Here is a 122,846-nt window from a genome sequence, read left to right on the forward strand (position 1 = left end):
ATGTCGAGTCTGCGGCGCGCTGACCTCCATAGCTCCGTCGACCTGCCGGGGCACCAACATCCGCATCCACCCGGCACCTGGGACGTTCAACACCCGTACTCCACCGGCCTGCTGAGCCATCTACATCCGATGTCCGCCCAGCAGCCGCACGTCCCACTGCTCCTCTCCGTCGACAGCACCCGCTACAGCCAACGCCGCCCCGCCAGAACACTCCACTCGACGCCAACTCTCCACACCAGACTGCCCCAACTAGCACCTCAACTCCAGACCCGCAGCGGCGTCCGCAGAACAGCACCCTTCCTCCTCCTGGTTGGCAGCGACACCAAATGTAGTGAACAAAACAACGGTTGGGGACAATCGAATGTATTTAAGCAAAGATTACAGACTATCTCAATAAATTCTGATTACCAAACAATGAACAGTCAATTTGCAAATTAACAACCAATTGTTTCAATCTTCACTGTTTCTTCTCTTATTCCATTGCTCATGCATTTTCCAGACGTTTGCGTTTCATTTCAGTTCTTTCCTCATCGGTCTTCTGCCAAAATACATTCTATGTCTGACCCACACCATATACTACTTATATGGATATAAGTAGACCACACCACACTTGTTACTTTTATTAAAAATAATTTTTTTGATTACTTTGAAAGGGAACAACTACAGAAACACCAGTATATTCACTGTGGATTCTAGGTTTTCTATGGTGGTCTAGCTTCAATTGACTCATGATTTCAACTATGAAAATACTGAAATCTCTACAAAACCCCTTCTGAACAGTATTCATGTGTTCAAATAAATAAATAAAATAACAGCTATTTAATGATAAACTTTTCATCTTACATTAAGACAAGAACACTTAAATCTCGCTGGTTATTGTTCATTCCTTTTTTTGAAAAAACGGATAGACGCTGTTAAAGTCTTAAAAATTATGACTACAAAGTTAAGAAGTGTTTTTTCAAAGGGCCTGTTTACTAAATGCCAGGAATGCAAAGGATGATAACAAGATGGGAGTATAGAGAACTGTAATCTATATTATTCTTATGACAATTGAGGCTACGTTAATGAAAAACTGTAGTTATTTTATTCAATTAGTATTTCTTATACTTACACAGAAATTAAATAAGCATTTTCTTTAAGAAACATTTGCACATACTTTCATCAACAAATGTATACCAGGCAAACTTTAGAATCGAAAGGATTAAACCACTTTCTCACGAAATAACTCACTCCTAAAGGCGAGAAAAGGAGAATATTAGGTAGAATTCTACTCCGCCTTTCTGTAGTATTGTAGAATACTAATATTCAATTACGTGTCCTCGTGGAACGACCGTGTGAGAAATGCTGAGGTTGGAGTAGGGTATAAAGACGGTAGATCGGTTGTGAATCTTCATCAGGTGAAGTGGTTTGGAGATGTAATGCTTACAACTAACCACAATCTATTCCGATAAGCCATGTTAGCTGGTGCAGAAGCAGATCGGGATGAATCTAGACATCCTATATATATATATATATGGTGATTTTACGTTGCCTTTAACTGAGCAACCTGCGAACGCTTCTGTTAGAGGATACCACTTTGTTCGTTATAGTTGACTAAGGTATAAAAATTTGAAGTAAATACTACATGCTGCTTTGATACAATTCCTAAAAGGTTTTCAACTTCATATTCTTTTAACTAAATAGCTGTAGCTAAGTGATGGGGCATATACAAGCAGAAAGTTGAACAATAAATGCTAGATTTTTAAAATAACATTTTTCAAGTTATATGAAGTCAAAAATAATAGAACTATATAAACGCTGGCCACATTGACTAGTCAATATGACTTCTAAATAAGAAGTCCAATTCAGCATTTTTTTTCTACATACCTCTTCACCACAAAATAAAATTTATCTGACCAAAAATCGATACGGTAATTAGAATTCTATCATTAAAGCAAATATAATAAAAATAACTATTGACGTATAACGACTAAATTGAGGAACCTTGAACTATAGTATCAGCAATAATGAACCTTATTGTTCAATCTTCACTGTAAACCGTAAAAATAATTCCTTTTTCATATTAGAAACATAATAAAATGGTGGTGATAATGAATAATCATACCTAAGTTGAGAAGCAGACACATCCAGTTCAATATGGCGACAAGAACGTGAACTTTTATGATACAATTCTTGATTAACAGCGACAGAAGCATAGAAATAATTGTCGTTTTCATATGGTCTAAAATTAAAATCACGTCGTATGAATAACATAATAAGTCTAAAAAATTATGGCACTAACTTCTTTTTTATCTTTGCGATTTATTAATCGGTCTGCATAGATTACAAACGGAAAGTTTGAATAAACAACGTAATGTTTTAAACAACATCAGTTACTTTTAAAATGTCAAAAACAACGCTAATAAAATGTTATACTAATTCTGAATAAGTTTTAAGATCACATAAACTGTGGAATTACAGATGAAAAACGTGATATATTTTAGCTTTACAAGTCAATGACAATTGTTGAAGTATTATCTAAAGCCTAAGAGAAAACATTGGTCTATTAATAAGGTGAACCTAGAAAAGCTGTTCAACACGTGGATTTCTACGTTATTCAACAAAGTTGTGTGAGTTATTCTGAGTTCAGCTAACCCTTAGTCACACTTCAGTTACTCACTTTCCTCAAACAAAATGTAGTCCTTTAACCCTTAGTAAAGTTAAAAAGGCTGTAAGTAACCGAAAGCAAAGAGGAGCATCAGGGCCTGATGGACTAACACCTGAGACTTTTAAGGATGGTGGTTCAGCTTCGGCAGTTATACTAACCGAAATCTTAGCTAAAATCTAGGAACTAGACGTCATCCCACCTAGCTGGTCTCTATCGCTGATCGTCTCAGTTCATAAAAATGGACGAAAGCCCTCTTGTGACAATCACAGAGGAATCACTTTAATTCATATAGTGTCTAAAATGTTAGCCTCAATAATACTTCGACGTCTGACTAGAGCCCGTGAAGAACAAACCCAAGAAAAACAGGCTAGTTTTAGATCTGGACGTGGATGTATAGACCGAATATCTACGCTTCGGCAGATTCTGGAACATAGACAAACTTTCCGACGTCCAACTGTAGTTGTATTTATTGACATTAGGGTAGCGTTCGACTAAATTGACCGTGAGGTTCTATGGCAGTGCCTGTCATTCAAAGGCGTACCAAAGAATTACATTAACCTTATACAGGCTCTTTACTCGAAGTGGATACTTCAAGGGATGTTCGTCAGGATTGTCCGCTTCCTCCATTTATATTTAACTTTGTCATAGACATCTTTTCAGAGATAACACTTTCATCGTCTGACTTTTTAGGGATTGATCTTCTACCAGGAGATTCACTTTTTGACTTCAAATACGCAGATATGATTCTCTTTGGCGAAGACGCTGATGAAATTCAGCTTTCTGACCATCTTAAGCAACAATATGGTCATGCTTCGGATGCGGTTTTGTCCGTCCAAATGTAAAATATTACTCCAGGATTACTAACTTGTTGGAGTGATTCATCTTTATTTAACAGATGTTTGAGATCATTGAATTCCAAGTTTCGAAGAATGTAAATCATAAGCAACGTATAAAACAAAGCCACATATAGTATTTAAAATCCCTACTATTAATCGAACACAAATCTGATAGATTTTATAATTTTCAGCTATCAAAACTCTGAAGAACGTTCAGATATAAAATGGAAATGATAGTTATTTGATGTATCTAACCAACAGCATTACAAATAAACTACTAAACCATGCCCCCCCCGCGTAATAACGTAAAATATTTGCACCAATTTATTAGGCTCAGTATGTTAAACATACCGTCTACTTTTTAGATTAGCGTAAAAGTCACTTTACATTAGAGGATTTGATATCGCTTTCATTTTGTCCAAACTTTCCTTGCATTATTACTTTTATTTAACGACACAGCAAGGTGAAAGTTGAAATGATGTCTATCGGCATAGTATACAACAATGTCAGAATGGGATTAATAACATTTTTCTAGGCATTTAGAAATAAAAATACAAGTCATTGTTTGTAAAACCTGTGTAATTTGACAATATTACTTACAAGTAATCATTATTTTGTCAGATAATTTATCTGCTCGTATTTTACTGTCTACGAAGGACTTAACTTCCTTTAATCGGTTATTGTTTGTCAGAGTACATAAAAGCAGTCATTTTACTTCTACTTTGCAATAAAAAACCACTGATTGTTGATAGTTTCACTTTGAAAGCAACAATTTGAAGAACGAGACACAGTAACCAGAAAAACAAAATATCTGAGTGCACAATCATTTTCAATAACTTCATCATTATGCTTCACAAATAAAACATTTCGGGTGTAGTTAAACCTTAACCGAACAAACGTTCATTATTTTCAGCATATAGTAGTTTAATTAACTTCCTCATGTATGTGTTATTTTGCAACTGTAATACAAGAATTATAAAAACACGGGGCAAACTCGCCAAGGGATGTCATTCCCCCCAAGATTGCAGGTACACCTTGCAGACAAGTCCCAAGTAGCACGAAACCCAAGTTCATATTTTTCTGTTGAATACCTTAAACCGCCACCTTACATACACATAACCCTAATAACTGATGAAGAAGTTAATGAATACAACTATCCACTTAATCGATATTTTTTTCATTTTACATATTTGTTCAATGTCATTTATTGTAAAACTGTGTGAATATACATTTTTTCAAGTTAGGACCATCTTCTATTATGTTTTTATTTCGCTAATGATGCCAAAACTAATCTGTCATTATGGACATCAAAAAACTGCGAATATACATGGTATTTACCATGAATTTTTGTCCGAAAAAGTTAGTCTACAATGATTTTCAATTAACGAACTGAGAAAGCTAAGAATATACATGTTGCGCAAGAAGTGCATGTGCAAGCAAGACTACGAATTAATTTAATTTGGAAATTGAGATCACTAAACTTCAACTCAGAGTTGTGAAAACAATGCGCTGGCAGAGACCGGATGGTCCTAGGTTCTGTCTTTGACTTTGTCGCGTACGTGTCAACACTGCCGAGTTTTTATAAACCAGAACGAACGCGATAGCTGTCCAGCACTTCCTAGTGACTCTCCAGCTGATGTCAACACGTGATGAAAACTACCACAAATCGATCTTACCTTTGGAAACAACTCAATTTATAATTAGTTTTATTTCGTAGTTATTCTGAAAATCATTTGTGTTATCATTCGATAGTGAAAGATACAAAATTATTCTTTAGTGACGACAGCAACGGCTTAAGTCTGCTTTAGAAGGATACCCTGATGCAAATTAGTAATAAACAGCTTAAATTTAATATTTTGCAATCCTGAGTCTGAATGGTTATGAACAACTTTAGTGCTTAAAAATGAAAACTTACAACGTTTCCTTAACGTGAGCCTTATTTATAAACATATTCACAAAGTGCGAAACAAGTGGGACATTCCAGTTAAAACGTTTTAAAGAGTACATTCGTTTATATTGCTTATTTAAGTAATTTCTATCATGGTCATTTAGATCAAAAAAGTCGATCAATAACGAAGTTAAGTGACTCCTCCAATTCAAAAACGTAGATTCTAATTCATTCACTTCATCTCCCAAAGTCAATGTTTGTAAACGTTTACCCCCATGTTGAATAAGCAAACGGTCGATTGACTTTCCAACAGCATTGAAATACGTATACATACTGTTGCCCAACCCGAAAACCTATAATGAGATAGGATTTTAAAGTTTTCAAAAATTAGACAAATAAGGATTTTGTCCATGAAAATTTATATCTACAACCAATTACTTTTACATATGTTCATTATTTAATGCACAGTAGAGATTTCTACAGAGATCTATAAGCCTCAATGACATTTACGCCAGAGGTCATACTGAAACACTAAAAGTTAGTAAACTTATGAAGAACATAGAACTTTAAAACAGCTTTTCACAACTTTGAGGTTAAATCACAATTTCTGTGAAATGCCAACACTTTTAAACTTAGTGAAAATGAAAGCAAACCTCTAGTTATCAATATTGACGGCAACTTCATATCAATAACCACAATTCATAATCATACCGTTAGTCAATAAATGGAAAAGCTGTATTTCAGAGTGGTTTTTATCCGTTCAGATCACACAGCTGAGTTTTCTGGAATAATCAAAGATCAGGGTTTTTCAATTCTGCGACTAATAACTGAGGCTAAAATAAGAAACTTAGTAAGTGTTATATTGTATGATACCTTTATAATTGCACTTGATGGTAATCATCAATCCACAGCTTAATATTGAAATTTACGTCATTTGAACATTATTCTTTTCCAAGTAGCAAACTAGTTAATTAATATTTCGCACCATAGTCTCATAATGAGTAGAGTGAAAAAAATCTTCAATTATATAGCGGCTAACAGCTGGTCAACTAATCACACAATACTGCATGAACTTGTATACCACCAAACTCAACTTGACTGAGACTTGTCAATACGCGGTCAGACAAGCTTCGTTACAAGCAATATTTGGATTAACATCCTTTTAAGGTTCTAAGGAGTTATAACTAATCGACAAACACAAGTCTTAACAATTTCTTTGTAGTGCTTAAGTATTAAAATAATTCTGACCAACAACTACATATTCTGCGTTATTTAATATCTTTATAGTAAAACCCAATACTTTACACCGGCATCCTGAAAGATAAAAATAACAACTTATGCATAACAATGATTAGTAAATACTAAGAGTATTACCGCAAAACGTAGGTTATCCAACTTCTGGTAAGAATTCTTTAGATTATCCATAAATTGTCGGGCACTATCTGTTGGTTCACCTTCACCATAAGTTGCAACAACGAATAATGCTACGCAGTTGTCCAGCATAGACAAATTTACTAATATTTCCTAATAGAATAAATAAAGTTCTAACGTTATATATGAAAGACTGTAAAATGAACTTCAGCAGAACTATAAAACAGAATAAATCTCAAATACTCAAGCTGGTAAACGTATTAACATATTAACTAAATCAGTCAGTTAGTCACAACGTAGAACTTCGTACGTACGTACATCAGTTCGAGTTGCCATACCACATTAGCACAGAGATGCAATTGTCGATTCAAATCCCATAGTGGTAGAAGTAGTAATCCAAAAGATCAGGGTTTGAAGATGTTATTCAAGGAATATAATCCAATGAAATAAATTTGAAAAGATAAAAAAAGATAGGGACATGAAGAATTCAGAGGATTAGAATTTGGCAGAGCACAAAGAGTGGATGCACCTTCGTCATTGCAAACGATCTTGAGCCATGTCATTCAAGGTCTCTAACCATCAGTTGTTATCATCTCGCGGATCCTAACCAGGTAGTCTACACCTACCAACATGGCTCAGTCCACTTGTCAGTGACTTCATGGATTTGTGCACGTTCTGGTCTGACCGCCCCTAGCTTTTTTCCACCCTACTCCTACACCATAAAACACCGCACGTCGGTGGTTGGGCATACGTAACACGTGTCCCAGCCATCTCCACTGATAAAGTTTCAATACCTCATCAATCGATTTGCCATTCTGACCTAGTACCCGTTTCCTAACAACTGCATTACTTACCCGGTGGTCCCAGGATATACGAGCAATGCTTCAGAGACACCTATGATCGAATACTAGCAGCCTACGAATACCCTCTACTCTTACCGACCATGTTTCACTACCATAAAGTAGGACGGAACGAACTGCTGCACAGCTAACCCGTCCTTTGGTTGCTAGACGGATATCTCGCCTACACCATAAATGACGCAAGTTGGCAAAAGCTAGACGAGCCTTCAGTATCCGTGCTGAGATTTCGTCACACACCAGACCACAAGGGCTGATGGGACTCCCAAGATAAGTGAAGCGGTTGATACAATCAACTACTTCACTCCCTATCATCAGTTCGGGTGTCGATGCAACCCAATCCTGAAGTAACACTTTGTATTTCGAGGGGGACAATCGCATCCTGAAGACGCCTGTATTGTTGCTTATAGTGGTCAGAAGACTGCATTTTGTCAGCGTCTTCACCAAATAGAACTATGTCATCGGCGTATTCCGAGTCAACAAGTGAATCTCCCGGTAGTTCAGCTCCTGGAGATTTAGATGATGAAAGTGTTATCTCTAAAAGAATGTCAACGACAAAGTTAAACAAGAATGGAGAGAGTGGACAGCCCTGACGAACACCACTTGAGGAAATATTAACTAATGTAACTCACTGACCAAGTTATATCTACTCCAACTTAAATCACATTTTCCAGCAAAAGAGCTAATGATATTGTCTGCCACACTGAAAAAGGAAAAAGTGGTTGAAACCCACGACTCTATGGTTTAAAGTTGAGTGGTTTAACCACCAAGTTACGTTAAATGAAACAAAAGCTTATTCAGTTCAAAACAACACACATAAATTACATTTTAAGTAAAGTAGGTTTAATCAAAGTAATTATAAAATTAGCGGTCGTATTTTCTGTAAATTGTAGTAGCAATTACATAAAGTATGGGAATTACGAACGACAACATGTACACTATCTTCGGAATTACTGGTAGTAGTCAGTATGCTAAAAAGATATTCTCAAACTGAGATGTATAACGAAGACGTAAATCATGGAAATTTTACGGTAACTATCAAAAAGAAATGATATTACACAATTTTTCACAATAGAAATGTAAAATCTGGTACTAGATTATACTGGCTATCCGCAAAGTTGTTTTCTATATACCAAGACCACACATACATACATAAATCCGTAAATAACCTGTTGATTGTCATATACGCTCAATAAGGACTGCATTACATTTGGTTTCGAATGAAATTACCAAGTAACTTAAAAGAGAATAAACAGTCAGTCAGCTACAACGTAGGACCAGGCACATATATGCATCGGTCCAAGTTGCCATACCTCGTTAGGAAAACAAGATGAACACCAAATTCATAGAAGTAATTAATTTAGTGGTGGTAATATATAAAAGATTGTATATAAGGATATAGTACAGGGAGAAAGACAGGTATGAAGCAATTTTAATCTCTTAGTTTAAGGAAAGATAAAGAGTGTATACACCTACGCCATTGTGAACGGTTCTGAGCCATGTCACCCAAAGTCTCCAACCACTGGTTACGATAGTCACGCGGACCCCAACCAAGTAGTCTGCATCTACCAACATGGCTCAGATTGGAAGTTAGTTACTTCAAGCACTTATGCCACGTTTTGGTTTGGCCGCCCGCAACTCTCTTCCAACCATCCCCAATACTAGTCAGCATTGCACTTTGTGGTAATCGGTGTTCAGGCACATGTAACACGTAGCCCAACTATCTCAGTTGATGATGATTCGCAACCTCACCAACTAGAATAAACAGATAAAACCCCTTTCTATTGACACGGTTATTTCGTTCACTTTGTTGTAGGAAATGAAATATTATGTTTATGGTACAAGAGGGACAGTTCTAAAATAATCATGTGATACAAAAAACATTACAGTAGTTCCTACTGTTAATTAAATGAAGCATAATCCAACCTGTAATATAACCGGTATTCTGTTATAGTTATGTAACAAGAACCAATTAAATGATGAGACATCTAACTATGTAATAAATATATACTAAATGCTTTAATCGGGTAAAGAAACATTTAAAACTGAAAAGTGGATTGAATAAACGAGAATAAATGACCACATACGCCTTTCGCAAGCAAAACAACTTTGAGGCTCTTGTATTTTTTCAAGGAGAAAAAAAGAAATCAAAAGTGACAGTCAATAGATTTTGACGAATATTACGAAGAAAGATAAACGTCTGACTCTTAGAATGTGTGAAATTGAGAAGCTAAGTTATTAAAGGAACAACACAATACCGAATTTTTGGTTCCTCTTATTTTCTTTCATCATAAAAATGCCTTAAGTAAACGCATAACGAGTGGAAGGAACCATAAACAAAAATTTGGTCGACTTTACTTTTTAATTTTAACTTATCCGTCAGGTTACGAGCCACATTTGGAGTGTGAGGGCTGATCACATTACGCTGTTCTTCAAGCCGAAATAGATTAGAAGCTCAGACTGAAAGTTGATAGTCTTAGCCAATAACCCACTAAGTAAAGCTAAGAACAAAACTGATTAGATCAAGTCCAAACAGTGAACTAAGAAACGAGTGCTTAGAAGGAAACTCCGTATTTTTTTCTAGTTAGTACTATAATATACTTGTCAAGTATGATAGTATATACCCCATACAAATGAACATAACGATAGATTAATGAACATTTGTTCGATAATACTGAATACATTTGCTGATAATTCATATATTGAGAAACTCATTTCTTCCAAAGTCTTTAAGACACCACTTTTTATACATATCAGATGATCTAGACACTATGAGATGAAGTAACAGAAGTGATTGTATACTTGGGTCTTACCATGTTTGTTTGTCTCAAATCCATCACCAAGTTACGTACGCCACAGTTGTGAAGATGATGACCAAGATTAATCGCGAATTTTTTAGCAGTCCCTGTCTGCGATCCGTAAAAGATAGACACTTTGATACTCTAAATACAGTAAGCAATCCTTTGAACGAATGTCTCACGCTTCGATTCATCACTGCTAGAAGGTCTTCATGATTAGAACGTTGTGGTTTGCACTCAGCACCAATACTATGACTCCTTTGTAAATGTTTATGTAAAATCCGCTTCAATTTATGAAAAGATGTATACAACACAACGATCACAAAAACGACAGCATAAAATTCAAAGGTATCCATTATTACGCCTTGAAGGATTATCTAACAGTGGGCCCAAGCATTTATGATAAACCGTTATATCGAGGCGGTTTTACATTAAACATCAGCAGCTGAAAAATAGAGTTAAGGGAATATAAGTATTTCTGGTTTAATAACAAAATTCCAGATACTGACTGTTTCTCAAGGTCACTTAAGCTTCGTTCAAAGGTCGCCCATAAATAATAGTCTCGCCAGGAATAGCGAACAAACAAAAGTGATAATATTGACATTTATGGAAATATTGTTTAGGGAAAACTGATCTACTTCGTAGTTCTAAGTTGTGAAATATACACAGCACGGGGTTATAGTCTTGTCTAGTGAGAATTACTGTTTTACTCGAAGGGCCTCGATGAATTACGAGTTGACTCTGACCAAGATGGGTTCCAGTATTCCAAGATTTGCGTGAGATCTCGAATATATATTGAAGCGTTTTTACTTTCCGAAAACTAACATCTTAAAAAGACATTTGGCGGGAGGAACACTGAGAACACGACAACTATCGATAGTGTAATCTACCTATTTGACCTCAGAGCTTAATAGCAGCAGTTAACCCAAACGTTTGAGTACATATTCGGTTTGCCCAAACAACCAATATTTTCCCCATTTAAGTAGGAAATAAGGCGGATAAAAGCGTAAATGAAGTGGAAATGTCGATTTTTCCCTTTGGGGGAAATTTGTAGATAATTGTACGTAACGTACTGTGTTTGAATATGCCGCACCCCTTACATGTTAAAAAGCGTCCACAAAATAACTCACGGGTAAATAACATTGAAGAATATTGAAGATACGACCAGTATTCTAGTTTGATAACTATTAACCAGTAACACCTATATTTGAAGCGTCCCCCGCTTGATTAAAATCAGAAATGAGATGCGAAAAGGTGGGAAAATTATATTTGATGGGTTATCAATATATCGAGGAGCGGTTGCTCTAATCTGGCTAGTGAACGTAGAAGATGTTTCCCACGCTGAATCGTAACGTGATCTAGTACGGATGTATGACCGAACGCCTTCAGTTAAACAAGTCCACTTAAAACAATGTGGTCAGCATCCAATGTCGAACACTTAAAGAGCTATTGATTTTAGGGAATTATTTACAGCTACAATATTATCATTGACAGAAGCAATCAAATACGGACACAGAGGTTTTTCTTAGATGCATATATACTTACTTTTTCGTTTGTTTAGCTAAAGTGTCCCAATATGCTTGGTGGCCATCAATAACAGCTTACGTGATGCAAGTGAATGGTGTGCACCCTTTTTCATGTTCGTTATAACTGATTACCTTGTTAGTCCTCTAAGATGAGTTCAATTAAAGTCAGTGAGAGAGCTCGTGGACGTAGGGCAACTGTTAAATTGTCAAGCGTCCTCGGCTATCATAGATCGACTTAAAACAGAAGGTGGAATAAATCACGAACAGATTTCATGATAAATCGCAAATTGCTTTCGTCTAGTAAGTTGGCTAATGAAAGTACGATCAAAGGTAACTGACTTTATCAGTAATTTATGTCGAATTAATAGCAGCCAACACAGAAATTAGTTGTAATGAGACTACCTCAACTTTAAGACCACCAGCTAGCTTCAACAATGAAAGGCTTCTGGATAATAATGGTACGTGTATGAAGTGAATACGTTGATATATTTTTTATAGCATGTCATGAATTTAATTTGTGCTCTCAGAAGTCCATAACTCTTAAAGAGCAGATCAATAAGATATTGATGAATTTAATGACAAAAACCTGTCTCAGCATTAGAGATGCTGATCGTATTCTGAATGATTTCCGAGATCTTGTTCCGGACTTACCGACCAGCATCAGAAGTGTTTTGAGGACGTGCACAAGTGTCCAACCAAAGTTCAACATCAGTGGGGTTAACTACTATCTGGGATTGAAAACCAGCCTACTAAGATATGTTGAACTTTGGTTGTTCTTATGAATTTGATACTTTAGATTGGTATATTAATATAGACGGACTTTCTATTTCAAGGAGCTCTAGTCAACATTTATGGCCTGTATAAGGACGGATCGTTGTCTCATGATTTAGTGATGTGTTCATGAATAGAGATCTATGGAGGGAATACTAAGCCAGCAGAATTCAACGAAATTTCTGCGGACACCATTTCTGAGATGGAAGAAATGACTGACGTGGATCTGCTTAGTGTTAAGTTCACAAAATACATAGCTATTAGTTTGTATGCTGTAATATGTGATGCACCTGCTCGTTCTGATGTTCGATACACGGTTAATCACAATGGAAAGGTACGTTGCGACAGATGTACTGTATTCGGTGGGTGGCTCGACGAGAAGACTATTTTTCCAAATGTTGAATATACGTTGCTAAACGACGACAGCATTCGTCATCAGACTCAATCTATTCACCGCCAAGGCCATTCCATTTTCGAAACGCTTCCAGTCTCTTCTTTCCCATTAGATCCCATACACATGGTGTACTTAGGTGTCACAAAGAAACTTGTCTATCCCTGGATAGAATTAGCACACAAAAGACCAATGAATTTGAACTCATGTGTAATTAGGGATATGAATAAGTTGATATCTGGTAGCGTGAAAAGTACTCCGTCCGACTTTCAACGTAAATGACGTACACCAGACCTCGTATCTGCATGGAAAGCGTCGGAGTGTAGGTTGTTTCTTTTGTATTTAGGCCTCGTAACTCTGCAAAATACTTTCCCGTAACCTTTGTATCCCGGTTTCAAGCGTTTAAATTTATCAGTTTATTTGCTTGCACATCCAAAATTACAAAATAGCGTTACAGAATCCATCAGAATGGATTTAGGGAACTTTATTAGAGAATATGAATAGTGTTATGGGTCTGAAAACTTTGTTTACAACGTTCATTCTTTGCAGCACCTTCCTGACGATGTACGTGTATATGGACCTTCAGATAGTTACTTAACGTTCCCATTCCACTCTTATATGAGACGAATTAGGAAACCCGTGCATAGTGGGTATTCTGTTTCGAAGCAAGCAGCTCAGAGTTATACGGAAAAAAAGTCTTTCCGCGGTAGGTTTCAAGTAATCATTTCGACTGACAGTACCCCGATAGCCGGTAAGGCGGAATCGCATAAGCAAGTAATTGTGCATATGAATGGTAAAATAACTTCATGACCACACGTCAATCATAGAACTTTTTCACTATGAAATGTTCTCACCATGTCGATTGAGACTTAATCCAATTCTTTGGTGAAGAGGGGTTATCACTTGTTGAAGTGTCTTTACTTAGATTCTCCTACCTAAGGAAATGTATCGTTCGAAATGACAGTTATCATTAAGAAATACTAGCACAACCAAAACATACCGACGGCTTTGAGTGACCAATCAAAATTAAGCCGGCTGATTGGCAAAACTGAAGTGTTTTTGTGGATAGCTTGTTGCTGAAACTCGTGATTTCCATAATATTTCGTATTTGAAAGAACTGGATGATACCCTTCTTGTGGAATGAAGTGTTTTGGTCGATATCATGAGGTCAGGAGTAATAACGTGGAAAGTTAGGTTTTACGATATTTAAGGTTACAGCACTAAAAGCCTCTATACAGGCCAGGTTTAAGAAGCTTTGAAGTTAAGAGTTAGATTTAAGGGGTGTTAAACTCAAAAATCTCAATGATAAGAGCGAGCGTTTACTAGTGTTACAGTGTATTATCTAGTACTTATTCATACGTGATACCTGTAGGTGTAAATAAGTCCCAAAATAAATACTTCTTTACGTCTTCGACATTAGATGCTTATGTGATTAGTTTTCCTCGGCACAACTAGATGAAGGCGCTTGGTCACGCATCCGCCCAGATCACGAATGGGCACACCGTGCTACGCATTCCTTTCAACCACTAGCCAGATCAGTTCAAACGCTTCCCGATATATCAATAGTTTTTCAAATGTATCTTCGAACGTCTTCAATTCTGGTTCGACTGCTTTGGTGTACTTCGATTATAACGGTGTTACGTGTAAAAGCGTTGTCAAACTCCGAATACTTGTGGCGTTTATTGTAGTGAGCACGACGTGAGCTGGTACACCAAACAGTAAACTGTGAATTTTCCCTGTTGGAACATTATGTCATTTTTAAATCCTTGTTTCTACATATCGTGATATTACTTTTGTGTTTTTATATTTTTGGGCCTAATTGTATATCTCATCTTTATCATGCCGGAATGCACCCAAACTTTCAATGACTAAGACTCTGATGCCTCTTCACCGTAATGAAGGCATTACCGCTAGATTTCAACAGGTATGTAACACCCAACAGATTACGGTTAGCGGCTCTTGTCCTTGTCACATTATTGTAAAGGAAAGGCTCAAGCAGACCTTCAGGAATGCAGCATGATTCCACCATCGTCTCATTATCGTGGAGTACGCGATATACTGGAATGGTTTTTGGCAAAACACATGACGTTTGCCATGACTTGCTAAATGATTTCATTGGAGGTTTCAGTGTAGAACACAATGACGGGGCAACTCTGTCTGGGCTGGCAATAAAAATGAATAGTTGTACAGCCTCAGATCAAAAGGATTACTCAGCAGATCTCAACTCTCTAGGAACTCTAGAAAGCATTGTAAAGGAGTTACCTCTGACGTTACATATGAAATGGGCTAAAACGTTCAGAAGGGTGACAGCAGACGGTAGAGAAACCACATTTACTGAATCAACAGAGTTCATATCATCTAGCGCAGGAATTTTATTCAGCAGATTCGAGCAGATTGCAACACGTTGTCAGTGAATTTTCAGCAAGATAGCCTACTTCACACAGGAGCTGTCATTCGATAAGAAGGGCATCGAGTCATCATGTATAATGTACCGATAAAGTCACATAATTCATAAATGTTCTCGATTCTTCAAGTTATCAGTCAATGTTGGGTGAGATAAAGAGGCCTTTGTTCTTCTTGCCTTAGAAGGGACTACAGATCAGTGGACTGTGAAGCTCGTGTCATGAGTAATATCGAAGGTTGTCAGGACCAGCACCACCCAGTGTCACGTACACCCATAAGAGTTCGGGGCGCTTCGATTAGGTGAGTATAAAAAAGTCATTGTGGGTACACATAGCCACCAATGAAGAATGTCTTTCTGGGTGTAATCACTGTACGCCATACGGTTAGAGACAAGGAAATGTGTGGATATAGCTTTCTAGACAATGGTTCAGATACTATCCTAGTCCATTCAAATACAATACAGCTCTTAGAATTATGACGACCAAAACAGCAAGCGGAAATAAGCTAGCCAGATTGATAGCCAAAGCTTTTGAGGCCTACTCATTGGACGGAAACGAATGTATATGTGCTGAACAGGCTGTTATAGTATATTACTTGCCGTTTCACAGATAAAGAAAACCTGTGAAGGACAGTGCTAAGAAATGGCCTCATTTTATGGATTTACCTTGGCCATAGCCAGTGGGTGACGAAGCGATGTCGCTCATAGGTTGTGATGTGCCTGTAACGCATCGGGTCCTGGACCAAAGATAAGTGGAAGAAACAGCTCTTATGCTAATGGGACACTGCTACAATGGGTTCTGTTGGACTAGCAGGATATAACAAACATGATAAAAGGACTGTAAACTATATTTCTGAAACTGATGACAATGCAGAGTACTTAAAGAATATATACAACAACGAGTTTAATGGCGTCAATCCTTCCAATAAATTATAATATTTCAATGACTTAAATTCAATTAGCAGAGCAAAGCACGACACTTATTTTTATGACAGTCACTAGTTTGTTTTTTTATCTTGAAAGGTGGAAAGAAATGTGGTTCCCGCGAGATAAGCTCTAGACAAACGAAGAATAAAGAGTTTGAGACACTGACTCATATGCAATAAAGACCTTTGAGATAATTGAACGAAATGATAGCTCGATGAGATTTAAAGTTAAAAAAGTGAGTAACTAACTCAGCACTGGTAAGGAAAGATTTTCCGCAGTCCGATAGTATGGAAAAGATGATTGATGTGCTGTTGAAACAAGGGTCAACTCATCGAGCTTTCGGGATTTCATGGGACATCATACACTATGTTTTCAAATGTCTATTTGACCCGAAGGAAACGCTTTGAGCAGAAGAGAAATAACTTTCACTGTTTCATCTCTTTTCGACCCACTACGCCTAATTGTTTTATTATTCTTTCCTGCTATGCAATTTCGACAGAACCTTTGTAAGTCACACATTGGTTGAAACCAGCACTTAAGTGCCAGTGTTTTGTTCTCGTGAAACCATTTGGTTAAGCTTGTTCAGGCGCTCGGGACAATCAACATTCTTCAAACTATTAGGACTTTAGGACGACTGAGTTACCTTTGTTTTGTGATGCATAAGAAACAGGTTACAGTGTGGTAACCTACTCGTGGAACGTACCTGAGCACAAGCTCTCTGGACAGAGTTTTGCTCAATAGTAGGGCTGAGGTCGCACCTATACAACCCGCAAACGTGTCTATATTAGGTTTAAGGGTAACAGTATTGGGTGCTTCAATAAGTAAAGTTTTGAATAGAAATCTTCCGCGCATGTTCTATATGACTCACATCTGAACGGATTTTATGATAATCCTTTACTATACGAGGAATACGGAGACCAGGTATTCCACCGTTGTCGCTAATCGTCTGTCCCTTATTCACCGGCTAGCGCATATGAGCCAGTGTAGACACGTGGAATCCAATGAAAATTCTGCTGACTGGACGTCACTAGGTATACGGAGGTAATAAGGTCTAAAAACTTTGATCGATAGTCTTTCGTTTTTAAGGAACGGAGAGTTTGTAAAAATTCTACAGCATATTTGAGAAATGACCCCAAAAGGTGTTGGAGTCAAAAGAGTTCACATGATAAACTTATGCATAGGAAAACATAACTTCTGTCCATTTCTATTATACCACTTGAACTGGATAACGTTGATTAAATCAGCAGCGTGGTTCAGGATATATGTAACCTATGTAATCGTCATATGTCCCCGTCACCAGGACAGGTCCTTAGTAATCTGTCTGAGAGCTGAATAATTCGATGTGACCAAAGTAATGTATTCGTCTTCGCACACAAGGAGGTGCATAGGGAACCTGCAAATGTTTGGTCTTCTGGTGGTAGCCGAATAACTGCAGTTAATATGTTGGGTTTAAGGGTATATTGGAGTACTGTTGTAAGTCCTGTGCTTTCCAGTGACATAGAGTAGTTAGCTAGTGGAGCTGTGACTGGTTGTATCCGAATGTGCCTTTACGTAGGTAGGAGGAATTCGGTAGTCTATTTGGTGATTCATCTTTTGTCACTTAATTTTACTGTTGCATGTTGCCGGACTATTGACAATAAGGTCGTGTTTGGATGAACTTGTAGTGACCGGCCAGTCTCGATAAGAACACGATTGGAATAATAGAAACAATTATTATTATTGTAACCAATTGTACCAGAGATTGTTTTACTGTATTTGTTTAACTGTATCCGTTTCACTTCTTGTTCCATATACCGCCTGGTTTGGTTCGAGCTTGCTCACGCACTGGCATGGTCGAAAAGTCATGTCATTGATTCTCGCTCATACGTTACATGTTGTCGCGGATTTTTAATGTCGTTTTTTATCGGCTAATCACAGCATTTTTCCGTCACATGTTAATTTTTGTAATATTTATGCGTGTTACATGGCATTTATTTCAGTCTATTGGTTGCCTGACGTATTTTGAGCTGACAACCTGAATGAATGTTTAGTCAGCCTTATTTGGTAATTTGTAACAATACAAACTCAGGTGAGTGAAATTCGTCATTTATCGAGTCAAAAATTGGACCGAAACTATAGTTTCAGGCAAAAACAAGCTGTAAAATAATTTACATATGACTCGCCTCCCCTATTATGGTAGTGATGAACATAGGTGTTGGTAGTTGTTTATAAATTGTAATTGAAGCAATTAAGTGTCAAACTATTCATGAACCTTGTAATGGTTATAATAATCGTTTCATGCGACGTTTCTAATGCGAGTTTGTTTTTCTATTGCAGGGCAACAAAGAGTAAACGCACTGGAAAATGATGAAGAAGCCCTACGCGATCTGAACGAGCAGAACAATGAATAAAACTATTTTGTAGTAAGTTTCCCCTTTTGTACTCGAACCGTGTCTTTCAGTTTTAAAAATATATCTGTTGTGCCAGTACACTGTGTTCTAACTTTAACGGCACTTACCGGTCCTGACTGTAGTGTTGTTGTTTCAGATCGCTCGTGCTTCCAAGTGAACGTCAATATACAACGTGCTACATTACGATATGAACCATTAATATACAGTCGTAAACAGTTCTATCCATGATAAGTATCACCGCTATCATCTGGACTGATATATTATTGCGTAATGTGAGGAAGAAAAATAATGTAAGTCTTTAAAACAGGTACAAAACATAAGCCTGAAAATTACCGACCCATTAGCCTAACTAGTGTGGTTGTTAAAATCTTAGAAAAGATTATTCGGAAGGAGCTGTTTAAGTATCTCGATGAAAACCGGTTCCTCTCGGAAAAGCAGCATGGTTTTTAGAACAGGTTACTCTTGTCTCACAAACTTACTAGTCGCTTGTGAAAGCTGGTGCTCTCTTAAGGATCAAAAGTTACCTATAGACGTAGCTTACATCGATTTCGGCAAAGCTTTTGACAAAGTTCCGCACAACCGGCTGTTATATAAGCTAAGGAATATCGGGATTGGAGGCAATCTATTGATGTGGATAAAAGACTTCCTAGTTGGGCGCCAACAAAGAGTAAGGGTGAACTCCAAGTTATCTAGCTGGGAAACTGTGCTTAGTTGAGTACCCCAGGGTACAGTTTTGGGGCCAATGTTATTCCTCCTGTACGTAAATGACCTCCCTCGTCTACTATCGTCGTCGGTCTTACTCTATGCTGACGATGTCAAGATATGGAGAGTGATACAAAGCAAGGGCGATAGCTTAGAACTCCATAATGACCTGGAGAGATTATCTGAATGGTCCCAAACCTGGCAATTGCCGATAAATACTTCCAAGTGTATTGTGATGCATATTGGCCACCAGGGTACATATACATACACGATGAATAACACTGAGTTACCTATTGTCCAGGCACACAATGACTTAGGAGTCATCGTTAGTCAAGACTTAAAGACTACTGCACACTGCGGTGCAATAGCCGCCAAAGGTTTTAGAACTTTATAGTCCATACGCAGGGCTTTTAGTCATCTCGACGCTAAAACGTTTCTGACTTTGTATACAGTGTTCGTATGTCCTAAACTTGAGTACTGCATACAAACAGCTAGCCCCTGCCTAAAAAAAGACAGTGAACTCTTGGAAAGGGTTCAGAGAACAGCAACTAGGCTGATTCCCGGAATAGCGAAGCTCCTGTATGGTACTAGACTGACCAAGCTAAACCTATTCCCGCTGTCATATCGAAGAATCAGAGACGACTTGATTACAGTTTTCAAATTGCTTAATGACAAATTTGCACCTGATATGCCCTCATTTTTCTTGTCTTCCAAAACTGAAAATCTACGAGGACACTCCAAAAAGTTCACAAGCCCAGAACGAATTACTTGTCAGCTGACTACCGACTTTCCCATCGAATCATCAACGAGTGGAATTCATTACCTCAGCACGTGGTTGAGGCTCCATCCGTCGACCCCTTCAAAAGAAAGTTGGATCAGCTGAGAGACCATCATTGCCAGGACTCAATTAGGCCATCAAGCCTCCCGTCCTTTCCAAACTGAAAAATTGGCGTTGATAGATTTTTCTGCCCGCTTTCTGAATTTATACAGGAATTGTGTAGAACATTACTGTAAGTGCCTCTTAAGTTAGCCAAATACTCTTCTTAAGCAAAGTGACGCGTGTTTTTTATGAGCATGGTAACTAAAACATGTCGTAGATAATACTATTTTACGATGTCTCGTATAGGGTTAAAATATAAATTTCTGTTAACAGAATCCGAAATCACTGACTAAATCATAAACAAAGTGTTAATGCATGTTGACGAGTAATCGCTAAATAGTGGTTACCAGTTATTTCATTATTGTATGTAAACAGTGGACTGCAAACAGTATTATGAACGTTGTAATTGGATTTTTCTCAAATTTCATATAACTAATTAAAGTTTGTGAGTCCCTTTTGTGAGTCCCTTCGTTTGTTTGTTAATACCGAATAACTAGATGAAATTGTAGGAAGGTTAGAAAATGAAGAGCACTGTCTACAGCAAGTACAACACTTACAGGTACATCCTATCAATTGCTATTTCATTTACTTATGGAATTTGATACTGATAACGAAGTTTAATCTTTTCTTTCACGATTGATTTGTTGTTTTTCAGAATTGCATTGAGCAAGCTATCCATACACTTTGTTATACAACTTATGACTTCTGTCAACTAATTGAAAGGCTCAAATCTTTGTAATAATCAAGTCTATGCAGGTGGACAACTTGACGAATTTCTTAATATGGAAGTTTATGCGGAGAAACAATCCACACATTGACGATAACTGTGTTTTGTATTGACTACTATCGCGTTTATTCATCTAATAAGTTATCTAAATATAATATAAATATAACAACTGTAGTTTTTCGCACTTTAAATCTTTTTAGTATGTGTATAGTCCAGTTCGGTACTAATACTACTTTCATAATAGACGTTGTCCGATAACGGTAAATTTATCGTTTGATTGCCTAGTCTGTAAGATCTTACGTGAAAATCGCATCACTATCTACACTGACCCATCGTATCGCGACAAATAACAATACTTAGTACTTCTGAAGAACACATTTATGCTTGGGATATAATAATATATTTAATGTGAATATAAATAAGTTAAACATAATGAGCGCGTCTGCAACACTGAGTCATGCCATTCGATTGAATGAATATCTCCACGTTCACCACTTCCGACCTTCTCCAAGTGTTACATCTTTTTAGTTATTATATGCTTGACTCCGGAGACCATGTGATTAGGAAACAATGCCACTCCAATTATTCATCCGAATATACTGATCGTAAATAGGACTGCAGGAAGAGAAATGTTTGAGAAATGGCAGTCTTACCTAGTTATTGATTTTTAAGTGATAATTGTCTACTTTTTTCTCCACCACCATAGCGAAGTGTTCACCATACTTCTCAACTATCTGTTGTTTATGGATTTTCTGGCTTCTTTGAATTCGTATATACTCTTCACTCCGTCTGGGTAATGTTGTTGTATTATAATGGAAGTTATGCGTGTTATTTAACTTCCATCGGCTGCATGGTCTAAGTATGTGATGAGCTAATTAGTTTATTTATTTCGTAGTTGATTAAGCTTACCTGTAAGAGTTGGTCTTTTTACATATGTCAGTAGTATATGACGACAAGGATATCGACAAGTCATAAATGTTCGACAATTGCACTCGCAAGTGCCTGCATCTAGTTCATAACACCACAAAACTGTATTTAAATCGCATGTCCTTCAGCAGTTTACTTTCGCCGTGAATGTTATGCGTACAGGTGGTCTGAAAAGGGATGTAATTATGCATCCATACTTTTTGGAACTCCTTAAACACACCATCGAATTCAATCCAGTTTCCAAAACGCCTGCTCAATATTATGCGTCGAAACGCCTCACTTAAGTCGACCGAAATGTCTCTGGAACATAAATCATTACAAACATTACTCGTTAATTACTAAAAAAAGCAGCTATCTCATGCGATAATACTTCAGTAACTGAAGTAAGGACTAAACATTTAGGAATTACGGGTTACTCGTCATGTCGTCTTAATTCTCGCAGAAGACAACGATTCACACAAATTCAGAGTATCTTTTACTGATAATTTATACTGAATACGCAGTTTCGTGGACCCCTACAAATTTTAAACAAGGAGAGTGAGATTCAGTAAGGTAATTGGTATCCCAGGTCAAGTTACGAAGCAACAAAAGAGCCAAATTGTACAGTACAAAACAGAGTAAGCTAAATAAACGCTTTTGGCATTGATTTTGCGAATTTACTACAGCCAAAAACGACGCAAATACGAGAAAACCTGATATTCGTGCAACCCAGAGGACAACCAACCGACCCTTAACAAATCAAATACGGAATGACCGCCTCGTGTCAGGCCGTTCAAGGTCGCAAAAAGGGAACGGCGGGCAGGTTTGAAAACGCACTGACTTATTTACCTTGCCCGCGTGTTTTCCGTGGTCTCTGGAAGGATGGGATTCGGTCTTGTTGCTATTGCTTATATATTAGCATTAGTTTTTACGATTGCTCTTATATTCCTCGTTATTTTTCAAGTAATAGGGTTTGAGTAATAATAGTATTTCAAAGGTTATCTCATTTGATGAACTCCGAACAGACTACAAAAATCCTATTGACCAGTGTAAATCACTTAATCCGGTACCACTCAGCTTAGCCACTTATTGCATTTAGCTCGTACTCCCTGAATATGCGCTTCATGCTGCATTCACATTATTGTTTATGTTCACAGCCCAAATTGGGACTGTCTTGCTAAATGTGCCATTGTTGGCATATAATATATACAGGTATCCTCATTCAGTAATTCTAATCGTTTCAGGTACAAAAATCGTCCAGTTATGTCATGTCCTGGATTGTATGATCCGACTACGATCATGAACCATGATGAGCTTAGCAGAGCTATGAAGGAAGGCTGGGTGAAGCTTGCTTTCTTTATTATTTCCTTTTTTTACTATTTATATGGGTATGTTCCTCAAAGTATCCTAACCTCGTTTAGAATGATTTACGTGCTCGTCACTGACTGAAGAAAGACCAGACTCTTCAAAATATCAAAAATGCATAGTTCGACCTTTCATATTTTTTTCTGTGTATAATAGTTCAAATATAATGTCTTATTTTATAGTTCCTTCTTGTTTTCCTATTTAGTTACTGTCATTAAGTCCCAATATTGATATTTTAGAATGTCTCTGCTGTGTTCCTTATCAAATGAGGTGCCTGAGCACCCAGTTGTTAGTCCTCGCTCAGGCCATATTTTCGAAAGACGGTTGATTGAGAAATATCTCGGAGAAAATGGGACCGACCCAATCGATCAGCAACCTTTGGCAGTCGAGGAGCTAATTGATATCAAAACGCCGGCCTTTGTCCGTCCTAAACCTCCGTCCGCAACATCAATCCCTGCTATATTAAAGACTCTGCAGGTATTAAAAACTTAGTGATTTATGTTTTGTTAGGATGAGTGGGATGCAGTTATGCTACAATCATTTACACTCCGACAGCAGTTGCAGACTGCTAGGCAGGAATTATCACACGCTTTGTACCAGCATGATGCCGCTTGTCGTGTTATTGCTAGGTAAGTTAAACAGACATTTTTATTTGAAATGCTAGTTCGGGTGTCTCGGTCATTATATTTATATTGCTACCAAAGCAATTATGACTACGTCATGCGATGTGAGTCGCTAGCTTGGTCTTGAAGTTCTAGGTTGATTAAATCCCACTATTTTGTTCATTCGTGCTCATTTCTAGTATTTGTTACGAAGTTGATTAATGTTTCCATAATTACCATTACAAAAGGCTGTAATTCAGTAGTTCCCTCATTCTAGTCACCAGTTTGACTTATCTAAAGGTTTGTGCTAACCGGTTCTCCAGTTCGCGTGCTTCGCTAATTGCAGTTTCCATGGTCTCGAAACGAAATGCAGAATGTTGCGTCATTTAGCTATCACACTGAAAGGTCATCCGATAAAATATCGTCACCACCAAGGAATAAAGCTTAAAATGTTCCTCAGCCTGCGAATAGTATGAATAGCTACATTTCACAACAAGGGAACATCAGTATAAGTGAAAAACCTTTTAAATCAACCAAGCGGTTGTGAATGAGTCAGTGAAGGGTATGTGTTCGAGATTTAAGGGAAAAGTAGATTCAGATGCTTCTTTGTAATCAGTTTGGAGCAAAATCTGTTGCACACAATTGTTATCCAAATTGTTACTTATCAGTCGAACTAGTACATATATATGGACCATCCAGGTAAAAAAAACATCTGTAAACTTTACATTTTTACTACCTCATTTTATCATCAGTAATTCAAAGCCTATAATTTTATTTTGAAATGGGTTCCTTAGTTTAAACAAATATAAATTCGATTCAGTCTTGAGTGCTGTTAGAGGTGTGAGGGCAGTTATCACTTGCCGGTTGCCCACACCGTGGAAGGGTTCTTCTAGAAGTACCTGAAAAGTAAATTGGGTTAGAAGTGGTCTTAATGACCTGAGAGCGTGACCGCAGTGCCCAAGCGAAAACTGCTTGAGGCCGGTCACGCACGGCCTTTTTGTGGGGGATTTTTGATGTGTTAGCTCCGTTCTTCAGAGGACCTTACCGTCGGAGACGGATATCTGTGGGATAAGGCGAGGTTTGCATTTTTAGGGTCAACCTTTCCTAACCCCGTCCCTCCTTGTGGGAAGGCAGCATTGCTGTTGTGCTGGTTGTCTGAAGGAAACACCTTACAGCCGTCACACCTCTGTACAGTCAGCCGTACGACTTCGCCTTCGAACCTTGGGTTTGCTGCTTTTAGTCTTACCGCTCTTCGACCGACCTGTCTGGCATGGTAGGACCTTGAGGAACTATTGTTCCAGCCAGTATAGCTCGATTGGTTCATCACGATAGGCAAGTCCGACCACCACGTCAAGGTAGCAGCAACAATCGGGATGAATTTGATTACTAGTTACTGTAAGTAGTAGAGTAGATCCCACCATGATTTTTTCGGTTGTGAGAAATTGTTTCACTAAGCATTTAATCACTGATGTATACTCGTCCTACTACACTGTGCGTTGAAGCATTTGAACTATTTTATCATGTCTGCTGAAGCAATTGTCTATTTTAGTTTCACTCATCACTACTGTCAGTAGACTTGAACACACTCAAGTCATACTTAAAGTTCTGTAGTCGCACCACATTTTACTTGGAAACAATGTACCCCCTTTAAAAAGTCTATAGTATCTCGAAAAACCCTCTGTCGATTATACTACAAGTTATGACCGCATGCCAATTTGTTTCATTGTCTGAACCCTCTTGTATGCTTGTTGTCCTTTTGGTCATTTATTTAAAATTGTATGTGTACTGAATTTACGAAGAGAAATATATTTATATCAGTACTTAAACATTCTTGTAGTTCGGTTTCTCAGTGAATCGTGATTATTGCATGCAGTGAGATTGATTTCTGTTTCGTAAATAGCATCCAAGCTGTGTGTGTATTTTTTTGAACGAGTAAGCCCAATAACTATCAATGAATCTTGGTTACTCCTTTCAAATTAATGTGTTTACTCTTAAACCTCTTATTTAGTGTTTCTTTATTTACTTGATTACAATGCCACATTCAAGGCTAGAAAAGTGTGAAATCAGGTAGTGTGTTAAGTGTCAGCCATAGCCAAAATAGGTAATTCGGCCATACGTAAGGAATTATATCCTCTCACAATCTCATATATTAAGGCTCCATTGATAACCGGGATTAGTTCTTATTGAACCTAAATTGTCGTTATGCTCATTCAAGTGTACAGCAATCCGACAGAATTTTGATTATTTCTCTCCAAGATACAATTACATCCCAGTCAAACCTGCCTGCTGTCCATTGTGCATCAGTGCGCGTATACTTGAAATCGTGTACCTTAATCACCCACATAGTTTCGAAATCACGAAATTAAGTCTTGTATCACAAAAGGCTCTTTACTCTATCATTACTAATCAAGTGACAGCTTATGGCAAACTGCCATCTGATTTTACAACCTCAAGTGGTGTCTGACAAGGCTGTCCACTATCTCCATTTTCGTTTAACTTCATCATAGACCTACTGCTGAAAATAACGCTCTCGTCGACTGAATTTTCAGGAATTGATCTCCTTACAGGAGGTCCACTAATCGACTCAGAATACGCAGATGACATAGTCCTGTTCGGTGAAGACTCTGACAAAATGCAGAGTCTTTTGGTAACATCAAACAACAATGCCAGGATGTTTGGGATGCGTTTCTCTCCATCTAAATGTAAATTGTTGCTTCAGGACTGGTCTGCGTCAACACCTGAACTAAGGATAGGGAGTGAAGTAGTAGAACACGTCAACAACTTCACTTATCTTGGAAGTCTGATCAGCCCCAATGGGTTGGTGTCTGACGAAATCTCAGCACGGATTCAAAAAAGTTCGTTTGGCTTTTGCCAGCTTACGTCACCTATGGCGAAGGCGAGATATCTGTCTATCAATTAAGAGACGAGTATACTGCGCAGCAGTTCGTTTTGTTCTAGTTTACGGCTGTGAAACATGGCCATTAAGAGTAGAAGATACTCGTAAGTTACTAGTGTTTGAACACAGATGTCTTAGAAATATTGCTCGTGTCTGCTGGGATCACCGGGTAAGTAATAGTGAGGTTAGACACAGGGTATTAGGGAACGGTTGTAAATCAGTTGATGAGATTGTGAATCTTCACCAACTGAGGTGGTTTGGCCACGTGTTACGTATGCCTGAACACCGATTACCAGGACGCGCAATGCCGAGTAGTATTGGAGATTGTTGGAAGAAAGTGAGGGGCGGCCAAACCAAAACATGGCATCAGTGCTTGAAGTCACCAACCTCTAGTCCGAGTCATGTTGGTAGATGCAGACTACTTTGCTGGGGTCCGCGCGACTATCGTAACCAATGGTTGGATACTCTGTGTGACATGGCTCAGAACCGATCACAATGGTGCAGGTGCATTTACTCTTTATCTAACCTTAAACCTTGAGCTTAAAATCACTTTGTACCTTTCTTTCTACCAACTAATTCTTTCCTCCTGTATCATATCCTTATATGCAATCTCTTTTATATACTACTACCATTGAAGTAACTACTTCTATGAATTCGGTGTTCATCTCGTTGTGTTAATGAGGTGTGGCAACTTGGACTGATGCATACATGTGCTTGGTCCTACGTTGTAGCTGACTAACTATAATTATCGTGTGTTGTGATAGGTTGAGTAGTTGTCAGGCCTCTGTTAAAAGGATATAAGATTGTGTGTACGAAATGACCTGACGACAATAATTATCAATCGACCTCATCCTAATGTGAACGGAGTATTCATTGAAGTGTAGGTAAGGGACATAGTTGCTATAATCTTAATCTGTCATAATACTGTCGCTGGAAATACTACTATTCCCGCGTTATGAAGTGTGGAAAAAGATGCTTTGATGAAACAGATATTTTGCTGGATCTGATTAGATAACTGTAGTGTCTAGATACACAACTACTTACAGGAATTATTCGAAAACAAAAACTCCAAGTAACTCACACGGCCGTATATTTTAGTAAAAACTTAAGAAGACAGTATCACTAACAAACTGCTTTTGTGAACATTTCGAACTTTTAACTCTATTTGATCTTACTAATATGAAATAAATAGACGGAACAATGTCACTTTCTTAATGCGTTAACAAAGAATGGGAATTAAGTTCTGATGGTCAATGATTTTTACACATTCAGTTTTCGTATTACACATTGGATCAACGTTTAGTTTTAAACCAAATGGACGGACAGTAATCTAGTAAGTTCACCGATTACGGCTACCAAACACATCTTTGCACCTGTTACTCCAAGACAGTCGTACCTATCTATTATTCAGATTGACCTACAGGGTTATAGCCAACGGGAATTCACACATTTAGTGATAAAAGAATATTCAATATTTTATGACCAAATTGACCACCTATTTACTATAACAAAAGTAATAAGTCTCACACACTGGGACTATCAGGTATAGACCGAATGAAAAGTCAGAGGTTATAACAAGAGCACGTTATTGACCAATATTAGGCTGTAGTTTGTAAGGAAACAAACATACGTTGTTGTTTGAAAATGTGACCCAAGTCTATGGAGATACGTGTTTATATTTATGAATAGGCTCCGCATATACTCATGATTGTTGACCAATAAAAGCTTCCCATGCACTTTCGGTTCTCTAACTTACGTAACTAGATTTACTCGCGTATAAGAAGCTCAGATCTGCAGCACGTCGGTGAGAGTAGTTTTGCCGTGTTTGTGTAATGTAGAGATTCGGCATCGTGTGTCCGGGACGATAATTTATTTGGTGTCACTATCTTAAAACATCGACTTCCATGGCTTGGACGTGTTCTACGAATGTCGTCCCAGGGAATTCCACGTCGCGCATTATTTGGCGACGCTGGGACTGGTTGGAAAGAGTGGAGAGGTGATCAGTGTATGACATGGTGTCGTGGTATGAAAAAAAGCTGTACAGGACTGGCTTCTGTTGGTCCTCCACGACTCTCTGGTTGGGTTCCTAGAGATGGTACAACACAGTGGCTTGAGAAGTAATGGCCCAGAGTGGAAGCCAGTGGCGATCCTGCTGTAGCTTTCTTTTACTTTCTTCATGAAAAAGCAACTTCCTTAAGTGAATTTTTTCGGGTTGTATTTTTCCTAACTGGACTGCTTGTCCCATTATTATCATTTCCTTCTCATACACTAATTCCTGTTCGTTATTGTTCTCCTCTTTCTTATACGCACTTTACATTCACTATCTCTTCACACTCATTGTTATTGTGTGGCGCATATGTATTTGGTAACCCTTTGTACCAATGTGTCCGAATAACGAAATAAATAATAAGAAGCTCATGTATCAGTATGAATTGGACGACCACACAACAACAAAGTCTTAGGTGTTTCCTATTCCATAATCCCCCGGCTGAATTATTTATAATCACAATTAATAGAACTGAAAAGCATAAGATGTAAATACATAGATATTTTATAAAGACATAATATAATGACAATAATATTTGTGGTGTTGATATACAACAAAACAACGCAGAACAGATTGTGATAACTGCGAACAAAATCACGAGTACTTTATGTACCGAATACTTTTACTGAACGATCACGACTGGCTGAAATAACCGTAGTTGCATTCTCACCAAAGCGAACTCCAGTTGCTGGAGCCGTATGTGCATTGAACGAAATTAACTGATCCCACTGTTTACACAAATACACACGTACATCAGTACCAGCAACAGCAAGGTATGAACCAGACTGGTCGAATTCCATATCGCATATTTCGTAAGATGGCTGATCTTCACCAGGAATCTACAGTAAATTAATGTACACATTCGAACCGCAGACACAGCGTTATGAAATAGTCTGAACTACATCGTTTAAATTGTATTTCATTATGCTTAACTGAGATAAAAAGGTAACCTAAGCAAGAAACCTATAACAGTAAGACCTATGTGAATATCTACAATATTACATGGTCTTCAAATAAAACGCCACGCACAAAAGTAATTACCATTAATATTACCAATAATATTGGGTTCGAATCTCGCGAGTGCGGGATCGTGGATGCGCACTGCTGAGGAGTCCCATAATAGGACGAAACGGCCGTCCAGTGCTTCCAGGTTTTCGATGGTGGTCTAGCTTCAATTGACTCATGATTTCAACTTTGAAATATACTGAAATCTCCACAAATCCCCTTTTGATTACCATTAATATATTAAGAAGAATGGGTCATTATACAGAAAATGACAATCTTGCAAAGAATATAAGAATGTCATTTCATTCTGACTAAATGAAACAATGTGAATCAGTTGATTACCAACTGCGATTGTATGTATTGACGAATTTGATTATAACCAGTAAAAATAGTGCATTTATGTAAACAGAAAGTTTCCATGCATTAAAATCTTGAGGCTTCTCCACTTTAATGTTAAGCTTCTTTTCCAAATGAATAAATGGTCTATGTTCGAAGACAAAGAACCACAATCACTGATGAACTATGGCATGGATAAAACTACAACAATAGTTAGGTGATACACAAGTTTTAAAACGTTTTCAACATCACATCTAGCGTATTTGTTGTATTCTACAGTGAATTCAATTTCTAATATACATAAAATTCCAAATTTCTTGGTGAAAGAGCACTATTCTTTGAAGACAAGGATTTAATGAAGCACAGAATGTAAATCCACGAAACAGGATAAAGGACATATTTTACTGGAGGCTTAGATGTAATTCACCAATTATCAGTAGTGGAACTATTGATGGACAGAGGCTATGAGGTTAGTTTTCATCGACAAAACGATAACTATGAGACCACGACAGTGACTTGAAATAGCATACACGGTTACAAGAGTGAAAATGTTCAAAGAGAACAACAAATAACCTACCAAAGTTTTAAAGTTCTTTAATTTCCGCAGATCCCAGAGCTTCACTTGACTATCACCACCACTTGTAGCCAGATAATATCCGTTTTCCGAAAAAGCGACAGCTGTAACTGGTTGATTAGTACCTGAACCATGTGCGAAATTTGCGACATTGCGCCGTTCCTTAACATCCCAGATTTTTACCTCCCCATCAGCAGTACCGGTCCCAAGAATAAGACCGTCCGGATGAAACTGGGCGCAAGTAAGTGCTGAAATTACCATTTTAAAAAACCAAAATGTTATAATACGAAATATTTTACTTATTTTAACTACTAAGGATCACAGTACAAACTGAAATAATGGAGATTTGAAACTCCAATGAATGATTTTGATGTTTTTCAATTCTCCGAGCCAAATGGCTTAATTGTGGTTGCTTTCATTTCGGTGGTAAAACTTTCAGGAATACACCAATGACACTCAAAAACAGTGATAGAACATGGACTAACTAAATATAACTGGTCTACAACCAACAATACGAAAAGCAACTATCGATGTAGATTTCAAGTTCATAACACACTTTCATAAAGATCGGAAATAAATTATTGCTCACGATTTCACCTGAAATTAGCAACACATATAACTTGAATGCCTAAACAATATTACATTTAGTGGGGGATTCGGTGGGAATTTATACAGAAATATCTACAAAAGGTAAAACATTATTTGAAATAAATGAATTATAACTCTGTCAGGGATACTGGATCCCCGAAAATCACTTGATAAACGCCTCATTCTTGTAATTTAGTTATGGAAATGTCAATTTTCCATTTCCGTATTAAAATGGCTTATTTCAACCTTCCCTTCGTTTCCCACCTGGAATGATCTTAAATGTCTTTGGCTCGTTTTCGCATCTAGTACGCTATTTTGTGACGTTTTTCAGGGACATTTTTGTATTGTATATATATACATGAGTTGTGTACTTGTTCGTTCTCTCTTCCAAGCCGTTTATGATTCTGGACTTCTTTCTCTATAGTTAGCAAAGTTAGTGCGGAGAGGAACAGATTAACTTATCCTGTTGTTGTGTTGCTGACTTTCGTTCCGTTAGCCGGCCCTAGGTGATATCTTAATCCCTCGAACATAGAAAATTTACATCATAATCTTGAACAATTAAAGATAACAGAAATCACAATTGACAATGAAGTTATTAGAATCGTGAAACACTCAGAGGAATTGTTCATATCAATCAAACCGAAAGAAGTCAAACTTCGGAACTACCCAATACAAAAGAACAGAATAACACGTGTTCTCTAAACAAAACATTTTCATACGATATTCGTAATCATTATTGTTTCAAGACACTAGTATAAGTTACACAGAATTATCTATAACCGAAATAATGATAATAATATTGATAATCATAAATGGGACAGCTTACAAAAGCACTTCCGTGTATAAATCAAATTACACCTAATTACGGATTATCTGTGCAAAGCTGCAAAATATACAGTAAATTATATTCATTTATAGTTGACATAAAACAGAGATGATATCTAAGACCCATTGAATTCGAATGCGGTGGGACTAAACATCCATTTTTACTTGAGTTTAAAAGTGTTTTCATTCTTGATTGACAAACGCAATCACATTGACGGTAAAGTACTTTTATGCATGAAATTTTGGTATTGCTAATCCTCAGTGGTATAAATAGTCATAGAACTATGATGAAAATCTATTTATAGAAAACTGACCCTGAATACTGCCAGATTTATCGACGGCGGAAATTCTAACCAAAACGCGTCCATGTCGCAAATCACTGAATGCCCATTGACCATCTGAGCTGCACGAAAGCAAATAATCTCCAGTTGCATGAATACTTAAACCAGTTACAGATCCCTTGTGCGCACGAATTATACTTGCACATTGACCTTGTTCGACACCCCATACTCTTAGCGTTGTGTCAGGCGAACCTGTGAACACTAATTCTTCAGATGGATGATAAACAACCTGTGTAACCTTTTTGTTATGTCCTTTGAGAATGGATATGACCTTTTAGATGAAAATATAGCACAGCGTGAATAAATAACAACGCTACAACTGTACTGATAGATTTCCGTAGTAAATAATACAAAAAAGCAAATAGAAGCAAACAAAAAACACTGAAGTCATATTTTAGGAAAGAATATACAAATTTACTTGAAAGCAGAACTTTCATTCATTTAGCTTGATAAGAACGAAATCAACATGTAGCATTAAACTAAATCAGCTCTATATACCTCTAAAATACACATAACCAAATCCCAAACTAATACTTGTGATTACTGCACGAGCATTAAGTGTTTTTTTACACAAATAAAAGCTACGTGCTTTGGCAAGAAGTTACTAGTCTATTAGTTTTAAATAATACAGCATTTTATCATTCCGCTAAAATTCAGAAATTAGAAAATACATATCCTGTAACCAGGATTATGCTCGTGTAATAAATAACACCTACTGTGTGACAGCCGATATTATCAACCTGATAAAATTCCAAAATATAGGGCGGAATTCGAGACTTGACAGCGAAAAGTCTACCAAACATGCCCAGTTTTTGACATACGAATATCTTGAATGGATCACAACAGTATGGTCTTTTCCCTATATTTATCCGTGAAATTGAGCCAAGTTGAAGAACAACACATTACCTCTATGAGGTAAAATGAATGTTGACAAAAGCAAAACATGGGGAGAACTTACTTGTGACGTAGAAAGATCAAATACAACAGCAGTTTTGTCATTACCCCCTGTTACAATCCTCTCAGGAGATGTCTTGCTGATGTCAAGACAATTAATCCCAGGCATGCTAGCGGAATGAAGGCCTACATGATTAGCCAGCTGCTGGTATTCAGAAATAGCTCGCGATCTAGCCAATCCTTCGGGTACTGTTTTTCCACGTCGTTTTCGCTCTGCTGTAAGCTGACTAGCTCGTTCTTGTAAAGTGTTGATAACGTCTTCGCTTATACCAGTCTCTTCTTGTAGCTTTAAGGAATCAAATGGTAATAAAATTAAATGGAACAATCGCACGAAGTCGAAATTATGGTAAAAAAAACTAACTCAAAGGAAACGTACATGATCATGGAAAATGATAAACTTAGGGCTGATGTACACAAAAGCCTCAAAATCATATTCTTTGCTGTTTATGAATAGGGGAGAATTTGTCATGTGAAACATGTTTGACACTTATTTCGAAATAAATGATTAATTTTGAATTCAACGGAAAAATACGAAGAGAATATTTATTCGTTTATCTAATGAACGTAAAATTAAATCACTATAATCCGAATCACTAATGTTCGTTATGGGTTAAATTATTATGAAAGACCTCTCCCTAAAAAAATTTTGGGTAGTGATTACAGTGTAACAACAGACAAGAGAATGAAAAGCAATTAGGCCTTCGATAGAAAGTAGACAATAAAAAAATAACGAGTACTGCAATAACCAAGTGTAATTGGATGAAGTAAGTTAAGAACCATGCGTCTTCAGTGACGGTTAACAGTAGTACGACCCTTGCTACATTAATAGAAATTCAAAAGCAGTATCCGCTAATCCAGAGCTCAGCAAACTCTTTGAACTCCAAAATACAGAGAAAATATTATCTTGAGAGTTATAAATTTAACAATAAGAATCGAGGGCATAGAAAATGTGGAAAAGGTCTTGGGTATGAACCTATAGGGACATGTATATAATGGGATCAAAATTAAGATTATACAGGTAGTTTTTAGAACACAGGTCACCATAAATGGGCAACATGTTGGAACTGTTGACATCATCATCACTAAATACATCATACCCTACGGTCTGCCCAAACTGGCTTTCAAGGGAAACGTCTTTGAAATCCTACAATTGGATCTTCCACTTCTTACTTACTTCAGTACTATAAAACAATCACTCTGAGACCTATTATTACTATGAAGTACCTACCTGTACAAAATAATACAATTTGGAAGATAAATGACACTACCTCAATAACCGGCTAAATATATTTTATATCCAGTCCTAACTGATATGTAATGCGCACATATAATCAGTGACACAACATGATGAAAAACCTAGAGTGTACAACCATCTAAATATTTTTTTTTTCTCATCAATACACAATAATGCGGTCCCATCAGACTTCTTGAAACTAGGGCTTGATCACCTTAGTGTACAAAAATATATTAAAATCATAGGGTGTAGGAGGAAATTCTTAGAATAAAACTCCAATATCATAAGATACTATCAGAGATAGATACCAAAATCATTCCATTCTTACCTGGTTTGAATCTACAGTACTTGAGTTGTCACTTGTGTCTGAGGATTGAGGAACAGTTGGAGCTGTGCCAGCAGGAGGTTGATGAGTTGTGTTAATATTTTGAACATTCATCTGAGATGGTTGTATTATACCAGCTTGTGGTTTTAATGTAGCCAAAGCTTCACGTGCAGCTGTTACTTCCTTTGTTAGCCTATAAGTCCGTTTTTACACGTTTAGTTAAATTAGCGGACTCATCATTTTTCATAGTATTAAAATTTGAAACGAAACACCATCTCAACAATATAATATAGAGTTCTAAACATAAAGCCCAAGTTGTTAGAATGAATGTTATAACCGGAATGACACTTAACAGTTAGCTTTGATTAGATTTTTTTAATTCAGGATCATAAACCTCATTTGTAAAATAGCGCCAAATATGTATGACTTAGTGAATATTTGTAATACATGACAAGGATCAAACGCTTAGGTACACTATTGGATGCTCTGAATGACAGTATGTTAATAAGCGCCTGTTTTTCGACTGTCTCATGGAAGCGAATCTGGGCCTTGTCCGTTTTTCCATGCAAAACCCCACCAATAGAAACGATATTACCGAAAAGTGTCCCCATTATTGCCGAATTATCTGGGATAGCGAAATTTACCCAATGTTTACAGTAAAGTTTTATGAATGTACAACAAGAAGATAAGTAGGGAATACAGATTAACCGCGAGCTTACAGAGTCGAGCCAGTCAGCTACAACGTAGGACCAAGCACATGTATGCATCAGTCCAAGTTGCCACACCTCATTAACACAACGAGATGAACACCGAATTCATAGAAGTAGTTACTTCAATGGTAGTAGTATATAAAAGAGATTGCATATAAGGATATGATACAGGAGGAAAGAATTAGTTGGTAGAAAGAAAGGTACAAAGTGATTTTAAGCTCAAGGTTTAAGGTTAGATAAAGAGTAAATGCACCTGCACCATTGTGATCGGTTCTGAGCCATGTCACACAGAGTATCCAACCATTGGTTACGATAGTCGCGCGGACCCCAGCAAAGTAGTCTGCATCTACCAACATGACTCGGACTAGAGGTTGGTGACTTCAAGCACTGATGCCATGTTTTGGTTTGGCCGCCCCTCACTTTCTTCCAACAATCTCCAATACTACTCGGCATTGCGCGTCCTGGTAATCGGTGTTCAGGCATACGTAACACGTGGCCAAACCACCTCAGTTGGTGAAGATTCACAATCTCATCAACTGATTTACAACCGTTCCCTAATACCCTGTGTCTAACCTCACTATTACTTACCCGGTGATCCCAGCAGACACGAGCAATATTTCTAAGACATCTGTGTTCAAACACTAGTAACTTACGAGTATCTTCTACTCTTAATGGCCATGTTTCACAGCCGTAAACTAGAACAAAACGAACTGCTGCGCAGTATACTCGTCTCTTAATTGATAGACAGATATCTCGCCTTCGCCATAGGTGACGTAAGCTGGCAAAAGCCAAACGAACTTTTTTGAATCCGTGCTGAGATTTCGTCAGACACCAACCCATTGGGGCTGATCAGACTTCCAAGATAAGTGAAGTTGTTGACGTGTTCTACTACTTCACTCCCTATCCTTAGTTCAGGTGTTGACGCAGACCAGTCCTGAAGCAACAATTTACATTTAGATGGAGAGAAACGCATCCCAAACATCCTGGCATTGTTGTTTGATGTTACCAAAAGACTCTGCATTTTGTCAGAGTCTTCACCGAACAGGACTATGTCATCTGCGTATTCTGAGTCGATTAGTGGACCTCCTGTAAGGAGATCAATTCCTGAAAATTCAGTCGACGAGAGCGTTATTTTCAGCAGTAGGTCTATGATGAAGTTAAACGAAAATGGAGATAGTGGACAGCCTTGTCAGACACCACTTGAGGTTGTAAAATCAGATGGCAGTTTGCCATAAGCTGTCACTTGATTAGTAATGATAGAGTAAAGAGCCTTTTGTGATACAAGACTTAATTTCGTGATTTCGAAACCATGTGGGTGATTAAGGTACACGATTTCAAGTATACGCGCACTGATGCATTTTGCTAATAATGAGATAGGTAATTGCTCGTAGAACTTTCGATGATTACCTATTCAGACTACTTGTCTTGCCTTAACTTTCTCTACAAGCGCAAACTGTGCTGGTCTGTTTTAAAAATACTCAGTAGATGAGCTGGCTGCATCTGCTGACCACATCCTGGAAATCACGGCTTTTTCAGTCAAACAAAAAATCTCAAACGATCTAGGATGATATTACAGTACTATGTCATACACTTGACGCTATCTTAGATATTGCAATGACCGTAAACGGTCACATACTCCGCAAAGAAGCACTTCGTTAGACGATCTGTCTCCAGACCACGAGAGACGGATAACCCCGACTTGTGCTGGTATCATAAGCAATACGGAAAGTCTTTCAGAAATTGCAGAAAACCCTGCAGTTATCTGGACCCGAAATCAACCGACACAAAAAGGAATTCGAGAAACTTCACAGCCGGCACGCGTTAACTGCAACCGTAGCCGGCGAACATAGCCGTTTTTTATTCGTCATAGATGTGATAACGGAAGTTCGCTATCTCGTCGATACTGGCACAAAAGTGAGCGTTCTTCCTGCGAATTCCCACGACCGGCTTCACGAATCTGTTTTAAACTTACAGGTGGTAAAAGGTATGTTTTACTAAAGTTGGGTTTACGCAGACGCATTGACTGGATCTTTGTTGTTGCGGATGTGTTTATGCCAATCATTGGTATAGGCCTCCTACAACATCGCAACCTTCCCATCGATACATTAAAACGGAGGCCAGTGGACGGAAACGCCAAGTTATCTGTTTGCGTAACTTCTTTTTCCGGTTGCAACTTATCGCCAGTCACAATTAGGCACACAGTAGACCCATTATATAAACAATTATTCGATAAGTACTCAGAGATATAGCAACTGCAACCGAAATCGTCATGTGTAACCAGCGGTGTTACACATCACATCACGACTGTAGGACCACTTTTATTCTCGAAAGCATGCCGACTGGCACCCAAAAAGCTGAGGTTGGCTGAAAACGAATTCAACTACATAATAGAGTTAGGAATCATTCGACCGTCAAACAGCTCATGATCATCTCCTTTGCATATAGTCCCTAAAAAGGACATCAACGATTGGTGTCCAACTAGTGACTATGGGCGTTTGAATACAAAAACCATTCCCGATCGGTACTTGTTGCCCCACATTCACGAGTTGACAACTACCTTGAAAAATACAACTGTCTTTTCGAAAATCAACTTGATTAAAGCCTATAACTAGATCCCTATGGCTAATGAAGATATTCCGAAAAGTGCTATCATCACTCCCTTCAGACTCTATGGATTTTGCAAACGCCTTTCGGCCTTAAAAAAGCTTCCCAGACTTTTCAGAGGTACATAGATGACGTTTTTCGTACATGCGTATGTTGATGACTGTTTGATAAGAAGTCCGTACAGAGAATACCATGTCCGACATCTGGAAATGGTGTTCAAACGACTGCGAAAGGATGGAATTACTGTAAACATTCAGAAACGCCAAATCGGAACCGACTCTTTAGATTTCCTCGAACCCATTGTATTGCTCAAAGTATCTGACCACTTAGAAGCAAAGCGACGGCCGTTTTGGATTACCCAGAACCGACCACCATTAAGTAATTGCGCACATTTAACGGTCTCGTAAGTTTCTATCGACAGTTTATACCGGTGTCCCAGATATAAGATTATGAGGTCGGTCACACACAACCTTTTTGTGAGTAATTTTTATGTTATTCAGATTAAACTCGCGTAGTTAAAAAGCTTACTGTCAGGAAAAATATTCGAGTTATAGATGAATTTTAAAACCTCTTGAACACCATTAGCTTGTATATCACTAACTTGGATTATATATATCGAATGATTAGGAGCCTACTCGAGTTAGACGGGAACGGTGTAACCAACAGTTAACTTCGAAGTCACACTTCGCGGTCAGCCCCTACCGAAGCTTACCCCTACGTCGTATCAAGGTACAGTTGCTTCTTTGAAGACAGGATAACATAAAGGGCGTTATCATAGAAATACATTGTTTAGAGTAGGTACAAGAGAAAGTGTGACCATTACCTCATGGACCAATCCATGGCGTACGATTAGCGGAAACGCGGTAGTTGTACCTGACCTTGATCGGGATCGATGAATTCATAGACCTTCAGTAACACAACGTCTCCAAATGCCCTGGTACGGCCGAGAGTGAGGAGAGGCCGCCCTCCCTTTCGAAATGCTCTCACATGGCCACGCGAATATATAGCCTCTGCCAGGGAAGTCCTACTCACTGCCAGCTCGGGGTGGGGGTATTGTTTACGAAATTGAGAGGACAAAAAGAGAATGTCTGGCGCTTTAACCGGGTTGGTGGACATAGAAGGTTCACCTAGGGGAGTTGGAAAACCCTGATTCCAAACCAATGGTGCAAATGGGCTCCAGTATCCTGAGGAAACAAATGGCGGATGAACCAGCTGTTGGTCACTGGCTACCATGGGACTGCATCTCCTCGCGATGCTCCACTGCCTTTTGGGTTAGACCCTTAGGCCAAACGCCCTACGTGTGGCCCCCTAAGAAAACCACCTGCTTTGGTTTGGGTACCCGGACAGTATCACAGCCCTCACACAAATAAATGAAATGACGCTTTCTACTGACAATCCTATTCTCGCTCCAACTAAAAGTTAGTTAATTTATATTATTATTTACCACGTCGCTTATTCACTCCGTTTTATTCTTCATTTGTGTATCCTTACTTTTCAACTTATGCAGCAGCTCGCCCATGGTGGAAACTCTGTCCTATCTAAACGGCTCGAGTCACTGACTGGTCGAAAGTGAATGCTTCCTCCGAATCGAAATACTGAACCAGTCTTTCTGAAACCACGTACACCGTTCAATGTGACTCCCTTCAACAGTCACACAATAATGCAGATGGGATAACAGATAGGGCTGGCTATGTCTTTAGAAAGTCTTAATGTCGACGTTTGTTGTCTGTCCGAGACCCGTACTCAAGACTCTAGTGACGTACAACAAATTCGCTTCGAAAAGCCTGTTCTATGTGCGTTTATCAAGAGATCCTGTGGCATCTTCGTCTGGTCTTGCTGGCGTTGGTATCACACTAAGCGCTAGAGCTCAGGCAGCACTAATCGATTGGATCCCCATTAACAGTCGGTTATGTGCTGTTAGATTAGTAAGCTCCATCAAAGTGAGAAGAAATAGACGTGAGAAACGATGTCTTTTCGTCATCTCCGCCTATGCTCCGACAGATTGCAGCCCGGATGCAATCAAGGATGGGTTCTACCACCAGTTAACTGTTGTTCTCTAGAAAGTGCGCATGACAGATATTGTTGTACTAGCCGGAGACTTGAATGCACAGGTCGGGCGTCTAGGCACAGAAGAGAGTTGTTTAGGTGGCTGAGGGGACTTGTTGGTCGCAGGACAGATAACGGGGACCGTTTGCTGCAACTGTGCACAGACCACAACCTGTTTCTGGCTAGCACTAACTTCCGGCACAGTCATCGCCAATGTGCCACCTGACGTCCTTCATCTGCATCTCTAGCCTGGAATCAGATTGATTACATCGCGATCAGCTACCGCTGGCGTGGTTGTGTACAAGACTGCTGCTCTTCATGGAGTACATGTCTGGACTCTGATCATGCGCTGGTATGAGCCAATCTTACCCTACTTTTCAGTGGCCAACGAATTGATCGTCATCAACAGATCGATGTCAGAAAATTGGTTGCTACTTCTGTTGCAAGTAAGTATCGAACCAAGCTTATTTCTAGGCTAGCTACCATCCCACCGAAGTGTAGATGAGCATTGGTTGCAACCGCATTTCTGTAACAACTGTCGAGGGATAAGTCTACTTCCGATTGAGTCCAAACTGTTGGCTTCTGTTATTCTTCGTAGGTTGTTTAAAACACGAGAAAGATTGACTCGCGAGGAGCAGGCTGGTTTTCGTTCTGGTCGAGGATGCATTGATCACATCTTCACCCTCCGCCAAATGTTATAACACCGTCATACCTATCACAGACCAACAATCGTAGTGTTTCTTGATATCAGGGTCACCTTTGATTCTTTGGACAGGACTGTTCTCTGGGATTGTCTGTTGAAGAAGGGTGTGCTTGAGAAGTTTATTAACATCTTAAAGGCCCTGTATACAAACACCTCAGACAGAGTGAGGGCATACAACCACCTTTCTCCATTGCTTCATTCAAGCAGTGGGGTTGGGCAAGGTTGTCCAATCTCACCGTTCTCCTTCAACTTTGCCATCGACGACATTTTGGGAACAGCTCAGATGGATGTAAGTAATGGCAATGTGGATATATTGCCAGGACTAGCAGGATACTAATCCTGTACTCACCCTGGGCGGTGAGCAGATTGAAGTAGTTGAGAAGTTCGTGTATCTAGGTAGCTGCATAAGTGCTGGTGGTGGCGTGGGTGATGAGATCGATACACGTATAATGAAAGCCAGAGAGGCTTATGCCAATCTGGGCCATCTTTCGCACCTTCGTGATGTTAGTCTGGCTGTAAAAGGTCGGATTTACAACGCGTCGGTGAGAGCAGTTTTGCTTTGTGCTTGTGAAACCTGGCTTCTCCAACTTGAGGATTTTAGAAGGATCTCTGTGTTCGATCATCGTTGTCTCCGAAGGATTGCTGACATCCAGTGGCAACACCATGTTAGTAATGCAGAGGTTCGGCATCGTGTGCTCGGGTGCAGAGACGATAATTCAGTTGATGTCACCATCTTGAAACACCGACTTCGGTGGCTTGGACATGTTTTACGAATGTCGTCCCAGAGACTTCCACGCCGTGCATTATTTGCCGACTCTGGGACTGGTTGGAAAAAGCGGAGAGGAGGTCAGTGTATGACATGGTGTCGTGGTATGAAAGAAAGCTGCAAAGGACTGGCTTCTGTTGGTCCTAACCGACCCTCTGGTTGGGGTGCAAATGATGCTGCAACACAGTGGCTAGAGACGTTATCAGGTGTGGCTGAGAATCTAAGCCAGTGGCGATCCTGCTGTAGCTTTCGTTTACTTAGTTCATAAAGAGTGGTCATAACTTCCTTAACTGAAAGTGATCTTTTGGTTGTACATTTCAGTTCCTTTTGGCGAAATTCTCTCGTTTTCCCCCATTATTACTCTCATTATAACACTAACATACACTATGTGGTTCTTGTTGTTCCTTCTTTTTTTCTTATATGCACCTCACCCCTTTTCTCTCCCCATTCTCATTGTTTTGTGTGGAGCATATATATCTGGTGCCCCCTTGTACCAATACTTATGTGTTTAAATAAAATAAATAAATAGATAGTGACCTAACTGCCGGATGATTTCCCCAGAACTCAGTGATATTTCCTTGGCCCTACAAGATTGAAACAAGAAATTTTTATGATTCTCAGATTTTCTCAGCTGAGTAAATATCAAGAATAAATTCCATTGGCTCTTAAATCACAGTGGACACACATAATCTGATTTCAGGAGTCATTAGATCTGGATAATCACTACACTAATTTAAACGCCGTGGTCAACCGTCATATATATATAGATGAAAAGTAATGGGGTTGGTAAGGATATAACCGACCCAGTCCTAATAGGTGCTCGAGGTTGCAGTAAGTTGGTGACGACTCAGAGTGACCTCCCGAATGACCTTCATGAAAATACCACCTGTGGGAAATTCATTAGGAGTTTAGGGGCTATCACCAAAATATGTGCGATTATGGAGAGATATACGATAGTTTTCACCTCTGCAAGTAATGACTGATCATTTTCATTGCAGTCTCTTGTTGTCGAACTCATAGTTATTTTGCAATTGTTGGTATTTTAATCGACCTAGACATGTTTACATCACGTCTGTATCATCAATGTTATATGAACGTCAGTGGAGACGCCAATGAATACAGCAAAGCGGCAAGTTAAACGAGACAGAACGCTGTGAAATGGTACCAGTCATGACCTACAGAGGTGGATAAGGGTGTCTAACCCCACTCATTATATTAAGACTTTGATTGATAGGTAGGAGACTTCAGTCAAAGGATTGAGATTTGTGCACTGACGAAAGGTCGACGTCCTGTGTAATTCTTTTTTCAATAAGGTCCTGTGAGTGTCTAGTTTTTTCTTGGATCAGTTTACAAAAGTTATTAAAGATGCCACAGACGTCTATAAATTCCTAGATTTCCCAACTTCGTTAGGAATCTCTTACGGAACACCAAGTCAAATGTTTTACTGAGGTCAGTGTAAATAATATCCTCCAATGTTTTTGTTACCACACGATGACATTCACCATTGTCTAACTATTAGGCTGTTACTCATGCATGACAATTCTTTGTTAGAACCATGTTGTATAGAAAAGAACTAGCTGAAAGTCCCTCAAGTTTTTATAGGACTGTATTTCTATTTAGTTTTTTATTTCGTTTCTATTTCCTTCTTCTCTACCTTGTATCTTAAATTTTACTCGAGTCTCTTGAAACCATGTTTGATTTTCTTCAGCATTATTTGTTTAAGCTTTTATTATTTGACTTTGGTTAAAGATATGCCTTTATTACTTAATTTTACTGTTACAGGTTGCCGGGCCGTTGGCGATAGAATGTCGAAGTTTGTAAAGATAGATTTTTAATTCATAGTCCTGGTTAAACTACTCGTTATCATGTTCCCACTACTTTATTTTGTCCTCCATTTGGAAAAAAGAGCTGGTGTAATTTCAAGTTAGTGTTCATAAAAAAAGTTGAAAAGTAGAACACAATGAAAACCTAGCAATAATATAAGACGCAATGTTGGGAATAGGTCGAAAGAACATTTTTGTTGGCTGGTGTAATTTTCAGCAACGGGAAGTAGCAGTTTCGATGCAAATAGACTGAGCCTACGGAATGCAGGTCTCCTGAAACACAGGGTTTTTGCTTATTGTTCTGTGGCTGTCGTAGAAAGTTTTTTTATTTAATGAGGTATCATACATCATAGAATCCACGTTAGTCATCTTCAAAACGATATTTCAGTTACATAGATTACATGAGACCCAAAACGCACGTATTGCGAAGCGCATGAATTTACCTCGGAACCGCTCATAAATTTAGCCTGCTATTACCATTGGTACTAAAAACCAGTTAATTCATCTGGTAATGATCACGCTTATTGAAGGTTCATCACCAGATAATTTTAGTAGCTAAGGGTAAATGTTTAGAACTTTCCTTTTAGGGAGTGGAGCTTATGGTTTTGACAGTAATTGTAAAAGATATTTGCCATCACTAGACCATGGAAACAGTAGAACGACTTATCTAATGTCCCAGAAGATGAATTAAGTCTCTACCACTATGAAGCTACATGGCTTAGCCAGCCAATTAAGCGTAGTTCAAAATGAATTATTTAGAACATAGGACACATAACAGAAGAAAAATATTGTCAGCATTACCTGTCAAACTTCCAATATACTACTAGGCGTGGTAAATTGCAGGATACATGGGAAAATGCTATAGCGAGAACAAAAAAGGTGGAAAATATCGTTTTCAATGAAATCCCCGAGATTTTGATTACCCACCGAGTTAATGTTGAGTTTTGATACACTAGAAGTGAACAAGTTGGACTGTTCCTCAGGAATCTGAAAACGATTAGCTCACCACAAAACAATTTTGTGAGTACTGCCCCTTATTATTGATTTTATAAACGTTTGTTTAGCTTTAAACTTGGTTTCTTTACGATTTTGGCCCGGAACGTTTGTGTTCTAATTTGCCTTCTGTTTATCGTCATGCATTCTGGCCAAAACACTGAGTGCTTTTTACGAAATTTATCATTACGATCGTTATACAGAACAATATTTTGATATTTTGCAATCTGCAAACAAAAATAGAAGCACATTGTATCATTATTTGATCAAAATTTGCGAATATAACAACCATTTATGCTTAGATCGAAGTAAAATCGAGGGTTTCGGTATGACATGGGCGTCAGTTAGCAGTTATGATCTTTCGTGCGAATTCACGAGATATACGAGTGAAGATAGGAATGAAATCCATCTTTAATACCATAGACACTTGAAAACATTTGAGTTCTGATGTTTATCTTTGGCTGACACAGAGAGTCAGGTAGTCGATTTGGTCCAAAGGGAAACTAAGATAGTTGCCAACTCTTGCCCAGAGATTTGACCGAGTGTATATCCTAGTAGAATCTGTGAAACATTATTGAACTGAAAGGTAAGTAATTGTCTTTCCTAGGTGTTAAGTAAAATTGTAATGACTGATGTTCCTCAGCATTTTCTATTCATTTAGTCAGCGAACGCCACAAATAAAAGTATGATTTTATTCAATTCGATCATCTAAAGCTGTCTTCACACATGTCTTCTGAGAGTATGCTCCTGTAACACATCGTAAATGAACAGATGAAAAAACTGAGTTTAGCTAAAGCATGAAATGAAATCCTCTGTGGAAATTACGGTCCTGCATGTATTATCCACCAGAAGATGCCTGAAAATCCTCAGTACCCCTGAAGAAGTTAACACTGAGAAAGGTGTGCTGCAAATTTGTGGATTCGCATGCAACTTCTTATGTGGCTCTGTTAGATCCTATCAACCAAAACACAAGTAGGTACTTTTAATGAAAGTCTTGAAAGTTATCAAATCAAATACTGTCCAGAATCAAATGGAAGAATGTTCATATCATCATTTAGCTATTCTGCGGCAGCATCTTATGAAACGCATTTGAACCATGAAGTTTGTTTATTCACAATGTTTTTTTTAAAACCCACCTCATGGATCAAACCACAAATAATACCATCGATCGACACTGAAGTATGGAAACTACGTACAACTGAGCAGAAATTTGCCACAACAACTGGTTGGTTGCTCTCAAAACTATGTCAATAGCAACATCAATAACTGACAGTAATCAACAAGCAGATTAAAAATAATTGTCATTGTTTGACAATCATACAGAAAGTCTAAAGCATAGGTAAAGAATTATGGTGTACCCACTCTGTTTAGTATATTTCCGCACTGCTTCCATGTTCCGTTACAGCTCCAATACAAGCACCAGAAGTGAGCCAGCATCCAAGCACAAATTAAACTCACCATATTCCCATAAGCTAACCGTAGCTTCACACGACAAACGAAGCAACATTGTTTTCAATACGCCTGCTCGTGGTAAGCAATTTCGAGTTTTTCTTTGCTCAAGTGGAGGAGCTCTGGAGAGGTGACTTTGTAGTGGTATCGGGCCCCAACCACGCAGTTCTCAAAGCTGAATACGAGACAATTGGGAAAACAGCTACTCAACATTTAACGCGGAAAACACTCAACAATAGAGAAGGCGGGAAGAACTAGTTCAGTTCATGGGATAGCGTGGCTCAGCCATGCAGGCGTGATCATTCTTGCTTAACTTATCTCCTTTATTCATATTAAATATATTGTTACAACTCCAGCCTGATTGTATTCTCCATCGTATATTGGTGATTGTTACGATACAATGAGTCATTGTAGACAATAATGTAACTCTCTGTTAGGATCTTATAGATTAGGTGGTCACATCATGACATCCACAATCTTAGGATCAGGTCTATCATAAGAGCAGTACTAATAACGAAGTAGACCATAATTTTACAATTTTACATAAATTTTTAACAAACTTGATTCTAATACAAGAAATAACTAAGGTAGCCTTTCAATAATAGCCCAAAGAAATATCAATTAGTTATATTTCGAAGCCTTATATCTCTATGGATCGCTGATATCTTAACAATATCTTCAAAGATACTACAGGTAGTCGGAGTTTGAAAACGCCTTTACATGTAACACCTCCATAATTGAAGGATAGCAACTCAGTCAAGTCAGAAGACAGAAATGAAGGAGTTCGAAGCTATACTTGGAAATCCATCGATATATCGAGGGTCATTTAGCCTAAGCTTGCTAACAGTTGTAGGAGATGCGTAGCACGACGTTGCTTAATTACTTACTCCTGTGACCTCTCGTGGGGGAGCATAGGCTGTGCACCAACATTCTCCATCCAACTCTGTCCTGGACGATCCTTTCCAGTTCTTTCCAGTTAACAATCATCCTTTTAATATCTGCTTCTATTTCCCGGCGTAATGTGTCCTTTAGCCTTCCTCTTTTCCACTTCCCTTCCGGATTCCAGGTTAGGGCTTGTCTTGTGGTACAGTTTGGTGATTTCCTTAATGTATGTCCGGTTCACTTCCAACGTCTTTTCCTAGTTTTCTATTCAGCTGGAAGCTGGTTTGTCCTCTCCCACAGAAGGCTGTTGCTGATGGTATCCGGTCAGTGAATATTAAGCATTTTGCAGAGACAACTGTCTTCACATACTTTTACACTCTTGACAATAGTTGTGTTAGTTCTCCACGTTTCAGCTCCGTACGGTAGGATTGTCTTGACGTTCGTATTGATGATTCTCACTTTGAAGTTAGTTGACAGTTGTTTTGAGTTCCATATGTTCTTCGATTGTAGAAATATTGTCCATACTTTGCCAATCTTCAGCTTCACGCCTGAATCAGATCCCCATTATTGATCGATGATGTTTCCTAGGTACGTGAATGTTTACACCTCTTCCAGAGTTTCTCCATCAATTGTGATTGGGTTGGTGTTCTCCGTGTTGTATATGAGGATCTTGCTTTTTCCTTTGTATATGTTGAGGCCAATGGATGCAGAGACTGCTGCTACGTTTGTTGTCTTCACCTGTATTGGTACATGTGTATGAGATAGGAGGACTAGGTCATCTGAGAAGTTCAGATCGTTTTATTGGTTCTGAGATGTCCATTTTATTCTGTGCTTCCCCTCAGATGTTGAAGTCTTCAAAATACAGTCAATCACTAGATGAAAGAGGAAAGGGGGAGAGTAGACAGTCTTGTCTGACTCCAGTCCTTACTGGAAATGCATCTGTCTGCTGTCGTCCATGCACCATTTTGCATTGTAGTCCGTCGTATGAGTTCCGGATAATGTTGAAAATCTCCTCAGTAACATCATAGTGTCGAAGAAGTTTCCATAATGTTCTCCTGTCCACACCACCAAACGCCTTCTCATAGTCAATGAAGTTGATGTATAGTGACGAGTTCCAATCAACTGACTGTTCAAAGATGACCCGTACTGTCGCTATTTGGTCTGTGCACGATCGATCCTTACGGAATCCAGCCTATTGATCTCGAAGTTGAGCGTCTACTGCGTCTTTCATCCGGTTCGGCAACACTCTGTTGAAAACATTTCCTGGTACTGACAACAGTGTGGTGCCCCTGTAACTCTCACATTTGCTCAAGTCTCCTTTCTTTGATATCTTGACGAAGTATCCTATTTCCAGTCCGTCGGCACTTGTTCTTCTTCCCAAATCTTCTTGAATAGAACATGAAGCATGTTTGCAGTTACTTCAATGTCTGACTTCAGTGCTTTGGCTAGTATATTGTCAGGTCCTGCCGCTGTCCCATTCTTGATTTGTCTGATGGTCATCTTGATTTCATCGATCGTTGGTGTGAAAACAATGTACCATCTATAAACAATTTGTTGAATGCATATAAATTTGCAAGTCTCTCTCCACTTTCACTTCTCTCTCCTAGTCCATGTCATCCCACTATATCTTCATATCCTGTGTTGTCCACTCCAACTTTAGCATTTAGATCTCCCATCAGGATGGTGAGGTCCTCCCTTCAGCACTAAGCTATAATTGATTGCAGCCTCCAGTAGAACTGATTTTTATCGTCGTTGTCACTATCATTTGTGGGTGCATAACATTGGATAACATTCATTGTGATCCCCTCCTTCTTTGTTTCGAATGATGCTTTGATAATTCTGGATCCATGAGATTCCCATCCTACAAGTGCATTTCGTGCTTCTCTGGACGGCATTAGATCAACTCCTTGAGTGTGTAGAGCATTTTCTCCTTCGTGACCGAAGTACAGCAGCATCTCACTTGTACCTAGCCTTTATTGTCCAGCTTTGGTTCAATGGGTTTCGCTGATTCCAAGTACTGCCAATTTGTATCTCCTCAATTCCATTGCTATTTGACTGATCTTCCCGGTCTACCACATTGTCCGGACGTTCCGTGTACCTATAGAGAGTGTTGCTCTGGTTGTTAGAAGGGGCATCGGCCTCGTGACTTCCGAAAAATCTTGGCTTTCATCATGAGGCGTCATTATTCTTCCTTGAACTCGGAGGGCAGAGTTTAGAATGTTTGAATTATTTTTCCTGGTTAGTGTTTTTTTAGTGAGTTAGTTTTTCTACGGGATGGGGTGGCTAACCCCGTGCCCAACCCTCCCCGTTTACTCGGGCTTGGGACCAGCAGTAACTCTAGAAGAGCTAAAGGCGAGGTTACAGCTCGATCTGGTTCGGACGCGTGACCTATCGTCTTCGGATAAATGTGTCCATTAAAATTATAGAGGCCAGCATCGAGTATCGATGACTTACAGAACTATTTATTTTGGGGATTTATTTTACGTCGTAGCTACCCTCCTCAGCGATGTAGTGGTGATCCTAACACGTGGAAAGCCAGAAATTTAAACCCAGCAAGGTCGTCGTCGGTAAACACTCTTGTGATAATTTGTTATGCTGAGGAGTATCTGGTCATCTTTCCATAATATGAGGTACTATGTTGTAAAATATAGCACTGAAAAAATGTAAGGTAAAGGTTTTTACACGTCATGATTTTCATAGGATTCTCGCCTTAACCAGTCGTCTTGGAGAAAAAGAGGAATTGTAAGTGTATGTTGAAATACACTTGTACGTACATAACAACACAAAATTGACACGCATTTTGTTAACATGCAACAGAGTAAAACAATCTTCGCACGATGATTTTTTCGACACAATAATGCGAAAATGATCGAGGTGAAACAAAATATTATGTTGTGTCCCACTCTCAGTAATCCCTTAAGCGTCATAGAAACCTCAACCTTCTTCCAGAACACTTTATTTCAGGCCGGTTGTAAGTTACCGCTGACGTTTTTTGTGATTGTTCATTATAAGGCGGCGTATCTTAATTGTAAGGCTCGCGTCGTTCGAGTGTACCGAAAGAAAAGTAACATGAATCGGGTCTCCTCTAAATAAGTGTCTTTAAGACTATCGATTCTGATGTTCTCGTTAGTTCTGTTCTAATCGATGATATAGTACTTAGGTTTACAGTGAATGGCTTTGAAGAGTCTCTTGTATGCCGTCTCGAGAGGCAATCGAAATGAATCGCAGCGTAAAAAATCATGAGTACCAATTCGTAAGGTAGGCTGAACAAAAACACCAGCTTACAGCAGCCGAGTGGAAATAGGTTTAACTGAACGCATCGCGTTTGAAGACTGCTCATGTGGGAGTTTAGATCTACATTCAGTGAAGACGATGAGGGATCCCGAAGTTCTCCTGGAACTCTGAGTGTCGTTCCACAAACAAGTTGAGCTACAGTGTATCTAACGTCTGTTTTCATTGCGTTGAGAACACTGAGTAAAACGAGTGGAAGAGCGTCGGTCCACTGTGAAACATTTGCAGCCCAGAGTGGGCTCCCAACTGTCGGCGGAACCGTGCTGTCGACCCTTCAGCTTGTGGCTGGTAGGCGGTTGCTCGGGGTCGCGCGATTCCTAGTGGTGTAGTTAGACAACGGAAAAAGTCGAGATTCCAGCCGGTGTTCAAGGTATCTAGCGATAGCTGAGTAATTATATTAAGAACTAAGAGAATCTCAAAGCCAACCCGTTGAGACCGCACCGTAGCGCCCACTTTACTATGGGAGTTGTGCATGTGGATCGGTCATGTAGTGCTCGTGAGAGTCAGCTTCTGCGAAGCAGAAACAGGCTTCGAAATTGTCGGGTCATGACTGGATCTGCTGAAATGAGGCGAAAGGGTCTTAATCTTAAATAACTCGAGTCTGTCCCGCCATGACGAACATAAAGTATACTGAAGGGTGGGAAAATATCCGAAAATATAAAAACAATATCACAATACGTATGAAATTCGAGGGATGATATATAATGTTCCAACAAGGAATAGACGCATAGCTCACTGTTTGGTGTACCAGATCACATCGAGCTCATTACTAAAGATGTAATAACCATCTGGAGTTTGAAAACGCCTTTACATGCAAAACCTCCATACCAAATCAGTCAAATCAGAAGACAGAAATGAAGGAGTTCGAAGCTATACTTGGAAATCCATCGATATATCGAGGATCATTTGGTCTACGCTTGCTAACAGTTGTAAGAGATGCGTAGCACGACGTACCCACTCGTAATCTGGCGCGGATGCGTGATCGAGTGCCTTCAGATTAATGGGGATGGATTTACCACTACACTATTAAACGTATTGAAAAGCCTAGTGGATAACCGGTTGAGATCCAATAGTGAAAACAATCTTCTAAGGAGACTAATACTGATATATTAAAGACAGGTCAAAGGTTTTAAACGCTCAATCAATGTGAGGCAGTCTGACAGATTCTTGGGATCATCAGCCTTGGTTTAACTTATTGATGTAAAACTTCAGGAACTTATCATTCGTGAAAGGGTTATATTAAGTGTTCTGTCTACTTATTCGGCACTGTCTGATACGCTATAGTGTCGGCTGATACGTTAAGCCCATATACCATATTATAGCTTCTGGACTATTCAAATTACCTATCCATCATGAGTCATGCTTTGACCTTGTTAATTATTCATTTATTAGTCCTGACTGTTTTTATATGAGCGTATGTGTGTGAGCACTTTTTATCTTATTCATCACATGTCTGTAATTTATTTTTATCTGACTATAAACATTGATTAACGCTTGATTAAGGCGAGTTGGCTTACCCTCCATCTCCAATGCATGTCATTTTTGCTTCACTCTCTTCTATTTGATTCATCCCTCTGATTTTCTGTCCAGATCAATGAATGTACAAAATATATGTATTCGAAATCCATTCTCGTATTAGACTTATTTAACTCCGTTATCCATCAACGTAGATTAAGTCATGTATTGCATACGAGGATAGACAGGATGTATATTTTGACAAAAATCATTTATATGGCCAAATCAGGAATCAGATTTATATCCCCCACAACACATTGATTCAACCGCCTTAAACCATTGTGTTGATTATTATGGAAGTTTATCTAAGTAGTACTAAGGCATCTCAGCTGAATACATTTTACCAGTTCAAACTACATCTTCAAGTTTTCCTTGATGAATTTTTTTCATTATAAGAGTATGGTTATCTTCCTAAAAGAAACTTTAGCAATAACTCATTGTCATGAATCAATATTTTTCGTGTTTAGCTGTTGTTTTAGATGTCTTGTTGAAAATCAAATGAAACTAACGTATATCAGTAGTGTACGGCGTAGATTCATGAAATTAAAAAAAGTTTTAGACTTCTATCTCATTGAATTGGAGCTAAAAGGTAATTTATACCAAGTTTACTTTCTCTATGTGGATGATTATTTCGAAATCTGTAAACTCTAATGTTACTGATAAATGGTTTTTAAAAGTCAAGGTGTTTAGTTCAACTCTGAAAATAAAATTAAATGTATAAAGTGTATTTTAAGTCGGTTACTTAAAAAAATGCTTGACTCAATAGAAGTAAAACTGTGAAGCGCTTCAGATATCTTTTGAGTTACAATGTAGAAGAAGGAATAACTCGTTAACTAGATGTTTTATGTTTATACAGTAAACACTAGTTAAGTCAGTTAATCCTATCTGTATAGGACAACTGTAATTAAAATATTCGAAAATAATCACTCTTTTGAATATGATCTGAAGTCATTCATGCAACAAAAAGAATATTACACATATGTTTCGTTCAAGATTTAGAATCACTATATGGTTTTATACCAAAAAACTACTAGTTTGTAAAAATGAATGAGACTTTAGTAAATGAACGATTTTAAATGAAACCAAAGAAATCTATAAGGTTATGCATTTTATATTGCTTCAAGGTAATTAGTTGGTACAAATTTAATTTCACCAAATGGATGAAATTTGACTAAACTCCAATTGGTATTCCCGTTGCGACCATAAGATCTTATAATTGTCACTAACTGACCTTTGGCCGATATCACAACACTTTTATTTTTAGAAGAAAAGTCATGAGTAATTCTGTGAGTTGGTTTATCGAATAAATCATCATTCACAGAGAGTTTTGAAGTTGAAGGTTGTTCTTTCGTATTTATATATTTAATGTGATCACCTGAAGAAATTCTGCACAGTTTTTGCTCCTGTTGGTTATCAGACTCATGATACTATATAATAGAGGGAAAAATCCATCAAAAATAAATTGTAAGGTAAAAGTCAATCCAATTTTAGAACAGTATTTAACCTTGATTAAAGAAACTGATACAAAAACTACATGACTAACACAGTAATAATTTAAAATCTTTGAGTATACAGTAAACTCGTTACACTGTGCAGAAATTCGAATAAATAGCGAATTTATTTTTCAAAAAACTTGTTTTTAATTATTTGTAAATATGGAATGAATGATTATAATTTTCATCAAACGTTTCTATCTCAAATAATAATCCTTATTTTCAATATCAACTAGTATTAAGAGACCATATTTTTGATGTAAATATAAAAAAAACAAACATCATAGACCATCTGTGTATGTCATCAGAATAATCATTTTTACGAAAATAAATCTTTGAATTGATTATTTAGATTAGTACATCAATGATGATAGTTAAATAGGTAATACCTATTAATAGATTATATTACGCATCACTGGAACTTGAAAAAATCTGGAGGATTTTTATATCAGTAAAAACATGTAGATCAACGTGAAACGATGTTTTTACATAATCTTAACGGTTTCATTATAAATTTGACCATTTCTCTAGATTTGAAGCTTTAACCCTAGTCGTGATTAATTAATTGGTAATCTTGTTATAAAATATGTTTCATAAAAGATAAAGATCTTATATTTTGTCTATTTCTACAATATACATTAAATCGAGACTAAACTAATGCGTCTACCAAGAAAAATTAACAGTATGAAAATTATATGTTCAACTTACAATAATTTTCATTTCGGGATATGGCGATAAGGAATTGCTAATAACACTTCCAGTTGGAATTGTTAGACAGGGTTGAGTATATATATCTGAGGTTGATAGATGACTGCTAACTGACATCACAGCTAGATAAATTTAAGAAATTGTCAAATATATAACTGATTAAAGACAAATGTACAGTGGATTAGAGTGTGAAGATGAAAAATCTCATTAATTGTTTTATGTTTTTCAGTTCCAAATACACAATACTGGATTTGGAAAATGTATAGACATGAAGTATTCTGGAATTTTCAGTTTGACTTAAAATTAAACTAATACAAAGTTCTCTTTCTCAAGTTAATCATGCACCTATGCTTATTCAACATAATAATACCAATGGATATATGACTAAATTCACTCGACAATCATTCGTAACATACTTTGTTGTCTGTGACAAAAGTGGAATAACAAGATTGACGAGGTAAAAACTATCAAGTCAGTACAACTGTAAGAAAATAACACATAATTTGCGCATTCAATTACTCAATCAAAGAAGTGCAATTTCATTCAATCAGTCTGGTAAACTAATGCCAATTGTTTTAAACATCGACTGTATTATTATTTGTATCATACATTGTATCACAAGAACTTTATGGTCATGATTACTCAATAGTTTACAGAAACAGTGTTAATTGCACGATCTAATTTAATATTGAATATAACTATATTTTCTTTAACTAATCATTTACTAGCAACATGTATGTGTAGACATTTCCTCTTGTCGATAAAACAAGAAGTAAGCGTTAAAAACATACAGAGCTTTATTAATTTCCATCGTTATAAATTTATTTAAAAGAAAAATTGTGTTGTGGAGCAAAAATAAAGCCGACTGGTCAACAATAATACTTAGAATATTGTAGACATTTCGACCATCAGTTTGAAGTCAATATAATAAAACATTTCAAAAAGTGACCCAGCAATTAACTTATCATAAAGCAATAATTATTATTTTGAAAATTCAGTTTTGAAGTTCATTAAAAGACAACAATAATTTCAAATACAGACTTGCAGTATTTGTTAATAGTCGATTCAGTTCTAATTCAGAACACTGATTTCTTTATTAATTACAATAGTCGCAAGAATAAGTAATCAATTTATTGAGCTTCAGACAATGTCATGAATGTTTTCTTTACTCAGAAATCGGAATAATACTTAAACTATTCAATTTATTTAATACTCAAATACAAATCAGCTGGTTTACCATTACTTTAGTAACCTTAAATCCCTAATAATCCATTTATATTGACAAATAATACGTGAAATAAGTAAAAAAAAATTTTCAAGCGTAAAAATTCTAAAATCTTACGAGATTCTTGAAGAGGTAAATTATTCTTGTCACTACGCGTTGATTCTTCTTCCCAATTAAGCCCATTAGGTACTTCATATGTTCTATGAGTTCGACAACGTTTTGTTTCGTAGAGAAGAGATTTTAATTTATCTACACGAATAATAAATTCTGCAGGAGATATATTACATCCAGGTTGTATAGATATATTGCTTTTTTCAGTCTGTCGAGAGTATAAAATGTTTTTAGCACTTTAATTAAGGACGTTCTACTATATAAACAATTAAATATTATTGTCTTTGCAAAATTATTTGCAAAGTCTTAAAGTTTAACTTTTTTTTATCAAAATTGCAATTATTCTAAATGTTAATTAATAAACAGAGTCGACCAGACAGAGAAAACAGTTCAAAAACGATTTATTCATAAACAGTGTGCTTTTACATAAAACTGCAAACATTTAATAATACAAGTCGTACTGATCTTTAAAATATTTTTTATTCGTTCATGGCAAGCATCATTTTTTTAATAATATTTATTATTTCATTTAATATGTCTGTTATTTAATATTTTGAAATTAAAATAATTCAGCAAAGTGATTAGAAAGATAAATTAAGTTAACCAAAAGGTGATAGTTCATGAGATAAAGGAAATCCATTCGGGATGCACATATACCAACGTAAACGTATTAAAATACAGTTCAGAATATTAATAACACCATAATGTAAACTCTTACAAAACAGATAGAACTTATGTTGTCACCATTTCTTCAGTATCTTAATAAAGTATCTTTCTTTCCAGTCTTTTGGTGCTTGCTTTCCTTCCCAAATCTTTGTGAAAAGGATGTGACCTTTTCAGATGGATTCCGGAAATTTCGGGGCGGAATCATATAATAATGTCTGCTCAAACTTGGTAACCCTCTTGAGGGATAAGTCGCCGATCAGGGATTTTCAAATATTCTGCTCCTTATTTGTTGCCATGTGCTATTTTTGGTCTTGATATCTACGTCCAATTTCCAGTACCGTATGCTCTTTGGTCTTCATTTCCTCTTGTTAAAGATACCGAGTTAGGGCCCCTACAGCGATGCAGTTTAGTGATTTCCGTAAATCGTGATCTATCCACATCTGTTTTTTCCTAGCCTCCTCCCAAACCGCCAACTAGTTTGTTGCCTACCAGGCGATTATTGCTGATGGCCTGTGGCCAATCAATCTGGAGTATCTTGTAAAGACAACTGTTCATATAAATGCTCGCAGTTTTTGATGATGAATGTGATACTTCTCCAAGTTTTGGCTTCGTACAATAAAATGGCTTTAACCTTTTTATTGAAGATTCCAACTTCGCTATTGGCTCTCAGTTCTTTTGAGTTCCAGATGTTGTTCTGTTGCTGCCCTTGCTTCGCCGATCCATGGATTCACATCTGCATCATATCCTCCTTGTTTATCAATCATGCTACCCAGGTACACAAATGCTCTCACTTCTCCCAGAGCTCGGTAGTTAAGTGTGATGTAATTGTTTCCCTCTGTGTTGCGTTTCAGTATCTTACATCTAACTTGTCCATAGTTAAGATTGAGGTCTACTGTTTCAACAGCTGCTTCTGAACTGGCTGTCTTCTCCTGCATTTGTTTTTGTAAGTATGTGTTACTGTTCCGATACATAACCCTTCTCACTTATCATGGGCTGGAACTACTTGTAACCATCGAAAGGCTTTAGGCATAGTTCTTCTAATAGTATAAATGCTCACAATTTAGCACTGAATGCGTAATCATCAGTTCAGTTGAACAAAATAAAATACAAGGAAAACATTCTGTCAAAAGAAGCTCCACAGTTATGATAAATATATAACTTGTTATATGCAAATATATGAATTTAGCTGAAAAACATTATAGATGTTTTTGGTATACCTTGTTTCAGTGTTAATGCTAATAATAGAATACCAACTTCAACCACACATTGTTCGACTCATCAATTCAACTATTTTTGCAAAAATGATAAAAACAATGATCACTACTAAAATTTTCTAAGCCTACGTGGATTTCGTAAAACGATCTGCTTAATAGATAAAAAGAGTTCTGACGTCAGCAAACATAATGTCATAAAGAGGAAGTTGTGCTGCATTCTACTGATCAAATAATTTCTGAAAATTCAACAGTATTATTATAAGTATGTAAAATTACATTTTATCTAATTTATTGATTTTAACAAGAACATATTTACCACTGAAAAAGAATAAAATTTATACCGCTTTAAAGATTAGACTGCATAACATTTCATAGTGTGTCAAAATTATTTGATAGACAACATTAATCAACACAGTATTACTTGCACATAATAATGCAGTTCAATGTTACTGTAGAACTTATGAAGAATTGATTAATTATAATTCTGTAAATCTATTTATCATGTCACTTGTATTTGTGATGGATGAAGTATGTAAAGTTACTTCTTTTGCACATGATTTATTGATCTAAATCAAACAGCTTCACAGGCTGATTTTTATTGTTTTCGTATGAATAAGAAAGCTTTGTCTTACAACGTTCAGAATTGACTACAATTTTTGAAACTTTTGCCACAATTTGCACAGACATTTTGTTCAAAAGGATAAAAATCTTATCAGTAAGGCAATCATGCACTTATCATTACATTATATAAAGTAAAAGTTTGTTGTGAAAGTATTGATGTATTCATAAAGTTGAACAAAACGAAGTCAGTAACTTTTGTTGATTTTGTCCAAATGGTATGAGACTTTTGAATCCAAGTAATCTAAATAGTGTGGTCATTTGAATCTTATTAATTTGAAAAATATTATTGAACAACTCGTTCATGAATAATAAGAACATCTTTCACTAGTTGGATAGTTTTACTGAAACTTAAGAAGTAGGTACTTGTCTGACTGATTTTATTGTCCAACATTATATTTTATCTAAAACCATATCTTGAATTAAAACAGCATACATAAAGTTATTCAGAAAGATATTTTGTTGAAAAACAATCATTTTGAACAGATTTCTCAATCTATTCTAAGACACAAAAACTAATTTCTCACTATAATAAGTTAAAATTTAAGAGTTTATAGTAATCAAAAAGAGCTGCTCATAGTGTTTACCACATGTATTTATTTATAGGATATCAGTAAGACACTAAATCAGAGATTTTAAACCAGTTTATAAAATGTTCAAACTTAGAATAGTATAAGCGTAAAAACCACACCAATGTTATGCTAGCTTAAATTATGTATTAAATAACTCAATGATAAATACATTCGTACAATTTAAACTGTTTATGTAGACTGTATTCACTATTAATTGAACCAATGGTAGAGTTGCAAATGACAAATCAAGGTCATTATGACATTTATTTTTATAACTTACATCGTTGATACACTTGTGAACTAAATTTTCAGCTTGTTGCATAAGATTTGATTGAAGTATAAAAGCGTATTGACTAGCTGATATTAAAATACTATTTGCACTTTTTACTAATGAAGGTAGAATATTTTGTAGACCAAACTGTAAAGTAGATAGATTTCGTATATTGTCTTCTCTTTGTAATTGCATATTAACAACAGCTTGCTTGACAAAAGAATTGATTTAAGAAAAGAGTATTAATATCTGTATAGCATAGAAATGGAATTTCTGTTTTTGTATTCATACTTACTTACTTACGCCTGATACCCCTCGTCGAGGAGTATAGGCCGCTCACCAGCATTAATCACTGAAAGCTGTGACTGGTTTTAGAAGTTGATTCACTGGTGATTATTATTATTATTATATCCTAATACAGGCTACGGATAAAAAAATATGCGTATGATTTTAAATGTTCAAATGAAAGTTAGATTTCATAGTATACAAACTTCAATAATGAGCAAATGATAAGCATTGTATTTCTTAACAAAGGATGGTAAACAATTTTCAAGATAATGTATAGGTTTATGTAGTTACTTAATTAAGATAATCCTAGAAAAAATTACTCTCAAGAGACTCACCCGTAATTTGAACGTTATTGTTAAGCGTGACTCTGTTCATTATGTCACATAAGTCAACTCAATTTTGATTACTTATTATTTTAGAATTTATGTTCATAATCAGTTATCAAAAAGATGTATGCATAGGAAACTCATCGTCTTAAATCGTTGAGTATTTGTTGTAAACTATATTGATGGTAAGCTTTTCTGGATAATTTCGTCTAACATTAGTGAACATTTATCAAGTGAGAGTTAACTTTTTTTAGTATTGTTAGTAATCACGTTTATTTATTTGAAGTATAGTAAGCCAGAAATTGAATTTTCGACAAAGTAGGGATAACAATGAAACTGCTATGACAACATTTATTAACAGAAGTTTAAATGTTTGCAAAATACGTATTTCAGTGAGTAAAACAATTATAGTTCTGTCGATTCCTCTGACTCTCTTTGACTACAGTCAGCTTGTTTTGACTAGTGAATAATGACTTCGTAAAAATAAATTGCTTTGAATTAAAACGAATATATATAAATCGGGTCAAATTTCATACTACCCATTATTTCGTTTCTAATCGAGATAAATATCATTTAATGAATTTAAACAAAATATAGTTGCAATCATGCGACTGTAAACTAAACCTACTAATGAGTGAATATAATTATGTTGAAGAAATAAATAGCTCAACATGGTAGATAATCAGTTTACTCAATATATGGTCTCAGAGTTAGTGATAAATGTAATCGATAAAAAATGATCTGGTAATTTGATAAGCAAAGTGGTATATTCCCACTACTTCTATGTGTAATACGGTCACAAATCCCAAGTAACCATGAATAATAAAGGCGAGTTAATTAGTACTGAAAGAAAACTATAACGGAAATTAAGTGAACTTTATAACGTTGATTGGTTTTAAACCAAACCTTATTTTTATTTATATTGTTCTAGAAAAATGTTTTTCTAAGGGTAAAATCGACGTATCATTATAGGATTAAGTATAGAAAATTCACAGAAAACTAAGTACTAACTTTTTGAGTTTCCAAGTGTACTTTATGACTTCTCCGCATAAACCATCAAATTACCACTTTTCATTCATGCGACACAGTTATACTTGCATTTTATCAAAACAATCTCAACTGAATTTCAGTTTGTGTTTCTTAAGATGAATAGATAAGGAAAAAATAACTTATCGATTGTGTGATAGAATACTATAAGCTGAAACTTTCATCGGAACATAATACGCAGAATCGCTGTAATTCTTTGAATAACTTACCAGAAATCATGTTATGCAGTATGATTTTATTGACTAGTAACTTTTATAATTTGAATTGTTAACTTTCTTTTTTTACTATATAAACATATGTAAGTAAAGGAAAATTCATAAAATACCTATCCTAATTGATTATTTTTATTTACTATGTTCTTTCATCTTCCAGCAGGATGTGATGTTATATTTACTGATGTCCTGTAAAATGAAAATGTTTAATATCCTGACTACAAAAAGTGACCAGATATGTAATTATGATATTACACTTTATTTTACAAATCATAAACTATTAAAAAGAAAGAGAATTGCAAATTATAGTATTTCGACTAAACATTTCACGAAAAATTCTCATACAATGTGAAGCGACAGACATATGTAAAGTTATTCGTAAAAAATGATATTTATTGATTAAACTTACAACATTTTTATGGTTTTTCATTGAAGCTTCCATTAAAACAATGTTCAATTCTGTATTATCGTATTTATCCAAAAGACGCTTTGAAATATTTATCAATTTTTTCAATTCACTTAAACGATTAAGTACATTAGATGACATTTTTCTCATCTGCAATACATGTTTATAAAAAAAACTTAAGTGTACAATATATTAAACGTTCTTCTTCTGGTTCATAACGTAATCAATTAAATACTTACTTAATTACCCTGTTAACAGTCATGGACGAGCGTAGGTCACCCACCACCATTCTCCATCCAACCCTGTCCTCGGTCACCCTTCCCAGTTGCCACCCATTCTTTTCATGTCTGCTTCAATTTCCCGAAGCAATGTGTTCTCTGGTCTTCCTCCTTTCCGTTTCCCCTCAACAATTGAGAGCTCACCTCGTCATGCAGTTTGGTGATTTCCTCAGTGTATGTCCCATACAATTCCAACGTGTTCTCCTACTTTCCTCTTCAGATGGGAGTTTGTTCGTTCTCTCTCACAGTAGATTGTTGCTGATGGTATCCGACCAACGAACATTGAGTATCTTGAGTCGACAACTGTTTATAAATACCTGTGTCCTTTTGATGATGGTTGTGGCAGTTCTCCAAGTTTCAGCTCCATATAAATGAACTGTCTTGAAGTTCGTATTAAAGATTCTGAATTCGTTGTTGGCTTGCATACAGTTGTCTTGAGTTCCATGTGTTCTTCAGTTTCAGGAATGCCGTACTTGCTTTGTCAATCCTCGTCTTTACGTGTGCATCAGATCCTCCTTGTTCATCGATGATGTTGTCCAGCTATTTGAAAGTTTCCACTTTTTCCAGAGTTTCTCCATTGAGTATGATTGTGTTGGTGATCTCCGTGTTGTATTTGAGGAGGTTGCTTTTTCCCTTATGCATGATGAGGCTACTGCTATGGAGTATGCTGCTACACTGGTTATCTCGACCTGCATTTGTTTTTGTGTATGGGATGGAAGGGTTAGGTCATCTACGAAGTCCAAATCGTTTAGTTACATTCAAACTGTCCATTTTACTCCGTGCTTCTCCTCAATTGTGGAGGTCTTCATGATCCAGTCAACCACCGGAAATAAGAAGAATGGAGGAGAGTAAGCAACCTTGTCCGACACCTATCTTTGTTTTGAACGTATCTGTCAGATGTCCTGCTTTCACGACTTTGCAGTGTAATCTGTCGTATGAATTCCGTATGACGTTGACGATTTTCCCTGACACAGCACAGTGTCTAAAACGGTTCCATTCACTTCGCCGATCTACACTGTCCAACACTTTCTTATAGTCAGGGAAGTTGATGTATAGTGATGACTTTTATTCAATTCGTTTCTGCACAATGATGGTCCGTATTGCACAGTATAATCAGATGTGATTACAATGTAATTTTACTTACTTACTTACGCCTGTTACCCCTCGTCGAGGAGCATAGGCTGCTCACCAGCATTCTCCATCCAACTCTGTCCTGAGCCTTCCTTTCCAGTTCTTTTCAGTTGCTATTCATCCTTTTCATATCGGCTTCTATTTCCCGGCGTAGTGTGTTCTTTGACCAAATATATTTCAGAAACCATCGGTTGACATATCTGACTATCTCCAAACAATGATTTGCTGTCACTCAAGCACAAAAGATAATTCAATCAAATTACCTAGAAATAATCAAGTTTTTTTATCTAGTCATACATGACATCTAAATATTTGCCGTTGTCGGCGGCTGTCGTGAAGTTTCAGGGCTTTAGCTATGACCTTTTTATGTAATAGTGAGTGCACATCCTTTAAAATGTCTCCGTCTGCAACAAAACAGCTGTCTAATGTTTCCATATTTTCAGTAATTGTTTTACTGTCTTCAGTGTAATATACATTAGATCTCTTTCTGGGAAAATATAGATCGTCAGTCATAACCAGATGGATTTACACAAAATGCAAAACACTAATATTATGAGAGAGATAAAAATAAAGTTTTATTAACCAAATTCGATCAATTAAAAACCTTATTCGGAATAATTAGATAAGGTAAACAACTCATTCAGTTTTATAATATTATGAATACTTTACTAAAATCTTTTCTTATTTTAAAGTATAATTCAGTGATGACCGATGTTTAAATGTTCCACATTTCAGAATTAAATAGGATAAAAACAACTGAAAATAGTTTTAAAAATTACAAAATTAACTAGAACTGAGCATTTGATACGATTAATGTTATGTTCATCAAAACTTAAACCCAGATACATATAACTAATAAGCCTTTATATAGTATATAATACAAGTGCTTAAATTCACTGTCAAGTTTTATTTAACATACATTCAATTTGACAATACATTTTAATAGAAAATATAATTTACTGAAGAAACTATATAGAATTATGGAGATAGTGATATGCATAGCTTACATATATATCATCCATATAATGAATTAATGTATCAAATGCAATTTCATAGTTTATTATTAGATCGATAGGTAATTCATTTGATGAACAATTATTTGTTGGTATATCAGGATGAAGTTTGATTGTGCTTTGTTGTAAAAATGTTTTTTTCATGAAACAGATAAAGTCTTTATGTGCCAATATAAATCTCTATAAAATAAAAAAAACAATAATTAAAATAATTTAATATTTTAAAGTGAGGAATTTGGAAAACAGAATTCAAAACTGAATTATTAAATTTCTATGCTTAGAGTTATTTGCTAATAAAATGAATTTGATTGAAGAACATTATATTCATGGATATGAAAACGTAGCCGTTTATCGTTTGATGTTAGTTGGTGAGGAATTATTGATAGTTCAAAATGTATCATGATTTTGCAATAGGGACAAATTAAATATTTCTCTAATGTATTTAAGAATATATTGCCCAATGTTTTTGAGTACTTTAAGTGTAATTTAGTCATCTGTAAAATGTATAATAAGTGTACTGATGATTATATTTTAGTTCATAAATAGCACTTATATTAAATGGTTGTAGGTTACCAGTAAAGTTATTTGGAGATGTTAATTATTATCTTTAACTATCATTAGCAAGATTTTGTTTGGTAATTCACAATAAATGGAGCACTGAGTAAATCGTATGTTAGAAAATGAAAAAGTAAGCCTTTATACTAAAACTTCTGGTTTAAAATAAACTCCAGTAGATCATTTAATCAAACTATTTATTGTTAACTGATACATACAGATTAGTACGTAGAACTTAAATCTGAGTATTAACATAGTGAGAAACTTTATCGTTTACCTCATTTCATTTAAAAGAGCAATGAAAGTTGCTAAAATATAAGGCGAATAAAATGCCAAAGGTGGAAAATCGGAAAGACACACAAGTACTAGTATCGAGACTTTAACTTATACTCAAGGTAAGTTTAAAGAGCTACCGTGAATTGTAAGATAATATAGAATTAAAGCTTGTGATATTAACCCAACACTATGAAAGTGCTTCATGCCGAATGAAAGACAGAATCCCTTGTCAGTATGGAATCATATCTTCAGATTGATTGTATTCATTGTAGTGCATTTTATATTCTAAAGCCATATCGTGAAATCTTGATTTTCCTCAACGAACATTTAAACTACGCAAGAAGATCGGGTAATTATCCAACTTGGAACTTAATGAGTCCAACCAGTAGCGGTATTAAAGTTCCTAATTTGCGATACTGCCTAGTGGTCATTCATAGTCATACGTATTAATGGCAAGCAAAACAAAATGACAATATACAAAATACTATACTATTGTTGGAACACCTTTTATCATCAGTAAAACAGAATCTAATATAGAATTTTGTTTAATAACAAGTACATGAATTGATACTTTACTAACAATAACTAAATATCGCATCGGTGTATTTAATGCTTTTTACCATGTCTGTTCATAATTTTGACACTTTTACAACTTGAGAACATTTTTTTATTTGTGACTATATACATATCATGGTGTTTCTATCATATGTTTAATTGTTTTTCTTAATTCAGGAAAAAGGGTAATTACTGAAAACATGAAATACGTGGACTTCAAATGAAGGATAAAATAAACTCGAGATTTTGTTGTTTTAAGGTTTGTTTTATTTAGCCAAACGGAAGCATTTTTTTTATCAAAAAGTGACATCAACTAGAAAGCAAATAAAACAGATACTTTTCCAAGTTCAAGAAGCCACAATACTGTATCTATAATTAAAACAGGAACACGGAAAGCATAAAAATGTTTAGACACAAATTGAGCATTCTAAGAATACTTTTTTTTATCCCAGACGTTTTATATAATCATGGATAATTGCCTTGTTCCTTACGTGATTGAATGTGAGATCTTACCCGAGTTCTCTTACTTCGAGACTCAACAGCACTCTGTAATGATGCACAAGATTTCTCGATATGATTTATGGCTTCTCGTTCTGTTAGAAACTTTTGTTGAATCTGTTGACAAACGAAAACAACAATAAAAAAAACAATGCAACTGTCGATTAAAACAATGGTTGTCTAGGCAAGAAATTAACTCCGGTTCATTGTAAAACATTATGTATTTTCGGTTTGAAATCAAAAATATTTCATACTAGTGTTTGAATACCTGGAAAATAACCCCTTTAAAACGATTCTTTAGGTAGTGGCCAAATTTATGGTTTAGTTTAGCGTCGATTAAATATTAAATAATCTCTTTGGAATATGAACTTTTATATTAGTCTGTTTACTTGACTCTGGTTGCACTCTATCGATCCCTCTGCACTGCCGCCACTAGCAAATGTAAGTCTTGGTGTTAGGTAGTTGAAGGTAGTCTGAAGGAAAACTTAAACATAAGTTCTATCTTAGTTTGTATTCACCACCAGTATTTCTCTGTTATCGTTGACAAAGCGATATTACCCTATGGATTTGAACTGCACTATTCAGCATCAAGTGTATACCACAATAATTAAAAAGCCTAAGTAAATTTTTCAGCCGATGCATTTACTGAGAACCCAGAACTCGGATTTTCTGTCTAGAGTAGTGGAATTGATTGAGCATTTTGTGGTTCCAGATATCCTGAGAATAATAGAATGTAATTTGGGGAATTTCAAATGACTGTCTTCAAATATTTAATATATTCCATTGAGCTGTCGAATGATTTAAACTCCCCCTGTAGCTCTTCTAGAGTTACTGCTGGTCCCAAGCCCGAGTAAACGAGAAGGGTTGAGCATGTGGTTAGCCACCCCATCCCGTAGAAAAACTAACTCACTAAAAAAACACTAACCAGGAAAAATAATTCAAACGTTCTAAACTCTACCCTGGAAGTTGAAGGAAGAATTATGGCGCCTCATGATGAAAGCCAAGATTTTTCGGAAGTCATGAGGCCGATGCCCCTTCTAACAACCAGAGCAACACTCTCTATAGGTACACGGAACGTCCGGACAATGTAAGAGACCAGGAAGACCATTCAAATAGCACTGGTAATGAGGAGATACAAATTGGCAGTACTTGGAATCAGCGAAACCCATTAGACACAAGCTGGACAACAAAGGCTAGGTACAGGAGAGATGCTGCTGTACTTCGGTCACGAAGGAGAAAATGCTCTACACACTCAAGGAGTTGATCTAATGCCGTCCAGAGAAGCACGAAATGCACTTGTAGGATGGGAATCTCATGGATCCAGAATTATCAAAGCATCATTCGAAACAAAGAAGGAGGGGATCACAATGAATGTTATCCAATGTTATGCACCCACAAATGATAGTGACAACGACGATAAAAATCAGTTCTACTGGAGGCTGCAATCAATTATAGATTAGTGCTGAAGGGAGGACCTCACCATCCTGATGGGAGATCTAAATGCTAAAGTTGGAGTGGACAACACAGGATATGAAGATATAGTGGGATGACATGGACTGGGAGAGAGAAATGAAGATGGGGAGAGGTTTGCAAATTTATGTGCATTCAACAAATTGGTTATAGGTGGCACGATATTTCCACACAAACGCATACACAAAGCTACATGGATCTCACCGGACCACGTCACAGAGAATCAGATAGATCATATTTGTATCACTAAAAAATTCTGAAGGACAATGGAACATGTGAGAACAAGGAGAGGAGCCGATATAGCTTCAGATCACCACCTGGTTGTGGCCAAGATGAAACTGAAGCTAAAGAAACACTGGACATCTGGACAAACAGCATTACAAAGGTTCAATACAGCCTTCCTTTGAGATACTAACATACTCAACGAATCCAAGATAACTTTCAACAACAGGTTCCAAGATTTACAGGATCTACTGAAAGAACAACAAACTACGATGGAGAACAACTGGAAAGGGATTAAAGAAGCACTATTTTCAACGTGTTAGGAGGTTCTGGGTGGCAAGAAGCATCATAAAAAGGAATTGATCTTTATGGGAACCCTGCACAAGATTGAAGAAAAGAAGAACAAGAAGACAGCAATGAACAACAGTCGAACACGAACAGAGCAAGTCAAGGCACAAGCAGAATACGCAGAAGCGAACAAGCAAGTGAAGAAGAGCATTAAAGTCGACAAGCAGAAATACATGGGTGAACTAGCAACGACAGTGGAAAAATCTTCAAGAGAAGGGAATATGAAACAACTATATGATACAACGAAGAAGCTAGCGGGCAGATATAGTAAACGAGAGAGACCAGTCAAGGACAAAGAAAGAAAGACAATCGCGGAGACTCAAGAACAGAGGAAAAGATGGGCAGAATACTCTGAGGAACTGCTGAATAGTACAGCCCCATTGAATCCACCGGACATCGAAGAAGCACACACAGACCTTCCTATATCTGTCACTTCACCAAAGATCGAAGAATTCAAGATAGACATCACATAAATCAAGAATGGGAAAGCGGCAGGACCTGACAATATAGTAGCCAAATCACTGAAGTCAGACATTGAAGTAACTGCAAACATGCTTCATGTTCTATTCAAGAAGATTTGGGAAGAAGAACAAGTGCCAACGGACTGGAAAAAAGACCTCATTAAGATACCAAAGAAAGGTGACTTGGGCAAATGTGAGAGTTACAGGGGCACCACACTGTTGTCAGTACCAGGAAATGTTTTCAACAGAGTGTTGCTCAACCGGGTGAAAGACGCAGTAGACGCCCAACTTCAAAATCAACAGGCTGGATTCCGTAAGGATCGATCGTGCACAGACCGAATTGCGACAGTACGGGTCATCTTTGAACAATCAATTGAGTGGAATTCGTCACTATACATCAACGTCATTGACTATGAGAAGGCGTTTGATGGTGTGGACAGGAGAACATTATGGAAACTTCTTCGACACTATAGTGTTACTGAGGTGATTGTCAACATTATCCAGAACTCATACGACGGACTACAGTGCAAAGTTATGCATGGAGGACAGCTGACAGATGTATTTCAAGTGAGAACCGGAGTCAAACAAAGGCTGTCTACTCTCCCCCTTCCTCTTTCTTCTAGTGATTGACTGGATTATGAAAACCTCAACATCTGAGGGGAAGCACGGAATACAATGGACATCTCAGAACCAATAAAACGATCTGAACTTCGCAGATGACCTAATCCTCCTATCTCATACACACGAACAAATACAGGTGAAGACAGCAAACGTAGCAGCAGTCTCTGCGTCCATTGGCCTCAACATATACAAAGGAAAAAGCAAGATCCTCAAATTCAACACAGAGAGCTCCAACCCAATCACAATTGATGGAGAAACTCTGGAAGAGGTGTAAACATTCACGTACCTGGGAAGCATCATTGATGAACAAAGAGGGTCGGATGCAGATGTGAAGGCGAGGATTGACGAAGCAAGTACAGCATTTCTACAACTGAAGAATATATGGGACTCAAAACAACTGTCAACTAACTTCAAAGTGAGAATCATCAATACGAACGTCAAGACAATCCTACCGTACGGAGCTGAAACGTGGAGAACTACCACAACTATTGTCAAGAGTGTAAAAGTATGTGAAGACAGTTGTCTCTGCAAAATACTCAACATTCACTGGCCGGATACCATCAGCAACAGCCTTCTGTGGGAGAGGACAAACCAGCTTCCAGCTGAATAGAAAACTAGGAAAAGACGTTGGAAGTGAACCGGACATACATTAAGGAAATCACCAAACTGTACCACAAGGCAAGCCCTAACTTGGAATCCGGAAGGGAAGTGGAAAAGAGGAAGGCTAAAGGACACATTACGCCGGGAAATAGAAGCAGATATTAAAAGGATGATTGTTAACTGGAAAGAACTGGAAAGGATCGTCCAGGACAGAGTTGGATGGTGAATGCTTGTGTGCGGCCTATGCTCCTCGACGAGGGGTAACAGGTGTAAGTAAGTATCGAATGATGTAACCAACCTTTTGTGTTGCAGATTCGATTAATAGAATTCATTTCGTATTTTGGTCTTGTACTAGAAACTGTTTGACTGTTGAGAAATCTACTACTTAAAGGCAATCTTACTTTACGAGTAGCTTCTGAGCCCGAGCTACGTGCAGCCATTGCTATTATTCTTTTAGTGCTCTTGTCAACTAATTGAAATAGAGAATATTTTCGCGTTTCTTCAGAAACACTGGCACCTATAAATGGTAATGAAAATAAGAACAATAATGCTAATAAAATTCTTGTGTTAAATGTAATTTGTATTATTATGTATAATAATGGCTAGTTTATAATAAGTTTACTCATAAATTAAACAGATACTCTATTTAAACAAATACAAGATTTCTGATATATACATTCAACGGCACAGCTATTATAAGCCAACTGTTTACCATTAATTAATTCGTAAACACAGAGGAGTAAACACTTTGTTGTTACTTTATCAAATTGTGAAAGTTACAGTTTTAGATGAATTATGATTTCGCAGGATGGATTACATGTTGTAGAATAAAGAAGGGCTAACACTTTAGGTTCAAAATTTTGTAAACTCGTAAAGCATACTTAAAACCAGTAAACGTAATTGGTCTCGTGACAATCATATACGTGTACACTTTTGGACAACTATAATCTATGTACTAGGAACTAGTACATAATTTCATACAAAATGACATTATAAGTTTTAAAGCTTCTTAGTTGCATCCTAAGATTAGATGTCATACCTTGCATAAATACAGTTATTTAGGTGTTAAGAGATAGTCCACGACATAAATATTGTCAAAATATTCACAATGTTCAATGATTATATGTTCTACACAATTACTTAAGTGAATTCTTATTACATTCATTTTACACCTTCGTTATAATGTGTAGTTTAAAAATGAACAGCTGATATCATGTTATAACGTACCCCCTGAATAACAACAGTTGATATTTTTATAATACAATATGACTTTAGTTCTGAAGCTAAAACTATGTTCAACCGTATAATCGGTGGAGTTAAAAATTGAATAGTATATACGGACATCAAAATTATTATAGTTTAGTAAATGACAATTAGTGCTTGATCGTTTTGTTCCTCGTGGAAAAAAATTGATTTCTGTATAATTTCTGACGAAAGTGTCTCTCCGTTCAAATATTTCATAGGTCTGTAAGGATAAATAAAATTGTTATATTCGGAATTAATGCTTGATTACGGTATATGAGGTAAGTGCTGATACTAGATAAACACCAGCTTCCTTGAGGTTTCAGATGGTCCGAAGGCACAAGATCTAAAGTTGTTAGAATTATTCGATGGTAGCTTTCCACTAAAAAAGGAGTCGAAATTCAACCATTCACCTTTTGAACTTCAGTCGATTTAAGTTATACCCAATTGATTGTCTATTGTCATAAGTGATCCTAGTCTCTTTTTTGATATGGTTGTTTTGTTTCAAAACACTGATCCGTTCGTGATATTCTCATTATATATTCATATTTAACTACAAATATTTAAAATCTAGCTGTTTGACAGTCGATCGTGTAAAAATTTGTTTAGATATAATATAATATTATATTAAAAAGAAAAATGTAACTATAAGATACATGTAAGTGTTAAACAATTTGAATGAATACTTACAAATCTCTTTCCATCGTTTGACTTCATTCACGTCATAGGCTAATTGATCAAAGTTGTTGAACATCTGCGTAGTTGCTAAACAGTCTGGATGATTTATTGGTGTCACCTATATATCAAACAAAAAATAGTTGTATATATAATTTTTTGACTGATGTCGTGTTTATGATGACTACTTACTTACTGTATAAACATTTTCATACAGTCACATCATGACACAAAAACCATAGACTCGTTACTAATTAGCTTTAATATACTCGAACAAATATTCTGATACAGAACTGTGACATATAGAGTAGTTAGTTCATAGTAGATTTTAGATAAAAACTAACCTATCCTATAAAAAATGAATATTTAACATGATAAATTTTGTGTTTACTTACAATATATTTTAAATCTTAAATGTTGTATTCAATTTCCCACAACAAGAATTCAAGATATCGACGCTATATTATTGAGTAAAGGCTAATTACTAATATGTCTCGTCTACGTTTACATATAAATCTATACTAGAATATTTCATGAAAAACGGAGTAGAGGCTGAGAATAATATTAACCAATGAATAAAAGATACTTATACAAAGGAATAGTAGAAGAAATCCTTTGGAATCTGTATAATGTACCACAAACTATATATATTATAAAGGATTTTCTCCCAACAACTTTTAATTGTCATATACAGGTTATCAACAAGGATAAAGTCCGTATTATTTGTTATTCTAATAGATGAATGCCACAAACGTTTTCAAAATCCTTACTTGTTGTAATTTGACTAGAAATTATAATTAGGTCACAAGGCAGACAGATTCAAAATTAAGTTTAAAAAGAATAGTATAACAGCAGGGTATGTGTTACTGATTTCCCAAGTAAATAAATTCAATGAATTAATGACTGGACGGAAGTTTTGTTTTATAACACATCTACCATATTAACTCTCAAACAATATCAATACAAATAGATAGGTGGATGAATAATAGGTTTAAGTGAATAATGCCGATAGTTTATACTACTGTGTAGTTTCGTTTTATCAATAGACATTTGACGTAGAAGCAGGAAAATTCATTTAGAACATTTATGGAGGGCATACATTACTTTCTGAAGTTAAAAAACATGAAATTACTTCAGTCAGAAATACTTTTGTCAGAGAATCTAATTTATCACAAAGCAATGTATGAGTAAAAATCCATGTAGCATTTTACTTAAAAAATACATTTTTATTTATAAACAACAGTTTTCATTTTCTTATGACCAATATTACTTATTGATAGATAATTGAATGATTGTAGCCCTCAATTGCCCTGATACAGTCAAGAGTAGGGAGATTCAGTCCTCGCTCTCCAAATGCTCTCACACGGCCACGCGTATAAAGCCACTGCCATGGAAGTCCTGATCGCTGCCTTCTCATGGCGGGAGTATTGTTTACGAAATCGAGAGAACGAGAAGCAAATATCTGGAGCTTTGACCGGGTCATTAGTTATGGAAGATCCACATAGGGGAGTTGGAAAACCCTGATTCCAAATTAACGATGCACAAAGGCCCCAGGATTCTGAGGGAATAAAAGGCGTACGAACCTATTGTTGATCACCGGTTACCGTGGGACTGCATATCCTAACGTTGCTCCACTGTCTGATGGATCAGATCTCCAGGTGAAAGACTCGGGGAGTGGCCTTCTAGGAAAGTCACCTGCTTCAATTTGAGGGTCCGGTTGGTATACCAGCCCTCACACAAATCGAATGATTTGTGTTGTGCATATATCTTTGGCAACTCATTGTACCAATGTTTATGTGTTTAAATAATAAATAAATATTTGAAAAAAGTAATCTCTTTAAAATACAAAAATAATTAATTGCTAGAAATGAAAGTATTAAATCAGCTGACTGCAAACATACACTATTTTTTCTAGTCTGAATAATATGAGTGTTAAGTGGGTTTTTTAAGCTTCAGTCAAACGACATGAACGAGAACCAATTAATGGATATAACAGATTACTTATATAAATATTTACTCTTGTATACAAACTCACATCTTTCAATAATTCAAACAGTTGTTTTAGCTTAACTAATCTTTGAACAGGTTTAATTAATTCATCATTTAAAGTCAATATATTTGGACGTTCACTTTGTAGATTTTTGAAACCAAGCACTGAAAACGCTTGAATTTCTGGATTCTGAAAAAAAAACAGTCATTTGAATACACAGATAAAATAACTGAACTAATTTTCTATCGTTTCATAGGTATATCACAACCTCCTCCCAAAAAGAAACAGAAGTATAAGTGTAACTTGAATTGATGTTGAACTTTGTTTAGTAGATTATGTTCAATTGTTATAGTATTTTTTAGTTGTTCATGAAACTTTACAAACTTTCCATATTAAGCTCTGTGCTACCGATTCATTTACACTATGGTAACTAGTTATTTTTCTAATAACTGATAAACTATGGATCTTACTGTGTTACATTTTAGTGGGTTATTTTCATGTATTGATTTGTAAGGACGTCAAATATTATACGACATAATACAAGTTTTTAAAACGCGGTTGTTTTATAACCTATATATAGCATTAGATAGTTCACAATTTCTATGTCAATCTTTTATCAAAAATACGACTTATGGTATAAATCAATTCTCTCATCGAAACTCAAACACATAATTGAATTGTTACACAATACATGTTGAAGGATTGTGTTTTTAATTTATTTATGAGACTCAAAAAGAGAACAAATGTTACTAATCAATATATCGATCAATGAATAACAGTAATTAACTAACCTTTGTGGAAGCATCTACTGAAAAATTTAAGATATACGTCTTCAATGCTTCATTCATAGATAATCTGAACGAATTTATACATGTAGCTAATTAAAAAAAATGCAGAAGTTGTATCCACAGCCGCATACAAAAAAATCAATTATCTTAGTTAACTGTTTTGACCAACATATACATGCATATGCAAATATATATATATATATATATATATATATATCACATGTAGTAAGGCTGCGTATAAAAACATTATCTTATTATAAGTTTAGCTAATAGATATAAACTGCACATATAATCTCAGTCAACAATAGTTAGCCTAAAAACGCTAACTCAGGTAATGGAAACATAATATTTCTGAATCAACAAATCATTCCAACTATCTTCATGTTAATTTTCATACTTCCAAAAATAATTTTAAACATCGATTTATTCATTAATATCCTAGTCTTTGTGCTTGTCGTGTAAACAAGTATTACACATTACGAGACTATTACATGACCTTTTACTGGTATCATGATCTTCTTTATGCATTCAACAATTATATATATATATATATGTACACTTCAGATAAATACCAAGCTATATGTGTTTAAAAAAGCTCCTGGAGTTGAATGAAATCCGAGAACCTAGTCATTATTCTCTTTAAACGGTATAAACGATTTCCGCTAATATAATTTTCGGCTTTAATGATAAAAAAAGTACGAAGATAAACCTGGTAAATTTTCTTCAGCTGCTCCCTATAGTTTTTCTCAACAAAGTGATAAGATCAAAACGGTTTCATCATAACGTATGCTCACAGGAATGAATTCATTTGTTTTACATTTGTAAGCCTACTATAAAATTACCGTAATCACTGCAAGGATTATCCCAAATGCCTATAACATGACAGTATCTGAAGTATATATTTTATTGACAATGTTGTATTACACATTCAGCTGTTGTGAAGATATAACATTTCCAAATCGGGTAATTTTAAATAAGATATATAAAAATACATGTGCTAACTAACATCTTACCGATACAAGCATTACCAAGTTGGTCATTAGTATATTTAGATATTTCTTTTTGTAACGCCATTGAAATATCATCAGAAACACGTACCAATTGATCCAAATTTCCCAATAATGAATATCGATTAGATTCAGTAACCTGATTTTGTATACACATACAGTGGAGAGGTAAATCACTGTTTTGCTCGGTGAAAATTTGTTGAATTGACACTAAAGTAATGATCTAGGGAGTAGATTTCACACTTAATATTCGAGAACTTATTCCCAATGAAAGTTTATGTTTATATATACATATGTCTGCTGATTTTTTTAACAAGGAGACTAGCAAATATTTACTAGATCAATAACCTGTAAAGAATTAGGCTTAATTCACCTGTGATCGGAGAGCTTCATTATGATAGATAACTGAATGGAGTTTCCACTAATGAACGTGTTCTCATCTAAACTGTATCAATTTGATCATTTTTAATATCTATTCAACTCAACTTCAAAATACAAATAAGCGGTATGTTTCGCGTGATTACCACCTCTAGTTCAGTAATGAAACTTAAAACTGGTAGTGTTACTGTGATTCAGGATACTGTGTCGTAAGAGACTTAAAAATATTAAGTAACTAAAAATTAAGTGTCCAATTGTATTAACTTTGGGCGTAAAATATGCACACAACCATGTTGGCCTAATTATTGTGGTAAAAACACTTAACTTTCTGTGGAATTATTAGTTCCATTTATGGGTAAGATGTCGATTAGCACGTAAAAAATATTAGATAAACTATCATTTTGTCATAAGTTAACCAATTTAGGCGGTTATGCGACCAGATCATTAAAAAAACAGTAAGTTCGATTTATTGTCTGACAATGTGGATTCTCTTTTCTATGGGAAATAGGGGTTTTCAACTTTCCGAGATTTCTTTTAATCAACACAACATATCTTTATTTCTCAGATTGTCTAAAATGAATGTAACTGGTTTTTGCATACATACATGATTTTCTGAAGTTTTTGATATTCAGACGACATTGTAGATAATCTATGCTTAGCAGGTTAGTGTTGTTTTACTAAATTATCGTTTATACTAAAGAAATATATAAAAATATACAACATTCCTTCCAAAATCAAAATAGTTTTGTCAGTACCAGTAACAGCCGTTTTGTTTTTAAAATAGTATGAAGAGAAATAACGACACTAATTGTAAAGTTATTTTGTATAATTTTTGTAACTATTTTTAAGTCCGATGTCCAGAACACCGAAATGAAATCAGGCAATTTCAAATGTGAAGTAATGGATATTCATTCTGCATTGTAATCTCTGATGACGTTTAAAATTGTAATTTTTGGAAAAGTAATAAAAAGATTGTGAACAAAAAACAGGTAAAATAAGCAGTTTATTACCGTTGAACTAACAGAATCAAATGCAATCAAGACATTTTTCATATCTGACACAAAATCAGCTTGCGTTTTCACTAATTCTTTTACTACATGTTTTCTTTGTTTAAATGATGCTGATAATGATGTTGAAGCTGACACAGATCCTGATGTCGATACCGATGAACTTGAAGAAGCAGATGAACTAGGTTTTCTGGATTTACTACTAACATCGTCTTCATTATTTGTAGTTTCCTCAGGTAAAATGAATCCATAACTCAAATTGCAGCTTCTCATTGGTCTGTAATTGATATTATTGTCGGAAAGTTTGCTCACAACTTTTCGACTGTCTATTGTAATTGCTGGTAGACTCAAGCAAAATGAATGCGTTCTCTTTGACAGATCTATAAAACAGTTTTATATAACTATCTTTTAACTGGAAATGAAAATGTCACAGTAATTAAAAATACAATTTCAAACCCAAAACTTGTAACAAATATGCTGAACGCATAAGCAACCTGTGAAACATTATGGTGTAAGCAAAATTCAACTCATATTCTAGTTATGTGACATTTCAAAAGTAGTATATACGAATATATGATGGCGTTTTATGAGAAAACATAGTCATTTCTGGTCAAATACTTCTATTATATAAAACAATAATATTATTAACTTATAAATTGGTTGAATATTTATTGCAATATTATGTAACGTTAACATTATTAGACATCCAACTTTCAATTCAACAGACCGGATACCGTAAGGATCGATAGTGCACCAACCACTTCTTGACACTGTGGATCATTGTGTAGTAACCAATTAAATAAAAGTCATCACTATACATCAACTTCCCTGACTATAAGAAAGTGTTGGACAGTGTAGATCGGCGAAGTGAATGGAACCGTTTTAGACACTGTGCTGTGTCAGGGAAAATCGTCAACGTCATACGGAATTCATACGACAGATTACACTGCAAAGTCGTGAAAGCAGGACATCTGACAGATACGTTCAAAACAAAGATAGGTGTCGGACAAGGTTGCTTACTCTCCTCCATTCTTCTTATTTCCGGTGGTTGACTGGATCATGAAGACCTCCACAATTGAGGAGAAGCACGGAGTAAAATGGACAGTTTGAATGTAACTAAACGATTTGGACTTCGTAGATGACCTAACCCTTCCATCCCATACACATCAACAAATGCAGGTCGAGATAACCAGTGTAGCAGCAGACTCTGGAAAAGGTGAAAACTTTCGAATAGCTGGACAACATCATCGGTGAATAAGGAGGATCTGATGCACACGTAAAGACGAGGATTGACAAAGCAAGTACGATATTCCTGAAACTGAAGAACACATGGAACTCAAGACAACTGTATGCAAGCCAACAACGAATTCAGAATCTTTAATACGAACTTCAAGACAGTTCATTTATATGGAGCTGAAACTTGGAGAACTGCCACAACCATCATCAAAAGGACACAGGTATTTATAAACAGTTGTCGACTCAAGATACTCAATGTTCGTTGGTCGGATACCATCAGCAACAATCTACTGTGAGAGAGAACGAACAAACTCCCATCTGAAGAGGAAAGTAGGAGAACACGTCGGAAGTAGAGATCAAAAGAATGGATGGCAACTGGGAAGGGTGACCGAGGACAGGGTTGGATGGAGAATGGTGGTGGACGACCTACGCTCGTCCAGGAGGGTTAACAGGCATAAGTAAGTAACGTTAAAGAATAATAACCCAACATTTCAGTTGATCAATAAACAAAGTAGAAATCCTTCATACCAGTTGATAGATTTATAATAATTTAAAAAGTACAAGTGCACAATGTGATATTACGTGGTATGTAGCATCTCTGAGTAGTCAACAGTCTCATGTTGTTAAGTTCTCTAATCGGAATGAATAATGTCACTAAGGTTTACGTGTATGTTTTAGAATGCATGACTTCATAACAAAGTATAGTTTGTTGGATATACATTTTCGAAATTCATTGACAATAAGCCGTGTACGCAGCTTTTATTAATCGATGATAGTCAATATCTGTGGTCTACCGGTGAATTTGTGCAAGTTAATTCTGTACGGTGCAATTAGGCATTCGCAGATACCATATCTCCAATTGTTGAATGGGAACGCTGAATCCCATTTCTAAAAGGAAGGGGCAATAAACTTCACTGAAATTACAAAAAACACAGCTGATGAAGGCTAGTCAGTGAAAAAGCTAGGTCCAGAAATTTCTAGGGTCTATCTTCTACTAGACACAATATTTTAAGGAATCTGCTTTCATTGTATTCGTCCAACCGTCTAACATATAAACTTTCTTAGAGAAATATTTTAGAAAGATATTGATTATTTAAAGAAGTTAGCCATTCTTATGAATTTTGTTGGAACAATGAGAAAGGGAGTTGATCTAAAAAATGTGATTTATTTGCGCTATACATTTTGAATAATCTGGTCACACATATAATCATCAAGGCATTTTATCTGAAAATTAATAAAGGTTAGTTAAATAAGAGTTCAAATAAACAAAATAATTATAAATAAAGAGAAGATAATTATAATCGCGTGGAAGGAATAGGCCATAAAATGGTTTAAAGATTACCAGGGTAAATTCAAGGTTGCGACAAGTTGTTACTGTACTCATAAAGAGGGCTTTGATATGCGAATAGCAAAGACTTCTATAAACCCAAGAATTCATACTTGACAGTTTCTATACAAGGTTTTAAAAGGTGTACTAATGTTAGTTCTATCCTGCGTTTTGATTATATGTTTTGCTATCAATGAACATGGTTTACTACTTCCCATTTTCATCAGAGCACTTAGCACCAACTGGTTCTGAAGCCATCTGGACAAATGTTTCATAACTTTTGACTGTGTTTTTCAACGGCACCTACCTATATATTCATGTCCCCAAAAAAGTGTGAACTGATGTGATTGGATGTGACGAGATCGTGTGTGCTATGAACAGATCTATGTAGAATTATAAGCTCAGTTTTTTAATCACGATCAATTTAGCAAAGTAATATATTTACTCAATGACTGCGTTTATTTTTGGTCTCCAAGCCATACTGTTTGATTCTAATCTAAATAGTAAACAGTTATAAACCCTATTCTTTGCAGAAGAATTAAAGTGACGGTTTTGAGTTAACTGACGTTACACCTATTTATATCTAGGTTAACCAAAAGTCTACGGAACGATCGTGAGCAGTGGTGAGCAACAAAAGCAAAAAAAGGAAAAACGCAGTCCGCTGCAGACGGCACCAGACAACTCTTAAGACTAATAAAAGAAACCGGAATTTAGAAGTCATTCGTAGGTGATGTAATCTCGGAAAAAGATGAGACTCTTATCTGCTCTCAGCCCAGACGTTTAGAACGATGGGTGGAACACTTTAAAGAACAGTTTAGCTGGCTTTCAGCTACTCTACAGTTACCGACCGTTCCCAAACAGTCTGAATGGAACATTGAAGTAGGTCCTCCAACTCTAGCTGAAGTTCGAAAGGCCATAGATAGTCTGAAACGAGGAAGAACAGCTGGTCCTGATGGATTGGCTCCAGAGGTCTTTAAATTTGGTGGTCCAATTTTAGCGATTAGGTTGACTAATATTTTAGCTAAAATCTGGAAGTACAAATATATAAGAAGGGGTCAAAATCATCCTGTGATAACCATAGAGGGATTAGTTTGACTAATATAGCATCTAAATTATTGACCTCAATAATTATCGGGCGCTCAACAAAGACTCGTGAACTACAAACACGAGAAAATCAAGATGGCTTCAGACATGGTTGTGGCTGCATCGAAAACATATTCACCATTCTCCAGACCTTAGGACACAGGCATGCTTACTGACGTCAGAGGATGACGGCTTCCCTTGGCTTAAAGGAAGCATTTGACTCTGTAAACCAAGAGGTCCTGTGGCAGTGTCTGTCATTGAAAGGTGAACCTCAGAAGTACATAAACCTTGTGAAGGCTCTTTACTCGATCACTACTAGTCAAGTGAGAGCTTATGGTGAACTGTCTTCTGATTTTACAACCTCAAGTGGTGTCCGTCAAGGCTGTCTACTATCCCCATTTTTGTTTAACTTCATCATAGACATACAACTGGAAATAACTCTCTCGTCGACTGAATTTTCAGGAATTGATCTCCTTACAGGAGGTCCACTAATCGACTTAGATTAAGCAGATGACGTAACCTTGTTTGGTGAAGTCGCTGATAAAATGCAGAGTATTTTGGTAGCATTGAGAAACAATGCTAGGATGTTTGAGATACGTTTCTCCGCCTCTAAATTCAAAGTTTTGCTTCAGAACTGGACTGCGTGAACACCTGAACTAAGGATAGGGAGTGAAGTAGTCCAACACGTCGACAACTTCACTTATCTTGGAAGTCTGATCAGCCCTAATGGGTTGGTGTCTGACGAAATCTCAGCACGGATTCAAAAAGCTTGTTTGGCTTTTGCCAACTTACGTCACCTATGGCGAAGGCGAGATATCTGTCTATCAATTAAGAGACGAGTATACTGAGCAGCAGTTCGTTTTGTTCTAGTTTACGGCTGTGAAACATGGCCATTAAGAGTAGAAGATACTCGTAAGTTACTAGTATTCGACCACAGATGTCTGAGAAATGTTGCTCGTATCTGTCGAGATCACTGGGCAAGTAATAGTGAGGCTAGATACAGGGTATTAGGGAATGATTGTAAATCAGTTGATGAGGTCATGAATCTTCACCAACTGAGGTGGTTGAGCCACGTGTTACGTATTCCTGAACACCGATTACCACGACGCGCAATGCTGACTAGTATTGGAAATGGTTGGAAGAAGGTGAGGGGTGGTCAAACCAAAACATGGCATCAGTGCTTAAAGTCACTATCCTCTAGTCTGAGTCATGTTAGTAGATGTAGACTAATTGGTCGGGGTCCACGTGACAGTCGTAACTAATGGTTGGATACTCTGTGTGACATGGCTCAGAATCGATTACAACGGTGTAAGTTTATACACTCTTTATCTTCCCTTAAACCTTGAGATAAAATTGCTTTATATCTGTGTTTCTTCCTGTACTATATCTATATATGAAATCTTTCTTTCATATATTGCCACCATTAAATTAACTACTTCTATGAATTCGGTGTTCATCTTGTTCTGCTAATGAGGTGTAGCAACTTGGACCGATGCATATATGTGCCTGGTTTCCCGTTGTAGATGACTGACTATTTATAGACTTTAACGAGCAACCGATTGATATCAATGGTTCAATAGGCGGTTTTGTGTTTTAATAAACCATGCCTATAATAAGTATTCTTTGTGTCTTCTTTAGGATACGCTTTACCAAACCTCACTTTTATCTTAGAGGACGGGATCTGTGTAAATTTGGATATTCAGCAGTTAAATTTGCTTTTCTATAAACTGACCGCTTTATAGCTCTGTCATCTCTTCTTTTAAAAAGTATGTCTAAAAAGGAAAACCGGTAATTATTTCATTTTTCATAGATAAAAACGATATCATTTTGCAGGTAATTGAGTAACTTAGGTCGTACAACAATTCAGTATGATTATGAGCGGATATGAATGGTAAACAGTAATGTAATCGAGGATGATCATCATCAGATATCAAGACCCACGTTATATTATTGTTAAGATTTTCAAGTCTCTTATTAATGATATCTTTAAAACTACATCCTTCAGCCTCTGTTTGCATGGCAGTTCTCTAAATAGATACCACGATATTCCCTGTAAATATATTTTTCGCAATCTTTTGAGTATTTTAAGTGAGTAGCTGTGCACTCAGTTTTCAGTGGAAACAAAATTACTCAGTGAGATGCAAATACGTCTCGTTGATTAGTCTTAGTAAGGATAAGATTACTTTTGGGATAAAACTGTAAGCTACACTCTTCATGAGGTTATTAAGCAACAAAGATGATAAATAATTAATGAATTCATTTGGGAGAGAATAAGATGCGAATTGTCCACTTACTTCACTTTAAAAATTAACAGAACCAAGTTGATAGATAAAAAATACACTTTTATGTTGCGTACAAAATAACTGTAATAGTATTTTAAGCAGAGATAAGTAGTGGCCACTGATGAAATTCAGTTCGGACTGACCCTACTGAGTTTGTTCAAAATATTGTGAAGTATTTTTTATTATTATTTCAAAGAGTATTTCCTAGTTTTTATGTAAATATATTACAATAAGATTATACAAATACCAAGCTAAAAAATACACTAATTATTTGATATATAATCCTGGATAACTGCATAATACCTTATCAGCTTTTTTCAACAGTTCCAAATGTTTCTGCAAAAGACTTTGTGTCCAGGTCATGGGGTGTCATCCAAACGGTGGTGAAGTTAGTTAACCGAGAAATTCATTAACACTTAGTGTATCGTTTAAAGATAACACTGATAAAAATCATGAAATAAAGGTTATAGAAAATATCAAACATGTAGTAAATTAAATTACTTTATCCCCATAACTTTGAAGTTAAAAATTCAATCACTTCAATATGTATAACGTAAAATGATTCACTGTTATACTTCAGTTTACTCTGTTATCTTCTTTGCTTTTAGTGCGATATATACATAATGAAGTCTTTCATTTATGCCATCATTATGTTTAACTAAAACTCATAGAATAATCATAAACACCAGAAACTTTAATACATTAATTGCTTCACATATAGATGAATCATCTCATTTTTATATTGTGAACCGGAGGACAACTTTATTAGCTCTGATGAACCAGTGACCGATTGGAAAATTTTTGTTTTCTTTGGGTGCACTAACCTATGGCTAGAGTGTTGGGAAAATACAATGGAATTTCCTACTAGTGTTAGTTAAACGTTCTACATATGCTATGTAATTATAAATATCCAACTGGATTTGTATTGAAAAGAAAACATATACAACAGTAACAATCCTAATGTTTAGTAAAATAATGTACATCAAATAACCCTTAATGACTTATTGACAAAAGATATTTTGTTACATCATTGTATGTCCTGATTATTTTAGAAGCTTCATGATATATTGTCTGCTTTATCGTACATCAGCTGTATGTATTCACGTGTCCTTTTTTAATGAATGATGAGCTTTAATTTTCAAAATACTTCTGATTAGGTCAGCAACATCAATAAGATCTCGTAAATTTTTAGTCGTTCTTCTTATATATTCTATCCGACTTGAATTCACAGCTTCACTTATCCAATTACAACAGTTTGGATGCGATTGATTGTTTACTATGTAATCGATGACAATCATCCGTTGCTTCTGCTACTTTTAGTTAGTGTATAATATCTTGGAGTTTTTATACTTAGTGCTCTGGATATTAATACATCCATCGTCTTTGTTGTTTTGCACGCGGAAAATGTTTGATGAGAGTTTAATACTATATTGGTGAAATCGAAATAAACTTAACATATAAGAATTATTGTTCTTCCGATAAGATAAAATTCGAGAATTTGAATTTAGAAGGATGTCTATGTTCTCAGTGAAAAAAAAACACAGTGCAGATGATGGGGACAAAAGAAGCCAAACCTTAAACCTTGTTTTCTAAGTTTCATAGAATTCAAAATGAAAACTAGAAAACAAAAATAGAGATTCGTGAGTAAAGTATGGATAGAAATAATTTCGATTGTACAGAAGACAAAATCACGGGAAATTCGTTAGAAACGACAAACACATTGAAGGTTTTCTTTAGCGAAATCTGAAACAAACAATCTCTTGTATGTCTTCAGAAGTTTGCATACTTAACAATTATATTTCGTCATAAACATAACAATCAAAATCGTATTGTATTAACTTACTGATTTCATGCTGAATTGGTTCCAGTGAAATTTGATTATTTCTCTACAACACATAAAAGACAGATAAGATTAAACTTTTGGCGATTTCAGACTAGGATTCGAAGACAAATTTATTGCCTAATCATAACAGTTTATTGAACCAAAGATCTGTGTTAAAATGTGTTTCGTTAGGATGTATTTCACGCTACAGCCTAAAAAATGAAAGAGTAAGACGTAATACACCTATGCATTGTTTGATTTTCCTGCACAATCAACATAGAGTGCAAAACATAAGTCTAGTTTGTGTTGACCCACGTAGTTAAGCTAATTCTCTAAATTCAGGCGATATCCTCTAATAAAACTGACAATGTGAAAATGGAGTTTTTTTCAAAGTTTATTTGATAATAACACCTTCTGGTACCATATATGGCTGGAAGATACTTTCTGAGTAATTATATCTAGTTAGCTCAGAACATATCTCCAGTAATCCACATCTGAAATTATAAGAGGTTTATGCTAAAACCATAATAAGCTATACATAACTATACATTTTCACTACAATTTACAAAGTAAGAAAAGTGAAGTATGACTTGTTCTTTCAGATATCATTAAAAATACTTACTATTTACTAAAGGTAAATGTGTTACTGGTGTTACATGTTTCCTTCGATTTAAAAATACATATTTTATTATTTTATACCCATGTAGTAGAAAGTAGGTTGTGTGTTGTTTTTCACTGGTCGGTTCTTGTTTTAGAATGTCTGTAAATGTATTGGTTAGTAAGGATATGTCTATGTATTTTGTTCAACCTACTGGATAATATTTTTAATATAATTTATTTTTATACTTAACTAGTTAGTGGGACCTTTATTTAAATGGTATACAATGGATCAAACCTGGAGAGTTTGCTCTCAATATTTAGAAAGTTATCAAACAGAACAAAAATATCCAACATGTAATCCATGCCAAAAGTTGTTTAACTAGTAATAATATATAAATACTGGTAAAAAAACACCTATTTTGGTATTCATTACCATCTTTATTTGCAGTAATCACACGATGCTTTAGCATTAAAATTATATTTAGGAAGTCTTTTAATATGATTTATTCGATTACATTTACAGGAAACATTACCAAGTCTGAAAACAAGTCGAAGAGGTATATTTTAAAGATTGAACAGATAATATTTTGACAATTTTGCTACTACAAAAATCTACCGGGAATTAATATATTATTTTCACTAAGTACAGTAAAAAAATATTGGATGGATTGTAGCTCTCAGTAGAACTCAGAGTACACATTTCATCTTATTTAGGGCTCCTCGGGTAAATGAACATGCATACTCGAACTTGAACAAATTACCTTTCATTCAACGCGTTAACCACATAGCTATGAGTTGAGATAGCCACTAACTTGTTCAACTAATATGGTGTTAGTATTAGTATTATCATTATGGTTGAATTATCCGGCTGTTGATATTAAGGACTGAGGTTTACTGATTAGATAAGGCGTTGAGCTAAAGGCACTTATTAGAGCTTCAATATGAGTATCAACAACATAATGCATATGCATCTAGCTGTTAGGTCTCAAGTAGGAAAAAATGAGCCTCGAATACTTCAGTTCCATTCATTATCTAAGTCCCCTTTAACTTAGGGGTTGTATTTATGAGAACTTACCATCATATGGGCAATTATATAACTGTTTTCAACCACTTTAAAAATCTATAATGGAGCACACACTTGTTTTTTCAAATAATATAACGCGGAACTGATAATTTTTGAGACAAGCATTTACACTTTTGAATAAGGATTCAGGTAATGAGCTAAATTTCTAGAGATCGCTGAAAATACATTTTAGTATGCAGCGAAAAGTATTTTTTAACTACTAACTGAGAAGTAAATACAAACTATTTACACTGTACTCATTTTATGTATATCTAATATCATAGCTAATCTGTTCTCAGATGTACAATTTATCACTATTTCGTCAATACAAATTTCGGTAATACTACTTGTAGAGGTTTGGAGATATCAAATATAAATCCTCGGTTAGTACGATAAAGCCAATGCACAGAATAAAATGGTGATAGGCAGAAATATTCAATAATGTTTGTCCATTTTCATTGTATATTCTCAAAGAATCTAAAATATTTCAACGATCGAGGTTTTATCAGAGTTTATGAATTATTTCTTAATTGTTTTTATTTTGTTAGTATTAATGGTGAAAAAGCACCGATTTTCGTTCAGAATATTTTATAATTAACAGATAGATTCACATAAACAAGAATTTTATGTTACACTTCGGTAGTTATCAGTTCTACGTAATATGTCAAAGTTAAGCTGATATGAGGTATCAATAATCACACTGTATCACTGAAAACTATTTGGTTAATAATATTTGCTTTCGGCTTTTTTTGCCGCTATCTACATCTTAATCTTTTAATACTTAAATTAATCTTCCAGTAGATCAAAATAAGCCAATGAATCATATTTTTTGATCGCTTATGAGGAAGGTATAAAGCAAGAGAGTGGTTTAACATTGAAAAATTCATCTGTTTGATGTAAATTGTTTCTTTCTCTTGACTTGTACGCACACTTAGCTCAGGACGCAAGCGAATGATACTGGCTTTTCAAGATAGACAAATAAATTATACTAAAAAATATCTATTAACTGTCAATATGATAAAAGTATCTTCTACGACAGGCGATGCCTCCTGGTGTAGGAGTAGGCTTGAAGAAATATAAGGCCATCCAAACCAAATCATAACATCAGTCCATGAAGACCTTGACAATTAAACTGGGCCACGTTCTTAGGTTTAGACTACCTGATTTAGGTCCGCGTGATTATCGTACCCAATAGTTAGAAACTTTGAATGATATGACTCAAAATCTCAACAATTTATATTTTTTCTTCAATCATATCTTCTATGTCTAAGCTTCCCTATTACCATTGATGCTGTTACTATCTCTATTATTCCTAGATCTGGCCTTACAACGTCATCTCTCTGTGTTAATGGGTTATGGTAACTTCAACCAAAGTACGCACCTACAGGTTCTACGTCGTGACTGACAGACTGACTACAATGACTTTGTTACAAATGTTAACGAAAAATATCGTCGGTTGGTTATATCAAAAATTTAAAAATTCGTTTTTGTTTAACAATCAGTAAGATGATTTTGAAGGGCCTAGTTATTGAAAAGTAATTAAATTGCCTGATGCACAGCTTAGGACTTTTTATATTTAGTTTAATGGAAAATAAAAGTAGAACACCTTTTTATCAGACATCGCTTGATATCCAAAGCTAACTGCTTATTTTATTCAGCTGTTTTAAATGTTCTCTCATAATGCATAATTTCTCAGCAAGTGTTTAGTATTGACGGATAAATTGTTTAGCAGTTTGTTCATTAATATAGTATGTACTTCCATTAAAATAACTATCTCAGCCTACATATATCTTCAAAATCCTTCAGTAAGGGTCACTGTATCTTTGATATAGTGCTATATTATAGTATGAAGCTCCTAAATCAGAGTCCCATGCTGTATTTCTTGTTTAAATTTGATACAGAAAAGGGGAAAATTGTGGTAGACACTGATACAATAATCAGTGAAGTTATTTTAAATACTTTATAAAATTCAGTGGGTAGTTATTATTCTTTTAGTCATGACATGATGCATAACTTTGAAACAGTCTTAATGTGACAAAAATAAATAAGTTTCCGGTGTTAGCATTGTACGTTTACATTTTACACTACAACCAGCAGATAATATGATTGTTTGGTGAGACATGACAGCTCATATGATTGATGCTAAAAATAAGCCTTAAATAAATTGTTTTTATATTATACGTGTTATGTCTATTCGATGAATTAACTGTTGACACGCTTTAAACAAAGAAGTGATGACTCGAAAAATTTATAACCAACGTTTGCATTAAGAAATCGATATGTTTAGCTACTTTCATACTGTTACCTCATGATAAGAAGAATAGTAAAGTACAAATATATTTGTTAGTATATAGAAAAGTCAGTTCACAATATCTCACTCGAAATGATAAACGTCTCTGTCGTTTTTCAATTGGCACAACTACAATTTAATAAATAAAAAGACAAAAAAGAGGAAACACTTTGGAAAAGATGGTCTAAATAACAAAAACTGTGAATAAAATATATTACACTGGGTACATTCATTTATAGGTGTTTTCAAAATGCCTCAGATAAGGAACTTAATAATCCTACAGTGAATATCAATGATGATTTTAGTCACTATATTTATCCCAATTAAAAAATGACAGAACAATACTAAAACTTAATAATCTACATATTTTCTAAGATATAATACTATAGTCTGTAACTAAGAACAAGTGTTTATTTAAAAGTTATTCTTCGATATTAAGTTCAGACTAACAAATTCTTCAGTCTTTCAAAAACAGCGCACCGTCAGATGAAAGCTTGCTGGCAGTATGGTTAAATTTATTAATACAGTAATAATTGCATAAGTGTAAATACAGAAAAATGTACATGCTTATTTGTCACGAAATTTCGTCATAGAAATTGAAGTTTGCTTAAGTGATTCATAAAAATCACTTGAAAGTCCGTACGTCTGCAGTTGTGCTAGTAGGCTCACACCGACTAAACCCTCACCAAGTTTACACTTCATTAAATTTTACAATAGAGAAAGTCACCGCTGGACAAAACAAAGTATTTTCAAGATAATATCATATAGTGAATTTCTGACGATATAAGTAAGAAGCAAGACCAACGTTACATGGTGTCATATTGTGATTAGCCACGGTTTTTTATTTATGATCAACCAGATATTAAATTCAATTTGTATTAATGACTATTATTTTTCTCATTTGAACACGAGGAATCGACTCCATATTGATTTGGTTTTGTTAAAATACCTTTTTAACTAGTCAATTATCACATGAACACACTTCTTATACTTTTAAATTTTGTACAACTTTCATTTTAATGATCAACTGTGAAAAGTGATCTCTATTTTGATTGAAATAATGTGACTTTTAATTAGCCATCGATTCTTTTAGCTGTTTCTGAGTAATCTCACGTGTTATAGTTAATTATTCCCTCAGTAAGCTGCGTTTTTGACTTTTTTATTTGACACAATCAGCTGTTTATTAGACAATTTGCTGATGAAACGTTCAATACTAACCCTTATTTATGGAAATGTAAATAAAAACTACTTTTTACTTCGTAGATCGAAATAAATCTATCCAGAAGGTGAAAACAAAACAGATCCCATGCACCAAATAAAAAGTATTCAGATTAACACATACCTATGGTTCTGCCTTCGGGAGACATCATGTAACTATTTGGATCTTTGATGTCATTACTTGTATTCAAGAAAACAAGAAAATTTCAGAAATTTCCACATCAATCATAAATTTTTAGTTTTGCAATTTAAATCCTCACGAAGAAAATCCTTAAAGACCTAAAATATGTTGTCCTTTATTGATCCTTATCTTTTCTTTTTTCCTTACATTACTCCTCACTTATTAGTGTGTCCTATTTCTTCAAAATTGTTTCCCAACTAACAATACAGGAATAATGTAAAATAATAAGTTAGAATCGGAAAAGCTTTTTGAAAGGTTTTATTTATTTATCGTTCAATCGAACAGTGTTACAAAACGATTGAGGTATTTCTATCTCGTATACTATCAGTCCATAATAAGCTCATGATTATCACTGAGATAGCTACAAGTCTCCAACATAAGAAATAAGGATGCACCCAGAACATAAACTGATCAGTGGGCTTACCAGTAATACTAAAAATAATAAGACTCTAACAGTACAACCGTTAACCAATATAATAAATATACCCACTGAGAAATACAGGTAATGATACATACACTTTAGAAAACTTAGCGTGCATGAAGTATGCTGGTTTAATCGAATTCTCATTTTTTTATTAGTACTCTGAACTATCAGTGACCCGAATATGTAATATAGAAGGTCCAGATATTAATTAGTACTAAATGTTTCCAATTGTATATCTGTTAAGTGAAACAAAGTGTATATACCATCAATAGTATTGATCAACAATGTAAAGTATGCTATTTTTCTTACTTGTGATATTATTAAAACTCCGACGTTGTTGTATGAACGATGGGTTATGATTTCTGTGATGATCATAGATAATTGACACAGTTTTCTGTCCACTGTAACGTTGCATTATGATGTGCTCTTTATCTGAACACTTTATGACTGGTTACAGATTCTTGAATATCTTTAAAAAAACCAATTAGCCTTCAGTTTTGTTTGTTATACGTAACATTTGCCTGAGCTATTTGTGCCACCTACAATGGTTAAAAAACTACCAAATAAATGGTTAAAAAAGGTCCACTGTATAGATAAAAATAAAATGATTTAAGGATCACTTATGACGCTACCGAGAAACTATAAAATTTGAAATAATTAAAATCTAATAACGTGCTAAAGTCAAGACTTGCAACCGTTTGGATTATTCCCGCTTGAGGTTATCATTTGTAATGAGTAGGAGACCCAAAATAGAATGAATAATAATTCAATAATATCATATTTTCCTTGGCTCGCGAGACGGTATTAACAAATGAAAAACGCTATTTTGAAATGAAATCTATCTTCTACCAACTGAAAAAACATTAATAGCAGAATCAAAATACGGCTCGGTCGATAATAACTTTGAAATTCGTTTGTCATTTTCAATGAACTCATAGATGCACTATTTATATTGCTATCTGATCCATTCCATTAGTTGCAGTCATGACATTTCTAGGCACTAAAAAGACCTTGAGCTTTACAATAAATATTTATAAGTGCTTGCTCTTATTTTTAAAAAACTGGCATTAAAAACATTTCAGTTTTTTAAAACCAACTTTATATGCTATACACAAATAAGCAAAAATGCTCCCATTCTTTCAACTAATATTATTCCGTACCATTCGTCCTTTCACTCATTAAAATATGGAGAAGAATAACAACCAGTATATCATAAAATCATAATATTTAACTTTCATCTGCTGTTTTTACAGAGTTCTTGTTTAGATTGTGAAAATAACTTTATCTTATTGATTTTTAATTATTTTTTTAAAATGCAAATATAACTCTTCTTGCAACAGTGATACTGAGATTAAACATCTTGTACACAGCAATTGACTGTATGTTACTAAAGATTTTGGATAACAATGAGACTATTTGAGACTATTTACAAAATTATCACATGCATATGATTACATATTCATCATATTCATTTTGGAATAAAGTAGTTGGTTACATTTACCTTGAAGTAGAAAATAAAAATGTCCTTATACTTAGATAAGTCTAGATTAAAGCATATTTAATTTGAATGATCTATGAAGAGAAATGAAAGAATAATGTATGATGGAGAGTTTCAAGTTAATATCCTCAAAGCACATTCATCTAGTAATCTGTTACAGTTGCTGAAATAACAGATGAAATCTTCTGTCATAACTGTAAAACAATTGAGCAATGTTGCATTTAAAGGTTTCTTTAAGTTCGTAATGTTTTTCTAAGAGAAACGTTTTTTATTTCACACAAAAATCCAATATCGATTTTAAATACTACTCACTGTTCAGGAGTAAGATGAAAAACAATTTCGAAACTTAATTTTAGCAAAAAGCTAGGTTGTTTCATTTATGATTAAAAAAAATAGGTTAATTGATTTTAGTAATAAGTATGATCAAAAATATTTAAAATATATACAAAACAACTAAACACACTAACTGCTACTTGAAATTCGTTATAACATTGTAATAATTTTTATTACGTCTTTTTTTATTTACATTGTGAATCACTAATGTTTGTATCACTAAAAGCAGCACAGCATTCACCAAAACTATACTCGAAATTATTGGTAAAATTGAATTTTAATAACTTTAACTAGAGCAGTACATTATTGAAAGATAAAGTATTCAAATCTTACATTTTAAAACCCAAGTTTGTGGTCTTCAACGTGACAAACGACTTGTATGTAAGAAGTTGAAGAGAAATATATAAGGGCTTAAATAAACATTCTCACGCATTCTACTTCTGTTCACTATCCTACCTACTAGCAAATGAGATGATAAAACAAAGCAAGCGTGAACCGAGAAGAAACACTAGATTTCTATTAGATGAACCTAAATATTAAGAAATAATTAGTGATGGAAGAAATTGTTATTCTTTATTAAACCAATCAAAATAGTCTAACTTATCACTTTCTACTTAAGTGTCAGATAAAAATTATGCTCATCAATACATCGATCTGTTTAAAACAGTCTAGTTTTGTTGATGAACTCTATGAAAACGTAAAATTTAAATCTAACGTCTTCAGTAATATTGGAGTTTAATATTTGGCAAAACCATTCTAATAAATTTTGACTGGACTTCATCATTTAACTAACCGATATTTTGTCTACCACTGGATGGACTATAGACCAATTGATTAAGACAACCTGCTAGAAAGTAAGTCAGCTTTTTAAAACTTCTGCTATTCACCATTCTGTTCAGGTTAATACAATATCAGTTTTCAGTGTTCCTATCCTTATTTTTTAGCAAGATTCTGCCTCTTGAATTTAAAACTCTGGGTGATAAACAAGGATTACCTTTACTACTAAGAACAATACATTAATAGACTTCATCACCACACTAATATTTTTCTGTTTCTGGTAAATAGATCATTCTATCACTGACCATAAAATTCACTTAATGATGCTTTCCAGATATGATATGTACAGTGCGAACGAGAAATTCAACGTGATATTCTATCTAAACAACATTTTTGTATAAAAAAAGAAGAGTTCCGGACGTCGAAATTCAATAGTACTCTAGAACTAAACATATTCGGCACGCCCAGTTACCCATCTATTCTATGCTGTTTGTAGCTTTGATGATGATGATGATTTTCAAGTCTCTTATTAATGATATCTTTAAAACTACATCCTTCAGCCTCTGTTTGCATGGCAGTTCTCTAAATAGATACCACGATATTCCCTGTAAATATATTTTTCGCAATCTTTTGAGTATTTTAAGTGAGTAGCTGTGCACTCAGTTTTCAGTGGAAACAAAATTACTCAGTGAGATGCAAATACGTCTCGTTGATTAGTCTTAGTAAGGATAAGACTACTGGCGAGACTAAACTTTATGGACGAGCCAATCAGAAGCTTTCGCGGGTTTTCAAGGTCACGGAGCTAAGTTCGGTACTTGATGCTTACATACGGTCGGTTTACAACGGATTTTAGAGAAGATGTGATAATTCAGTGTCTACAAGAGAAGTGATCATAAGATTTCGGCGCGAAATTCAATTACCCATTTGTATAAATAGAGTTTTGGCATTATAGCTGATGTCAGTTCGTGATGAAAACCCTAAGTATAATTCCTAACCTTAACCATGAGCTGTAAATCATAATTTGAATTCTTCACACAGGTTTATAACCCTCATTTAGTCTTAGTTATTATGTTGACACTCTCAGAGTCACTCTAGCGTCGCTCAAAGGTCGTCCATAATATATAGTCCCATCCTTAGCCCTAAACCTTAACTCTAACCTTAAACCCTAAACCATACCAATATACCAACAACATTGAAGCTGTGTGGTCGAGGCTAAAAGAATTTTTGAGACATTATCATGGTTTCAGAGGTCGACTACTATGGAGCCATATGGATGAGTTCCTATTCCATATGCACTATGATTTTAGAACTTCTGAACCTATATCTGACCTTGAGAAGTTTTTGACTCATGTAAAAGTGTATCCGCTTTAATTCTTTGGTTTTGTATAATAAATTTTTACTGTACACTAACTGTCTTCTGATTGGCTAATATTTCTCGAGGTCATTTAAGATTCGTTCAGAGGTCGTCCATAAAGTTTAGTCTCGCCATGATTTCATTTGGGAGAGAATAAGATGCGAATTGTCCACTTACTTCACTTTAAAAATTAACAGAACCAAGTTGTTGGATAAAAAATACACTTTTATGTTGCATACAAAATAACTGTAATAGTATTTTAAGCAGAGATAAGTAGTAGCCAGTAATCAAATCCAGGACATGAGTTCCTTGTTATTTAGGACTCTTCAACCAGATGTACCTGAATTCCGCCGCTGGTTACATTCCATCTCTGCCTAGAAATGCGTGTACCTTACTGTCAATATCGAGGCAATCTACACATGATGCAAATTGTCAAAAAAGACTGATCAATTGCAGCACTTAACATCAACAATACATATGAATTAAATGAGTATTTGTTTGAGTTTCTGAATGTTCTCCTTATAGTAGACAGGATGGTTCCCAGCATGATTAACTAGGTATATTTCGATAAATTTAATGGTCATTTATAATCTCTACAAACTTGAGATTATCAACCCTTACAGTGAAAAATACGGGATACTAGCTACTATTATTTTAGGGATTAGCTTCTTCGAAGAAAAACAATTTGAATCATATCGAACATTTTTCATCCGAAATAGCGAAATAAAGTAATCATCACTCCATAAAGACTTATCATTATTATCAGGAATACAAAACAAGCTTCTTTCATGTTTTCTGACTCTTCATACCATGAGCTTCTTGCCTGTCTGTATCCTAGAAATCAGGTTAACATACTTTCTATGATATCAAATAAACAGTTCCCAGGGCTGAAAGTAAGAGTCCTATTTCTAAACATTTTTCTACACTGGTAGTAGTTATGAGAAATCGGCAAATGGTGATCTTACTTTTGTCGCTATGATGGTATTTCTACAAAAGCGAATTTATCATCTACTGAGTAAAGTTTTATTATGTAACGTATATATCATTCACAACTTGTATTTAATATAATGTCATTAAAATGAATGAAAGTATTATGTAGATTTTTGGTTGAATAAGTCGAAGCTTAGTTTTTAATACTCTTGTTTCCTAAAACTAACGTTCTCGATTTTATTAGTTACTTTCAGAGATGATACTCTTTCAAAATAATATGTAAACATAAGTTCTAAGATTCAGCATTATTATTACAAAGACAATCAACGTTTAAGTACACATCGGGAAAAGAGTGATAGCTTAATTCATTGATCACTGAGAATTAACCAGTGTTAGTTAAGCACCGAAAACTTTAATAGTAACATCCTAGACTTTGAAGCTGGATGGTGAGAATTCAAATCTCATAGCAATCGTCAGTTCCCTGAAGGTTATGTCCTAGTGGTTAATCTCAGCAAGAACGAAATCTAGGTCGAGCAGGTTTTTCTGCTAACGCTCTCTAATCATTAAACATCATAACAGACCTAAACTTAGTTTGAAATCACCATTTTTAAATAACAAAACAATCTCAACTACTGCATCAATTCTAAACACCGGAGAAAGACCCTATATTTTCATCTAATACACAAAACTGCCTTTGAATAAAGTGATATGGTGAAGAAGTGTACAAAAATAAAATTCAAAAGTTATTTTCACAAGATTACAATGTATTTTCTTATGAAACATGATGTGTTCATGTAATTACCTGAGTTTTCAATTGGTATTAGTATCACTACTAAAAATGTCCTTGTTGATTCATAGTATAGTGAATTTAGCAACAACTTCAAGTTTATCCTCATAATCTGCACACAGTAATGCAAAATGACTACATTCAGTAAAATTTGTGCTAAATAACCTAGGTAGAGTACAATAAAAACTTAAATGAATTAACTGCTCTTATTCGTCTTACAAACCTAGAGAAAGACGAATAAAAACATTCGATTCATGTTTTGAACACTTGATACAAATTAACGTATTTGAAGCACATGTGAAAAAGCTCTTATCTATTTTAATAATTGAAAAATGAAAATACCGATTTTATCAGTTCTTAAATAGTCATCATAAAGTACCATTCTCTATAATATTTTGAATAAATCAGCTGTTCTTCTCTTTTCATGGAGTTAATTAGAATATAACTTAACTCAATAACATACTTTAAAATACCTTTCGATTGTTCAATAGAAGGATTACACGAAAAATCACTTTTTGAACATTTACGATTTATAGTCTATTATATTGAAAAGAATTTACATATTCATCCATCAAACTTCACAAACATTGAATTATTTCGCCCGCATGTGTTTGTCATCAAATCACATACTTTTAAAGTACTAAATAAAGTATAATTCAAAGTTCATGAGATCTGTAATGTTTGTTCATCTTCACACTGAAAGCTACTTACATTTTAAAATGAAACGTTTAGTTGCCTGAACAACCATAATAAGGCTAAAATTCGAACTCGAACCATCGACAGTTTGAGCTTAGAAATTCGTATACTAATTACGTTTCTGATCCTATGTGTATAAATGGTTTCCATCCACATAACTGAACGTAATGCCATAAAGCCTACCATTCAATAAATTTGTCTTTTTTGTCTGACCAGCTGAAATACATCGTTAAATTCTTGCCACCACTACTATCACTAAATATAAATTTAATAAATAGTTGCTGAAAGGTGAAGTTGAAGAGTATAACCTAGGAACGAAGAATCAACAAACAATTTTTGAGCTTCTACAAAGAAAACTAGTTTCAAACGTAAGTAAATGAACACCCCACTAGGGAACACTTGTAACCAGAAGAAATTTTGGAAATCTAGAAATTTATAGAAGAAAACGCACCATAGTCTTCTATAGTGACACACAAATAACATGTTTTCTCAACATTTTGTTTTGGATATTACTTGCTAATGTAGGACATATAAAAACAACGGATTGAAAGTAATTTTAGGAATCAAAGTAGTTGATACTAACGACGTTTTGTTAAATGACCCACTTTATAACTGACGGAAGTAACTATTTTGTCAACCTATTATTCCACTTATCTGTTCTCAAAAGCTACAGATTTCAGTGAAGTATTCAACTTATTATTAAATTAACAACATCAGACAACTCATTGATAGTCCGAGCTTCATATAAATATTCAAACTTTTTTATAGTGGCATCATAACACTTTTCCTAGAATAAAATTATTCCCGCATACCAGAACTATGACTGATGCCTTTTGTGTGCCCAAAAGTGACACAAAGACGAAAATATTAGTTCTCGAGAATGACTACCTCGTTTTGTATTTACCAAATAAAATACTCTTGTGGAGCGATATGTATTGGTCGAAGCGCTATGATTTAACTTTTTCGTGCCCATGAATACCTCCCAAATTGGCTAAGCCAATGTGCAGTCAGGACACTGAACAGCTCACTACTACCTTATTTCGTGTACATTGATCATACAGCTAGTACGAATCAATCTTTCCCAAAGATTTACCGGATTATTAGTTTACTGCCAAAGTCGGTCCTACCAAATGTACTTCAAACGGCAGAATCATCCATTCGAGCTAAAAAACATCTACATGCACAGAAGTACATTCAACCCCTTCTATTACCTTAGCCAACCAATAGTGATTTCAACTATAGAATGAATTGATTTAACTCATACAAACACAACCCTTCTCAATCAAATATCATTGTCTCTGTTATTTTTATTCGCGTATCTCTTCATTATTATGGGTGTAACGTCAATATCATACTCCAAACACATGATTAATTTACTAAGCACTCACCCCACTTTATTATGTTTTATTGGATTCATATGATTTCATAAACCATATGGTGCTACACCAAACATTTGATCGAATTTACAAATGAACTATTATTCCCTTTACCTTATCTGATTCATATTCACTCTGGTTATTATTCTTGCGTTTTCGTTCAACGTACAAACTTACCCAAATTAAAGTTTCATGTAAGTCATCTCAGCATTGAAATTTAATCTCACAAGCCTACATTACATACTCTAATTTGAAACGATGTATTTTACCCTAAACCTGGCTACTTTTTGGATTATTAATTATTAATATATGGTTGCAGGACCTTAACACAATTTACTGAAAAGAATATCCTACGTTCATTTACATCTGTTTCAAATTAACAATTGACGGAGAAACAGTTCTTTGGCCTTAAAGTTTGACAATTAAATAAATTTGAAATTAGCTATATGTCCGTAGCAAGCCCATTCAACTATTGTATTATTTGTGTGCACTCTGTAATTTAGATATTTAATTCGCTTTTTAAATTTATGTGCGAGTCTGATTGAGCGCGTGTCTTCACATCAATCTTTAATCTACTCTTTCATTGGTTGTAAGCAAAGACAACCAATAATTTATCCACAATTCATTAACACTCATAAATATATATATGTGGATTTTTAACACTCACTGATGCATAAACACATTTGTTTTCCATGTGTGCTTGCTAACTGCACGCTTGAGGATTTAACCAATCTTTAACAATAAACTATCCCTATAACTGGCGTTCGAGCGTTTGAATAATCTTGAGTATATCCATAGTTCTACTAGATTTAGCCTGCTTTAAATATTCAGTTAATGGGATATTATTTATTTATTGGAGTTAAATATGGAGGAATTAACCCTCTACATGTCAGCAAGCAATGTAAAGTGAGGTATGGCATGACTGAAACATTTGACTGTGTAATTTAGACACTCTAATCATTCCACTTTGAAAATCTCACTGCATGTCTCACTGCTTAATACTCCATATACTGTGCCTAACATTTAAACTGATTCTCGACTAATTTTAACACATTCGAACAAATTTTTGAGTTTCTCTGTGGTTAAGTAATTTGATCTTCAGCTACATTTTACTCTTAACAGTTACGCCTCACTAAACTGAACCAAAATTAGTCATTACGCAGATCGCCCATAAGCGGAATAGTACAAAAAACATAGGCACTATGCTGCCAACTGAGTTCATAATGAATCCGAAAACCCTGTCTAATGATACCACATTTGATACTCACTCTTGCGCAATACGTAGGCAACACATAGATATTGGTTGCTGTTTGCTTAAATAGTAGATGCTGGTTTAAATTTAATTAGACAGGGAAGAAGCGTCCGTATATCTATTTAAATTCAATTATAAACGTATTTGAGTGTCCATAATGTTTACAAATAGTCATACTTATCCAACATGAAAACTGAATAAATATGATAAATAATAATAAATAAGATAAGCTTTGATACAATCGGACTTCGCAGATGACCTAACCCTTCCATCCCATACACAAAAACAAATGCAGGTCGAGATAACCAGTGTAGCAGCATACTTCATAGCAGTAGCCTCATCATGCATAAGGGAAAAAGCAACCTCCTCAAATACAACACGGAGATCACCAACACAATCATACTCAATGGAGAAACTCTGGAAAAAGTGGAAACTTTCAAATAGCTGGACAACATCATCGATGAACAAGGAGAATCTGATGCAGACGTAAAGACGAGGATTGACAAAGCAAGTGCGATATTCCTGAAACTGAAGAACACATGGAACTCAAGACAACTGTATGCAAGCCGATACCGAATTCAGAATCTTTAATACGAACTTCAAGACAGTTCATTTATATGGAGCTGAAACTTGGAGAACTGCCACAACCATCATCAAGAGGATACAGGTATTTATAAACAGTTGTCGACTCAAGATACTCAATGTTCGTTGGTCGGATACCATCAGCAACAATCTACTGTGAGAGAGAACGAACGAACTCCCATCTGAAGAGGAAAGTAGGAGAACACGTTGGAATTGTATGGGACATACACTGAGGAAATCACCAAACTGCATGACGAGGTGAGCTCTCAATTGTTGAGGGGAAACGGAAAGGAGGAAGACCAGAGAACACATTGCTTCGGGAAATTGAAGCAGACATGAAAAGAATGGATGGCAATTGGGAAGGATGACCGAGGACAGGGTTGGATGGAGAATGGTGGTGGGTGACCTACGCTCGTCCAGGATGGTTAACAGGCGCCAGTAAGTAGGTAAGTCTACTGCGGTCAAATTATGAGTTGGACAATTAGACAACAGAGGGAGCATATATGTTCAACCTTATACAATTTCACTCTTTACTTGTATTAGATACAAAGTGGCTAGTTGTTTATTTCTTATTCAAAGCAGAAAATTCCCTCAACATGCGTTAACTTCTTTATGCTTCTTAGAGCTCTCACTGTTTATTCGGAACAATCGCAAGTTCTGTTAACAATTACAACCATTTCAAAGATTGAAAATATAGCGTACTTAACATCAGTCCTATAATATCAAGGAGAATTTTAAAAGCATGTTAAAGTAACTTTAAAAAGTTGTAAAAATGCTACACTTCATGACATTTTTACCTCACGAACGTTAAAGATATCGAGACACTTAACTTGAATTTATCAATCACTATATATATATATATGTGCTCCACGGTAATGAATATGACCAGATGTAACTCGGAAAATGAACACTGGAGATTTTTCATGATATAAGTTAGGTTCTACGAATTACTACAATATCTTTAACGAACGTTTAACTTTCATTTATGAACAGATGTACTATTTATAACATTTGGACTGTTATGAAACAACGTTAAGTGTCATTTTTTAGTCCAAGGGTTCTTTTTTGATCCAGAACAAAAATTTGCTAGTTTATGCTAATCATATTAAAAAATAACTTCATTTCAAACAACAGTCGGTCAACTATTTTAACGACTCAACATACTCAAACGAGATCATTAATATAACAGAGACTAAGAAATAACTTTGGTAAACTAAAGAGTGAGCTGCTAAAATGCATAATAGTTACGCTGGAAAGTGAAAGCAAAGAAGAAGTTTGGTGAGAGCTACATTTCAGTTTTTGAACATTGTCAGTAATAGAGACTTAATAAGCAATATAAAAATCAGCGAAAACCTCGAATGTGGGTGTGATCTGAATCATCCAACTGTTCCTCATGTACTAGCCTTAACAAAATGCTGTGTCAAAATATTGAATGTAATCAAGTAGACTTACATCTTTATATTTTTGTCATCGTGGACCAGAATAACGACATGTTAATCAGGAAATACGAGGCCTCTAATTCAACTTAAAATACTACAACGAAGGCCGTATCAATTTTTTAGAAGATAATGAATGAGGGGATCTTCAAATAAACTTCGGTAGACTGAGCTGCCTAGTGGAAAAACAGGAAAAATAAACCATGTATAAAGCCATTTCTTAGCATGTATCTGATGTAATTTTTACTAAACAAAACGAGTAGACATGTTGATTCATGAGGTATATATGGGCTATTCGAAGAATTCTTTAGTATAGCGATATCTGATATGAGCATTTAATGTGCGCACGACAAGCATTGTGACAAACAATGGAAACAATAATCAATGCAAAAGAGTCAAATATCAGTTTGGATGGAAATTTAATTATAATAAGATATAAACCTTTAAACACTTATAAAGAGTACTTCTTCGGAAAGCAGTATCTCATCATTTTCACTTAGTTATCTCACTGTTGGACTGTTTGGAAAACCAAACTGAACGATAGTTCATGAATTTTGTCTGTTTGTATAAAAGCGTATTCCGAAAACAAACGATAAACGTTAGAAATAACCTCCCCAATACGTACCAATGAATCGAAGCGGACGAACATTCAAGAACTATGTGTAGCAGTAAATGAATCCCCATAATAAATAGTTCTGTAGGTTGCCGACAATCGATACTGGCCTCATTAATTGTAATGGACACATTTATCTGAAGGCGCTCGGACACACATCCGCACCAGATTACGAATGGATTCGTCGTGCTGCGCATCTCTTACAACTGTTAACCAGCTTAGACCAAATGCTTCTCGATGCACCTATGGCTTTCCAAGTATAACTTCGAACTCCTTTATTTCTGTCTTCTGATTAGACTGGGTTGGTATCCCTCAATTATGAAGGTGTTACATGTAAAGACGTTTTTAGACTCTGAATGCCTGCGACACACGTAGCAGATCGGTTACTACAATTAACTGAGTTACTTTGCTGTGATCCACGCAAATTAGAATTGAACGATGTCGCATGTATTGCATTTTCGGAGATCAAGACAACTCTAGCTCAAGCCGCACTTCTCGCGCATCCTGACCCATCAGCATCGCTAAGCGTAGCGGTTGATGCATCAGATTTTGCCATATGCGCCGTTATGTAACAGAACATCTCCGGACGTTGGCAACCTCCTGAATTCCCCTCACGACGCTTCACCCCCACGAAGACGAGATACAGCGCTTTTGGTCAAGAACTGCGGACAGTCTACTGTGTCACCTGGTTAAGTGGTGTATCCTCGAGCAGAGACGTAATCTTTGGTTGTATATGTGCTGGCGTATAGTTGAGCGATAATTCTTTAACTACTTCAGAATCAGTTGTCGTGGGTCCTGAGAGAGATCACAGGCGCCTGAGGTAATGGCTCGGTTGTTACAGAAGTTACAATTTTCACAGTAGTAAATTACTCAGCCGGGTTGACATTTAATAAAATGTGAATGTAGATGGTTTTGGTGAGAAAGATATTATCAATATCACAATTGGCGCGCTTCATGAAGGTTGCGTTGCGATATGTAACTAATGGTCCACAATTAATCCATGTGAAGTTGGGGGCTTCTAGAAACCGTAACCTTATATTTCTCTGGAATATCTGAGGCTTTAATAATGGCGAAGGACCAAGTCATCCGTTCCATATCTGTTTTCGTTGGTGTATCTCAGGGGGGGCTGAAAAAAGGGTGCAAGAAAAAGATAGGACGAGAAGCAGAGCAGACAGTGTCCATGAAGGAATAGTTAAGGTATAACTACTTAGTCTATATTTCTGTCATTGAGGTACTTATTTTGCAAGAGCAATCTAATATGTTAAAGAAAATCAGTGTAAACAAGGTATGAGTAGATAAGGAATTATATAAATGGAGATGGTTCCGAAAGATGCTGAGAGTATGGGATTATGTAGAGTTATAAATTATGGTGCTGAAAACAGTATTCTGATACACAAGTGACTGTCTCCCTTCTTTGTCGAAGCTATTTGAGCCCACTTTTTGGTTTCGGAATTTATATGGTAATGAGCAGGCTCCGGTTTAAGCGAATTGTCTGGTTTGCTTGTAATAGGATTACTCAGCAGGAAGTGAAACCAATTCAGGGTTTTAAACACGATTTATAAAGGCATTTTGCGGCACGGTAAAAAGTCAGACCCTTTAAATGCATCCGCCGTTCTGTTTCAACGACCTCAAACTTCCTGTCAGGAAGCAGTCATTCCGTATTTCAATTGCTGAGGGTTTGTTGAGTGTCCGTTCGGTTGCATGAATATGAGGCTTTCTCATATGTAGGTCGTCTTTCGCTGCACTTAAACCAAAAGATCATTGAGAGGAACACTGATTTGGCTCTCTGTCTTGTAGTGGGCACGTTTGACCGATTGTTACCTCGTAACTTCTCAATCTCACAACGTGGGGGAAAATTTTGTCCGGTTTGGGTAAAGTTTGGGAATAATGTTGGTTGACAGTGTCCTGTTCCGTTTCTGGAAGCAAAACAAGCGCGAACAGATGTAACCTGGATTGTGGATAAGTTGTGACAAGCCGGTGTCGTTGCCGTCATTTGCTACTGGCAAACTGTTAGGATATTCACAGGAATATCCCAAAATTATCTCGAAAGTAAAGTCGTATGTTTTCAGACTCTTCACATATTTTGCATTTTATTTTCTATTGGTCATTAATTACAGTTGTCCTAACTATGACTTTCACGTGTCGTTTTCCTATTGGTCAATTTTGAGTTGTCCTAATTATAACCTTTACGTGTCCTTCCTTTCCATTGGTTACTGTTCATAGTCATCTTAACTGTATAAATATGCCTTGTCTGTAAATCATTTTTGTTCTGCTGCTGACCCCATAAACAATTCTCATTTGACGGCTGTGTTCTGATTTATTGGAGTTGGGGAACAGTATTGGGGTCGTACTAGGATATCTGAATTTGGTCAATCGGTAGAATTTCGTGTAGTCCTATCGCAATACGTAATATTTGGGCAATTTATATTACAAACATAAGAAGATGAGCTTTTTCACGTAAGCTCGATCAATTGCAAAATATAATCAGTATAGTTCATCATATTCTTCGACATTGCAGTCGATGGAAGATAGACAACACTCACACCTCTCATAATATTAATAATTTCACTACCCAGACTAAGTAAACAGGATTTATAGATACAACGAAGTCCATTTTTACTTAAGAGTTATCAATAAGTAGGTAAGGCTGTAAATTCTCTAACCCTTGTCCTTGTGTAGCATTCCTTACGATAGAAAATATGGGTCAGAATACGACAAAGTGTGGGCAAAGTGTGATAGTAACTGTTTTCTATAAGTAGTTCTTTGTAGTAGTATTTTTAACTCATCCCTATGTCCAACCTGTAAACTGATTTTTCCGCATCAAATGTTGCTGTTTCTGTACCGGTAGTAATGATGCATCAATAAACTTTTGCCCAGTTTTTATTTTTGTCTTCGTAGTTTCATGGAGAGATATACCGATAATCTTAACGGGTAACTGTTTGTGGAAATTCAAAAACTACTGGGTGTTTGCTTTATAAGCACTCGTTTCATTGAGAAAACTTGTAGTACTGCACCAGTCTAGACATTTCGCTAGAATGTTGAAATGTATACATAAGTTTCTTCATTATGACAGTATATTCGGATAAATGCTTGCAGTGGCATTGTTTCCTAACCACATGGACTTCGAAGCCAAGAATATAGTGACTGAAAAGATGTATATTTGATATGAAACACTTGGATAAGGTCCACAGTGGTAGACGTGGAGATATTCATTCAATCGGATGTCATGCCTCAGCCTTGCAGATGTGCTCATTATGTGTAAAGTATTATTATTGACATTAGATATATTATTCTACCCCTAGCACAAACATGTTCTTCAGTGGTACTAAGTATCATGGTTGATTGTCATGATACGATGAGTCAGTGTAGATAGTGATGCAACTTCCACGCAAGATCTTACAGATTAGGCAATCACATGACAAATCTACCGTTTTCGGATCAAGCCTATCACCAAATTAGTATTAGTACCGAACTAGAGCATAATCAAACATACTAACAAGATTTATGGTGCGAAATACTGTACAGTTATTATATTTATATTTAGATAATTCATCAGATGAATAAACGTGGCAGTAGTCAATATAAAACACAGTTATCGCCAGCTTGTAAATTGTTTCCCTACGTAATCTTCCATATTCAGAAATTCGCCAAGTTTTCCAACGGCATGAACGTGATTATTAGAAAGGTTTGAGACTTTCACTTAGTTAACAGAAGCCATAGATTGCATACCAGAAAACGTATGAGGATTTTCTCAGATTCATGCCATTCTGAAAAATAACAAATCAATCGTGAAACAAACTATTAAACTTCGTTATCAGTATCAAATTCAATAGGTAAATGAAATAGCAGCTGACAATATTTACCTATGTGTCTTACAAAGGAGGGAGGGTGGAGTTACTGACCAGCAAGCATTGATGGTGAGGGCGATGACTTCAATCCACCTGTGTTTGTGGGGCAGAACATTTTGTTTACATCAGGCTCTTTATGGATCAATCTGTGATATTGAGGTTATTCTCCTACAATCACCATTCAGACTCATGTTTCTAATTTTTGTGCTGGATTAACTATTCCGCTGAGACAACCTGTAACATGCTAACTCGGACTTTTACATGAAAACTGTGTGGCAGGCATCGAAGGATGAAAAAACAGACTGTAAAGGATATGGTTGTTATTTTATTCAACACTCTACTCTCTATATGCACTTTCTGTTCTGATAAACAGTCTTCCTCATTCCAATCTTGACTTCCCTTCTTTCATTCGAACCTACTCCACCTTGATAAATATCACAACTCATTGTTCCTTATTACTGCGTCCTCTCATCTGGAGCCCCTGATCACATTTCACTCTGGCAACATGAGCTAGTATCAATTTAATCTGATAATTTATCATGCCTCCGTCTGTTCCAATACTAAATGTTAAGCATTGGTTATCGTTCATATCCAAATGCCTTGCTGCTCCTCGGTTTCTTTTCTTTCTCTTCAGAATCTTGCTCTGAGGGATGCATACTGTGAACCAGTATATGTTGTAACTTGCAGATCATGCCTGTAAAAATGGCGTGTACATGGCCTTGCAGAAATATATTATTATTACTTGATTTAGACGGTACTCTTCATTTTCTAACCCTCCTAGAATTTCATCTCGTTATTTGGTGTTAACAAACAAACTACAGGCACTAGATAAACGGATTCAAAAACTTTGATTAGTAATATGAAATTTGAGAAAAATCCACTTACAACGTTCATTGTACTATTAGCAATTCACTGTTTACATACAATGATGAAATAACTGGTAAGTACAATTTAGATATTACTCGTCAATCTGCATTAAAACTTTGTTTATGATTTGGTCAATGATTTCGGATTCTGTTGACAGAGATTTATTTGTTAACCCTATAACAGACACATCATAAACTAGTATTAACCACGACATGATTTAGTTACTACGCTCAAAACAGCCACGCATCGCTTAACTTGTGAAGAATATTTGGCTAATTCATGTGGCACTTACAGTATTGTGTTCATGTTCAGAAAGCGAGCGGAAAAGGCTATCAACGTCAATTGTTACTCATATAATTTTTCTTTTGAGATACCTTACATAGTAATTTAACACTTCAGTCGGAAACGATAATGCTTATAATAAATAAGACTGTTTACGACTGTATATTGGCAAGTTATATAATATTCATAAATAGTTTAACGCTCCATTGTTTCAACCTACATACATATCAACAACTGCCAACACCCATGTTCATCACCACCATGATTAAGGAGGTGAGCCCTATGTAAATAATTTTACAGCTCATTTTTGCTTGAAACTCTGATTTTAGTCTATTTTTGACGTGATAACTGGTGGATTTCACTTTCCTGAGTTTGTATTGTTACAAATAACCGAAATAGGCTTACTAAACATTCATCCAGATTGTGGGCAACAAATCCGTCAAACTACTAGTAGACTGGAATAAACGCTATTTAACAAGCACAATTATTACCGAAATTGACGTGTGACGGAAAAAATTCACTTATTAGCTGATAAATAATGATATCGAAAATCCTCGACAACACGTAACATCTGAGCGAGAACCAGTGGCATGACTTTTAGACCGCGCCGTATTTTGCATAAATAAATCAGCATCAATACCGTTGGTTCGTGATATACCACTTGACATGAGGAGCCGTAATTCAACATGTTGTGCCCTACAAACACGGGTGGGTTGAGGTTATCTCCCCACCATCATGTTGCTGGTCAGGAACGCCACCCTCCATCCTTTTGTGATGTTGGGCTCTCTTACGTTTGTGGTAAGTATGAATATTGCTCCAATCGAAGCTCGTTGTTGAAACACACTCTCTCTACTAGTTCCATGTTACAAGCAAATCAGATGAATAAAGCATTTGTATTATGGGCTAGACGTCCATTTATTATATCATACTGCTATGAAGATAACTAATGGTATAAGCTATAAGAGACAGATCAGATTATATGTGATCAAGACATGGCAAAAACTGAAAGTAGATCAAAGGATATGAAGGAGTAGAAGATTGTAAAATTTTCAGGATAAGAAAAGTAAAACATTGAACAACTCACAATAGTTTAGGGTATTTTGAGCTTCTTTTGATCAGCTTTATTTTGTCGGCATCCATAGGATCAGTGAATTATCTGTCTTCTTGTAACAGGAAAAAAAAGATATGACATTTGGGAAGAAGAAAAAATCTTTGATCATTAGAGAGATTTGGAACCTGATAGTGAGGGTGAGGAGCAGAAAGCCATTATTAATAATCAATGAATAGGTGCAGGGGATAAAGCATGTGTTCCGTAATTTGTTTATATTCATATAAATAACAATGGGGTTCGTTGTATTCTCGCTCCATCTAGACGTTTGGCGGTCTGTAATAAAGTGTCTTATTGGTGGGTGGGAGTTCAAGGAATAGTTGATGAAACTCTTTAGAGTCTAGTAACAAGATTATTAGCCTTTTGAATTTGGTAAATGTGTCACAGTTACGGATAGGTATTGGCAACCTGTTCCGTACTGTACCGCACTGTAGAAAACTCACAACGCATTCATTTATGCTGTTGTACGGCAAATAGTGTATATGAGTTGTTACGTAGTTTATAGGCTGAGCCCGAGACTGTTCCTATCTCGTCTATTACGGTGGAAACAGTTGCTCACCGCTTCGTAGAACGGTGGACAGCGCTGTATGGTTGTCCCCAGACTTTCATGACTGACCAAGGAAAACAATTTGAGTCCGAATTATTCTCGTCGCTGAGTTGGCTGCTTGGTTTCGGAACACATACGCACTACCACCTACCACCCACAATCAAGCGGTTTAGTTGAACGGTTTCATAGTCAACTTTAAAGTGTTCTTTGAGCACACGAAAACAACAATTGGTACGAAACCTTACCGCTCGTCCTCCTACGTACCAGAACGAGCTTAGAGGCAGATACTCAAAGTTCCGCCGCTGAACTTGTATATGGCATGACACTGCATCCGCCTGGGGAATTTTCCAGACCACGGAGCAGTAACAATCTTGGTAAGTCAGACTACGTCCAACGATTTTCTGAGTTTATGCAAACACTGTCTCTGGTGTCAACTCGTAAACATCATCGACAGGTTGCGCTCCCCCGAGAGTTATCTATTTGTTCACTTGATTTCACACGAGTAGATTCGGTACGCGAACCTTTGCAACAGCCTTACGAAGAACATTTTCACGTGATTTCTTGTCATGAAAAGACCTTCAAGGTTGATCGACACGGCCGCGTCGAGATATTCAGCATTGATCTTCTCAACCCAGCACACGTCGATGACAGTGCCCTGATAAGTTGAGACCGAAGACTAGACTCATCAAACTTGCTGGCGGGGTCCCTACATCTACTTCGGACTCCACACTAGGTACGTCAGAGACCTCATTCTCACGTTCCTGTCAACAGCACGTGTCATCTGCACCATCTACGGACGAGACTTTATTCTCACGTCCAGATCAGCAGACTACGCCGCCTTTGGAGATGAATGAGATCGCGGTCTCACGAGGTACGAACGAGACTACCGTCTCACTTTCCGATCGCCCAGTACTCCTCCCCGTACGCTTAAATGACTAACCACTCAATCAACAACGGATACGGTATAGGACTCTATCCCTGTACCACATGCATGCTGTACTTTTCTCTTTTTCTTTGATTTATTTTATTCTGAGCCCTGGCCTCCTACGATGGCCCTGTTGGCCTAATCGAAATCAGTCAATCTTGGCGAAAGCTGGCCCGATCACCCACACTCTAGTCAACACACTCAGTCGATGTTCTGACTCCGAATATGTCTGGCATATGTATAGCGTCGAAACTGGTTGTTATGGTCGCTTCTTGTTTCTTGGCTCAGTGTGGTTACGTCGTACTTCTGCAGCGTTTTTCTGTCCGGACCCTTACGAACACAATCCTCAGATTTTGGATACAAACCCCTCCATTGTTGTACCTATTCATTAACTGCGAACTTTTCCTTTTTTTCTCCTACCTATCCATTCATTGTTTCCCTCACATTTTGACTTTCATGAAACTTTTTAATGGAATCATACTCAAAAATATGGAAAACCGAAAGGCTCTTTATAATGTGAAGATTTCTAGCTCCAGGAATCTTGTTACTGTGAGACTAACCTGCTGGCCTTGAAAAATATCAGCTTCCTAAAGTATTCAGTAATATTATAGCAACTAACTGCTAATGATGTTGAGTTGTTGTCCAATACTAGGAGTTCAGCTTAAAGTGATAAAACAGCACAAGCAATCAATTTATAAAGAAAAATTGGAAATTGGATTGTTGTTGCGGGAGTCATCCTCGTATTCTCTAGGTCACTACGGTTGTGCGTAGTGGGTAATGCGTCCTGATTCATTTAGACATAAAAGCGTATTATTAGGGTTTGAAAATTCGCAGATTGCTACACCTAGTGAAAAATACTGAATACATCTGTTGATTACTCAGGATAACGGTAAGTTTCCAGTACATACTGTATATGGTCGTAAAAGGTGTTCCGTTTGCTTATCTATTTCATCCTGTTCTTACCGAATAGGGACTAAACTGAGTCACATTAAAATGAGGTAACTGGAAACCTGTTGTCCTAACTTGTTAGAATCGTCTTCCCATATGGTCTTTTTGTACTCCCATATACTCCTTTAGGGGTAGTAATTGTGATTTTGCGTCTGGTAATATTTATGCACGCCTTCCTAGCCTCATGGGTGCTATCTCAGTTCGAATACCTTCGAAGGTTAGTTATATTGGCACTGAACTATTCTATAACCAGATTTGTGTTGCGCTCTATGTGCACTGTCCTGGGTTTCGTCGTATATATCGACTCAGATCTTCGTACCGATCGAAACACATGTATGCCTTTCGTATCTAATTACGTTACTCTGTTTGACCATTTGGTGCTGTGTCTATCCGAGGATTGTATTACAGTAAGTTTTTCTATCTTATCACATTTGTAACATGTACAGGTCTTAACATAACTATTAGATTTATTTATTTAAACACATAAATATTGGTACAAGGAAGCACCAGATACATATGCGCCACACAAATCGAATGAGACTTGTGTGAGGGCTGTGATACTGCCCAGGTGCCCAAACTGAAGCAGGTGGTTTTCTTAGGGGCCCACACCCGGAGCCTTTGACCTAGAAGTCTAACCCACAAGGCAGTGGAGCATCGTGAGGAGATGCAGTCCCATAGTAGCCGGTGACCAACAATAGGTTCATACTCCATTTGTTCCCTCAGGATGCTGTAGTCCATGTGCACCATTGGTTAGGAATCAGGGTTTTCCAACTCCCTTAGGTGGACTTTCCGTGTCCACTGACCCGGTTAAAGCGCCGGACATTCGCTTTTCGTCCCCTCACTTTCGTGAACAACACCCCCGCCACGAGAAGGCAGTGAGTAGGACTTCCCTGGTAGAGGCTATATACGCGTGGCCATGTGAGAGCATTTCGAGAGAGAGTGGACTCTCGGCCGTACCAGGGGATTTGGGGGCAAAAATTAGATTAGATAAGTTTAATCCCAACCATCAACGGAAATCGGTTCAAAGGTAGCACCTGACTAAGTCATACTCACCAACGCCTGGTAATAATTGCATTTTGTGGTCTCAAAGGTGTGTTCAACTTAGTTGACCGGGCGTTGCTGTGAAGTTACATTATGAAAAACCTACCGCAGAAGTTCATAAAACTTACAGAAGGTCTACTCGAACTCTGTTGATCAAATTAAAACTTCTGGTGATCTGTCATCAAAACTGTGGACTCCATTTTCTTAGAGTTGTTCACTATCCTCATTTCTATTTAATTTCGTTGTGGTTAATCTACATGGTAGGCTTTTGTGCTGCAAAACATAGGAAGAATCAAGTTCAAACAAAAAAGCCGTCTCATTCTGTATCTATAGTCTTTAAAAACATAATAGCATTCAAAAGACTAAAACAAGACATTTGTTAAATGCCTCACATTTCTAGCCATTAATTTAACTAGCTAGGTAAGTGCCAAGCTGAATCGGTCTCCTACATACAATTGCTCAGTGTTCTCCAATTTGCTTTGGAAGTATGCATTAATTTCATGAGTTGTGTAGGCCGACACAGCATATATAATAATCGTACTCTAGATCTTTTAGTTTGTAAATAAACTTGTAAGTTGGCATCTGCATAATTAACTTTTGTCAGTTATGTGTTGATATTTAACTCTGACAAACACTAAAATCTTTGTTTGAAATTCCACCTTGTAAGATGTCCTTTCATCCGTTAGTGTGTTTTTTGGAACTTATGAACCCATCCATACTTAAAGTATGCATGAAATGAGGACTGATTTTTTAATTATTAATAATCAACAGCCGAACACACATGTCTTCCATTGGAAGTCAATTCCACATAGCAAAGAAAAGACTCGTTCTGTCCCTGAATTCGTTCTTCGGTGTGCACGAGGTGAGTCCTTATTATGCTAAGTATTTTCTAGACAATCATCAACCTGTCCACCTACTTCCCGAAAAAGCACCGTCTGGTTTATCCGATTGCCTTTTCAAGTTTGATTACAAGATGTTTGGTTCGGTGGATAAAGTGCAACCTGTGAGTGACAACATTTATGATACCTAATATTTTCTTTAGGTGGCACTTAAGGTTCATCGAATCTTTCCTATTAAATTAGTAAGTCAACTATTTCCAATTGGTTATATTCGTCATTCCGTCAATTGTTCCGAATAACTTTCAACTCACGGTCATTCATGATTATGTGATATTTGTGGCTTAAGACGTGATGATTAAAATTTTGATTTATAAGTCAGCGGATTGTGAATGGCCTTATTACGATAAATTAGTTCTCAAATAATGTAATAAATCAAATTAATGTTTGCGAATGAAAACAAGTTTAAAAGTTAAAGACAATGGTGTTGGGTGAACATGCATTCATAAGAAGATATAGTTTCTCAAATCACGTCTATACTGGAAAGTATTATACTTTTACTTCACTTGCATAATTTTTTCAGAAGCACTTAGCCCGTTACTTTTTCAGTGCCGTATCAGTTTTTAACACTTGTTATACAATATTTTTCGTATTACGTATTAATTACATTGTGCACTTCTTGTATACCAAGTAAGGAGGAGTCAGGGCTATATTATCTGCTTACTCATCAGGTTTTGCATAATTTGATTTTTTTCATGAGTGACTTAACTTCGTAAACAAGGATGTTTGGTGACCGTTTTTTGTTTATATGGTTGAATAAAGCATTAAAGTACTACATTTCCTCCTGCTTTGAAAGTTAGTATTAATAAAACTCCATGTACACGTCATTTTAGTCTGTGCAGCTACTTACTTAGACTTGTTACTAGACGGGTAATTTCTCTAAGAACTTTGGGCTAAACTCTTTACACAACGCTAGACTAGTAATGTTTATTCGTTAAGCAAACTGACACTTCATTTACATTTTTCTGGATTAAAGTCACCATATAAATGTGGTCAGCTAATATATGGCGCATATATATATATATATATATATATATATATATATATATACTATTGAACTAGCTGACTATTTAGGTCTTATGGATTTTTGATTTGTAATAGTAGGCACAAGCGATTGAAATAAAAAAGTATCCGTTTTTATGAATTATCATCTTAGTATATAGATATCAAAAATCTTCATCCATAAAGAGCAAAACATAGTGAAAGCAATTATGGAGACATTCTTACAAGGCTTTCTTGACTTAAACAATGCATTGATTCTCTGAGTTATAAGTGGCATATTCACTTCATTGTAGAACTATATTTCGTATGCCCAATAATCTATCATACTTTACCACTGAGTTATTGTTCGTACCTGTTTGGTTTATTATCATCTATATCGTTTTTCCTAGGTAAGTTCGGCTATTTGGCCTTTGTGTTGTTTCTTTTACAAAGAACCTTACATCTACAAAACAGATTTTAAAATATTGCTCGTTAGTATTCAAACATGCTATGCTTCATTTATACTAATGCATAAATTTCTTGTAGGTGGTTCATCCTGTTTTTTGGTTTATGGAGCTTTTGTGGCAGTTCTTCACTCCTTTTACATATTATCATGTCAAATATTTAACTCCGATTAGTCGGATGTCTAATGAAACAGATGAGGATTTCTGTGAAAGGGTTCGTTCCGCTATTGCTTCCTCCCTCGGAGCTACACTCAGCCCAATAAATGCTGAACATCTGGCAGATGTGAGTGTTAAGATAATTTCAGGTTTTTAGTGTACATATTTTGCACAGTTAATAGCAAGAGTTTATCTCCTGTAATGATTGATAATTTATTACGTATAAGTCTAGTTGTAGTCATAAACATTCGGACTTACAAGTGCACACACTAATCTTTTATACCTCCTGTTACGTCACTTAGTAGACAGACACGAATTACATATGCCTTTAGAACTATTTAGGTTTTTTTTCATGTGACAAACATTTTAACGTTGTAATCATTCTATGCAGTATATTTCTGTATTCATTAACTAGTTGAAATACTTTTTTTCTGAAAGATGTATTTATCTATCTAGGATATAGTAAGCAGTGTTTGGTTCGCATATATGCCAGCAAAACAAGTATGCGGTTAAAAATATGCGGAGCAGTTGCACTGTTGGTCATTTAGCAGTTCTGTGTCCTAATGAAACGAATAAGTTGCGTGTGATAGTCCTAATGTTTTAGCAGTCAGATGTCAGTGATCCTCATACAACAAGGGTGACTACATAACAGTATACGAACGTGTATATTTTCCGTAAGTCTAGTGATTTATCGTTGAAAACTAAGATAGTGTGTCTAAATAGATGCTCTCTACTAAAACATCTAGCTGGCGTGGCTTATACTTTGAGATCATTTTCAGCAACCGAATAAAATTAAAAAGCATGTCGTCTTACAGATTGTTTAGCTTTGAACAAAAACATCTACAATAGAATAATGATAAGTGTGTTTTGTAAGTTGTCATCGCATTTTTTTCTATTTGAGGTCCCGTTACATGAAAATAGATTCAAGCCCGTAGTGCACCAGTTCAAAGTAATTAAACAGCCTTACAGAAATGATCCGAAATACGAAGTTTAAGTTAGTACTAACAACTAAGTTATGTCTTTGATAAATTATCATTAATTTGCAAGACTTATTGACATTCTAAAACGTATTACGCAACTTTCCAAGCTGTTTATCCTAATTTGTTAATCTGAACTATCACATTAGTTCTGGTTCAAAATCTCTTTCCGGATACAATTATTTTTGTTTTATCAAATTATTTCCCTATGAGATAGTTGTTCCCTAAATTACTTTTTATTTCTAGTACACTGGAACGGAATCACCGATTGCTTCGCTTTCTCTCCCTAATGCACGATCTTGTACTATGTCTAGTTTATCTGCAACGCCACCCAGTTCCCCTTTGTCTAGAAAGCATTCTACGAGTTCGTCAAGCGATTCTTTAATTTCGAACATACTCGAGTCCGATGGAATTCGTCTTCGCCACTGTACTCAGCCTAATCACGAAGCCTCCGAAACCTACTCGTGTTTCTCTTTCGAACATCTAGTACCTCGAGTCAGTGAAATACTTCGTGACATACCAGCGTCTCGGATCCGTGAAGCTCTTGGTAAGGTTTCATACCTGGTGTAACACTGTTTTTAGTTAGGTAAAAACTGGATTTCTGCTTGTAATCTAATTCTTGGTGTATATAATACCCAGCCACCGGTTTAAGATGGACCAGGCTTTTAATATGTAAAGCAACTATCCATACGTACACGATTTGACACACTCGTTTTGGTACAGTTAAACACTGGTAGTATTTTTTTGAGACACTTGTAAGATAACTGTTAGCAGTGTCCGATATGAAAATAGATAAATCCCTACTGAGACCCAATAACAATATGTTGTTTATACCAAATACCAAATTATTGGACAATGGCCGAAAATTTACTTCCCAAATATGATTACCTGTAGATAAGTTTTTGAACTCAGTATATTGCATTCTTCATAAGGCACGCAGAATTGTTTCATTTCTTCTGCGAAACTGAGTTAACTATTGAACAAAGAAGGTGTATGGGCTCTTAGGATATTTCGTAGCTTACTTACTAAAGTTTCACTGTTAATCTCAGAAATTCAGAATTTAAAAAGCCTATCGAAAAAGATCACATCGAGGTTTTAAAGCTATTACGCAAACATTGTAAGTGCCAATTATTGTCACAATTGTCAGTCTCGTAGGTTTTTGAGGGAGTTTTAGTCACATTTGAAAATATTTAACACTTACAATTTTATGCTGAGAAATACCAGGGAAACCAACCACAGTACTGATTATGATGTCCTAGAGGATAGGATACTTACTCAACGTACTTCATTATAAGTAGCTGGTGATTCAGATTTTCATTACAAAAGTGAAATCCTACTGATGTTAGAGTAGGAATATGGTAATTTATCCTGACGTAATACAATCTACACATTTCGACTGCTGAACGATTTATTCTGATGCGGAAGAAAATTTGTCATATGTCAATGGATTTTAAGCTAGTCCAATATTTTCGTATGATAAAAATAAGGATTCAATGCACGTAACGTTTTTTAATCCAATTTGAATATTATATCCGCGATTGGTACATTTTTTGTTTAGTGAATACTCAAGGTGACGTTGAATCAGCTATTGACTACCTTTTGGAAAATTCAAATGATTCGGATACTCAACGAGGCAGTAATCAGGTCGATCACACCATGTCTGTTATGTCTCCCAGCAGGTTCGCAGTTGCTGCCCCACAGTTCCTACCGAACTCTAGTTTACGTCAATTAAGCCTTACTGAACGTCGTGAGGCTCTTTTAAACCATGCGCGTCAGCTGTATCGTTCTCGTCAACAAAAATCCGCTTAATTCATGGCGTAAGATCCCGCCGTTTAACAGTCCTTTTAAAGTTACTGAACTGTGATTCTTTTCATATATCTCTGACCGCCAACTACTTTCTCGTAAACTTAAATGTTAATGAGTTAAAGCCATATCTGATAAATCCTGATTACTTTAACTCTCAGTTTATTAGTTTTTCATCATTGTATAATAATAGCAAGATATCTTTCGATTTTACATGTTTTTACATTACTTGACTTTGTGGTGATCTGTATAATTTTAAAAATTCCCATATTGTGATTTAGAACAATATATATAAACGAACAATATTGTTTTCAATTAGATCCTCATAAGGCTTTACCCCAATATACCTTAATGTTCATATGCATATACGGAATTATTAAACCAATCAAGGCAGTTTATGAGTCAATGATAACAGTGTAATAGATTACGTAAATAAACATAATAAGTAAAGAGTGCAAATTGATAGTGTGATGACAGGTGTACTAGTTGTGATAAGAATAAAAAACGCTCGAATCCATGTTTCATAGTGGGAAATAGGACAATGGCTTGAAAAAATATAGATGCTGAAATAACATTCACGTAATGAGAAGTGTTCAGATAATTGAACAATGAAGTGTGTATTTGGAAAAAAGGGTTGGATGAGGTGAAGGAAAATAAACGAGTATAGGAGATAATAAATAAATCTTATTAAGGCTTATTTGGTCAAGGAAGAGATAAATATGTTACAATTTCTTATGAATACTAAGACTTGGATTGTTAGCTTGAATTCTCATAGCTTCTGCTATGTGTAAGAGACAAGATCAAACCACATAAGGAAAACTAGTAGGAATACGATAAATAACTTTAAATGGCCTATTTCTATTTATTAAATGACTGCTATCGATCAAGTATGGTAGAACAGAGCTGTGTACAATAAGCAATCTCATAGTTTTTATGAATTTATTCTGTTGTTATCACTGACTCATAAAGTGCCTTGATTGGCTTAGTAATTTGGGTATGCATACGAAAATTACAGTATATTGGGGTAAAGCCTTATGAGGATCTAACTGAAAACAACGTTGTTCGCTTATATATGTTGGTCTATATAACCGTTTTGTTATCAGTGTAGCTAATACCAATCAAAAGAGTATTATCAATTATTTCCTAAGCCTGGGGATTGTTGCTAACCGACAACTTAATCTTTGACTTAGTAGTTAGTATGCCCGAGCAGTTACTGCTAGAAATATTTCTTAGTCGCATGATGATTTAAGGATGTCAAAAATGAAAATGGCCTCCGTTTTATTTGAGACCATGGAATTTCAGGAAAATTGTTGGGAATTTCGTCCTTAGTCATCTATACCAAACAACGTAACTGATAAAAATATCGAACAGATAGTCCGAAAATTAAGTAGAAAAATCAAGCATATCAGTACTAGTATTTTAGTAAAACTACACCAGACGCACCTTAGGTAAAAGTTGCGAGAACAAGTTTCAAACTCACCGCCATACCAAGTTATTATGTCACTCGGCTATACTAGTAATATCTAGTTAGGACTGTTATATGGTATTGGGCATTTCAAAGACGGAAGTGATACCTAGCCTGATTATTCCCCAGCTCGTGTATTGTAGATATATATCTCGTTAGCCGACTTAAGCTATTTCAGCTCGAGGTGCAGCTTTAGGTTCTTGAAAGTTTTGTGATGGCGGATGAACGGTAAACTAAAAGTTTACTGAACATATTGGTGTTGCAGTGAAGTGATAATCCCTCACTCGAACAATCAGGTGTCAGAATGACTGATCCGTGAAATTAGTTTCATAGTTAAAAACACTTGTATGCACAACCGTTAACCAGAAGTAAACATTGTACCGAACCAACCAGCCCAAACACGGTTTCATCCCTCACGATCACGTTAGTAATAAGACTGCAATCTATTCTAACTCATTTGGATGATCTCATTCTTTAAAAAATGAGTTGAATGGAAGTGGCATAAGTGTGGAGAATCCGAATATAATTCACAGTGCTCGTGAATTAAGGCCATATCGAGGCAACACGCACAGTATCCACATATGCCAATAAGAGACTGACCAGTTGCAGTCCTAAACATCAATGGGAAGATTCAAACAAACAATACTAAGTGAATGTAAGCTTCACCCCATTGCACAAGCAAGTGGCTATCAGGACTCAGTAGCTGAGTGAATAACGCGATGGCGTTTGAAGCGAAAGGTACTGGGTTCGAGTCCCAGAGTGGACATCAACTCTGAGATGCAGGTACATCCAGCTGACGAGTCCCAAATGGGACGAAACGCACAGTACACTGCTAGCCACTATCCATCTTTGCTTACAATCCGAATATCCGTTTACTTTTTATTCGTGAATCTTTATCACAGGATAACTATGATTTAGTAGTGTTATATCCCCTCGCTTACTCTTTAATCTCTAAAATATATCTGATTGTTAGTTGTACGTGCATTAGTAGTTATCAGGACCCATGTAAACCTGGAGCTCTACGGGAAGCGTGTAGATATTGTAGCATATTTGAAACATCGCAGTTTCCACGACAAAATACACGGAAGTTGAATGCCTGAAATGTAAGAGCACCGTGTCTAGCACTTGAAAAAAGACTTATCTTGTTCAAGCGGATTTATATCAACCTGGGGGCGATATGCCTACGTGCGCGAGAGGGACTGTATATTGCACGGCAGTTTTGCCTGTAGAACATGTTTTATGAGGGTCAGTTACATGTTTAAATTGGTAACGTTTGGCTACAGATGTCTACGAAGAGTCGATCGCATGTAGTAGAATGTTGGAGTCAAGCTCAATGTACTGAGTAAAATTAGCGAATCGGTTGAGGCTTTATACCAGTCGGAACACCTTACTACTGGCTACTCTAATATCTTTCGTTTGATGTGGAGTGATAAATTCTTTTCTTGTCTTCCTGTTTGATTGGTTTTTTTTGGGATAGAAAATTTCGATGTTTAGTTCATTACTACGACGAATACTACCATTATTTTGATGTACTCGTGTGCTAGAGAAGAATATGGCCAAGTGACTCGTTGCATGTATGGACGTAATCCCATCTGACTGGTCACAATCTCTGATTGTCCCAATATATAAGAAGGGGCCAAAATCATCCTGTGATAACCATAGAGGGATTAGTCTGACTAACATAGCATCTAAAATACTAGCCTCAATAATTATCGGGCGCCTAACTAAGACTCGTGAACTGCAAACACGAGAAAATCAGGCTGGCTTCAGACCTGGTCGTGGCTGTATCGACCACATATTCACCATTCGTCAAGTTTTAGAGCACAGACATGCTTGTCGGCGTCCGACAATGATAGTTTTTCTTGACTTGAAAGCAGCATTTGACTCTGTAGACCAAGAGGTCCTGTGGCAGTGTCTGTCATTGAAAGGTGTACCTCAGAGGTACATGAACCTTGTGAAGGCTCTTTACTCGAACACTACCAGTCGAGTGAGAGCTTATGGCGAACTGTCATATGATTTTACAACCTCAAATGGTGTCCGGCAAGGCTGTCTACTATCCCCATTTTTGTTTAACTTCATCATAGACATACAACTGGAAATAACGCTCTCGTCGACTGAATTTTCAGGAATTGATCTTCTACCAGGAGGTTCACTTGTCGACTTAGAATACGCAGATGACATAGTCCTGTTTGGTGAAGACGCTGACAAAATGCAGAGTCTTCTGTTAGAACTGAGTAATAATGCCAGGATGTTTGGGATGCGTTTGTCCCCATCCAAGTGTAAATTGTTACTCCAGGACTGGCCTGCGTCAACACCTGAACTAAGGATAGGGAGTGAAGTAGTCGAACGCGTCGACAACTTCACTTATCTTGAAAGTCTGATCAGCCCTAATGGGTTGGTGTCTGACGAAATCTCAGCACGGATTCAAAAAGCTCTTTTGGCTTTTGCCAACTTACGTCACCTATGGCGAAGGCGAGATATCTGTCTATCAATTAAGAGACGAGTATACTGAGCAGCAGTTCGCTCTGTTCTACTTTACGGCTGCGAAACATGGCCATTAAGAGTAGAAGATTCTCGTAGGTTACTAGTATTCGACCACAGATGGCATCAGTGCTTGAAGTCACTAACTTCTAGTCTGAGCCATGTTGGTAGATGCAGACTACCTGGTTGGGGTCCGCGTGACTATCGTAACCAATGGTTGGAGACTGGGTGACATGGCTCAAAATCGATCACAATGGCGTAGGTGTATACACTCTTTATCTTCCCTCAAACCTTGAGATTAAAATTGCTTCATAACTTTTTTCCTTCCTATACTATATCATTATATACAACCTTCCTTTATATACTACCACCACTAAATTAATTACTATGAATCCGGTGTTCATCTTGTTGTGCTAACGAGGTATGGCAACTTGGACCGATGCATATATGTGCCTGGTCCTACGTTGTCGCTGACTGACTGATACTTGGTCATAATGATTAAATTTGTGGGACTAATGGATGACAGGTAAATTTATTTCATGCCACCTAATATATATAGAAATTATCAACAAGACCTGTAGAATTCTATTTTAAAGTCATATAAAAAACAAATCCCGTCTTTAACTTGTATTTCAAATGGCTAAATTCAACCAACCTTTTGGGAAGTTCAAACTCAGAACTCTGTTTAGTTAAAACATTATCTGATTGTAGGCAATATTATTTTTGAAAATATGCTAGTTGGGCTGATTTTTGTGCTATCACACGAGAATTAATAATCGAAAACTTGAAGAGAACTAATCCTTGCTTCTATATCTCATTTAGTGACTACGTAAATCTAAGCAATGATCCCAGGCCGTCGTCATATTTCAGAAATAACCAAACATGATTTCATAGATTGCCATATTAAAAATAGTAGTGTACGTAAAGTAGGTCCTAGACAATATGTCATTCATAACTTAAGTCATAAGGAACGGTACACTTCAGAAATTAATATTATTTACAAGTACATAAAGCAAAAGTGTTCAAATATGCTACGAAGTCAATCAACAGATTCATCATTTCTCCATGATTCCTCAACAATGGCTCGGACTTGTGTTTCATACTGGCGTTTGTCTTCTTCAAATAATTCTGCTGCTGTCGTATTTGCAGGAGAGTTGGGGTTCGGGTCACCCAAAAGTGACTGTAATGATGTTAAGATTGCTCCAATGTTATATGATGGAGACCACATGTTTTGCAATATATCCAAACATATACTGCCATCACTATAAACATTAGGATGAAACATTTTGGAAACGAATCGCACAATCGGTGGGACGTTAGGATAGTTCTCGGTGAACTCCATTGTTAGCCGAAATATACCGTCTGCGAATGCCGTACCATCCGGCCCCAGAATAATTGCATGCCACTTCATTATATTGTCATCAAGTGGAACAGCGTATACACCAGGAGGAGGATCAAGCTGAATTTTCTTGAAATCGTTCATAAGACGGCGTCTAGCCTTTGTAGACATTTTCACTCAGGTATTAAGACTAAAGAAAGCGAGAATTTTATTTAAGAGGATTTTCCTCATTTGAACGCAACATCACTTAATGTAGTCTGAATAATCTTTTTTAATACAGAGATACACATTCGTGACTTTGAGGAGAGCGGAAAATCGAACGAGCCATTTCCCCTAGCGAGAATTCGGTCTTAAAACACAGTGGGTTGAAATTTATTGTCAGAAACTTACGAACGACGGCATGTTTTCACTGTTGATTTATACTACTTTGAACGGAAAAGTCATATGTACTTAGTGGTATTTTTAATTATTTCTGCTACATAACGACCTTTTGGAAAACGAAGGTCAGTGTCATGATAAATCTTGTTTGATGGATACACGAACAAACTATACACCCCTGATAAGCTAATGAGAAATATAGTGACAGTGATATATTGATACAGCTCACGGTAGAAATCCAGGTGTTGAAGGTTAGTGCCTATGACCGAAACGAATTTTATTTAATGGTTTATGTTTGTCAAGTACATGCCCATCAAGTTATAATTGCAGCACCAAATTTGGAACAGATCATTAGTGTAGCGTGCTGTCAGACTAAAACAAATAAGTCAGGTGCCACGCACCATCTTACTAATGGTAGTTAAAATCTGATAACATTGGAGCTTTACGTTTTAAGGATCATGATTAAAACCCATACTATGTGTATACCCAGCAGTGGGGTTTCCAAAAAAACAGGACTTCGGCAGTTTCCGAAGTCGATTAAGACAATAAGGCTTGGGATAAATAAGTGGGTTTTGAATAAATTAAAAATAATCCAGTGATCTCTTGAGAATACAGAACACTTATGTTGTCCTACATTTCCCTACACTTAATAACTTTATAACAACCATTAGGTAGCAGATCCATATGATAAAATACATATCCACCTATTGAAATGATAGGAAGTTATTAAGGAGACTCAGGCGGTCATAGCCACACCCGGAGCCTTTGACCTAAAGGTCTGATCCCTATGGATGGTAGCTGCGGTGTGGGGATGTGGGACGGTGGGGGCGGGGGGGAGTACGATTGGGGCGTTTGGGGGGGTGAGGGGGGCCGGGGGGGCGGGCTGGGGGCGGGGTGGGGGGGGTGGGGGCTGGGGGGGGGGTGGGGGGGGGGGGGGGGGGGGGGTGGGTGGGCGGGGGGGGGGGTGGGGGGGGGGGCCGGGGGGGGGGCGGGGGTGGATGCTGGGGGCGGGGGGG

The 122,846-nt window shown here is 36.1% G+C and overlaps 8 protein-coding genes and 1 non-coding gene across 10 annotated transcripts in view; 5 read left to right on the top strand and 4 right to left on the bottom strand.

The window, feature by feature from the left end:
- Smp_030760 (putative cytochrome P450 reductase) overlaps positions 1–10,753 on the bottom strand; it is a gene marked incomplete at its 5' end in the record, with an annotated part of 20,374 nt that extends 9,621 nt beyond the window's left edge. Inside the window, 5 exons of the mRNA XM_018794371.1 lie at positions 2,105–2,221; positions 5,399–5,724; positions 6,746–6,895; positions 10,413–10,541; positions 10,580–10,753. Of these exons, the coding sequence (XP_018648791.1) occupies positions 2,105–2,221; positions 5,399–5,724; positions 6,746–6,895; positions 10,413–10,541; positions 10,580–10,753 (896 nt within the window). The remainder of the gene's footprint in view (positions 1–2,104; positions 2,222–5,398; positions 5,725–6,745; positions 6,896–10,412; positions 10,542–10,579) is intronic.
- Positions 10,754–12,896: 2,143 nt separating this feature from the next.
- On the top strand, positions 12,897–13,367 carry Smp_138800 (hypothetical protein; the record flags this gene model as incomplete). The annotated part of the gene is made up of 1 exon (XM_018794372.1): positions 12,897–13,367. One exon carries the CDS (start codon positions 12,897–12,899, stop codon positions 13,365–13,367), a length of 471 nt encoding a protein of 156 aa, XP_018648792.1.
- Positions 13,368–15,259: 1,892 nt separating this feature from the next.
- On the top strand, positions 15,260–15,499 carry Smp_138790 (hypothetical protein; the record flags this gene model as incomplete). Its single annotated transcript, XM_018794373.1, has 1 exon — positions 15,260–15,499. One exon carries the CDS (start codon positions 15,260–15,262, stop codon positions 15,497–15,499), a length of 240 nt encoding a protein of 79 aa, XP_018648793.1.
- Positions 15,500–22,845: 7,346 nt separating this feature from the next.
- Positions 22,846–24,096, top strand: Smp_082990 (putative cornichon; the record flags this gene model as incomplete). Its single annotated transcript, XM_018794374.1, has 8 exons — positions 22,846–22,981; positions 23,016–23,084; positions 23,118–23,230; positions 23,263–23,406; positions 23,440–23,455; positions 23,654–23,860; positions 23,894–24,012; positions 24,048–24,096. The coding sequence occupies exons 1-8, from the start codon at positions 22,901–22,903 to the stop codon at positions 24,094–24,096; spliced, it is 798 nt and encodes a 265-aa protein (XP_018648794.1). The 5' UTR covers positions 22,846–22,900.
- A 5,437-nt stretch (positions 24,097–29,533) lies between these two features.
- Positions 29,534–35,224, bottom strand: Smp_167150 (putative wd-repeat protein; the record flags this gene model as incomplete). Its single annotated transcript, XM_018794377.1, has 5 exons — positions 29,534–29,767; positions 30,847–31,091; positions 32,571–32,868; positions 33,556–33,837; positions 35,114–35,224. The coding sequence occupies 5 exons, from the start codon at positions 35,222–35,224 to the stop codon at positions 29,534–29,536; spliced, it is 1,170 nt and encodes a 389-aa protein (XP_018648795.1).
- Positions 35,225–52,719: 17,495 nt separating this feature from the next.
- Positions 52,720–88,569, bottom strand: Smp_167160 (hypothetical protein; the record flags this gene model as incomplete). Its single annotated transcript, XM_018794378.1, has 14 exons — positions 52,720–53,319; positions 54,094–54,215; positions 55,436–55,637; positions 58,780–58,980; positions 61,053–61,199; positions 63,466–63,651; positions 65,371–65,472; positions 69,479–69,594; positions 71,010–71,115; positions 73,030–73,173; positions 73,776–73,861; positions 74,786–74,918; positions 76,168–76,544; positions 88,497–88,569. The coding sequence occupies 14 exons, from the start codon at positions 88,567–88,569 to the stop codon at positions 53,002–53,004; spliced, it is 2,313 nt and encodes a 770-aa protein (XP_018648796.1). The 3' UTR covers positions 52,720–53,001.
- A 21,072-nt stretch (positions 88,570–109,641) lies between these two features.
- On the top strand, positions 109,642–116,468 carry Smp_167170.1 (putative ancient ubiquitous protein; the record flags this gene model as incomplete). 2 transcript variants are annotated; one of them, XM_018794379.1, is made up of 10 exons in its annotated part: positions 109,642–109,790; positions 109,828–109,899; positions 109,932–110,066; positions 110,103–110,256; positions 111,662–111,752; positions 111,784–111,893; positions 111,933–111,971; positions 113,314–113,514; positions 114,611–114,911; positions 115,923–116,468. In XM_018794379.1, 9 exons carry the CDS (start codon positions 109,895–109,897, stop codon positions 116,171–116,173), a joined length of 1,287 nt encoding a protein of 428 aa, XP_018648798.1. The 2 variants fall into 2 exon arrangements, with proteins under 2 accessions (XP_018648798.1, XP_018648797.1); XM_018794380.1 differs by lacking the exon at positions 109,642–109,790 and having other exon boundaries at positions 109,895–109,899; positions 111,784–111,884; positions 115,923–116,173.
- Positions 116,469–118,326: 1,858 nt separating this feature from the next.
- On the top strand, positions 118,327–118,398 carry Smp_tRNA_00710_Pseudo_TTG.1.1. The gene has a single exon. It is a non-coding gene (tRNA).
- Positions 118,399–121,152: 2,754 nt separating this feature from the next.
- Positions 121,153–121,623, bottom strand: Smp_118220 (putative ubiquitin-conjugating enzyme rad6; the record flags this gene model as incomplete). The annotated part of the gene is made up of 1 exon (XM_018794381.1): positions 121,153–121,623. The coding sequence occupies one exon, from the start codon at positions 121,621–121,623 to the stop codon at positions 121,153–121,155; it is 471 nt and encodes a 156-aa protein (XP_018648799.1).
- Positions 121,624–122,846: the final 1,223 nt, after the last annotated feature.

Source organism: Schistosoma mansoni, chromosome 1 (assembly GCF_000237925.1).
Source record: "Schistosoma mansoni strain Puerto Rico chromosome 1, complete genome".
Taxonomy (NCBI): domain Eukaryota; kingdom Metazoa; phylum Platyhelminthes; class Trematoda; order Strigeidida; family Schistosomatidae; genus Schistosoma; species Schistosoma mansoni.